This window comes from Staurois parvus, unplaced genomic scaffold (assembly GCF_062004578.1).
Source record: "Staurois parvus isolate SC_StPar_1 unplaced genomic scaffold, SC_StPar_1.0 ptg000858l, whole genome shotgun sequence".
NCBI lineage: Eukaryota > Metazoa > Chordata > Amphibia > Anura > Ranidae > Staurois > Staurois parvus.
In genome coordinates, this window is record NW_028318654.1 from 1,189,092 (window position 1) to 1,310,987 (window position 121,896).

Sequence of the window (121,896 nt, forward strand, 5' to 3'; positions counted from 1 at the left end):
GAATATTGGGGCATCGGGTGTGATTGAGATCAGGAGGAGGAGTGCACCGGGATCGGCAGTAACGCGTGATCTATATTTAAAGTGGTACCTTTTATATTGTAAAGCGCTGAGCAAACTATTGGCGCTATATAAATCCTGTATTATAATAATGTGTATCCTAAAAAATAGGAAGGAATATATTTTGGGTTATTTCCCTGTCTGTTGGTGAATCACTCTGGGTGTATTGACTATTTTCTGGAATAGCATACAGTAGTTGCTTGGGAAGCACATATATTTGTGGACTACATGACACTTGATTTCCTCTATATACAGTGGGTATAGAAAAGAATCACCCCCTTTAACCACTTGCCCTCCAGAGGATTTACCCCCTTCCTGACCAGGCCATTTTTTGTGATACAGCGCTGCATTACTTTAACTGACAATTGCGTGGTCATGCAACGCTGCACCCAAATGAAATTTATGTCCTTATTTTCTCACAAATAGAGCTTTCTTTTGGTGGTATTTGATCACCTGTGCATTATTTTTTTTTTTGCGCTATAAGCAAAAAAAAAACCAGACAATTTTGAAAATAAAACTACTAAATATTTGACTTTTAGTTATAAATATTTACAGTAAACAAAATTGTAAAAATCTAATTTTGTCATAAATTTAGGCCAAAATGTATTCTGCTACGTCTTTCTTAAAAAAAACCCAATACGTGTAAATTATTTGGTTTACGTGAAAGTTATAGCGTCTACAAATGGCGGTATATTTACTAGAAATTTATATATATATGTATATATATATTACTAGTAATGGCGGCGATCAGCGACTTATAGCGGGACAGCGGCGGGCATTCTGACAATGACATCCCCAGTGACACTAATACAGTGGTCAGTGCTAATAAACCACTGACACTGTACAAATGATACAGGGCAGGAAGGGGTTAACATCTGGGGCATTCAAAGGGTTCACTGTGTGCTGGTTTACTATGTGTGCTGTGTGTGTGATTTACTGTGTAAGCACACTGCTTTGTATGGCTCTGCTATGCAGAGCCAAACAAAACAGCATTCTGGAGCTGAGAGGGGAGAGATCTGTATTGTTTACATACAGATCTCTCCCCGTCAGTGTTCTTCAGAGATCGTCGGGTAACAGCAGGGAATCTCTGGCCGGGACCCGGTGATCGACAGCCATATCTGCAAATGGCAGCACGGGTAGGGTGATGCATTCCCCCTACTCGGAGATGCGAATTCACGTATATATACATGATTTTGCGCAGCCCTACTGCCCTGTAGCATCATTTGTGCTATAGGGTGGCGGGTAAGCAGATTGTTTCAGCCTGAAATGAAAACAGACACAGTTTTTGTTTTATCAACTGTATTTGCTCAGTGCAATGTATAACATCCAATTAAAAGATATAGCATCAACATGCCCGAAATGTTTTTTTAAAAAAAAAACTGAATCACCCAGTTGGAAAAAGGATCACCCTCCTCCTAAAAATGATTTTTAAACTCAATCAGGTATAGCTAATTACCTTCTCATTGGCATACAAAGCCAACTGACTTTCAACTGTGATCAGCTGTGGTCATTTTGGTTAGCTCACCATTAAAAGAGCTTTCCTGGAGCATTTCACTCCCTGATAGTGCAAATGAAGCAAACAATCAACTATGGATGGCAAGGCACTGTCAAAATATCTCTGGGATAAAGTTGTGAAACGGCTCAAGTCAGGAGATGGATACAAAAAATTTCAAAGGCTTTATCAATGTCTAGAAGTCTTTAAAGTGGAAGGTATTTGGTACGAAACAGACCCTCCCTGGATCATCATTCCAGACTAGATGAGAGAACCAGCAGGAAACTGGTCAGACAAGCTACCAAGAGGCCTACAGCCGCATGAGTTTATGACAAAGAGTGGTCATCATGTGCATGTGACAACAATATCACATATTCTCCACAAATGTGGCTTGTATTGGAGGGTTACAAGAAAAAAACCGCTCCTGAAGAAAGGCCACATGCTGTCACCATTGAGCTTTGCCAAAACGCACCTTCTGAAGACTCTGACGCCACATGGAAAAAGGTGTTCTGGTCAGATGAGACTAAATTTGAATGAATTGGCCTCAACTCTAAACGATATGTCTGGCAGAAATCCAATACAGCTCACCATCCAAATAACACCATTCCTACAGTAAAGCATGGAGGAGGTAATATCCTGTTATGGGTTTTTTGCAGCATGGACTGGAACACTTGTCAGGTTAGAAGGAAAAATGGATGGGGTGAAATACCGGTAAATTCATGAGGAAAATCTGCACCCTCTGCCAGAAGGTTGTCGATGGGAAGAAGGTTTACCTTCCAACATGACAATGACCCAAAGCATACAGCAAAAATTACCACACAGTGGTTGAAGAAGAAAAGGGGGAATGTCCTTGCATGGCCTAGTCAGAGCCCAGACATAAACCTCATTGAAAATCTGTGGAACGACTTGAAAACTGCAGTGTACAAACGGCCACCATCAAATTTAACTGAACTTGAGCAGTTCTGCAAAGAAGAGTGGGCAAATATTGAAAAGTCTAGATATGCAAAGTTAGCAGAGACATATCCCAACAGACTAAATGCTGGAATTAAAGCAAAAGGTGATTCAACAAAATACTGACACAAGGGGGCGATCCTTTTTCCAACTCAACAATTCTTTTTTTTAATTTGTTTTATTTTTTTCTGACATGTTGGTGTTATATATTTCACTTCGATGTTATAAGTTGAATAAAACAAAAACTGTGTCTGTCTTCATTTCAGGCTGCAAAGCAACAAAATGTGTTTATTTTAAAGGGGGGTGATTCTTTTCTATACCCAATATACACAGTATTGCCTTTACCAACATTTTTGGTGCCATACTCAAGGTAGTCCTAATACATAATAGTGTTAAGGAAATATTCATTGTGCCGCTTGCTCTTTCTCTCCTGGTGTGTCAACAGGGCTGAGGCCTTTGGGAGGTCATGGCGGAGAACAGAGGACACATTTTAAAAAAATGGCTCCTTGGGGGGTAGCACTAAACTTTATGCAAACCCTCACAATGAATATCTCTCTATTTGAGAACTGCAAAAAAAAATATATATATATATATATATATATATATATATATATATATATATACTGCTCAAAAAAATTAAAGGAAAACTTTTTAATCAGAGTATAGCATCAAGTCAATTAAACTCCTGGGATATTGATCTGGTCAGTTAAATAGCAGAGGGGGTTGTTAATCAGTTTCAGCTGCTTTGGTGTTAATGAAATTAACAACAGGTGCACTAGATGGGAAACAATGAGACAACCCCCAAAACAGGAATGGTTTTACAGGTGGAGACCACTGACATTTCTTTTCCCTATTCATCTTTTCTGACAGTTTTTTACTAGTTTTGCATTTGGCTAGGGTCATTGTCACTACTAGTAGCATGAGGCGATACCTGGATCGTACAGAGGTTGCACAGGCAGTCCAACTCTGCCTGGATGGAACATCAATACCTGCCATTGCCAGATCGTTTACTATGTCTTCCAGCACAGTCTCAAGAGCATGGGGGAGATTCTAGGAGACAGGCAGTTACTCTAGGACAGGGCCATAGAAGGTCCTTAACCCATCAGCAGGAGGAACAGGATGAGCACTGCCAGAGCCCTACAAAATTACCTCCAACAGACCACTGGTATGAATGTCTCCGACCAAACAATTAGAAACAGACTTCATGAGGGTTGCCTGAGGGCCTGATGTCCTCTAGTGGGCCCTGTGCTCACTGCCCAGCACCATAGAGCTCAATTGGCATTTGCCATTGAACACTAGAATTGGCAGGTCCGCCACCTGCACCCTGTGCTTTTCACAGATGAGAGCAGGTTCACCGTGAGCACATGTGACAGACGTGAAAGGGTCTGGAGAAGCCGCGGAGAACGTTCTGCTGCCTGTAACATCATTCAGTGTAACCATTTTGGTGGTGAGTCAGTGATGGTCTGGGGAGGAATATCCATAGAGGGATGCTTAGACATCTACAGGTTAGACAATGGCACCCTGACTGCCATTAAGATGCAATTTCAGGATGAAATCCTTGGACCTATTGTCATTGTCAAACCCTACGCTGGTGCAGTGGGTCCTGGGTTCCTCCTGGTGCACGACAATGCCTGGCCTCATGTAGTGAGAGTAGGCAGGCAGTTCCTGGAGGATGAAGGAATTGATATCAGTGAATGGCCCCCATGCTCTCCTGACCTAAATCCAATAGAACACCTCTGGGATATTAGGTTGCAGTCCTTCCGACGCCACCAGGTTGCACCTCAGACTGTCCAGGATCTCAGTGATGCCCTGGTCCAGATATGGGAGGAAATACCCCAGGACACCATCCGTCATCTCATTAGGAGCATGCCCCGATAATGTCAGGTATGCATACAAGCACGTGGGGGCCATACAAACTACTGAGGACCATTTTGGGTTGCTGCAACAAAATTTCAGCAACATGGACCAGCCTGCTGCATCATTTTCTCACTTTGATTTTTGGGATGTCTTTGAACTCAGTCCTCTGTAGGTTGATAATTTTCATTTCCATCAAACGATGGGGCATCCTTACATTCCTAACACATTACCAAGTCCATATCAGTATAGACATCCAGCATGTTAATTTCCCCCATTGAGGGCTGATGTGTTTTCAAAGTGTTCCTTTAATTTTTTTGAGCAGTATATGCAGTATATATATATATATATATATATAATTATTATTATTATACAGGATTTATATAGTGCCAACAGTTTGCTCAGCGTTTTACAATATAACGGGAGACAATATCGTAACAATACAGTTCAATAGAAGAGGGATTTGAGGGCCCTGATCCTTGGAGCTTACAATCTAGGAGGGAGGGGCTAGTGGTACAAAAGGTAGTAACTGTGGGGGATGGACTGGTTGGAAGAGTAGAAGATTTCAGTATTAGCTGAGGGCAGGATAGGCTTCCCTGAAGAGATAGGTTTTCAGAGATCGCCTAAAAGTGAGCAGAGTAGGCGATAGTTTGATAAATTGGGTAGAGAGTTCCAGAGGATGGGGGAAGCTCTGGAGAAGTCCCGGAGATGAGCATGGGAGGAGGAGACAAGGGAGCTAGAGAGTAGGTGGTCTTGCGAGGAGCGGAGAGTACAGTTTGGGTGATATTTAGAGACAAGATCGGTGATGTAATTTGGGGCAGAGTTATAAATGGCTTTATACATTATTGTTAGTGATTTGAATTTTATCCGTTGGGCAATGGGAAGCCAGTGGAGGGATTGGCAGAGAGGGGTGGCAGATACAGAACGGTTAGTAAGGTGGATGAGTCTGGCAGCAGCATTCATGATAGACTGAAGATGGGATAGCCTGCGATGAGGTAGGCCAATGAGGAGGGAGTTACAATAGTCAAGGCGAGATATAACAAGGGAGTGAATAAGTTGCTTAGTGGTTTCCGAGGTTAGGAGATGTTGCGGAGGTGAAGTCTACAAGATTTGGACAGTGATTGGATTTGGGGCTGAAAGGACAGATGGGAGTCTAGGATTACACCTAGTACCCTGGCATGAAGGGAGGGACTGATGATTGTGTTATTGAGCTTGATGGAGAAGTCAGGGGAGGGGGCACGGGCTGGGGGGAATACTAAGAGCTCAGTTTTGGAAAGATTGAGTTTGAGGAAGTGGAGTGACATCCATGCCACTAACCACTTAGTAGGTTAGTAATGCGAGTGGAGACTGAAGGGGTGAGGTGAGGGGTAGAAAGATAGATTTGTGTGTCGTCAGCATAGAGATGGTACTTAAAGCCGTGGGAGTTTATCAAGTGACCAAGGGAGGAGGTGTAGATGGAGAAGAGAAGGGGTCCAAGGACAGAACCTTGAGAGACCCCTACAGAAAGAGGGAGTGAAGAGGAGGAGGCAGCGTTACAGGTAACACTGAAGGAGCACTGCGATAGGTAGGAGGAGAACCAGGAGAGAGTCTCTGAGGCCAAGAGAGTGGAGTTTTTTTGAGGAGGAGGGGATGGTCAACCGTATCAAAAGCTGCGGAGAGGTCAAGTAGTAAGAGTAAGAGCCATCTCCCTGCTGCCATTTACCTCTAAACTCCTAGAATGCTTAGTCTACAATCGTCTGAGCTCCCACCTCACTGACAACAACCTTCTCGACCCTTTACAGTCTGGCTTTCGCCCTCTACACTCCACTGAAACTGCCTTACTAAAACTCTCTAATGACCTACTAACTGCAAAAACCAACGGCCACTATTCAATACTGCTACTACTCGACCTCTCCGCGGCTTTTAAAAAGGTTGACCATCCCCTCCTCCTCAAAAAACTACACTCTCTGGGCCTCAGAGACTCTGCTGTCTCCTGGTTCTCCTCCTATCTATCGCAGTGCTCCTTCAGTGTTACCTGTAACGCTGCCACCTCCTCTTCACTCCCTCACTCTGTAGGGGTCCCTCAAGGTTCTGTCCTTGGACCCCTTCTCTTCTCCATCTACACCTCCTCCTTTGGTCACTTGATAAACTCCCACGGCTTCAAGTACCATCTCTATGCTGATGACGTGCAAATCTATTTGTCTACCCCTCACCTCACCCCTTCAGTCTCCACTCGCATCACTAGCCTACTAAGTGACATATCGGCTTGGATGTCACTCCACTTCCTCAAATTCAGCCTCTCCAAAACTGAGCTCTTAGTATTCCCCCCAGCTCGTGCCACCTCCACTGACCTCACCATAAATATCGGTAACACAATCATCAGTCCATCCCCCCATGCCAGGGTACTAGGTGTACTCCTAGACTTCCATCTGTCATTCCAGCCCCAGATCCAATCACTGACAAAATCATGTAGACTTCACCTCCGCAACATCTCCAAGATACGACCGTTCCTAACCCCGGACACAACTAAGCTACTTATTCACTCCCTTGTCATATCACGCTTTGACTATTGTAACTCCCTCCTCATTGGCCTACCTCATCGCAGGCTATCCCCACACCAGTGTAACATGAATGCTGCCGCCAGGCTCATCCACCTTACTAACCGTTCTGTATCTGCCACCCCTCTCTGCCAATCGCTCCACTGGCTCCCAGTTGCCCAACGGATAAAATTTGAAACACTAACAACAACATATAAAGCCATCCACAACACTGCCCCAATTTACATATCCGATCTTATCTCTAAATATCACCAAAACAGTTCACTCTGCTCCTCGCAAGACCTCTTACTCTCTAGCTCCCTTATCTCTTCCTCCCATGCTCATCTCCCAGACTTCTCCAGGGCGTCACCCATCTTCTGGAACTCCCTACCCCATTCTATCAGACTATCACCTACTCTACTTACCTTTAGGCGATCATTGAAAACCTATCTCTTCAGGAAAGCCTATCCCGCCCTCTGCTAATACTGGTATCCTCTACGCTTCCAACCACTCCATCCCCCACAGTTTTCCCTATTGTACCACTCACCCCTCCCTCCTAGATTGTAATCTCCAAGGAGCAGGGCCCTCAACTCCCGCTTGTATTGAACTGTATTGTTACTGTATTGTCTCCCACTATAATGTAAAGCACTGAGCAAACCGTTGGCGCTATATAAATCCTATATAATAATAATAATACGGAGTAGTGGCCATTGGTTTTAGCAGTTAGTAGATCATTAGTGAGTTTTAGTAGGGCAGTTTCACTGGAGTGTAGAGAGCGAAAGCCAGACTGTAAAGGGTCAAAAGGTTGTTGTCGGTGAGGTGGGAGTTCAGGCGATTGTAGACTAAGCGTTCTAAGAGTTTAGAGGTAAATGGCAGCAGAGAGATGGGTATTAAGTTCATGTTGGTGGGGTCCAGGGAGGGCTGTTTAAGTATGGGAATGATGTGTGCATGCTTTAGAGGGGAGGGGAAGGCACCAGTAGATAGGGAAAGATTGAAGATGTGAGTGAGGGAACATAGGATGGAAGAAGAGGGTGACCATAGTAGTTGTGAGGGGACAGGATCCAGGGGACAGGTAGTGAGACGGGCTCGGAGAAAACCTTGGTGACCTCTTCGGTAGTAGCGAGGTCAAAAGAGGAAAGTGTTAAGGGAGGTTTAGTATAAGGTATGCTAAGTGGGATGGATGTCTGTGCAGTGGCGATGCCCCTACGAATTGCATCAATCTTGTTTTTGAAATGATTTGCAATCTCGTGAGCAGTGAGTGAGGTACTAGGTGGAGGTGGAGAAAGGTAGAGAGTTAAAAGTAGAGAAGAGACGACGAGGACTGGATGAGAAGGTATTAATAAGAGTGACAAAGTAGGCTTGTTTATCAGCATGAAGGGAAGATTTGTATGTTAAGAAAGCAGATTTATATCGGGTGAATGCTTGGTCGGATTTGGTTTTACACCACAATTGCTCCAGCGCACGACTATGTCGTTTAAGATTTCTGGTGCGGTCTGCCAAGGTTGTAACGGTCGTGGCCTGATGCTTCGTGTTGTTAGAGGAACAAGCGAGTCCAATGCGGATGAAAGCAAACTGTTATAGACAGCAGTGGCTAGGACAGGGGAGAGATTCTGTCATAGAGTTGGTCAGTTGCAGAGTGGAAAGGAGCAGGGTTCAAGTTGTGAAGGTTTCTGCAGGTAATTGTTTGCCGCTTTGGTGGGATAGGTGTTTGAAGTCAAGGAGACTGTGAAGGTGATGAGATTGTGATCAGAAAGAGGAAAGGGGGTGTTTGTGAGGTTGTAGGGAGTGCAAAGATGGGAGAAAACAAGGTCTGATGTATTCCCATCAGAGTGAATGGAGGACTGTATACACTGTGCTAGTGCAAAAGATGAAGTTATGTTGAAGAGTTGGGATGTAGCCGGGTTGTTCACATTAATAGGGATGTTAAAATCTCCGAGAATGATAGTGGGTAGTTCAGAGGAGAGAAAGTAGGGTAGCCAGGCGGAGAAATCATCAAGAAAGCGGGACACCGGTCCAGGAGGCCGATAGATCACTGCAATCCTCTGAGAAATGGGAGAAAACAGCCGGATGCAGTCAGTCTCGAAAGAAGAGAATAGAGAGGGAGGGTTAGGGAGGACTTGAAAGGTGCTGAGTGGGGATAGAAGCAAACCAACCCCACCTCCTTTCCGACCACTGGGTCTGGGTGAGTGGGTCCAGATGAGGCCTCCTCAGGAAAGTGCTGCGGGGGAAGCAGAATCTGCTGCTTGGAGCCAGGTTTCTGTAATTGCTAGTTGGTTAAGGGAGCGGGAGACAAAAAGGTCATGGACAGAGGTGAGCTTATTACAGACAGAGCGGGCATGAAAAAGGGAGGGTGGTTTTTGGGAGCATGGGAACCGATATTAAATTGAAGGGATTGCGGCTATTCCCGGAAGAAAGAGGATGCCTGGTGTGGGGGTGAAATAGTGGAGGACCAGGGTTTGGGGAGATATCCCCAGAGGTTAGGAGAAGAAGAAAGGTGAGGAAAGTAACATGGGAGCGGGATGTACACAAGCACACATGCCTTATATATATATACACACACAGTATAAATACTGTACATAAATATAAAACTCTTTATTTTTCCTCTCCCTTCTTTCCTCTATTCCATTAAGCTGTCATTGCTTTTTTTGCTTTTCATGTTCTTTTTAGACTAAATCCATCTGAGTGCACATTAATATATCACATGGATCTACTCCCTTAATGTCTTGTGCAGCACAAACATACACTGGAGTTTTTGCTAACTTTATTTATATTGTACTTAAAGCAAAACTTCACTCTCTTAGCATTGACTAGTTTTAATCCCAATGCTTCTAGCATTAGTAAATTGATAGGAAAGTACCTGTATATCATATTTACTAGTTTTAATCTTTTTCTTTTACATTGCTTCAGTTCCTTCCTGGTTTCCAGGCCTATGCAAATTATGTCATTTATCTCAGGAGTCTTCATAGGAGAGGAGGAGCTCTCTCAACTAAGCACACCCCCTGCCTGCATGCCAGAGATAAGGGCAGATGGATTTCAGAAAGTAAATGCTACATGAGTCATCTGCCCTTACTCAAGATGGCCACTACCAGAAATGCTAGGGGGTGTTTTTCAAAATTATTTCTCAGCAAAATAAAGCATGGAGACATGGATGGATGGGGTAGTTTGCTTTGAATATTAAAAGTAAATTAAATAGAGTTTTTGGTTTGTGGTGCTCAGATACAGTGTAGTTCCACTCTAACTTTGAAACTCTTCACTTTGCAGGTACTACCAACTTTCACAAATTTTTAAAGCACATGACATAGCAGGCATAGAATGTGTGCCTGAGCTCCAGAGGTCTTTCTTGAAACCCAAATGCAGCCCCCATTATAATTCCACCACCTCACCTTTTTTCACTCAACCAGCATGTTGAAAAACACACAAAAAAGAGTTGATTCCCACATCCACACATTTAATTCTCCCTGCTATAATACTGTATTCTTCCGGTGGAGAAACTGATAGTTCAGGGAAAACTCAGATATGTGTCCGCAGCTGGTTTGTATTTAACCAGTTTGTCTGGAGTGTACATGACCTTTTAAATGTTTTGGATTATTTTGCAGGTATTTGAATTTGGGCACATTTGCTGTAATTGTCTTGGAACTGGAGATAATCAAAGCACTATTGTCCTAAGGAGACTTGCTGTGACAAGAAAATAACTGGCATTAGATATGGAAGCGACCCTCATGTCCTGGTCTGTATTGAAGGTGTAATAGATGCTTTATCTTAATTCTATATAGAATTGTCATATATGTAACACCCTGCATTAATACTGGTTGCAGGATGTTAAGTGAACACAAGATGGCAGTGTTCTGCAGTTCAGTTATAAAGGCTCTATTGAAGAAAATTCTTTTGTGTATATATCAGCACATAACTTTGTACTCCAATCCTCCTATCTTCTCAACAAAGTCTCTTTAAGCAGGAATGTGTTGTGTGACAAAAAGTATCCCACTGTTCCTTAACCACTTCAAGTCCGGACACTTTTACCCCCTTCCTGTCCAGGCCAATTTTCAGCTTTCAGCGCTATCACACTTTGAATGACAATTGCACGGTCATGCAACACCGTACCCATATGAATTTTTTAGCATTTTTTTGAGACAGATAAAACTTTATTTTGGTGGTATTTATTCACCACTGGGATTTTTTTTGCTGTATAAATTAAAAAGTCCAAAAATTTTGAAAAAAGTGTTTATCTTATAAAAAAAATCTTGGCCAAAATTTATTCAGTTATCTTTTTAGTAAAAAAAAAATAACCCAAATTAGTTTAACCAAAAATTATAATTTTTCTACATTTTTTTTACATTTTTATTTAATTTTTTTATATTATTATTTATGGATTTTTTTTACATACTGTCACGCTAGGGGGGTGATGAAGAATTTTTTTTTTTTTTTTTTTTTTACACTGATTGCTTTTACACCCATAAAGGTTGTAAAAACAATCATTTCTCCTTCTCTCTGGCTGCATTCTTGCAGCCATTGAGAAATACTGTGTGAGCTTTGATTGGTCACAGATTGTCACTGCACTGCTCCCGTCCGGTCGTTTATATACATGGGCCGGACAGGTAGTGGTTAATCTTCCACTAAAGTGATCCAAATATCAAAAAGAAAATACTAATATAGTGTAGTATTTTTATATCTATCTATCTATCTATCTATCTATCTATCTATCTATCTATCTGTCTGTCTGTCTGTCTGTCTGTCTGTCTGTCTGTCTGTCTGTCTGTCTGTCTGTCTGTCTGTCTGTCTGTCTGTCTATCTGTCTATCTATCTATCTATCTATCTATCTATCTATCTATCTATCTATCTATCTATCTATCTATCTATCTATCTATCTATCTGTGTGTGATGCTTGTGCACCATGCAATGTGAAACATATTGTGTCCACTACTTATCCCCTAAATACTCACCCTCTTAGGATGCAAAATGTGCATTTCACTCTTTAATCCGTGCATAGCAAAGATCCAAAGATTACTCCTGTGACCATACTGCATCCTCCACCTGTGTAACAATCAAATCCACTGTGCTCGGTCCCTTTCCCCTTCATGCATGTATGTATGCACCCTGTATGTCTTGAAAACTGCCTTCCAAAGTGTACAATATATAATCAGTGCTCAATCTTATCTCTGATTCTTAATATATTTTCAGTGTTCACGAAAGATAAAATACACTCCCATAGTGCAGCAATGCTTAAAATTTCACTTTAAAAATAAAAATTGCACTTAAATGATTCTGAAGTATACACAGCCTGATTCTACCAATTTTCAAAATAGCCACCGCGGTGTTTCCAGTTGCATCTGACATCTCATCTGTCTGATGTCACATGCCACTGACGCGTTTCATCATCCAATCAACTTCCTCATAGGCATTAGGCGTCAGACGCCACCAGACTCTATTCATGCAGCATCATGCCCACATCCTGCGACCGTTTATGTTGTAATTTTTGACGCTTATTATAATTGTATTCTATTGAAAAAAGCCTTGTTAAACTCGTATGCTGCCGCAGGACCTCTGCACTGCTCAGACAAGGAGTGAACAGAATATATTTCCCAGAAGAGCTGGCAAAGGGGCGGGAGCATATATATATTGAGAAGCCCGGGAACTTTATAGGAAGGAAGTGGATGGTGAGAGGCAGAGGAAGGGTGTGTGTGTGGAGAAGGGCATGCAGGACTCTGGAGATCTGGGCTAGATCAGGCTCCTGAGTGGAGAAGTAAAGAAGAAAAGAAGAACTGCAGACTGCTGGACAGACAATCCTGCAGACAGGTGGGTCGTGGTGCTGTCATCGGCATCGCTGCTTAACATAGGGACCAAAAGAACATGGGGGCCCCAACTGAGAGACTAACTATTATGCTGCAAAGGCTACAGATGGGGTGAGAGGGTTCCATACACAGATCATCACAGGTTGCACCTTACACCACAGCTTATCACAATGAGGCCTAGACTGTCTAGCACATTCTGTATTACAGCCTACTGTTTTAGTGTCTCATTAACATCCTGACACCGCAGGACTCTGGCTACAGCACATGCACCCTGAAAACAGGATTAAATTAGTATCTCATTTCAAGCCTCTTCCAACTCCAAAGGAACCTACTTCACCAGACTAGTTTACCATCTTTAAGGGGGGTCAACCTCTGGAGAAGTCTGCTATCTCCCCTTTCTACAGTCTTAGCTAATTTTTGCCTCCATCCTTTGTGTAAAAGAGACTGTACTCAAATTCAACATCACTCAAAGGTGGAGTCTGGCTTTGATTATACCATCTTAAGGAACTCTTGCTCTCACCCAAGGAAGGATCTGAACATTTATGTGCACCAACTGGGGCCCCATCAAGCGTGCAGAAGATTTGACACATTTATTTAAACAGAATAAGGGGACAGTACTACCTATAACAAAAGTATTTATCCCCAGACTTAAACCCAGTTACCAGCAACTGAGAACCCAAAAGTGAGTTAGCCTGACAGGTTGACAGTTCACACCAGCTCACTTAGGGAGAAACATATCAGAAGTTGGAATTGATGTTTAAATTCTGATCCTGCAGGACATTTGGGGGTTGTTTAAATTGATACGGGGGTTTATTTACTAAAGCTGGTTCACGCCAAAGCTTGTGAATTTCTGCATAGAAACCAATCAGCTTACAGGTTTTATTACTAAAGCTTAATTGAACTAGCTGAGGTTAGAAGCTCATTGGCTTCCATGCACCCCACTGTGTTTTATTACTTTGTTGAACCTTTTAGAGTGTTTAACTTTTCTTCTATGCACATCTACTGTCGTTCTTGGTGTGTGCACTCTTTATATTCTGACCTCAATATAACCAGAATATCTGTTCACTCTAAACTGTGTTTATTTTATGGTTCAAAGCCAGGGGGTCCTCCTGGCCAAAGGTTTATGGTGCTGTCAGCAGGGGCTGTGCTTTCAAACGGGTAGCGCTACATATACATCGCTTCATTGCCCTTATTTAACAGGCATTTTCTCTAATTTTATAAAGAAAGTCTAGTACTGATAGGCTTCCCACAGATCTTAGATTTCAGTGATCTGATGTCTGCATTTTGTAATTTCTTTGGACAGTAGTACTTTGTTGCATAAAGTTAATAAACTAACGTATACATGTGATATACAGCTGAGAGCTCTTTTCTGCGAGACATGGTTCACATCAGACAGTGCTTCTTGAAACCAGTAAACCCAAAAGAGGTGTGTGTTTTTTAAGGGCAGGACAGCTGTCAGCAACACGTCCAATATCATCACACTGATTGGAGTCAAGGTTGGCTCACTCCTGGCTCCAATTAGCTCTGGGAGAAGTCATTAAGCTAGGGCCTCACATACTTTTTCCTCCCTGCACTGTGAATGTTTACATGTTATGTGCAATTAAACCATGGCAACATCTAATGTTTATGTAGTATTATGTTCAGCAGACTGTGTTCTTCTATTGTTGTGACTTAGATGACGTTCAGAGCACATTTTATGCCCAATTCATGCAAAACTCCACATAATCCCAAGGGGTTCAGATACTTTTTCTTGCAACTGTAGAAGTTACACATGAGGGAGTTGCACAGCACTATTTTGATATGCTTTTAATATTTTTATGTGGGAACACATTTATTGGTGTTTGCAGCAGCTTTTTAATTTTTTTTTAATGTATGTAGTGTACTGAGGCATTATTAAGAACACAGTGGATGTGGCAGGGCATTAGACTTTTTTGTGTCACCCTTTTTAGGGTGATGCGGTGATCTCAGCATCAACTCATAGCTCATATCCTGAATGCTTTGAAATGCCTGATAGCACTGCATTGGAAACAAACTTTGCCATCTCCGCAAAAAGATCTCTACACCCGTATTGGGGAGATCCAACTGAGAGAGCTCTTTTCAGTCAGACTTCATAACACCCTAGACCAGCCTTTCTCAACCATTTCAACACAGAGGAACCCTTGAAATTACTTTTTGGTCTCAGGGAACCCCTGCTAAAAATTACTGTATCTACAGCTCATGATACATTTGTGTGATAGTCAGTGGGAAGAATGTTCCTTACACTTGTGCTCATTGAGAAGAATTACCCCCTTATAGATAGCTAAAAATATCAATGGTGTCAGTGGGAACCTATCTGAGAGGCCGATATTGCTCATTGCTCAAGAAACCCCTAGCAACTTCTGGTGGAACCCTAGTTGAGAAACCCTGCTCTAGACCTTTTTTAAATGCTATATGGCAACCCTGGAATCTCATTAAATCAGACCTAATAGTAATGGCCTGAATAAATTTCCTGGCACTGGGGTGTCTCGCATTTAGACATTACCTCTGCTTTCGATTTCCTTTTTATTTCCCACTGTCCCTCTCTATCTTCTGCCCCTTCTCAAACTTCATTTAAAACTAATCTCTTTGCGATACTAGTTGTACTGTAAATACCCTGAGGAAATTGGACTCTGTTCTTTTACACCGTATGTAATCAGGACAAGAAGCTTTTAAAATAATGTTCTTCTTTGATTGAAACGCTTTTCATAAGGCTGTGTCCAAAACTCTTTTCCTGTAAACTACTGGGAAAATTACCTCAAGCAATTTATAGTAAAAAAAAAAAAATCTCTTCAGATAAAGGCGATCACATTCTGTCTTTAAGAATGCATCCTAAAATTAATTTTGTTTCCTAAATAGACTTGTACAAAATAAAATAATAAATAGGAGCAAAGCAAATGTGAGGATACAGCAATGAAGTCTGGTGGAGTGAGGTCCAACCTTGGGGATCACCACTGTTGTAATGCAGCTCAGAAGTCCTGGGTTCAGGTTCCATTAACCTGTTCTACATAAAGATTGTTTGTTCTCTCTGTGACTATGTAGGCTTCTCTCCAGAGCCCAGAAACAGAATAGCAGGTCATTTGGCTTCCACCCAAAGCTCTTTTGGTGGCTGGTGATACATGAATTAAGGTATTAAATCTGAGCTCCAGGAATTACAAAACACACCCTTGAAGTGAAGTGAATTTACACAGGATTTTTCAGCTCTGAAAAACACGGGGTGGGGAGCTGAAGTTACAGCAGTGAGGAGAGCTGATTGGAGGGAAAAGACACACACCCCTCTTCACAGTACAGAGGAACAGAGCTGAGGCTGTCAATCTGCTGGAGGTCCCCCCCCCGTCACCATTTTTCTCTTGGTGTCAGGAAAACTTGTCTGCAGTGACTCATGCTGATAGCAGAGAAATGAAGCAGCAGACAGAAATGACACGTAGTGCTCTTAATTTAGAAAAGTACACACTATAGAGCAGCGGTTCTCAACCTGTGTGTCGCAACCCCTTTGGGGGTTGAACGACCCTTTAACAGGGGTCGCCTAAGAGCATTGGAAAACACATATTTCCGATGGTCTTAGGAACCGAGACACCGCTCCTCTATCCGTCTCCAGGCGGGTCCGCCCACACGCAGATATGCCCACATTTCCCTTGACCGCGATGTGTGGGCGGGATGACATGCCGCCCCTGTCATCTGGCCACACCCCCGGGATCACTCAACAGCTCCACCTCCTCGCCAATGATTGGCTGCCGGAACTGTAGCTCAGGAGAGGCACACAGGTGGCCAATCACCGGCGAGGTGGAGCTTGGAGAGGAGGAGCCGAGCGGCAGCACGAAGATCAAAGAAGATCAAGTGAGGGAGCTGCCGGAGTGAAGAGGAGATCGGCCGGAGAAGGAAGACAGCTGACCGGTAAGTGGCTGTACCGCGCAGATGGTGCTGCTGCAGCCAGGTATGCTGGCTGTAGATGGGAGAGGGAAGGAGAGAGCCCAGGCTGGATCAGGGGTCAGCAAGGTAAGTATCATTTGTGTCAGTGGGAGGAATAGTGCCCCATCATTGGTGTCACTAATACCAATGATGGGACACTATTCCTCCCACTGACACCAACGATGGGGCACTATTACTCCCACTGATACCAACGATGGGACACTAATCCTCCCACTGACACCAATGATGTGGCACTATTCCTCCCACTGATACCAATGATAAGACACTATTCCTCCCACTGATACCAATGATGGGGCACTATTCCTCCCACTGATACCAACGATGGGACACTAATCCTCCCACTGACACCAATGATGTGGCACTATTCCTCCGACTGATACCAATGATAAGACACTATTCCTCCCACTGATACCAATGATGGGGCACTATTCCTCCCACTGACACCAATGATGGGGCACTATTCCTCCCACTGATACCAATGATGGGGCACTATTCCTCCCACTGATACCAACGATGGGACACTAATCCTCCCACTGACACCAATGATGTGGCACTATTCCTCCCACTGATACCAATGATAAGACACTATTCCTCCCACTGATACCAATGATGGGGCACTATTCCTCCCACTGATACCAACGATGGGACACTAATCCTCCCACTGACACCAATGATGTGGCACTATTCCTCCGACTGATACCAATGATAAGACACTATTCCTCCCACTGATACCAATGATGGGGCACTATTCCTCCCACTGACACCAATGATGGGGCACTATTCCTCCCACTGATACCAATGATGGGGCACTATTCCTCCCACTGATACCAATGATCGGGCACTATTCCTCCCACTGATACCAATGATGGGACACTAATCCTCCCACTGACACCAATGATGTGGCACTATTCCTCCCACTGATACCAATGACGTGGCACTATTCCTCCCACTGCAAAATTACAGTTATGAAGTAGCAATGAAAATAATTTTATGGTTGGGGTCACCACAACATGAGGAACTGTATTAAAGGGTTGCGGCATTAGGAAGGTTGAGAACCACTGCTATAGAGGGATATGCTTTGTATATATTTCATGGCTGATCCAGGGGGGTTGAGGAAAAGGCTGTAATGCTTGCCTTATTCTTTGCTCTGACAGGCTCTGGCACTCTTCAATTATTCTTGACACTGAAGTTTGTGGATGGTCCCTCACAAAAACATATTTCTCCATGATTAATCTGAACCTGGATGCTGGCTTCTTGATCTTTCATTTACACAGCAGCTTCTGCCTAACCATTAAAACATTTTCTCTTATATAGTCTGCTCGGGCATTTTCCAGATGAAATCGTCTGACATTTAGATGGGTCCCCTCCATAGAGCCATGCTCCTGAAAATTCAATTTTCTTCAAGGGGAGGATAACAAAGGTATCATTAGTATGGCAGGATAATAACCAAGCTGAGACACTGCTCTTAGAACACAAAGTTCGCCTGCAGGACTCATGCGGGACAATTCAAAGGGAATGCTGGGTAATTGCACATTAATTAAAGACTGATTTTGGAACATTCTTCTAAATTATTTCTTTAAGCCCTAATTGGTTATGTTTTTAAATCCAAGAATTGGCACATAAAATGTGAATGTAGGTGGAATGCATTGCTCTATTCTTTTATAGTATTTTTGTGTTTTAAAGGAGGTCCTTCTGCTAAAACCGAGTTATGAGTAGACAAAAGTACATTAAATCACTCACTGATTTTTTTTTTTAGTTCCATAAGAGTTTTATTACGTTTTACAAACAATAACAAGATTAAAGCAGCAATACAAAACATGCTCAAGGACTTATGTAACAGTGTAAACACTTTGACCCGTATACAATAATCCAGGCAAAACAAAAAAAACGTGAGGAAAGGGAGGTGAGAGCCATATAAAAAGGGGGGGGGTTCTTTCGACGCCGATGACAGCGTATGTTCCACCCACTCCCGTTACTGTTTGTATTGAGGATAAGATATTTTTTACAGTTGTCCCCTCTCTTATTTTACCCTCCATATTTGCTTCCCTTCCTCCCTCCCCCCCCTCCCCTCCTTCCCCTTTTTTTTTTTTTTTTTTTCTCTCTTTCTTTCTTTCCCTTTTTTCTCGCTTCTCCTTTCTTTTTCTTTTCATTTGCTTACACACGTCTCGGACAATTTTTCCAATAGCACATTGAGTAGGTGGTCAGCATTACCTCTCGCAATTAATCAGCGGTTCCCACGACAATTACTCCTACATTCGCACAATTCCACCATCGTATTCTGTAGTATTGACTTCTACTTAGGTATTGTATTTGCTCGTCTCCCCCCCACAGATTTTTACCGCAAGACAATATGGTAGGAGGCCAAACGTCTCTTTCTTTTTAGCACTTGACAAGCCTACCTAAATATTACAGGCACAACCCTGTCGTGGCCTAGTTCATCCACACTGTTTGGTTTTGCGTTGGACCTCAATTGCCTTTGTATGATACATGCTTTGCGGTATGTCCTATGTACACTTCATCTGTACATTTTCGTGTGATCACTTGTATCTTGTTTCAATAAACTTTGTTTTTTTTTTGGAAAAAAAAAAAAGGGGGGGGGGGCAGGGGCGGACTGACCATTTGGAAACTCGGGCACTGCCCGAGGGCCAAGGGTCAGTAGGGGGCCCCATGAGATGCCCCTGGTACCTTTTTTATAGGCTTTTTTGTTTGGGCAGGGACACACTGGCCCCATGATCCCTTATTGCCCGGGGGCCCCATGAGTTGTCAGTCCGCCCCTGGGGGGGGGGAGGGGGAGGGGAGGAGGGAAGTGAGAAATAAAGGGGGGGAATGGAGAAAAGGAAAAATAAAAAAATAAGCGGGGTAATCCAGTCGCATGGGGTGGGGATTGGAGATCCTGTCAACTCAGAATCGACAGCTCCACTGATTTGTTATTGGGTTTTTAATGTGATTTTTTTTGTTCTTGTTATTGGATTTGTCTTATGGCTAATGCAGAGTCAAGCAAGGAAGTCTTGCTCCTCCTGCTGCATTCTTCTTACATAGCACCCTCCTAGGTAGGTGCTAGGCTGTCAGGTAAATGTTGTTCTTTTTTTAACTCCTCTATAAATCAGTGGAGCAGTGTGTGATTGTTCTGGTCTGCTTTGAGTTTCACTGGCTGTGGGTTTGAATGCTTCTCCCTGCCTTCTGGATAGTTCTGAAAAATAGTGGGCTGATGAAGCAAATCAGCAGCTGAAAATTGTATGTAGTCTCAGCCCATACCTGGTGAAGGGTGCCCAGATGGTGGCTGGGAGGGAGCCTAAATAGTCTGAAGACTGGAGCTGCCCTGTTCTTGTCCTGGAGGAGGAGATCCCAGCCTGAAGGGCTGCTGTGCTTTTCTACTGCTCATTGAGGTCCCAACTGACTAGTTGAAGGGCCTATTCTGAACTCTGCTGAAGCTGACTGAGGGACTTCTTTTGGGGATCTGATCTAAAGTCTTCACAGGAGAGGTGTGTCGAAGATATTGGAAGGAGGCTTTCATTTGTCCAAGGTCTTTAGGCATTACAGAATGGTGTGTGAGATCCCAGTGACTGTGTGCTGCTGCTAATCCTCTTGCATCAAAGTCAGCTTGTACTGGATGGTGGACATTGTTTTGGTGTCCATGTGTAGCTGAGCCATTATTTGCTTCTAAAAGGTCTGTGCTCAGAATCCTTATGGGGAAGATGCACTATATTGCCAAAAGTATTGGGACATCCAAATCATTGGATTCAGGTGTTCCAATCACCTCCATGGCCACAGATGTATAAAATCAAACACCTAGGCATGCAGACTGCTTCTACAAACATTTGTGAAAGAATGGATCATTCTCAGGAACTCAGTGACTTCAAGTGTGGTACTGTGATAGGTTACCACCTGTGCAATAAGTCCATCCATTAAATTTCCTTGTTACTAAATATTCCACCGGAACTGTTAGTGGTATTATAACAAAGTGGAAGCAACTGGGAACAACAGTAACTCAGCTACAAAGTGGTAGGCCATGTAAAATGACAGAGCGGGGTCAGCGCATGCTGAAGTGCACAGTGCGCAGAAGTTGCCAACTGTCTGCAGATCAATAGCTAAAGACCTCCGAACTTCATGTGGCCTTCAGATTAGTACAACAACAGTGTGTAGAGAGCTTCATAGAATGAGTTTCGATAGTGAAGCAGCTGCAAGCCTTACATCACCAAGTGCAATGCAAAGGTCCTGATGCAGTGGTGTAAAGCATGCTGCCACTGGACTCTAGAGCAGTGAAAATGTGTTCTCTGGAGTGAGGAATCACTAGAAAATTGTCTACCAGATTGGGAGAACACATTAGAAATATAAAAAAGAGGTTCAAACATCACAGTTTATCCAATCATTTTAGGAAATTCCACAATAAGGATCTGTCTGTCTTGAGATTTTGCGGGATTGATAGGGTGGAACCCCACTGGCGTGGGGGTAATTTGACCAGATCAATCTCAAAAATGAAACAAAATGGATTCTGTCATTAAAAACATTGACCCCCTAAAGGGCTCAATGTTGAAATTGATTTAAATTGTTTTTGATCTGATTGGTAGTATTTTATTGTCCCCCATTCATATGGATGGATGGATCCATTATCCTTTTAGGGGAATAAATAACACTGTGGGGTATATTTAATTTTGTTTATTGAGTTGTTTTATATTTAAATGTAATATGTTTTTATTTTTACACCTATAGTGTTTTTGTATTAGTAAGTGTTGTGTTTTTATACTGATAAATATTATTATTGAATTTTTATTAATTATCTCATCATCTCTTGTAGCACTCATGGTGTGTGAACAATATGTTTGCATAAGTTCTATGTCATAGAGATTTCTGTTGGTTTTATTTTGTTTATTACACATTGTTGATTTTGATTTAATTGTATTGTTTATTATGAAAGGGGACACAATAGGTAAACATACTGGCAGCTTATTAATGACTATTTGGCATTGTGGGAAGGTTGGATATCTCCCTATTTATCCCCGATTTACCATAAGTAATCCTGATTGGTTAATTCTTAGGTGGGAGGCATGCCAGTGTAGCATATATGTGATGAGGAACCGGAGGTCTAGATCTTTGATAACGCTCTGGAGGAAGGGCCAAACACGTCAGCGTACTTCCGGTTTCCTATGTTGAGTGTGTGATGTCATATCCGGGTGAGTGGAGCGCAAGCCGGTCGGTGCGTTCCAGGGTCATCCTGTACATGTTTAGAGCTGATCTCTTACTTAGCGCTGCTTGTTTGATTTACTTTCTGGAATCCGTTTTACACTAGGAAGTCTGTTTTGGAGGATTTTGTCAATTGGCGACTTATTTTAAGCTATAATGTGAGTAGATTGAGCACTATTTTATTCAATTAAAAGTCTTTGCAATATTGCACTATTGGTTCTCCTTTCCTTTCCTATATCACACATCTTTATGAGGGGGAATCCCTTTTGAAGTTGGATGTAAGGAAGCTCTTGTATATGGAGGAGGCTATGGAGAGGAAATTTTCCCTGGGAATTGGAGGATAATATTGTATCCATAAAGTGCAATTTATTCTTATCTCTGGTGAGTGAAGAATACATTAGTATTCACAGGAAGGTGTGGATCCGTGGAGTCTTTTCTCTGTATTACACTTATGCTTTGCTGCTTCAGGCACTGGATGTCTTGACCGCGTGCATGGCACTATGAAATCTGAAGACCACCAAAGAATTCTAGGGTGCAATATAGGGCCCGATGTCAGAAAGTTGGATCTCCGTCAAAGGTCATTGGCCTTACAGCAGGATAAGGACCCAAAGCACACGTCAAAAAGCACCCAGAAATGGTTTCAGACAACGCATTGGAGAGTACTGAACTGGTCAGCAATGAGTCCAGATCTCAATCACATAGAGCACCTGTGGAGATATTTCAAAAGTCCAAATTCAAGCAGAGAGGTATATTGTTATTCGTTGATGGTTACAGGAAGCAATTGATTTCAGTTATTTTTTCCAAGGGGTGTGCTACAAATTATAAATTGAGGGTTTTGTCCAGTTCATTTTTTTACATGGAATGTGTCAGATTTTGCTTCTCCACTTTTTTGTGTCATACCAATACAAAGAAAAGAAATAAACATGAGAATGCCTAAACATTTGTAATTGCAACAATTTTCTGGGCGAAGTGGTGCATTATCTGACAGAAATACAGGGGTACCAATATTTTTGGCCATGGCTATATACAGTCAGGTCCATAAATATTGGAACATCGACACAATTCTAACATTTTTGGCTCTATACACCACCACAATAGATTTGAAATGAAATGAACAAGATGTGCTTTAACTGCAGACTGTCAGCTTAATTTGAGGGTATTTACATCCAAATCAGGTGAACGGTGTAGGAATTACAACAGTTTGCATATGTGCCTCCCACTTGTTAAGGGACCAAAAGTAATGGGACAATTGGCTTCTCAGTTGTTCCATGGCCAGGTGTGTGTTATTCCCTCATTATCCCAATTACAATGAGCAGATAAAAGGTCCAGAGTTCATTTCAAGTGTGCTATTTGCATTTGGAATCTGTTGCTGTCAACTCTCAAGATGAGATCCAAAGAGCTGTCACTATCAGTGAAGCAAGCCATCATTAGGCTGAAAAAACAAAACAAACCCATCAGAGAGATAGCAAAAACATTAGGCGTGGCCAAAACAACTGTTTGGAACATTCTTAAAAAGAAGGAATGCACCGGTGAGCTCAGCAACACCAAAAGACCCGGAAGACCACGGAAAACAACTGTGGTGGATGACCGAAGAATTCTTTCCCTGGTGAAGAAAACACCCTTCGCAACAGTTGGTCAGATCAAGAACACTCTCCAGGAGGTAGGTGTATGTGTGTCAAAGTCAACAATCAAGAGAAGACTTCACCAGAGTGAATACAGAGGGTTCACCACAAGATGGAAACCATTGGTGAGCCTCAAAAACAGGAAGGCCAGATTAGAGTTTGCCAAACAACATCTAAAAAAGCCTTCACAGTTCTGAAACAACATCCTATGGACAGATGAGACCAAGATCAACTTGAGTGATGGGAAGAGAAGAGTATGGAGAAGGAAAGGAACTGCTCATGATCCTAAGCATACCACCTCATTAGTGAAGCATGGTGGTGATAGTGTCATGGCGTGGGCATGTATGGCTGCCAATGGAACTGGGTCTCTTGTATTTATTGATGATGTGACTGCTGACAAAAGCAGCAGGATGAATTCTGAAGTGTTTCGGGCAATATTATCTGCTCATATTCAGCCAAATGCTTCAGAACTCATTGGACACCGCTTCACAGATGGACAATGACCCAAAGCATACTGCAAAAGCAACCAAAGAGTTTTTTAAGGGAAAGAAGTGGAATGTTCTGCAATGGCCAAGTCAATCACCTGACCTGAATCCGATTGAGCATGCATTTCACTTGCTGAAGACAAAACTGAAGGGAAAATGCCCCAAGAACAAGCAGGAACTGAAGACAGTTGCAGTAGAGGCCTGGCAGGCCATCACCAGGGATGAAACCCAGCGTCTGGTGATGTCTATGCATTCCAGACTTCAGGCTGTAATTGACTGCAAAGGATTTGCAACCAAGAATTAAAAAGTGAAAGTTTGATTACTTTTCCCATTACTTTTGGTCCCTTAACAAGTGGGAGGCACATATGCAAACTGTTGTAATTCCTACATCGTTCACCTGATTTGGATGTAAATACCCTCAAATTAAAGCTGACAGTCTGCAGTTAAAGCACATCTTGTTTGTTTCATTTAAAATCCATTGTGGTGGTGTATAGAGCCAGAAATGTTGGAATTGTGTCGATGTCCCAATATTTATGGACCTGACTGTACAGTGCTCAGCATAAATGAGTACACCCCAACAGATTTGTCAGAAAACCATTACTTTCCTTTCAGAATCAACATTTTCTATGGAACACTATACTATAAAATACTCCCATAAACGCATACCATGATTACAAACAAGATTTGCACACACAAAAAAGTATTTTTCATAACAACATTATTCAAAACCATGTTGCAAAAATGAATACACCCCAATTAAAGTCTTAGGAGCAAAGCTAAATTTTAGACAACAAAATCCTAAATAACAAGAATACAACTACAGGCGAGTCTAATAATTAATTAAACAGGTGTCCAGTAGACAGTTAATTATACAAGGGTGTTACTTAACAAAGAAAACCCCTTCCCATTTCATACTGTCAGCATGGCACCACATCTTAACAAAGAAAACCCCTTCCCATTCCATACTGTCAGCAATGGCACCTTAGAAAGAAAATCATTTCTTTACACAAGAAAGGTGAAGGCTACAAGAAGATCAACAAAGCTTTACTTTTCAACCAGAATACTGTAGCAAAAGTGATACAAATATTTAGCAAAGATGGAACTGCAACCATCTCACAGAGACATCCAGGCCATCCATGGAAGTTAACACCCACGTGAGGACTGTCTTCTCATGAGAAAGGTTGAAGAAAATCGCCATGCAAGTTCACTGCAGTTAGCTAAAGAAGTAGAAAGCCAAACTAGGGCGATTGTTTACCAGGACACATTACGGCATACACTGCAGAGGAATGGCATGCATGGGTGTCGTCCACAAAGGAGCCTCTCCTAAAACTCATGCACAAAAAAGCCTGCCTAGAATTTGCTAGGGCCCATGCTGAAAAAGGGGAGGACTACTGGGACTCTGTACTCTGGAATGGTGAGACCAAGATAAATGTTTTTTGGAACTGATGGCTTCAAAACTGTATTGCGTCTCAAAGGTGAGAAGTTCAAAGAAAAATGCATGGTGCCTACAGAGAAACATAGTGGTAACAGTGTCCTTCTGTGGGGCTGCATGAGTGCTGCTGGTGTCGGGGAGCTGCATTTCACTGATGGTATCATGAATTTACAGATGTACTGCTCTTAATTGAAAAAGAAGATGCTACCATAACTCCGTGTCCTTGGTCGTTGTGCACTTTTCCAACATGACAATGATCCAAAACACAGATCTAAGGCAACTGTTGCATTTCTGAAGAAAAACAGGGTGAAAGTGATTCAGTGGCCAAATACAGTTGCAAGAAAAAGTATGTGAACCCCTTGGGATTACGTGGAGTTTTGCATGAATTGGGCATAAAATGTGCTCTGAATGTCATCTAAGTCACAACAATAGAAGAACACAGTCTGCTGAACATAATACTACACAAACATTAGATGTTGCCATGGTTTAATTGCACATAACATGTAAACATTCACAGTGCAGGGAGGAAAAAGTATGTGAGGCCCTAGCTTAATGACTTCTCCCAGAGCTAATTGTAGCCAGGAGTGAGCCAACCTTGACTCCAATCAGTGTGAAGATATTGGATGTGTTGCTGACAGCTGTCCTGCCCTTAAAAAACACACACCTGTTTTGGGTTTACTGGATTCAAGAAGCACTGTCTGATGTGAACCATGCCTCGCAGAAAAGAGCTCTCAGAAGACCTACGATCAAGAATTGTTGACTTTCATGAAGCTGGAAAGGGTTACAAAAGTATCTCCAAAAGCCTTGATGTTCATGTGTCCACGGTAAGACAGACTGTCTACAAATGGAGAAAGTTTAGCCCTGTTGCTACTCTCCCTAGGCGCGGTCGTCCTGTAAAAATGACTGAAAGAGCACAGCGCAGAATGCTGCATGAGGTAAAGAAGAATCCCAGAGTGTCAGCTAAAGACCTACAGAAATCTCTGGCACATGCTAACATTTTTGTTGACACATCTACAATAAGGAAAACATTAAACAAGAATGGAGTACATGGGAGGACACCACGGAGGAAGCCATTGCTGTCCAAAAAGAATATTGCAGCATGTTTGAAGTTTGCAAAAGAGCACCTGGATGTTCCACAGCACTACTGGCAAAATATACTGTGGACAGATGAAACCAAGATTGAGTTGTTTGGGAAGAACACACAACACTATGTGTGGAGAAAAAAAGGCACAGCACACCAACATCAAAACCTCATCCCCACTGTAAAGCATGGCGGAGGGAGCATCATGGTTTGGGGCTGCTTTGCTGCCTCAGGGCCTGGACGCATTGTTGTCATTGATGGGAAAATGAATTCCAGGGTTTATTAAGACATTTTGCAGGAAAACGTACGACCATCTGTCCGCCAACTGAAGCTCCGCAGAGGATGGGTGATGCAACAGGACAATGACCCAAAGCATACAAGTAACTCAACAAAACAATGGCTGCAACAGCACAGAATACGCCTTCTGGAGTGGCCCAGTCAGAGTCCTGACCTCAACCCGATTGAAATGCTGTGGCATGACCTTAAGAGAGCGATTCACACCAGACATCCCAAGAATATTGCTACACTGAAACAGTTTTGTGAAGAGGAGTGGTCCAAAATGACTCCAGATCGTTGTGCAGGTCTGATCTGCAACTACAGGAAACGTTTGGTTGAGGTTATTGCTGCCAAAGGAGGGTCAACCAGTTATTAAGTCCAAAGGTTCACATACTTTTTCCTTCCTGCGCTGTGAATGTTTACATGTTATGTGCAATTAAACCATGGCAACATCTAATGTTTGTGTAGTATTATGTTCAGCAGACTGTGTTCTTCTATTGTTGTGACTTAGATGACGTTCAGAGCACATTTTATGCCCAATTCATGCAAAACTCCACGTACTCCCAAGGGGTTCACATACTTTTTCTTGCAACTGTATGTCTCCTGATCTGAACCCAATTGAACACCTTTGGGGAATTCTGAAGAGACAAGTTGAGCATCACTTTCCATCCAGTATCCAGGCTCTAAAAGAGGTCATACTTGAAGAATGGAAAAAGATAGATTTTGTAATTTGTCTCCAACTTGTTCATTCCATGCCTAGAATTAGTGCTGTTCTTACAAATCATGGAGGTCATACAAAATACTAAATGTAATAGTATTTGTTGTGGGTTGTAGTAATTTTTTTGCATCAAGCAATTTGAGTAAAACTGAAGATTTTGTAATCGAAGTTATATTAATAACCTTACTTTCATGTAATGAGCTAAATAAATGTTCTATAAAACTCAGTTTTGTCACAATTTTTGAAATTGTTCTTGTGTTCATTCAAATATTGATTAAAATCTTACTCTTGAAAAGGGGTGTACTCATTTAAGCTGAGCACTGTACAATGAGCTAATCTGCTTAGCCAATTAGCTAATGAAAGTCCTTGACTGTACACGGCTGATATGTACCACATGCATGCTGGTCAGGATATCATAACTGCTCGCTTATGTGAATTTAGAAAATTCTCATAACTTAAAGTGGAAGCCCAGCGTGTGGCCTGTTAATCCAGCCATTTACATACTTATCACTGTGCAGCAGGAGAGAATACCCAACCAAGAGTGTCTTCACAAATTACCCACCAATCTATTATATGATATAACTCCCTGTGAGCCTAAACAATGGGTAACTATTACATGGATTTAAGACACTGCAGAGCAGAGATAATGGGAAAAACAATTACTGCCAGACTGCCAGTTATGCAGTAGATACCGACCAAAAAAAAAATCTGCTCAAAAACAGTAAAACTACAACACAGAGTACTTAACCCTTCCATTGCAAGATAACTGATGCATAGATGCCTAGACCAATTTTAGCAGCCTCAGTATGTGTTAGTAAATGTGACAATAATTCTTGCTTATTTTGCCATCTGTGTTGTTTTTTTAAATGAAACCAACACAGGTATGGTGCATTACTGCATGTTACAGTTTTCACATATGATACCCCAGCACATACACTATATTGCCAAAAGTATTGGGACACCCCTCCAAATGATTGGATTCAGGTGTTTCAATCACCTCCATGGCTACAGGTGTATAAAATCAAGCACCTAGGCATGCTTACTGCTCCTACAAACATTTGTGAAAGAATGGGTCACTCTCAGGAGCTCAGTGAATTCAAGCATGGTACCGTGTTAGGTTGCCACCCGTGCAATAAGTGTTGGATGCAGTGGTGTAAAGCACGCTGCCACTGGACTCTAAAGCAGTGGAGACGTGTTCTCTGGGATGAATGGTCAAACATTCCCATAGACACACTCCTAAACCTTGTGGACAGCCTACCCAGAAGAGTTGAAGCTGTTATAGCTGCAAAGGGCAGACCAACTCAATATTGAACCGTATGGACTAAGACTGGGATGCCATTAAATTTCATGTACATGTAAAGGCAGGCGACCCAATCTAGTGTATGTGCGAACAGGCTCTTAAAATATAATCTAATCCGGTTTCATTTACCTAAAGGGTTACCACCCAGTCTCTGATTTGGGCTGTGCAAACCTGCCTACCATGCAGTTGTGTCAACTTTCTAGATATAGGGGACCTTGAGTGCGACCTATGACTTCATTAAAGGTCCTCACATAATATTCAGTGCATGTAATAGACACACCGGAAATTTTCATTTAATTTCGGATGTGTTATGGTGAACTGATTCATTTTCGTAATTTGTTTTCTTTCTTCATTGGACTGGGTAGTTTTTAAAAAATTTTGCAGTTTTTTCAGAAGATTGCAATATATTCGTTTTCAGTTTCAATATTTCAGGTGGATTCATTATTATTATTATTATTATTATACAGTATTTATAAAGCGCCAATAGTTCGCTCAGCGCTGTACATTATAAAGGGGGACAGAACATGTGACAGAACAATACCAATACAATGCAAAACATGAGGGGATCGAGGGCCCTGCTCTTTCAAGCTTACAATCTAGGATTATTCATATATTAAAACTATTCCATATTTTCGAATGCAACGGAATAAATAGAATTCAAAATTCGGCGGCAGAGAATTCTTCAAACCTAAGAATTGCATTAGACTGTGGAACTGAACTGTCTGACTGACAATTACAAATTCTATTTAAATCACAAATTTACTAGAATACAAATTATCGAACAAATTCGAAAATGTAATCTATTTGGGCCTGAATTACTATCACATTATGTGACATCATCTGAATGAAATGAATGCATTCATTAATTTTGGTATACTTTTTTTTTGGATTCGTCAACATTGAATACTATGTCCATTCAGTGAATATTATACATCCAAATCTCCGAAAATCAAACTTTTGCCCAAAAAATTGATCCGCAATGAAACGCATATGTCTAGTATGTAATGCTATAGAAAGCTGTCTGAGACTGCAAACATGTAACAAAACATGATCAGAGACTGTGACCATGCTATAGGAGATGTTGGGGATAGACTCCAGAAGGCAGTGATAGATTGGAGACATATTACATGAGACTGCTAGAGATTGCTGGTATTACTGACCCCTTTATAAATCAGAGCTTTCATTATTATACTTCCGTGAAAGAATTTTTAAACTCTGTATATACATGTATTTAATTTTGTATGCTTTGTCTAGTGCAGCCAATGTCCATGGCATCATACTAACTATAAGAAACTATCTTGTCTATGTACTGCTTACAATTGTAACATTAATGTGATCCCTATGTAAGCATGGTAATAAGAAAACCTCAAATGCACCAAAGAAAATGAACAGTTGTTCGGAAAAATGATGGGTGTATCTTTGCATCTGTTCCCTTCTGCAGTCACTAATATTAATTTATAACCACTGATCAATATTAGGATAAGAGTTGCCGATCTATAAAATTTCCAAGACAGTTCTTACAGACCCTTTAAAAATGACTTGTGCTATAGTTGATTGTTTCTCTCACTAAGATCAAATATAAAATATCAGAAGAAAAAATACATAAAACAGGAAAGGGATGGACAATGCAGAAAAAAGGAAGATTTAGAAAAAAATAAGTTACTGTAACTATTAGAATCCAGTCTAATATTTTTTCTTCACTGGCTTGAAAAGTAAGGAAAACACATAGTACTGTCTGAGGGGGCCCCAAGGACCACATAGTAGGTGTCAAAGGGCCACAGATTGGGCCCTGGGGCTTTAAAGTAATTAAAAAAAAGTTGGTTTATTATATTTGATATTCAAAAGCTTGAACAAAGAATATTACAAAACATAAATACAAGCAAAACAGCCCTTTTAAGTATTTCTTTTGCTCCAAGGACTGGAAGAAAGATATCCCAACAAGCAATTTGACCCCAAGCATATAAACAAAAAATTTGAGATGTTAAATATAGTGTCTACATTCAAAATAGAGTTACCAGCCTCCCAGCTTTTGCATACAGTATAGACACGAGGAGCCAGTGATTACAGGCAGGTTTAAACTTGGCAAAAGCTTTAGACCCCCACAAATGTACAGGGTTATGAGCTACAAAAGATGCACTCCATCAACGGGCAAGTGGAATGTGCTCCACTTATGTCATGAGTAACATCATGTGGGCTGAGCTGAGAAGAAAGTTTTACTACCTGCATACAGCAAAGGGCACTGAAACTATTCTGTACAGGACCCTGTGATTTTCCATAAGGTAGTACAGGATCAGTAACTATCAAAAGTGCCAACTTTACTAAACTGCATTCCATACTGCATGATAACTAATGGGATCAAAGTCTAGAAACAAAGAACACTGAGGAAACATGGGAGTGCTTTAACCCCTTCCCACCACCAACTCCCAGCCCTTAAAGACATTCTTGATGTCGGGAGGCAGAGGCGGGCTTTCTAATCATGTGACCGCCATGATTAGCTGTCACAGTGGTCACATGATCAGAAAGCTCCTGATGACAAGTAGACATCAGGAGCTGTTACCTGCCGGTAGCTGTGCTAGGAGCGCGCAGGGTACATGCTCTCAGCACAGCATTGTTTGTGTTTGGGATGCATATTTGCAGGCTTTCGGCATTAAAGCCCACCCACCAAGAGGCCGTATATAAAGGTACAGTCAGCGGGAAGAGGTTAAGAGCATATTAAATAGTGGCATTAGCCAGTGTATTCCAAAGGGCAACAAATATAAAAGAACTAAAGCTAAACCTCGGTGGCTAAATTCTAGCCGAAAAATGACATGTAAAGTGGTTCTAAAGGCACAAGGTTTGGGTTTTTTTTGTAACCTTAATGCATTCTATGCATTAAGGTAAAAAAAAACCTTCCAGTATCAGCTGCCCCCAGCCCCCCGCCCTAAAATACTTACCTGGCTCCTCTTTTGATCCACCACTGTGCCCGAGAGCTGCATCGCTGTTCTCTCTCATTACCCTCACAGGTACAAGGGAGAGAGGGGCAGGGGTGAGCCGCAGTGCGTGTCTATGGGCACACCCAGCCTGGCTTGAGAGGGATCCCATACTCCTGCCCCCATAGCTTGTTCTTGCTATGGAGGTGGACACAGAAGAGGAAGAGAAAAGAGAGTGGGGGACTCCAGAAGAAAAGCTTCATGACCACTCTGGGTAAAAATATTGCAAAGAGCAGGTTGTTAAGTTAAAAAAGCTGAGCCTTTACAAGCACTTTAGTGAGAAAAAAAACTCCTTTAAAAAATATAAGGCCAAGGGGTCACCGTCGGCATCCTAACACTACAAAGAAAGCAATAAGAAATGTAAGACCGTGATCAAAGCAACTAAAATAGACCACGTGAGACATGTGGTGGAGAAGAGGTAAAGAAAAAAAATCCCCCCCAAATCTTTAAATATATTAATAGTAACCATGGGAGGTTGGAGCTTATTGGCCTCATAAAGGATATTCAAGGGAGGTTGGGTAAGTGACAAGGAGAAAGCAACAGTTTTAAATACATTTTCATTTCACAAAGAAGGAGGAGGGGTATAAAACAAGATGGTGTTGATAATAACACAAAATGGAATATACCCTTGTGGCTAACAGAAGCCAGTGTTCACAAAAGACTTGAAAAACTTTGTGTTAATAAATCACCAGGATCAGATGGATTGCACTCGAGAGTCCTCTAAGAACGTAGCCATGTTATAGCAAGGCCGCTATTCCTAATCTCTAAAGGACAGTTTACTGACTGGAATGGTATCAGCTGATTGGCAAAAAGCTAACATGGTACCAATATTCAAAAAAATGCAGGGATACATACCTGGAAACTACAGACAAGTCAGCCCAACATCAATAGTATGTAAACTATCGGAGAGGATGGCAAGGGGCCATTTTCAAGAATTTGCTGCTAAAAATAGTATGTTTAGTAGTAACCAGAATGGATTTATGAAAGCTTGTCCTTTCCAGGCCAACCTTTTAACATTCTATGAGGAAGTAAGCTGTAATCTGGCTATAGGAATGCCTGTGGACGTGGAGTATTTGGATTTTGGCAAAGCATACTTTGATACTTTTCCCCATAAAAGCTTAATTTGCAAATTGAGGTCTGTTGGCATGGCAATAGTGTTATGTACCTGGATAGGAAACTGTTTATGGGAGTGTGTCCAAAGGGTGGTGATAAATAGTGTATCTTCTGAATTGTCTGGAGGTGTAAGTGGGGTACCCCAAGCCATCGTTCTGGGACCATTACCATTTAATTTGTTCATAAATAATATAGAGGTTGGTATAACTAGTTCAATCTCAGCGTTTGCTGATGGTACAAAGCTAAGCAAGGGAATAACTTCACAACAGGATGTAGCAACTTTACAAGAGACCTTGATAAAATAAAGAGGTGGGTAACCATATGGAAATAAGGTTTTACATTGAAAAATGTAAAGTAATGCATTTGGGGGCTAAAAAAGAATATAAGCTACTTGCTAGGAGGAGAACCTCTGGGGGAAATCGAAGATGTGAAAGGATCTGGGGGTCCTAGTAGATGACAGGCTTAGCAATTGCATGCAATTTCAAGCTGCAGAAAGCAAGACTAGCAGACTGCCATTATACAGTAAAAATGGTACTTACTCAAGAGATAAAACTATAAGTCTATCATTTCACAAAACGGCAGGTTAACCTCATCCTGAGTATCCTGTCCAGTTTTGGTCTCCAATCCTCAGGAGGGAGGTGTTGGAACTGCAGAGTCCAGAACAAGGTTGCAAAGCTAATAAGGGGGCTGGAGGACCTTATTTCTGAGGAATGACTACAAACATTAAACTCCTTCTCCCTGAAGAAGAAGCCAATTCTGATGCTTTTCAAATACATGTAAAAATTTTTAGTAAATAATTACTTAGAACCCCCAAACATTGCATATTTTATGAAAGCAAAGGCTCTGGAGAAAAACAATGGTAGTTGTAATTTTTTATGACATATGATATTTGCGCAGTGGTTTTTCAAGCATAAATGTTTTGGAAAAAATACACTTTCATGAATTTTAGTGCACACAAACACAACATAATACCTAATTATTTAGTTACACAGAGTAAACAGATACCTAACATGTCATGCTCTAAAATTGTGCATGCCCCTGGATCCACAACAAACTACAGTACCTAAAAATCTCCATAGATGATACTTTAAAAACATCTACAGGTTACCAGTTTATAGGTAAACAGGAGGTCTGGTGCTAGAAATATTGCTCTTGCTCTGACACTTACAGTACCTCACATGTGTAGTGTGATCACCGTTTACATATGTGCGTATGCATTTATTAGCATTTGTGCTTGAGCATGGGGGCACTTTATATTTTTTAAATGTTTTATTATTTATTTTAGTTAAAAAAAAGTTTGGACAATTTTCTTTAAAATTCATCATCAACTATACTGCTATCACAAGGGATAAACAACATCCCTTGAGATAGCAAGGGCAGCGACAGGCACGCTTTACTGAGAGATCTGGGGTCTGTTAGACCACCTCCCACCACCTGTAAAAGTGATCCAGCAGCTGTATAGTATACATTAAAGAGCAAAATCAGGAAGCTATGGAGAATCCTACCTTTACAACATATATCTAATGTTTGCATACGTACAGTAAGGTCCATATATATTGGGACACAGGCACAATTTTCATACTTTTGGCTCTGTATGCCACCAGAATAAATTAAAACGAAACAATCAAAATGAATATGAAGTGCAGACTTTCAGCTTTAATTCAAGGGGCTGAACATAAATATCAAGTACACATTTTTTATACACAGTCCCTCCATTTGCAGGGGCTCAAATGTAATTGGACAAATGAATATAATCATAAATAAAATGTTCATTTTTTATATTTTGTTGAGAATCCTTGACTAGCAATGATTGCCTGAAGTCTGGAACCCATGGACGTTACCAAAGACTGAGTTTCTTCCTTTCTGACGTGGTGTATTTGGATCCACAGCTGTCTTCAGTTGTTCTTTGTGGGTCTTTCTGCCTTTAGTTTTGCCTTCAGCAAATTAAATGCATGCTCAATTGGGTTGAGATCAGGTGATTGACTCGACCATTGCAGAATATTCCACTTCTTTTCCTTCAAAAGCTCCTGGGTTGCTTTTTCAGTGTGTTTTGGATCATTGTCCATCTGTACTGTGAAGCGCCGTCCAATCAACTTTACTGCAATTGGATGAATCTGGGCTGACAGTAAATCTCTAAACACTGCAGAATTTATCCGGCTGCTTCTGTCTTCTATCACATCATCAATAAACACCAATGACCCAGTGCCACTGGAAGCCATGCATGCCCATGCCATCCCACTGCCTCCACCATGTTTTACAGATGACGTTGTGTGCTTTGGATCATGACCTGTTCCAAGCCTTCTCCACAATTTTTTCTTCCCTTCATTCTGGTACAGATTAATCTTAGTTTCAAAGAATGCTTTTCCTGAACTGGTCTGGCTTTATAGGTGTTTTTTGGCAAAATCTAATCTGGCTTTTCTATTCTTCAGGCTTGTGAATGGTTTTGTTTCATTTTTGAAGCCTTACACTGGGCTGTTTTACTTCCATGGACAGCTCCTTTGAACGCATGATGTAGGTTCACAGCAATAGATTCCAAATGCAAATTCCACACCTAAAATCAACTCCAGACCTTTTACCTGCTTAATTGATGAAGGAATAACAAAGGAGTAGCCCACACCTGGCCATGAAACAGCTGTCAGGGATCCCGGCTCCGTCTGCCGCAATCGCGGCTCTGTCCCCCGCGCATGCGCATTGGCGGCAGATCACGCCGGGACACAGGAACTAGGTCCCGGCGAGCCGCGGCTGACAGGACGCCGCGCATGCGCAGTAGAAACCGCGGGCGCGCCTCAGGCGTCCAATGACAGCCGGGGGCGCGTCCTAGCCAGCCAATGACAGTGCAGGGCGCACTATTTAAAGATGCCCTGCACTGTCACAAATTGCCGCAAGGTCTATGTGTGATCCTGAATACCTGCTCCTGCTGTGACCCTGTTTTTGACCCTGACTACGCTGCCTGCCCCTGAGATTGACCCGGCTTTGTTCTGACTATTCTACCCGCTCCTGTGATTGACCCGGCTTTGTTCTGACTATTCTGCCTGCTCCTGCGTTTTGACTCGGCTTATCCCGACTGTTCCTACGGATTGATTTACCCGGCTGACCCTGCGTGTGACCCGACTACTCCTAGCCCGCCGATTCGGTACCCCGCTTACCCCACGGGGCCACTATCCGTACCACCCTGCTGGGGCCGCCATCCTCTTCACAGCTGGCTCTCCTGGTACCTACATACATCCCCGGAGGCCTCCTCGGCCGCTGGTGGCCCGCTCAGAGGTCGTGACCTGGCCCGGGACTGTTTCAAGTCCATCCCCACCATCAGGGGCCCTGGTGAAAGCACAGCCCGGGCTTAGACCCCACGCTCTGGGTAGGTCTACCAGCTGGCAGACGGAGGGCTCCGCCTGGCGGATCCTAACAGTACCTTGCGGCCATGACAGAGCCAGGAAGTGGACCGGCATCCCTAGAGGATATTTGCCAGCACCTGGCAACTTTGACCCAGGCTTTCCAGAACTTCCACAGTCGCTGCGCCCGACTGGAAGACCGCATGGAGACATTAGCCCCCCAGACTCCCCCTGCTCAGAGTTCCCCGTCTGTGGAACCTCCCGCTACCCCGGTATCCGGAGCGGTTGCCACACCCTTAGCTCCTGAACCCCGCGTTCCCCTGCCGGAGCGGTTCCGTGGGGACCGGAGCCGTTTCCGAGCCTTTCGGAACGCTTGCACACTATATTTTAACTTGCAGCCTCGCACATTCTCCTCCGAGACCGTCAGGGTGGGGTTTATAGTCTCTCTCCTTCAGGATGAGCCCCAGGATTGGGCCCACCGTCTGATGGAGAGGCGCGACCCCCATCTTGACTCCGTGACCGAGTTCTTTCAGGCCATGGCCGTTTTGTATGACGACCCTCAGCGGGCTGCTTCCGCAGAGGCTACCCTATACTCTCTGCGACAGGGCCGCCGGGCAGCGGAAGAATACGCGTCCGATTTTAGGCGTAGCATGGGAGACACCAGATGGAACGATGCGGCTTTATGTCACCAGTTCCGCATTGGACTGTCTGAGCCTCTCAAGGACGAACTCGCACGAGTAGGCCTACCTGACTCCCTGGAAAGATTGATTGAATTGGCCATTCAAATTGACCGTAGACTAAGGGAACGTCGACAGGAAAGGAGCGGCCAGGGTCAAAGGGTGGCATGGATTCCATCAAGAGATACAACTCCAGCCCCAGGGAACCATCCGCGAAACACGGAGATGGGAGACAACTCGGAACCCATGCAACTGGGACTGGCCCGTTCCCACTTATCGGTCGAGGAACGCCAGAGGAGGCGCTCACTGAACCTGTGTCTGTACTGCGGGGAAGCTGGTCACCAGGTGCGCTCCTGTCCTGCAAAAACGAGTAAGTCCACGCCCGTTTCTTGTTCCTTACCTGCAGGCAGGGATGATCAGTCTAGTTACCTGGCCATTCCTGTGTCTTTACAGCTCCCCGGAGGAATATTGTCGGTGACCGCGATCGTTGACTCAGGAGCCTGTAGCTGTTTTATTGATCTGACTTTTGCCCACCAGCAAAAAATCCCTCTCCAGACCAAAGAAAGGGGGTTCAACATTTTCTTGGCAGATGGGTCCAGTATAAAATCTGGGGTGGTGGACCAGGAGACGCCACCCATTTTCACCACTATGGCAGACCATCACCAGGAGTTCCTCCGTTTGGACGCCATCGCCTCCCCCCTTTTTCCAGTCATTCTGGGGCTCCCTTGGCTGAGGGCCCATAACCCCCAGATTGACTGGGAAAAGGGAACGATTCATTTTCGGTCACCCTATTGTTTGAGTCACTGCCACGTCACAGGACCCATGGTTCCCCGGTTCCTCCTGTGCTTGGACGGAGACACCAATCTATCCCAGGTGATTCCTCCGGCCTATCATGACTTCTTGGACGTCTTTAGTAAGCGGGGAGCTGACGTTCTACCTCCACACCGTCCCTACGACTGCCCCATTGACCTCCTACCCGGGTCGGAAATCTCTTTCGGCCGTATCTTCCCCTTGTCCGAAATGGAATCGGGGGTGCTGAGGGAATATATCGACGAAAACCTTCGGAAGGGCTTTATTCGTCCTTCCACATCCCCAGCCGGGGCCGGGTTGTTCTTTGTAGAGAAGAAGGACAAATCGTTACGGCCTTGCATAGACTATCGTGACCTAAATAAAATTACGGTAAAGAATCGTTATCCCTTACCCCTAGTCCCCGAGCTCCTCCAGAGACTGAGATCAGCAACGATTTTCACTAAATTAGACCTGCGGGGGGCCTATAACCTTGTTCGTATCAGGGAGGGGGATGAGTGGAAAACGGCGTTCCGTACAAGATTCGGTCACTACGAATATTTGGTGATGCCGTTCGGGCTCTGTAATGCCCCGGCGACTTTTCAGCATTTTATCAATGATGTTTTTCGCGATTTTCTTGATATTTTCGTGGTAGTTTACTTGGATGACATCCTAATTTTTTCCCCCTCACTGGAGGTTCATCGGGGTCACGTGTCACGGGTCTTAGAACGGTTGCGCCAACACGGGCTATACGCTAAGGCTGAAAAGTGCTGTTTTGAACAGCACAAAATCACATTCTTGGGACTGGTTCTCTCTTCCGCGGGGGTCGCGATGGATCCCCAGAAGGTCACAGCGATCTTAGATTGGCCAATACCCGCCGACAAAAAGGGGGTACAGCGCTTCATCGGCTTTGCTAACTTTTACAGAAAATTCGTTAGGAACTTCTCCGGTCTGGTCTCCCCGATCACGCAACTGACGAAACAAGGGGTCCGCTTTAAGTGGACCTCCGAAGCTCAGTCGGCCTTCGATAAGCTCAAGAGACTGTTCACCTCTGCTCCCATTCTCTGCCATCCGGATTCTTCGCTCCCATATGTGTTGGAAGTTGACGCCTCCGAAAACGCGGTAGGAGCGGTTCTGTCCCAAAGGAATGGTACCAAGGAACTACTGCACCCTGTGGCGTTCTTCTCCAGGAAGCTGACACCAGCGGAGCGCAACTATGACATTGGAGATCGGGAGCTCCTGGCCATTAAAACCGCTCTGGAAGAATGGAGGTATTTACTGGAAGGGGCCACTCACCCCATCCTAATATTTACAGATCACAAAAACCTAGAATATTTAAGGACGGCAAAACGACTGAGACCACGCCAAGCGAGATGGGCTCTTTTCTTTTCTCGATTCTCATTCCATATAACGTACCGACCCGGTACTAAGAATACCAAACCAGACGCCCTGTCCCGCATGTTTGAGGACCCCGACGACGCTGCGGTACCAGACACCATCCTGCCTTCTGGAAGCTTCCTCGCGCTACAAACGGAACTGCGCTCCCGGCTTCTTGATGCTTCGGTAAGGCTACCCGTTCCGTCTGGTTCACCCCTCCAGAGCCACGGTGGCCTGTTTTGGAAGGAAGACCGAATCATGGTCCCAGAAGAGGTGCGAACCTTGGTCCTAGGGCATTGCCACGACCATCCAATGGCAGGTCACTTCGGGGTGACGAAGACTCTAGAACTGCTACGGCGCTCGTTCTGGTGGCCGGATATGATCAAGGATTGTGAGCGTTACGTCCGGACGTGTCCCACCTGTCAAAGGAACAAACCCTCCAGGAGTAGGGCATGGGGATTGTTACGTCCATTACCTATACCCAAGCGGGCCTGGCAAATGATAGCCATGGATTTTGTGGTCGAACTCCCACCATCCCAAGGCCACACGGCGATAATGGTGATCGTCGACCGCTTCTCGAAGATGGCGCATTTCGTGCCCCTGGAGAAGACCCCATCGGCACCGGAAACGGCACGGATCTTCATTCGGGAAGTGGTAAGGCTTCATGGAGTCCCCGAAGACATTGTGTCGGATCGGGGGGTGCAATTCACCTCCAGGTTCTGGAACGCCCTATGTAAAGCGCTGGGAATCAAGCTGTCGCTCTCATCCGCCTACCACCCGCAGACCAACGGTCAAACCAAGAGGACCAACCAAACGCTGGAACAGTATTTACGATGCTACACCTCCTATCTCCAGGATGACTGGCTGACGTTGTTGCCTTCTGCGGAGTTCTCATACAACAACTCAAGTCACTCAGCTACGGGTCAATCGCCATTCTTTTCTAATTATGGGTATCACCCCACATTCCTCCCTGATCTAATGCCTGAAAATCTGGTACCGGCGTCGCAGGACATCTTGAACTTCTTTTCCGTCAACAACAAGACTATTCAGGAAGCCATCGCTAAGGCCCAGGAGGACAGTAAGAAGGCTTTCGACAGAAAGAGAAGAGGAGATTTACTGCTTCAACCAGGAGATCTGGTTTGGCTGGCAACAGCCAACTTGAAGATGCTGTGCCCCTCAAAGAAGCTGGGACCCAAGTACATTGGCCCATTTCCTGTTAAACGAATGGTCAACAAGGTGGCCTACGAACTCGAGCTTCCGCAGACTTTCAAAATACATCCTGTGTTTCATGTATCTCTCCTGAAGCCGTCCAGACCGGATCCCTTCCCAGACCGAGAATCCAGACCTCCCGAGGCAATCGCCATAGGTGACCAGGAGGAATTTGAGGTGGAAGCTATCCTCAGTTGCCGAAGGAGGGGGGGCCAGACTCAGTTCCTGATAAAATGGAAGGGTTATGGTCCTGAGGAGAACTCCTGGGAACCCGCCCAGGACGTTCACGCGCCTAGGCTCATCCGGGAGTTTTTTCGTGCTCACCCGCGGTGGAGAGATCAGTGGGGCTCCCGGAGGGTGCCCGTTGGGGGGGGGCAATGTCAGGGATCCCGGCTCCGTCTGCCGCAATCGCGGCTCTGTCCCCCGCGCATGCGCATTGGCGGCAGATCACGCCGGGACACAGGAACTAGGTCCCGGCGAGCCGCGGCTGACAGGACGCCGCGCATGCGCAGTAGAAACCGCGGGCGCGCCTCAGGCGTCCAATGACAGCCGGGGGCGCGTCCTAGCCAGCCAATGACAGTGCAGGGTGCACTATTTAAAGATGCCCTGCACTGTCACAAATTGCCGCAATGTCTATGTGTGATCCTGAATACCTGCTCCTGCTGTGACCCTGTTTTTGACCCTGACTACGCTGCCTGCCCCTGAGATTGACCCGGCTTTGTTCTGACTATTCTACCCGCTCCTGTGATTGACCCGGCTTTGTTCTGACTATTCTGCCTGCTCCTGCGTTTTGACTCGGCTTATCCCGACTGTTCCTACGGATTGATTTACCCGGCTGACCCTGCGTGTGACCCGACTACTCCTAGCCCGCCGATTCGGTACCCCGCTTACCCCACGGGGCCACTATCCGTACCACCCTGCTGGGGCCGCCATCCTCTTCACAGCTGGCTCTCCTGGTACCTACATACATCCCCGGAGGCCTCCTCGGCCGCTGGTGGCCCGCTCAGAGGTCGTGACCTGGCCCGGGACTGTTTCAAGTCCATCCCCACCATCAGGGGCCCTGGTGAAAGCACAGCCCGGGCTTAGACCCCACGCTCTGGGTAGGTCTACCAGCTGGCAGACGGAGGGCTCCGCCTGGCGGATCCTAACAACAGCTTTTGATTCAATTGTCCAATTGCTGTTGGTCCCTTGAAAAAGGGGGATGGCTACTCTTAAAGAGTTGTAATTCCTAAACCCTTCCTCCAATTTGGATGTACATACCCTCAAATAAACCTGAGAGTGTTCACTCTCAGCCCATATCCGTTATATAACTATAGCTTGAGTATGTTTTGATAAATACCTGAAAAAAATCTAAAATTGTGCCTGTGTCCAAATATATATGGACCTACATTAGGTTGTGTGCTTTACCAATCCAGTAGATGGTATTATATGTGTTTTTAAAGCATTTAGGCCTCATTCACACCATCCATGCAGAAAAAATGACACACAGATTTCACTTGCATAGACATCAGTTTTCATTTGCACTTCAATGAGTTTATATATGTTTCAGATTCCTGCACAGAAAAAATCTGCACGTGATACTAGTGTTGTGGTGTGAACAGGGTACATAGAGTGCCTTGAAAAAGCATTCATAACCCCTTACAACCAAAAATATAAATTTATTTTATTTGGACTTTATGTGATAGACCAACACAAAGTGGCACGTAATTGTGAAGTGGAAAGAAAATGATAAATGCTTTTCAAAATTTTTTACAAATAAATATGTGAAAACTGTGGTGTGCATTTGTATTCATCTCCTCTCAGTCAATACTTTGTAGAACCACCTTTCACTGCAATTACAGCTGCAAGTTTTTTGAGGGTTGTCTGTACCAGCTTTGAACATCTAGAGAGGGACATTTTTAAAATTGCTAAAGCTCTATCAGATTGGATGGAGAGCGTCTGGGAACAGCAATTTTCAGGTTTTACCACAAATTCTCAATTGGATTTAGGTCTGGACTTTGCCTGGGCCATTCGAACACATGAATATGCTTTGATCTAAACCATTTTATTGTAGCTCTGGCTGGATGTTTCGAGTCATTGTCCTGCTGGAAGGTGAACCTCCATCTATATTTGGCTCTATCCATCTTCGCATCAACTCTGACCAGCTTCCCTGTCCCTGTTGAAGAAAAGCATCCCCACAACATGATGCTGCCATCACCAAGTTACACGGTGGGGATGGTGTGTTCAGGGTGATGTGCAGTGTTAGTTTTCCACCACACATAGCATGTTGCTTTTAGGCCAAAAAGTTCAATTTTGGTCTCATCTGTCCAGAGCACCTTCTTCCACGTGTTTGCTGTGTCCCCTGCATGGCTTCTCTCAAACTGTAAATGGGACTTCTTAATGGCTTTCTTTTAAAAATGGCTTTCTTCTTGCCACTTTTCCATAAAGGCCAGATTTGTGGAGTGCATGACTAATAGTTGTCCTGTGGACAGATTTTCCCACCTGAGCTGTGGTTCTCTGAAGCTCCTCCAGAATTACCATGGGCCTCTTGGCTGCTTCACCAATGAATGCTCTCCTTGCCCAGACTGTCAGGTTAGGTGGACAGTCATGTCTTGGTAGGTTTGCAGTTGTGTCATACTCTTTTCGGAGGATGTTTTGAACAGTGCTCAGTAAGATGTTCGAAGTTTGGGATTTTGTTTTCATAATCTAACCCCACTTTAAACTTCTCCACAACTTTATACCTGACCTGTCTGGTGTGTTCCTTGGCCTTCATGATGCTTTTTTTGTTCACAAATGTTCTCTAACACACCTCTGAGGGCTTCACAGAACAGCTGTATTTATATTGAGATTAAATACACACAAGTGGACTCCATTTACTAATTTGATGACTTCTGAAGGCAATTTGTTCCACTAGATTTTAGTTAGGGTTATCAGAGTAAAGGGGGCTGAATACAAAGGCATGCCACACTTTTCAAATATTTGTAAAAAAATTTGAAAACCATTTATCATTTTCCTTCCACTTCACAATTATGTGCGACTTTGTGTTAGTCTATAACATAAAATACCAATAAAATACTTTTACGTTTCTGGTTCTAACATGACAAAATGTGGAAAATTTCAAGGAGTATGAATACCTTTTCAAGGCACTGTAGAGAACAATTGATTTTGTTGTGCCATTGGGGAACCTGACATTTCTGCACCATGGTGGGAAGAAGCCCTGAAGGTTTAGATCCATGGATACCTGTTTTATCAATATGTGTTGTTTATATTTTAACAATTGATTTTTAATTGTTGTCTTCTGGTGTACCAATAAAGTCCGTTCATACTTTGGAGACTGGCAGGGAATGTATAATCTTCCTTTCCTGGTTCCATTCTTTTCTCTGACATTTCGGGATGTCACACTAAGTCTTCATTACTTTATTGCATAACCACCACTAGACAAATGTCCCAATATTTGCTGTGGCCTGGTGCAGATGCACTGTAGGCTGTTGCGATTGTGAAGGTAATAGAAATTTCATAGCGTGCTTCTGCCTGGCCTAGACCTCTTGAATGCTGTAACTCTTAGTCACCCTAAAAGGGTGGGGGAGGGGGTTGTCTGCAGGAAATGAAGAGGGCACTAGAGCAGCTCTTCAGTGAGTAGAATAAGACTCTAACATGGAGAATAAACACAGAAAGAAGGCACTTCTAAATTCAGTAGTGTTTGCGATTTATTTGGACACAAGATTAAAAGGTACAGGTTCATCAAAACAGTCAAGCTCCTGTCAGATGTCAAACAGGAACCACACAGCTGGCCAGCGACTGCGGGAACCGTAGGTACCAAGATGGTTGCTGCACTTCCCGGAGCGGACTGGAGGCTGTGATGTCAAAATTGGGGCAGTAACGCATTTGGAGCATGCTCAGAAGGTCCTTCCTCAGCCTTAGGAGCATGCTCCGAAATGCGTTACTGCCCCAATTTTGACTTCACATCCAGCTTGTGTGCTCCACGATGTTCCCGGGAAGTACGATGGACATCTTGGTTCCTGCGTTTCTGCGTTTCACAGCTCCCACAAACGCTGACCAGCCAGGTGGTTCCCGATTTACATATGACAGGAGCTTGACTGTTGTACCTTACTATTATCATGTGCTTTTAATGTGTCCAAATAAATCGCCAAAGTTACTGCACTTAGAAGTGCCTTCTTTCTGTGTTCAGCTGATTGGGCAGGCTGTGCTTGAGTGTATCTGGACCGCTGGAGTTGTATTTGTGTTGTAGTTGGCAGGTGACTTTGTTCACTTTACTGCACAGAGGTATTTGCACCAGTCCGTGCCTTTTGAACACCAGTACTGCAGTATATTGCACCGTATGAAGAAATCAGCCTGTACTGCCCTAGATGCTCAGGGAACACAGAGACACATAGTCCATCATAAAGGCACTCAGCAGTCCTTGCTGCATGGGCAGAAGGCCCTTTCTTCATCCCTCATGGCAGGTTTACCCCATCTGGGCCTTCAGGTACTCAACTTACCCCAAAAGGATCACTGCCCTGGACCTATAAAGCCCCCATACAGCAAGGTTAATGGATACATAGTACCCTGGAGATCGCTGCTTGCAGAATCCTTCACAGGCTGGCAACATTACAAGCCATTCCTGCACTTGCATGCAGGGTCCGAATACAGTTCTTCTTGGTCTTCTGGCTGTAGGTAACTGATCTGGAAGAAGTCTCTCCCTACCCCAATAGGGGTATTTACAACAAGCCATAAAAAAGGAACTATAACCCACAAAAAGAAGTCCTTTTCCAGTATCCATTCACATGAAGTTGGCAGCATAACCCAAGTAGTCGAGCATATGAAGACACCCTTGGGTTGATTTACTAAAACAGGAGAGTGGAAAATCTGGTGCAGCTGTGCCTGGTAGCCAATCAGCTTCTAACTTCAGCTTGCTCAATTAAGCATTGGAGAAAAAAAAAAAAACCTGGAAGCTGACTGGTTTCTATGCAGAGCTGCACCAGATTTTGCACTCTCCAGTTTTAGTAAGTCAACCCCCGTGTCCTTTGTTATACAATTAAGAAATGCATTCAAGCAGGCTCCAAGTTATAAACATCCGACTTGCATATGACTCAAACTTAAGAACAAAGACGGTATGACGTCACGCTGGACCTGGAAGCCACCGCACGGCCATCTTGCTGCTCATCACATGCTGCCACTTACTGTTAACAATCCCACATCACTGCATGGCCAGTTAACCTTTTCTTATGCTATCCAAAACTTAAAAATTATTTTTTGGCGAGGCCTCATATCATATCTGTACTCCCTTTTCACAACCTCGACCACTACTCCACTACCCTCATACATACGCAAATGGGAAACGGACCTAGGCCGGCAATTCGACCCTTCTGATTGGGACCACATCTGGTCCAATACCAAAGTTCTCGCAAAATATCGTGGCCTTAGAAACCAACTACAAAGTCCTGACTCACTGGTACCTAGTCCCAGCAAGAATAGCAAAGTACAACCCTAATTACCCCTCAACTTGCTTCAGAGGCTGTGTAGACCTGGGTACACATTTCCATATATGGTGGGACTGCCCAACCGCCCAAGTCTTCTGGGCAGAAGTCTTTAGAATGCTTTCTACACTAAGCGCACAAATCCTCCAACCGAACCCATCAACTGCGCTGCTCAACCTACGACCCCTGAACGTCACAAATTCACAATTCAAACTTATCCTGCAAGTTACTACAGCAGCCAAGCAGGTCATAGCCAAATCTTGGAAATCTCCCTCGCTATGCATCGCAGTAGTTAAAAATAAAGTTACCCAGGCTATGATTCATGCAAAAGTAGAAGCCACAATTTTAGATACCATCCCTAAATTCAAGAAGGTATGGAACCCCTGGGTAGAACATTTCTTTCTGCCTAACTTTGATGACTCACTTCTCAACCCGTAACAAATACTTCAAGCTACATTGGTACCACCACCCACCAATCTCACGTTCTTCTTTTGCTTTTAACCGTGGAGTCACCTACCTCTCTTTATCCCTCCCCTCCTTCTCTTCCCTTTCCTATAAGGTCTCATTTGTTACTGATACCTAATTTTGTACCTATGCAATTTTTTGTATGAGAATTGTATAACTCCATTGTCCCGTTTATGCTTTCTTGTTAAAATCAATAAAATCTTTGAACAAGAAAAATTTTTTGGCTGGAGTTGCATTTAAAAAATGTACCTGTTCCAACTTACATTCAAATTGAACTTAAGGACAAAAATACTATCTTGTTCATAAACCGGGGAATGCCTGTAAAGGGGCGGGCGGGGGAGAATGTCACTGGAAAATACATTCCCTTTCAATCAGCTATACTAGTAACATCAGAAAAAGCTTTAGGTACAGATTACTATTGCCTGCTTAGTTCCTGAGATTTGACAGCCCTGAATGTACTTGCTATATAATAGCCCTTATGAAGAATGAACAGACTACAAGCACTCGGAAAAATCACTAACTGGCTCAGCAGATGGTGACTGGTAAAATAAAGTACGTGATTAATTCTCACCAGGTCTGGTCAATAAATAAGAAGCTTACACATTACTGCCTTTCATTTCAACAGCATAGCAGGGATCCGATTTATGGAACAGCTTCTGATACTTAACTAGAAAATGAAGCAATCCTGCTCAAGGCTGAATTTACAGAACGGAACATTGCTAAAAAAGATTTGCCTGCAGTACTTCACATAAATAGATGTATTTTTCCCTTTGGCATTGCTCAGTGATGTTAGAATTGAACCTCTTGAAAATATTTAAACATAATAATTAAAAAAAAAACAAAAAACATTTAATATAGTTATGCGATTCTTAAAAAAAAAACTTTAAAAAAATGCACCTTTAGTCTGGGTTCACACCTATGCAGGTTGCATTTGAGCCATTTCTGCATTGTGTTTTTGCCACGTTTTTTCATTTTTGTTTAATTTTTCTTCTGGCTAGGCAGCTTTAAAAACACAATACATGCTTTTCTGCAGCATTTACATTGAAGTCTATAGAAAATGCAACTTTTTGCATTCATAAAAGTCCCTGACCCTTTCCAAAAATCGCACCGGGTAAAAACGTGGAGATGTGAACCTGTCCCATAGGAAATCATGTTAAATGGACTGTACTGTGTTTCTGTTTAACACTTCAGAAAATGCTTTGGTGTGAACCTAGGGTTACATATAGTTCTCCGCTGGAGAGCAACACTCAGACTGGAAGAGGGAGGGACAGCTGTAGGGGTTAATCAGGCTCTGCAAGTGAAAAGTGGGCAGATCTGATGACTTAGTCTGTTGCTGCGAGCAGGCTAAAGCCTTGTACACATGAGAAGTACATTGCGTGAATGATCATCCGTTTTGTTTTTTGTATGTTAGTCTCATATGGAAAATTAAGAGGTTACTAAAGTTACAAAAATTCTCGTACAACAAAATACATTGGAGTGGCTATTGTCTGTAGTGCTATACTCATTGTCTGTTTTGTTTCACCTACCAAAAAAAAAAGTGAGGATTGGATGACAGAACAATGCACCAGATTCTTCAGGGTGATTTTCTTGAAGGCCAGAACGCTACACTTCAAATGAAGCCAATAAAAGGAGTCTCACTTCAGCATGTAGTAATAAGAGCGAAACTCCTGCAAATTAGTTCCTAACAGACATAAAAATACTGGCAGGTAATTCCAATCTATCTGTTTTGGGTGGACTTTGAAAGAATGCATGTCTGATTATGTACATACAGGCTGTAAAAAATATTTGTCCCCTTCCTGATTTTTTTTTTTTTTTTGCATATTTGTCACACTTAAATGATTCAGATCATCAAATTTAAATATAACTCTAAGATAACCCAAGCAAATACCTTTGTGTTCTTTTTAGTCATCAGTGGCTTTTGCCTTGGAACTCTCCCATGGATGCCATTTTTGTCCAGTCTCTTTCTTATTGTTGAATCATGAACACTGACATTAAACTGAGGCCTGCAGCTCTTCAGATGTTGTTCTGGGTTCTTTTCTGACCTCCTGGATGAGTTGTCGTTGTGCTTTTGGAAGCAATTTTGGTAGGCTGGCCACTCCTGGGAAGGATCACCACTGTTCCACGTTTTCTCCATTTCTGGATAATGGCTCTCACCGTGGTTTGCTGGAGTCCCAAAGCCTTAGAAATGGCTTTGGAACACTTTTCAGACTGATAAATGCCAATTACTATGTTTATCATCTGTTCTTGAATTTCTTTAGATCACTGCATGATGTGTTGCTTTTTGAGATCTTTTAGCATACCTCACTTTGTCATACAGCTTCTGTTTACGTGATTTCTTGATTCAACAGGTCTGGAAGTACTCAGGCCTGGGTGTGGGAAGGAAAATTTAATGTAGCTTTGCAAAAAAAAAAAAAAAATGTTGCTAATCACAGTTCATTTGTGATTTCACAAAAGGGGGGCGAGCAAATACTTTTTCAAATAGGGCCAGGCAGGTTTAAACAGCTTTTTTCCCTTAATAAATAAAATCATTTACAAACTGCATTTTGTATTTACTTGGGCTATCTTTGTATAATATTAAAATTTGTTTGATGATCTCAACCATTTAAATATGCAAAAAAAAAAAAATCAGAAAGGGAGTAAATACATTTTCACAGCACTGTACATACACACACTGTATATAGTGTTGAGGTGCGCATAATCATCTTTCCTTCACTCACCTGTCACTCCCTCTGTACAGTTGCTGGTAGAAAAAGCAAAGAAAATACTTGGTGCTACTGGGTTTGGGTATGGAGAGGTCTCCTTCTAGATAGAAATGCTGGGCCAATCACCAGTGCTGTCCAACAGGGAAAGTTCATAGCCTATTGTAAGCTATAACGTACAAAAAGTGACGTCTCTTGCTCACAACTGCCAGAAGGAATGGAGAATGGTCAGGAAGCCAAAACAATAGCAAAGCACTAGTTCGCTTTAAATCTTTCATATGTGAAATTGAAGTATGTAAAAAGCAGTTTTAAGAGTCAAGTTGTGTTGACAGTAATGACAAGGAAATTTTAACCTCTGGTTTTTCTTTTACTTTTTTTTTTCCTACTACACGTTCTTTCTGTTAGCTAAGAATTGACATTTCCTTGTAATACAATAGAGGAAAAACTGCAGAAACAACTAACAATCTAATACAGTAGAAGGTGCAGCACAGCATTACAAGTACATATTGCTTGTCTATACAATGGTAATTACAAAGACAAAGAAAAAACACAAAAAAATATGTATGTAGTAAAAGACATTATTTCAGGCTAGATCATCTTCCATGTGGAGCAGAATTTGTCTTTCCTCTGTTGCAAAGGAAGCCTCGGTTTCCTGCATAGGATTCTTCTATATCCAGAGAACAGCCAGGACATCAGAGAAAATGTCAGCATATGATAAAGGAGCATGGAAGACGAGGACAGGAGGAGGATACAAAGAGAAGGTGACATTCTGCAGTAACAGTTTAAGTCAAGGAAGTCTGTAATCCTCATGGAAAACCCCTTAATGAGGTTCTCAAGTTGAGATAAAAATAATAAACAGACAAGGGAAGCCGTCACATAGCAACACCCTCCAGGGTGGACAGGCCAAAGCAATGGCAATAGTTATTTCCAAAGTCCAGACCGATATGACCAGCCGACTGGATGATGTAGAGGCATCTCAGCCTAATGGAGGATTTGATTTGTTGAGTTTGTCCATTGGAAGCTTTCAAATTGGAGGGAATCGCCTTCATTCTGCAACAGGCTTATGAGCACTTTGCCTGAGCTTAGATGTTTGCAAAGTCATCAAAGGGACCCCACTATGGAAAGGACCATCAATAGTCGCCTCTGAGCGAGGGTTAAGGCTGAGTGATGGCGTCCATTTACATATTGAATTCTCTTAGCCATTTACAAAATTATTACAGATGAACGCCAAGCAGAAATTTAAAAAAAAAAAAAGCACCATAAAACCAGTTATGTGTCCATTAAAAAAAAAGACTAAACATATTTTTAACATTCAATTAGTACATGTACCTGAATGTGTCTTGATATTAGCTTTACAAAAATTTCCTGTACAGCAGCACTCAGACCTTGGGGGAGGAGCCAACCAGGGCCTCCACTTTGCACTGAAGGAAGAACCTCATCAGTGTGCTGGCAGCAACTTAAAGCAGTAGTGAAGTCAAAGAAATAAAAAAAGAGAAAAAAAATTACCATCCCCCTCACAAGTTAATGGCATAATGTCCTAGTATTCACTGTATGCTGGACTGAAGGCAAATTCAGAGTGCCCTCAATCCAGAGTGCAGTGGACGTCACCAAATGCAGAACTGAATCTTTCCTTAACTTGGCACATTTCACAGATATTCATTGTACCTACAGGTATGCTATACTATAAGCTTACCTGTAGGTACAAGTGACCAAGCGGAGTTTACTACGGCTTTAAAGCCAAAAAAAAAACATACCCCATGCAGTGAAACTCCCACTCCCATGCAAGGTTTAATTGCTTGTTAATTCAAGGGGATGGGGAATAAGATTAATATTTACCTTGACCACCTGCACTTTTACCCCTTCCTGCCCAGGCTCATTTTCTCCTTTCAGCGCTGTTGCAATATAACTGACAATTGTGCGATCATGCAACACTGTACCCATATGAAATTGTTATGATTACTTTGACACAAATAGAGATTTCTTTTGGTGGTATTAAATCACTACAGTTTTTTAAATTTTTTGTGCTACAAACAAAAAAAATTTTGAAAAAAAATTTGTTTCTCTTCGTTTGTTATAACATTTTGCAAAAAAATAATTTTTCTACACAAATTTAGGCCAAAATGTATTCTGCTACATGTCTTTAATGAAAATAACCCAAATCAGTGTTTATTATTTAGTTGGTAGGAAAGTCCACAAACTATGGTACAGTGAAGGAAATAAGTATTTGATCCCCTTCTGATTTTGAATGTTTGCCCACTCACAAAGACATGATCGGTCTAAAAATCGAATGGTAGGTGTATTGTAACATTGAGAGACAGAATAACAACAAAACATTTAAAAGAAATGCATGTCTAACAAATGATGCACTGATTTGCATGTTCATGAGGGAAATAAGTATTTGATCCCCTTCACAAAACATGACTTAGTACTTGGTGGCAAATCCCTTTTTGGCAATCACAGAGGTCAGATGTTTCCTGTAGTTGGCCACCAGATTTGCACACATCTCAGAAGGGATTTTGGCCCACTCCTCTTGGCAGATCCTCTCCAAGTCAATAAGGTTTGGTGGCTGACATTTGGCAACTCAAACTTTCAGCTCCCTCCACAGATTTTCAATCAGATTAAGGTCTGGAGACTGGCTAAGGCCACTCCAGGACCTTAATGTGCTTCTTCTTGAGCCACTCCTTTGTTGCCTTGGCTGTGTGTTTTGGGTCATTGTGACCCTCACCTAACGGCCATTCTCTCTCATTCCTCCCACCACTTCATTCCCCTCAGCCACTTCCTACTGTGCCACCACCCCCTCCCTCCTAGATTGTAAGCTCGAAAAAGTAGGGCCCTCTTACCCCTCGTACGTTGTACTGTGCCATGTATTGTCCCCCCTATATTGTACAGCGCTGAGCAAACCCTTTGGCGCTATATAAACTCGATGTAATAATAATAATAATAATTGTCATGCTGGAACACCCATCCACGACCCATTTTCAATGCCCTGGCTGAGGGAAGAAGGTTCTCACCCAAGATTTGACAGTATATTGCCCCATCCATCGTCCCTTTGATGCAGTGCAGTTGTCCTGTCCCCTTAACAGAAAAACACCTCCAAAGCAGAATGTTTCCACCACCATGTTTCACAGTTGGGATGGTGTTCTTGGGGTCATAGGCAGCATTCCTCCTCCTCCAAACACGGCGAGTTGAGTTGATGCTAAAGAGCTTTATTTTGGTCTCATCAACAACACTTTCAACCAGTTCTCCTCTGCATCATTCAGATGTTCAGTGACAAACTTCAGACGGGCCTGGACATGTGCTTTCTTGAGCAGAGGGACCTTGCAGGCACTGCAGGATTTCAATCCTTGTCGGCGTAGTGTGTTGCCAATTGTTTTCTTGGTGACTGTGGTCCCAGTTGCTTGGAGATCATTGACAAGATCCTCACGTGTAGTTCTGGGATGATTCCTCACTGTTCTCATTATCATTGACACTCACGAGGTGAGATCTTGCATGGTGCACCAGACCTAGGGAGACTGACAGTTGTTTTGTGTTTCTTCTATTTGCGAATGATTCACAATTTTCCTTTTATTTATATATATATATACACACACACACATATATACATATATATACATACACACATATACATACGTACACACACTATCTCCAATGCCATTGGTATAAGTAAGCATATTTACTGAATGAAACTGATTTATTCAGTAGTTTTTGTTGTGATCAGCCATAGCTGATCACATGCTACAGATGGGCTGTGATTGACCCAGTCTGTACATGTGATCACTGTGACCAATCACAGCTCACAGCACAGTTGTAAGCAATGAATGGCATGAAAGGAAGCCATTCATTGTTAACAACTGTCACGTGTTCTGCTGTGATTAGTCACAGCGATCACTACACTGGCAGCGGGCTGGTGTAGTGATGTGTCATCGGCCGTGTCCCGTGGACATCGTGACAGATCGTGCTCGAGCGCGGCCTGTAGGACACGCACAAGGCGTGATCCTGGGAGGATGTCATATGATGTCCTGCCAGGATAATGGGGTCCCCACTCAGCCATCATGTTGCAATAGGCCGGGCAGGAGGAAGTTAGCAAACGCTTAACAACAGCCCTGACATTGGAATCAATTGTCACGTGACTGTGACCTGGTGTGCTTCAGGGTACTGGTCGCATGTGGAAGGAGCCTGCCAGAGCAAGAAGTAAGGCAAGTATTATACCTAGTTCCTCTACCCCTAGAGCGAACAATCAGTTAATCCTTGTAGTGTGGGATGGCCCCAATGTAAGAGTAACATTATCATAATTCCCAAGTTGGCCTTCAGCTATGCAATCACTGGCTGGGCTGAACCTGGACCAGGCTGCATTGCTTAATAAAAGTGTAGTGAGCCCAGGACATGGCTGTGCTGTTGAAGTGCAAGGGTCCTTATATCACAGGACTGGCTGAATCGAATTAAACTCCTTCAGCCCCTAAACCAGTTCATATATACATATCTTAGCTATGTTTCTAAAATGTGTTCACTAGCCCAGTTCATCCTTTTAAATAAATAGCAAGTATTCTTATAATCAATATATGAAACAAGAGGCAGCCAAAGTGCTGAGCATAATAATAAAAAAAAAAAAAAAAGAGTGCAATCCAGTTCCTTTAAAAGACAACGCTATAATACAAGTGTACCAGGTCTGCTGAGACTTTGCTCTTCTATAGTAAAGTACAGAAGATAACCCATTGTCTTTTGTATCCAATGGTCTGAATGGAAACACCGGAGTCTACATCTCAGCCACGTGAACCTGAAAACATGATTACTAGTTCCAGTTCAGAATAAGACTTCCACCCACTTTAGGGACTAAAGAGCTACAAGTGAATCCCTGAGTGAGTTGCCTGTCACTCTGCAATGAGTCTTTTCCAGTGTCCGTCTAATCCAATGAATACTTCCAGTGGTTTTTATCACAAGGATGGTTGTAAACATTTCTACACTGTAGGGGAGAGCTCTTAGCAAGACGAATCGAGAAGCCTTTGCCGGACTTTACCATCTTCTGTAGAGGTCTTCACCCCATCGGACGTGGCCAGATCTGGAAAGAAGAGACAGACAATTCATCATTCTGGATGTCCCATATGCATGATATTATTTAGACCGACCAAAGATGGGAGCTCAGCAGTATGTGAGAAATCTCTCTGCATATAGATGCACAAAGACCACACACACTAGAAGATGTACAATATTGTGTAATGATGCAGGGACAGTGATAATAAAAAAACATTAAAAAAAAAAAGTAAAATTGTGTTCAATGTTAAGCCTCTCTTAAATCAAAGTCCATATACAGGGGTTGGACAAAAAATATGGAAACACTACATGATTTGCAGGTTGGAAAGTGGCAACATGTTTTGCGTTGAAAGCAGAAGTGACGTAACAATTTTTTTGCTTACGCTGTGTGATGAGACACCTAACTGACATGGGAAGCCTGACTTTCGTCATTCACTGCTTGCGCTGCTAGTAATACGGAGTCATGTCAGAGCTTACTGAGCTTCAAAGAGGGAAAACTGTTGGTGCCGCTTAGCTGGTGCCTCTGTGACTGAAGTTGCCAATTTATTTGCTGTGTTGCATGGTACAGTATCAAAGGTTGTGATGGCATATACAGTTTCTGGGAAAACGTCATCTGATAAGCATAAGTGCAGTCAACCGCTTTCCGAAAAGAGACATTGTGCAGGATTGTGACCCGGGATAAGAAAACATCTGCTGCAAAAGTGACTGCAGAGCTCAATCTCAGTCCCATGAAGACTGAGATTGTGTGCAATGCTCTGCAGGCTCCTAGGAAAAAAAATTGTAAATGCACATTTTGTTTACCTGCAAAAAATGTGCATTTATTATTTAAATTTTTTTTAAGGTGCACTTATCCTTTAAAAGAACACAACTAAAGCAGCATTTTTCATTCCATTGGTCAGAGTATGAACTTAATCTGGGAACTGAAATGAATGCTCACACACCAAATATGTTTAGACTCATTTTCTGCTCCAACACGCCTGTCCCAAACATGAAAGCCTCTAAATGTTCCTCTTCTAATACACCTGTAAATGTCTATATGTACATGGTCACACAGGCTAACATAGAGGTGCGTTTAGAAAAAATGTGTGGCCTCCCGGCGTCTAGGCCTTGACGATGAGCGGCCGCACATTTGTGTGCAATTAAGAAAAACATGTGCTGAGAGCGCACACCCTGCACGCTCCCAGCACACGTCCGGTACTCACGGAAAGGTCCCGATCTCCTCTTTCGATCGTGACCTTTCCTGATCATGTGACCGCCGTGACAGCGAATCACGGCGGTCACATGACCCTAAAACCCCGCCCCCCGGCTTCTGAAACCCTTAAAGGGCCGGGAGGCGCTGGTGCCAAGGGGTTAAGAAGCACAGGAGAGCGTAGGAATGTATCAGCTCACAAGATTTCTGGCAGTACCAACAGATATTTATTGCACTTGTTGAGCAGATACAACAAAACTCTTCCAATTGTATATTCAGCCCTGGTTCACACTGTGCGACCCGCTGTCCGACTTGGGAGAAAGTCGCCTGACAAGTCAAGACACATTTATTTCACTTGCAGCCATTCCAATCAATGTGACTCAAGTCGCAGTGACAAAAGGGCTTCTGGCACTTCTTTGATGCGACACCCATGCATTCTAATGTGTCACTGGAAATGGCATGACAATGGGGTCGCAGCAGCGTGAACCGAGCTTCAAAAAAGACCAAAAGGGAGCAAATAACAGAAGTTCAGTGTTAGATTTTGCATATTCTTTAAGCTCTTCACGCCGGCGCCTCCCAGCTCTTTAAGAGTTTCAGAATCCGGGAGGCAGGGCGGGGTTATAGGGTCAGGTGACCGCCGTCATTCACCGTCACATGATCGGAAAAGGTCCCGATCAAAAGGGGAGATCAGGACCTTTCCATGAGTTGCGGACATATGTGCTGGCGCTCTCAGCACATATGTATTTTCTAATTGCACGCAAATATATGGCCACTCGGCATCAAGGCCCAGATGCCGAGAGGCCACATATTTGCGTGCGAATGGCGTCAAGGAGTTAAAATAACTTTTTACTGTGCCAAGCCAAGCCATTTTTAACCACTTCAAGTCTGGACACTTTCACCCTCTTCCTGTCCAGGTCAATTTTCAGCTTTCAGCGCTATCACACTTTGAATGACAATTGCACGGTCATGCAACACTGTACCCATATGAATTTTTTAGTATTTTTTTGAGACAGATAAAGATTTATTTTGGTGGTATTTATTCACCTCTGGGATTTTTATTTGTTTTTTTGCTATGTAAATGAAAAAGGTCCAAAAATTTTGAAAAAAAGTGTTTTTCTTATAAAATTTTGCAAATAAATAATATTTCATCTTAAATCTTGGCCAACATGTATTCAGCTATCTTTTTAGTAAAAAACAAAATAACTCAAATTAGTTTATAACCAAAAATTATAATTTTTAACTTTTTTTTTCATTTTTTCATTTTTCATTTTAATATTATTTATTTATTTTTTTACATACTGTCACCCTAGCAGTAAAGGCTGTAAAAGCAATCATTTCTCCTTCTCTCTGGCTGCATTCTTGCAGCCATTGAGAACTACTGTGTGAGCTGTGATTGGTCACAGCTTGTCACATGGTACAAGGCTGTTGTGACTAGCCTTGTACCACGTGAACTCTGCGATCATTCACAGATTTCACATGTAATAAGCAATGATGTCAGAAGTGACATGTTGCTTACTACTCTCCATGTGATCACTGATTGGGCAATCAGTGATCACATGATCGGGAATTCACACAGAGGTACCGTACGACCATCGGTGCTCCACTGTGTCCGGAGGACACAGCGGGCACCGGATCGCGGTGCTGCGCGCTCCCGGGGAGCGCGCACAAGCAGGGGGCAGGGAGGCCGTTTATAAATGGCCACCCGACCCTGCACTGCCACCGTCCGGCCGTTTATATACAATGGCTGTACGGGAGGTGGTTAATAAGCCAAGCACAGGTACACTCTAGTTGGTACTACCAGTAAATTGATGTTCCTAAAAAACAAATACTCTATATATTACCTTTAAGCTCCGTAGAGTTCTTTCCTTCAGGAGGTAATGCTCCAGTTTTTCCGGCTATTTTGCCATCTACTGTGTCTGTTTTCACGGTTCCTAGCGATGTCAGGAGCTGCATGGTATCAAAGTCTTCTCCAGTCCCCTTCAGATTTTCCAGCACCTTGAGATACTTGTAGGACTTCAGCTCACTGACATTCTCCTCCAAGAACAGAAGGAACAGGCTGAGGTCATCGTAGTTTTTGGAAGGGCATTGGTAGACACTGAACGTAGGGAGCAACTCGTAAACTGCGAGAACGTTGGACCTTTTCCTAAATGGCACCAGCATGGTGTACACCACAACGGGCATCATTAGAGAATACACAATCAGATTGATGTAACTGAGCAGCCGGAAGACCCCCACAGCAATCAACTTGCACTGTACTAAGGAGGGCAGCGAAGTGTCATTTTTTAATATCCCAGTTCGGATGTTGCAGCTGAATTCATCTGTCAAAGAAAATAGGCTGATGTAATAGCCAAGGTAGATACAGGCCAGCAGGATAATCGTCAATGTCAGAGAGCGACAAATGAGGTACTTGATTATTAGATGATAAGAGCTCCTTTTGGTCTTGAGATACTGCTCGACAAACGGGTATTTGAAGTGGCTTTCTGAAATCTCCCACGCGCTGCAAAAAAGAGAATCACAAAAAAGTACAAAACTGTGTGAAACTATTGTGATTGAAGCAGCAATAACCAGCTTATAAAATCAGCAATTAGATGTTCCGGTGACTATAAAAGTTTACCGTGAAAAGTTTCTGGAACCTGTAAACTCTGCGGTACACTCCAAGAAAATCTGAGAAGTCATAAAAGGTATAACAAAGGAAACAACTGACTGCCCAGGGATTACTCTTCATCCATAAGTAATGTGGAAATGAGGTGGTGCAGGATCTGAAAGTGGAACATTAGTCAGAAAATTATGTCCTGCTGGCTGGTCTCTTATGTAGTTATAGCTACGTAAAACATTAAAAACAAGTGTATATACTGTTTAAAATCCAGTAATACACTGTCTCACCCTGCTCTGCACATGCTCTGCAGCTCTCTGTTTTTACACACTGTGCCGAAAACGTAGAGGCCGATCTGCTGACAGCCTAAAGATTTACTGCTGCTCAGGGACTCCAGCAAAATGGCAGCCTCCAGCAAGAAGAAAAAGGAACAATATTGGAGGCAATTTACAGCACACACTCATTTTAGTAGCATATTTAATAATGTGGAATGTATGTTCCTTGCTAAAGAACAATATGTTTTATCACGTTATGAGTAAAGTTCTACTTTAAAGCAGGACTAAAGAGTAAATATATTGTGAGCAGGTAGGCTCTTCATTGCAGAAAAGACATGCTACGTCTCTTCTGAAATAAAACACGCTTGCCAGTCTGTTGGCAATCTTTTATAAAATAATAAGGTAAAATAAAAAAGTGAGCGCTCTCAAGAAAAGCAGCTAGAGCACCAAAGGCAACCAATATCATAACAAGAAAATCATAACAAGTAAATCGGTGCAGCGCTAAAAAACATTAATAATGTCCGTAAACAAATTAAATTAAAAGACAACAAAGTGACAGTCTGTGTGAATAAGCAGTAGAATCCAGTGATGGTGCTCCAAATAGTGTGGTAAAAGTACGCACTCACCAGATGCGTAATGTATACAGTATACGCATTCAATAACTCTGTAGAGGTCCCCTTTAGGAGTTGGGTAAAATCCTAATCCAGGATAATCCTCCCTCTAGGTAAGGTGGTGCTGTCAGGAGCTCGTGGATAGGTACAGGATCCAGCTGGCCAGAGATCCCTTTAAGGGATGGGCGGGTGTAGGTGCCTGCTTTAAGGATGGCTGGATTGGGTGGGCTCTTCTCGGTGTCCCCGGGAGGCCCCTGTGTCCGGTGTATGGCGGAGTGTCGGAGGATGTTCCTATTTACTTGTTATAATCTTTTATAAAATGCATGCACAACTTAGGGTACGGTCTTAACCCATTTCAGTGCCAAGATGACTGATTTCCTATTCACATGCATGCGAGCAACATCATCCTGCACCAGCCAATTAAAAGAGTCACGGACCACACACGTGGAAGGTGATGTTGGCACGGGCGAGGAAGCTTGTGGACACCACATCACTGGAGTTGAGGATAGTCTTTGTAAACTGAACCCTGAAAGCTGTTCCAATCAAAAGCTGAGCAGAGGCTAAGTGCCGGTTCACATACATGTGAATTGGATGCGCATCTAATTCGCATGACATGTGCAATAACATTGGCTTCTATTGTGCCCGTTCACATATGAAGTGCGGATTCAGTGCGAATTGAAAAAGAGTACTGTTAGATTTTTGAGCAGTGTGTTCCAGCTCAAGTATGATTTCAGGCTCGTTGACTTCCATAAGATCGCTTCTGAATCACACGTGTCATCAGTTGTGAACAGGATAAAATCCTGACCTGATCCTGATCTAAACCGCTGAACTACTTCTTCAACTCACACCGCACAAGTGTGAATCCAAACTAAAGGAGGAGTCACCAGTATGGGCTGTGGTCTCCCTGCAGCTGATTTTGCCCCATCGGTGACTTGCCATGCCTTCCTCTGTAGAGTGTGTGTAGGGCAATGCCGTTCATTGTCATCTGCACAATGCATGTCTACAGTGTGCTGCGATAACCCTGCAACACAACACAGCACACAGATGCAATTACTTTTCTTGCACAGGACTTTTTTTTGTGTACAGAGATTAGTTGACAGCATATTAAAAAATTAAATAATTTTGGGGAAAAAAAAAAAACATGCATTGCAAAGCCCTACTTTGTGTTAAGATTGAATACCCCCTCTTCATGCTCCTTCTCCAACCCTCTGCTCATAGGGAAAATAAAGGCATTCAAAGCAGAACTCCAGAAACAGCGCCTACATTACTTTTAACAGTTGCGTTTATTGAAATCGCACAAAGGTAAGCGCCTACATTTTACCTCTCTCCTTTATAATATCCCACTTCAATAGACACATTCTCTGCCTAAAAACCCAAAATGTCTTTGAGGGGCTGCACAGCTCCAACAGTCACTGAAATGCAGAAAAGTAATTAAAGAAAAGACAATGTATCTGTTTGGCACTCCTCTATGCAGGTTACATCTGACATCACTAGATGCCACGCAAATGGGAATTCTCTCCCTTGCCATTGGACTGTGATCTGCACATAGAGGTGTACGATCTGCAGGATTAAAGGATAAGTTCACCTTCAGCAGCTGTTATAAGTTGCACCCATATTTAGGATGTAACATGCTCCTATGTTCCAGCCTACCACCGCCAGCGCACCCCACTCTGACAGTGGGCAGGGATCTATTTCAGCACACCCACTGTCACTTTTTGAAAACAGCACAGCTGAGCAGAACTCCACCCACACAGCCGTGTCATTCCTGTGAGTGAAAATAACTACAAGTACCATCTGCCTCTGTGGAAGTTGTACTTGTAGTTTGAATGGGCTGCAAGCACGCTCGTAGTTCGTTCATTCTTTCTTTAGCTTTGTAACTGAAAGCCCGTAAGGGGATGCAGACACAAAGCTAGAGGAAGACTGTGCAGGAGCCTGACATTGCACCCATGATCTGCTGATTGCAAGTGCAATGCTCTGCAGGCTCCAGTAAAATAAAAAATTATATAATAAATGCACATTTTGTTACATGCATGCAAAAATAAAACATGAATTTAGGTGAACGTATCCTTTTAAGCACTTTAAGTCCGCCCTACAGCAGACTTACTGCTACAGGGTAGACATTCAGTGCAAAATCACACATATAAATGTGATTTTGCAATCCCGCTGTAGGGGGCGTGTGCATGCCGCCAGTGCGCCGCTTCTGCTGTGATTGGACACAGCAGAAGCTAATCAACAGGTGCCAGCCAACGGATGAGCACCAGCACACATTGAACGCTGAGGAGACTGACAGAACGCAGCTCTACCCATGTACACAAGGCAACGCTGTGTTCTGTCAGCGACAATCTACTAGAGTTTCTTTCCCTACAAAGCAGGGAATAAAATTTAGCAGATTGCATAGTAAAAACAGCATACACAGTAGATTGCCTAGTAAAAACACTGCTTAGGCACACAGTTAATCCTTTGATCACCTTTCCCAGCCATTATCATTAATACAGTGACAGTGTATATTTTTAGCACTGATTGCCGCCATTACTAGTATAAAAAAAAATATATACACTGCAGTTTGCAGACACTAACTTTTGTGCAAACCAAGCAATATTTTTTTTTACCAAAAATGTGTAGCAGAATAAAATTTTGGCTTGAATTTATGAAGAAATTTGATTTTAAAAAAAATGTTATTGGATATGTTTTATACCAGAAATTTAAAAAAATGGTTTAGTTTTTTTTTTTTTTTTAATTTTGGCCTTTTTTTGTTTAGAGCACAAAAAATTAAAAACCCAGGGGTGATTAAATACCACCAAAAAAAATGACAAATTTCACTTATGTACAGCGTTGCATGAGCGTTGTTAAAGTTACGCAGTGCTGAATAGCAAAAAATGGCCTGATTATGAAGGAGGTAAATCTTCCGGAGCTGAAGTGGTTAAATAGGGAAAAAAGTAAGGGAAAGTATCAAAGATGATCCAGGAAATATCAGCTTGGCTATGTTCAGCACTGTGATTATTACTATTATTATTATTTTCTTTCACAGGATTTATAGAGCAACAACAGTTTACGAGTTGCTTTACAATATAAAGGGGGACAGTACAATTACAGAATATATTTCAACAACGTTTTTGTGCGGAGTTCAGCTTTTTTCATGTTTTTCCCAACTCAGATAAGAGAACCCAATAGGCAGACCAGTGCATTTACCTCTGAGCCATGCCGTCATTTATCGCTGGGGAGCTGCCCCCTTCCTTCTTGCTGGTTATGCTGTTGGCAGCTTTGATGGCCCTGTTGTAAGACTTGTCCAATTCCTCCATGATGAACTTCAGATCAGAGCACACATGAGGAGCCGCTGTGAACCTCCAGAATAAGGTCGGCAGGTACATTAGTATTGCCACAAGCAGCAGGATATATGGGAAAAACTGCAGAGAGAGGAAAAGAAAGTCCATCATATACCAGCCGTATGTCATGAGTGAGGAGAGAATCAAATATTCATGGGAAGGCAGCCCTGTGCAAAAATGGCAATACATTGTTTGTAATGTATACATTGTTAAGGTGTTTTCTGCATTGAAAGCTGAACTTCAAGCAAAGGGCTAACTACACCACACTATACTACTACACCACACTACACTACTACACCACACTACACCACACTACACTACTACACCACACTACACTACTACACCACACTACACTACACCACACTACACTACTACACCACACTACACTACTACACCACACTACACTACTACACCACACTACACTACACCACACTACACTACTACACCACACTACTACACCACACTACACTACACTACTACACCACACTACTACACCACACTACTACACCACACTACTACACCACACTACACTACTACACTACACTACACCACACTACACTACACTACTACACCACACTACTACACCACACTACACTACTACACCACACTACACTACACTACTACACCACACTACACCACACTACACTACACTACTACACCACACTACTACACTACACTACACTACTACACCACACTACACTACACTACTACACCACACTACACTACTACACCACACTACACTACTACACCACACTACACTACTACACCACACTACACTACTACACCACACTACACTATACTACACCACACTATACTACTACACCACACTATACTACACCACACTACACTGCCACGCCACGCCACGCCACGCCACGCCACGCCACGCCACGCCACACCACACCACACCACACCACACCACACCACACCACACCACACTACACTACACTACACTACACTACACTACACTACACTACACTACACTACACTACACCACACCACACCACACCACACCACACCACACCACACTACACCACACCACACTACACCACACTACACCACACTACTACGCTACACTACTACGCTACACTACACTACACTACACTACACTACTACACCACACTACACCACACTACACTACTACACCACACTACACTACTACACCACACTACACTACTACACCACACTACACTACTACACCACACTACACTACACTACTACACCACACTACACTACACTACACTACACTACTACACCACACTACTACACTACACTACACTACTACACCACACTACACTACTACACCACACTACACTACTACACCACACTACACTACACTACTACACCACACTACACTACACTACTACACCACACTACACTACACTACTACACCACACTACACTACTACACCACACTACACTACACTACTACACCACACTACACTACTACACCACACTACACTACACTACTACACCACACTACACTACACCACAACACTACACTACACTACTACACTACACTACTACACCACACTATACTACTACACTACACTACACTACTACACCACACTACACTACTACACCACACTACACCACACTACACCACACTACACCACTACACTACACTACACTACTACACCACACTACACTACACTACTACACCACACTACACTACTACACCACACTACACTACTACACCACACTACACTACTACACCACACTACACCACACTACACTACTACACCACACTACACTACTACACCACACTACTACACCACACTACTACACCACACTACTACACCACACTACTACACCACACTACTACACCACACTACTACACCACACTACACTACACCACACTACACTACTACACCACACCACACCACACTACTACACCACACCACACCACACTACACTACACCACACTACACTACTACACCACACTACACTACACTACTACACTACACTACTACACTACTACACCACACCACACTACACTACTCTACTACACCACACTACACTACTACACCACACTACACCACACTACACTACTACACCACACTACACTACTACACCACACTACACTACTACACCACACCACACTACTACACCACACTACACTACTACACCACACTACACTACCACACTACACTACACTACTACACCACACTACACTACACTACTACACCACACTACACTACTACACCACACTACTACACTACACTACTACACCACACTACACCACACTACACTACTACACCACACTACACTACTACACTACACTACTACTACACCACACTACACTACACTACACTACACTACACTACTACACCACACTACACTACACTACACTACACCACACCACACTACACTACTACACCACACTACACTACACTACACTACTACACCACACTACACTACACTACTACACCACACTACACTACTACACCACACTACACTACTACACCACACTACACTACTACACCACACTACACTACTACACCACACTACACTACACTACTACACCACACTACACTACACTACACTACACTACTACACCACACTACTACACTACACTACACTACTACACCACACTACACTACTACACCACACTACACTACTACACCACACTACACTACACTACTACACCACACTACACTACACTACTACACCACACTACACTACACTACACTACTACACCACACTACACTACTACACCACACTACACTACACTACTACACCACACTACACTACTACACCACACTACACTACACTACTACACCACACTACACTACACCACAACACTACACTACACTACTACACTACACTACTACACCACACTATACTACTACACTACACTACTACACCACACTACACTACTACACCACACTACACTACACCACACTACACCACTACACTACACTACACTACTACACCACACTACACTACTACACCACACTACACTACACTACTACACCACACTACTACACCACACTACACTACTACACCACACTACACTACTACACCACACTACACCACACTACACTACTACACCACACTACACTACACTACTACACCACACTACACTACTACACCACACTACTACACCACACTACTACACCACACTACTACACCACACTACACTACACCACACTACACTACTACACCACACCACACCACACTACTACACCACACCACACCACACTACACTACACCACACTACACTACTACACCACACTACACTACACTACTACACCACACTACACTACACTACTACACCACACTACACTACTACACCACACTACACCACACTACACTACTACACCACACTACACCACACTACTACACCACACCACACTACTACACCACACCACACTACTACACCACACTACTACACCACACTACACTACTACACCACACTACACTACCACACTACACTACACTACTACACCAAACTACACTACACCACACTACACTACTACACCACACTACACTACTACACCACACTACTACACTACACTACACCACACTACACTACTACACCACACTACACTACTACACTACACTACACTACTACACTACACCACACTACACTACACTACACTACTACACCACACTACACCACACTACACTACTACACCACACTACTACACCACACTACTACACTACACCACACTACTACACCACACTACTACACTACACTACACTACACTACACCACACCACACTACACTACACCACACTACACTACTACACCACACTACTACACCACACTACACTACACCACACTACACTACTACACCACACTACACTACTACACCACACTACTACACTACACTACTACACCACACTACACCACACTACTACACCACACTACACTACTACACTACACTACACTACTACACCACACTACACTACACTACTACACCACACTACACTACACTACTACACCACACTACACTACTACACCACACTACACTACTACACCACACTACACCACACTACTACACCACACTACACTACACTACTACACCACACTACACTACACCCCACTACACTACACTACTACACCACACTACACTACACCCCACTACACTACAACACCACACTACACTACACCCCACTACACTACACTACTACACCACACTACACTACACTACCACACCACACTACACTACTACACTACTACACCACACTACACTACTACACCACACTACTACATCACTACACCACACTACACTACTACACCACTACACTACTACACCACACTACACTACACTACTACACCCCACTACACTACTACACCACACTACACTACTACACCACACCACACTACACTACTACACTACTACACCACACTACACTACTACACTACTACACCACACTACACTACTACACCACACCACACTACACTACTAAACCACACCACACTACTACACCCCACTACACTACTACACCCCACTACACTACTACACCCCACTACACTACCACACTACTACACCACACTACACTACTACACCACACTACACTATACTACTACACCACACTACACTACTACACCACACTACACTACACTACACTACTACACCACACTACTACACCACACTACACTACACTACTACACCACACTACACTACTACACCACACTACACTACACTACTACACCACACTACACTACTACACTACTACACCACACTACACTACACTACTACACCACACTACACTACTACACCACACTACTACACCACACTACACTACTACACCACACTACACTACTACACCACACTACACTACTACACCACACTACACTACTACACTCCACTCCACTACACTACACTGCTACACTACTACACTACACTGCTACACTACACTACTACACCACACTACACTACTACACTACACTGCTACACTACACTACTACACCACACTACACTACTACACCACACTACTACACCACACTACACTACCACACTACACTGCTACACTACACTACTACACCACACTACACCACACTACACTACTACACCACACTACCACACTACACTGCACCACACTACACTACTACACCACACTACACTGCTACACTACACTACACCACACTACACTGCTACACCACACTACACTACTACACCACACTACTACACTACACTACTACACCACACTACTACACTACACTACTACACCACACTACACTACACTGCTACACTACACCACACTACACTGCTACACTACAACACCACACTACTACACCCCACTACACTACACTACTACACCACACTACACTACTACACCACACTACAGTACTACACTACACCACACTACACTACTACACCACACTACAGTACTACACTACACCACACTACACTACTACACCCCACTACACTACTACACCACACTACACTACTACACCACACTACACCACACTACACTACTACACCCCACTACATACCACTACATACACAACTCTGCCACACAGTACTTTCCAGCAGAGAACAGTTTGCTTTTTTTTTTGCAGCAGCAGCAGCAGCAGTTCAGTAACACTTAGGGCTCATGTACACGGGGCGTTTGGAAAACTCTTCTGAATGATGGAAAACATAGGGTAAAAAACGTCAGTTTAGCCACGTTTGCATACGTGTTTATCTGTGTTTGCCTTTAGAAGCGTTTTTAAAAGATAACCTCAGGAGACCTTCCAAAACACCCAGAATGCACTAAAAAATAGTAAAAAATTAACTATTTCAGACATTTTGAGAGGAATAGAGAGAGCAGAAGCAGAGAAAGCAGTATGTGTTGAGATGACCTGTCTTTTCTGGTTGTATTCACTATGGATCCCATCATGAGCATAATGCGGCACGTTCTACCATTTTTTGCTTCACGTGAAACCTGGAACTGACTGCGCTGGTGTACCAGGTCCATTTGAATACATGGAAAATGCTTTGCATGCATTTCTGATGATGAAAAAAGGCTCTGGAGAGCATCTGGATATGGAACAGTTAAAAAAATGCTTCTAAACGCAAACGCTTATAAATGCGGTTAGCTGCGTTTACAAGCGTTTGGAGTTTGAAATGCCAGTAAAATCTACTCCTGAACGCAAGTTTGGTGCGTTCAAAAAAACAACTGTAAACTCAACTGCCTGTAAATGACGATGTGTACATGGACACATAGGAAAACATTAGGGAGAGTTCAGGGGCTGCTGAAAAAAAATGTTGAACAGCTCCTAAACGTCAGTTTAGGAGCTGCAGTGTACATGAGCCCTTAGGCCCCCTTCACACAGACAACCTGTTCAGGTCCACCTGTCAGTTTTTCAAGTGGACCTGATAATGGCAATAACCGCATGGAAAAAATCTGACATGTGGGTTGATTGATGGATTGACTTGGGTACAATCAGCCTGCCCATACATGGATCCAATCTCAGCTGGTCTCTGCTGAAATTCGAACTGTCTATGGCCGACTCTACTCTTCTCATGTGATAATGCTGGTAATCGGCTACTCAGGTACTAAGCACTGTCACATGTGCGCTCAGCTCTGTGTAAGCTTCAAGTCACAAGGATTTACAGGGCTTTTTCTTCTTCACTCCCATCTGCCAAACAAAACTGCAGAGGAACAAAAGAAAAATTATTATGTGCAGCTGTGAAGGGCAACAGCTAAGTGAACCCCTATTAGATTGCAAGCTCTTGTGACAAGAGCTCTCTTAACCCTCTTGTTTGTAACTTTGCGGTCATCCTTTATAAGTTAAAGTGCTGCACAAGCAGGCACTATATAAATCATATATGTATAAAAATAAATCCTTGCTTTTCCCTGTAACAGACTGCAATTTGTCGCTTATCAATAAGGAACAATGCAATAGTTAGGCTCCATGTACACGGGACGATTGGAAAACTCTTCTGAACGATGGAAACTGACTGCTGAAAAACGTAGGTTAAAAAAAAGTCTGTTTAGCTGCGTTTGCATACCGCGTTTATGCACGTTTGCGTTTAGAAGCGTTTTTTAAAGATAACATCAGGAGACCTTCCAAAATGCCCAAAATGCACTGAAAAACAGTAAAAAATGAACTATTTCAGACATTTTGAGAGAAATAGAGAGAGCAGAAGCAGAGAGAGCAGTATGTGTGGAGATGACCTGTCTTTTCTGGTTGTATTCACTATGGATCCCATCATGAGCATAATGCGGCACGTTCTACCATTTATTCCTTCACGCAAAATCTGGAACTGACTGCGCTGGTGTACCGCGTCCATTTGAATACATGGAAAACGCTTTGCATGCATTTCTGATGATGAAAAAAGCTCTGGACAGCATCTGGATATGGAACAGTTAAAAAACGCTTCTAAACGCAAACGCTTATAAACGAGGTTAGCCGCGTTTACAAGCATTTGAAATGCTGATAAAATCTACTCCTGAATGCAAGTTTGGTGCATTTAAAAAAACGACTGTAAACTCAACTGCCTGTAAACGACGATGTGTACATGGACACATAGGAAAACATTAGGGAGAGTTCAGGGGCTGCTGAAAAAAATGCAGAAAAGCTCCTAAACGTCAGTTTATCAGCTGCATTGTACATGAACCATTATAGTTATATGCTGCCACAGCAGTTTGCTTTATCCTTTGGCACCAAATGGAAGGGGAAACTGAGGACAGTTGTTAGTGCATTCCCTTTTCTAGGCAATCCGTGTCTCTCACCCCAACGTTCATTTAGTTTCACTTTCCTAGTAGAGACAGGGCTTAAGAAAGTCATCAGCTTCTTTCACTTCAAAAGACTGGTAAAACATCGTTTTTACTGCACTTTATATGAAGAAAACTATGTTGTATTCAATATCCGCGTTGTACTGAAGAGTTAAGCTGCCTGTGGATTGTGCCAAATCAGCAAGTTACCATAACTGTCCACACAGACTGCATCTAAGGAGGAATGTCATTGCACAGATCGGCATTTGCTAGTAATATTGACTAGGTAATACTTTTCATAACAGGTGTTTACTGACATCTTACATAAAAGACTCTCAGAATTATGAAACCTAATTAGCACATCTTCTCTATGTATGGGTCTCCTCAGAGACCTCAGGGCCTTCCATCTAGCCTGTAATAGCAAAGCATTGAGGAATCTTACCTTGTGAAGCCACAGAGGGATGTTCCCCGAGTCACTGTGTGACAAGTGTTTCTGCTGCACGGCCGCCCAACAGAAGGAGTCCACATAGGCAGCCTGTCTCCAGGAGAAGGAGCTGGGGGCAAAGCAGCTGATCTGAGCACCTGTCACCCAACAAACACAGAATATCAGTCAGTATTAAAGTGGCCCTGTCATTATACTTCACATCAATAGGGTACTTGTCAGAAATGGCATCAAATCACATTGTTATACTGCACCCTTGGGTGACCTAATGCCAAGGCGGTCTGAATCACATGATCTCTAGATCAGGGGTGGGCAACCTGCGGCTCTCTAGCTGTTGTGGAACTACATTTCCCATGAGGCATTGCAACATTACAAAACTGACAGTTACAGCTATGACTTGCAGAGGCTTGATGGAACTTGTAGTCCTGCAACAGCTGGAGAGCCACAGGTTGCCTACCCCTGGCCTAGATGAAAGCATTGTGGATGATTCCTGTCATTAGAGAACGCAGACAGTCTATTGCTTCTCAAAAGATCTGAAATAAGAGGATCAGCAAGTCTGACATCATGAGAGGAAATAAACAGCACACAGAAACAAGATGCTTAATAAGTCAACATGCATTCAAAAGATCATTTACATTTTTTTTTTGGATTTGGGTGTCATGGTCAGATCCATGTTTTGTTTTTTTTTATTGCTGTCTGTGTCCCCATAGAGGATTCACCCTCTGTAACTGTACTAATCACAAATGTCACCAATGACATGAACTGGAACTAGAGGGGAGTTCTTCCGATGGGGATTCCTGTTTAAGTGACAACACTGGAAAGACATCCTCTTCCTTCCTGTAGCGTGTCCACATCAGGACGTGAAAGGAAGTCATAGATCTGGGGAAAATGACAGAGGCTATAACCCTCCCTTACTCTGTTCAACAAGGTGTTGGCTTTAGATATACCTTAGAAGATACACAGCTACACTTTTTAAATATAGAAATCATTTAGGATGACTACAGTTTCTCTTTAATTTTAAAGAAAGCAGAGTTATTAAAACACAGAAAGCTTCTGTAAAAAAAAAAAAAAAATATATATATATATATATATATATACACACACATACACACATACACACACATATTCACATACATACACATATATATATATATACATACATACACACACACACATACTATATTACTATAAAAGTACTGGAACGTCTGTCTTTACACGCTCATGAACTTTAATGGCCCCCCAGTCTTAGTCCGTAGGGTTCAATATTGAGTTGGCCCCGCCCTTTGCAGCAATAACAGCTTCAACTCTTCTGGGAAGGCTGTCCACAAGGTTTAGGAGGGTGTCTATGGGAATGTTTGACCAATTCTTCCAGAAGCGCATTTGTGAGGTCAGGCACTGATGTCGGATGAGAAGGCCTGGCTCGCAGTCTCTGCTCTAATTCATCCCAAATGTGTTTTATCAGGTTGAGGTCGGGACTCTGTACAGGCCAGTCAAGTTCCTCCACCCCAAACTCACTCATCCTTGTCTTTATGGACCTTGCTTTGTGCACTGGTGTGCAGTCATGTTGGATCAGGAAGGGGCCATCCCCAAACTGTTCCCACAAAGTTGGGAGCATGAAATTGTCCAAAATGTCTTGGTATGCTGACGCCTTAGGAGTTCCCTTCACTGGAATTAAGGGGCCAACCCAACCCCTGAAAAACAACCCCACACCATAATCCCCCTCCACCAAACTTTACACTTGGCACAATGCAGTCAGGTAAGTACCGTTCTCCTGGCAACCGCCAAACCCAAACACGTCCATCGGATTGCCAGACAGAGAAGCGTGATTGGTCACTCCAGAGAACACATCTCCACTGTTCTAGAGTCCAGTGGTGGCGTGCTTTACAAGACTACATCCGACACTTATTGCACAGGTGACAACCTATCACAGTACCACGCTTGAACTCACTGAGCTCCTGAGAGCGACCCATTCTTTCACAAATGTTTGTAGAAGCAGTCTGCATGCCTAGGAGCTTGATTTTATACACCTGTGACCATGGAGGTGATTGCAACACCTGAATCCAATGATTTGGAGGGCTGGCCCAATACTTTTGGCAATATAGTGTGTGTGTATATATACACACATACACGGAAAGTAAACTAAGTATTGAACACATCACCATTTTTCTCGGTAATAATTTTTCTATAGTTGCTATTGACATGAAATTGTCACCACATGTTGGTAACAATCCATACATACAAAGACACCAAACCAAATATGTTAAGAAATGAAGTTATGTGTAATAAAAATGGAATGACACAGGGAAAAAGTATTGAACACGCTAACTGAAACCTAAAGAACTAAATATCAGAGTTCATAGAAGAGGCCCACAGAACCTTCTAGATTTGAAAACTGTTTATGTGGAAGAATGGGCCAAAATCACACCTGAGCAATGCATGTGACTAGTTTCTCCATACTGGAGGCATCTTGAAGATGTCATTACCAACAAAGGATTTTGTACGAAGTATTAAATAAATTTCAGTTAGCGTGTTCAATACATTTATTGTGCCATTTCATTTTATTACACACAACTTCATTTCTGAACCTATTTGTTTTGGTGTCTTTGGAAGTATGGATTGTTACCGACACGTGGTGAAAATTTAATGTCAACAGCACCTTTAGAAATATATTTATTGAGAAAAATGGTGACGCGTTCAATACTTATTTTACCGTGTGTGTGGTTTGTTTTTTTTTTTACATTTATTCATTTTTTTTTTTTCACTTAGCGGTTTGCCAGGCTTTCCATTTCAAAGGCAAAAACAATCAAGTAGTCAGAACCCCCTTTCAGGTATTATTAGAAAGTCTACATAAATGCCAAAATTTGCTGTGTCTAATATTCACAGAACAGTGAAACTCTCTGTAAATGGATGGACGTGGCTGTACAGGCAGGCGCGCCAAATTCAAACGAAACCATGGGTGTAAGATGGTCTAAAGCCTTTAGTACAGAGTTTTTTTTTCTGCATCCAGTTCGCTCTGACATTATTCTATACAACACTGCCCCCCAATGGTCACAATCTCAAGTTCTGAATTCCGATGCGATTCTTACATACAAAACTGTCATTACATTTCTGATTTTTCTCTCGAGTTCACATATGCCTAGCACGTCCCTCATTTACTGCGGTCCTTGAAGCATAAAGGCTAGGATTTAAGGGTGGACGCTTTCTTGATGGACCAAAGCTTTCTTCATTCGTTACCAGGCCGTTAATTATGGAAATCCTAACCCAATGAGAATTATGTTCCATAAATTGTGCAGCTTTGACATAGGAAGCCATGTAGAACGAATGACACACAATAACATAAAATGGCAAATAGATTTAAGAAAGAGAAAGAAAGAGAAAAAATAGAGAAAGAGAGAAAGAGAAAAGAGAGAAAGAGAAAAGAGAGAAATAGAAAAGAAGAGAGAAGAGAGAGAGAAGAGAGAGAGAAAGAGGGGGAGAGAGAGAGAGAGAGAGAGAGAGAGAGAGAGAAAGAAAGGAGAAAGAACAACGAAAGAGAAAAAGAGAAAGAACGACAAAAGAGAAAGAAAGAGAAAGAAAGACAAAAGAGAAAGAAAGACGAAAGAGAAAGGAGAAGAGAGAAAAGAAAGAGAGAAGAGCAGACTCTGCACATTACTTCAATATGTAGAAAGCTCCAGGCCTGCAGCACCATCTTGTGGTTGTTCATAGACTGTACATGCACACTTGTCATTCTATTATAAGAATTCTGTACACAAAGTTTGTTTATTTTTTTCTTGAAAGCAGAACTTAACACAAAAGGGGAATTTCTGCTTTATGCTCCCCCCCCCCCACCTTCTATTTTTGGCACTAGAAGGGGGGCTATTTGGTTTTACCAGGTATCCATTCCCACTTGGCAGGGTGGATACACTGTCAGTTCTCCTCCACCCCACCCACAACCAGGTCCCATGAGGCTGCAGGATCATTCACAAAGGGCAGCCTGGCTCAGTTATGCACAGTGCAGGCCGGTGGTGAAGGAATTCCAGCTGGCTGCCCACAGTAAACATACCAGTTTCAGGGACCCAAAGATAGTGAAGAACCAGTCCGGGTGAGTACGGCGCTGGACCTCGGACAGGTAAGTGTCCTTTTAGTAACAGACAGCAGATCCAGTATTTGTAGCTGCTGACCATTGTTTTTCTCATACAGGGCACAGAATCACTATAACCAAATGAATAGCGTTTTTTAGAGCAGTCAGTGTAATGCTGAACTCCAAGAACATAGAAAATATCGCACATTCTGGCTATTGTGTCATCTTTAAAAAAAAAAAAATGTGACTAGTTTAAAGCTGGACTCCGGCAATCCGCTAAATACACAGATGATATAAGTGTAAAAGAGCTGTTTTACCTGCCAATGGATCTGTACTTTGGATCATTCAGTTCTGAGATTTACAGTTCATGGCTCTACTACACATCACAGGCCTGTCTGACATCCCGAGTCTTTCTGCTACACTTCGTTAACAGCCTGTGAATGGACAGTGAATGGAGAATCCGCACACTCTGCTCTCCCCTCCTATCAGCAAGCATAATTCACTACAGCACAATCGCTTTGATAGTACAACAGGATTAAAGGGTAAGCTCACCTTTTGGAACATATTGAAGGTTCCACCCGTTTTTAATATGGAACATCCCAGTGCTGTAGCTATTGCCCCTTCCCTGTGACAGCAGTACAGGGAGAAGCTCCCCATACTAGCTGTCAGTTTTTTAAATCAACACAGCCATGTGAGGCTCTGCACACACGGCCGCGCCACTCATTCACAGAGTTCTGTGAATGAATGAACTACAAGTCCTGACAGCCTTTGCAGCTGTCAGCTTGTCGTTCTCAATTAATGACCACAGTGCTGTGGAGCGCCATGGTAATTCATTGATTCTGCCTGTCAATATATCTGCTTGTTCATACATCCCATAGAGGCAAGCGGATATACGGACAGATCTGCTGATCGCTGGTGCAATGGTTTACAGGCTCCTGCAACAAAAAATCATAAGTGCACTTTTTTTTACCTTCACAAAATATGCATTTATTATTTTTTGTCAAAGGGTGAACTTATCCTTTACGGTCGAGAGAGGAGGCCAGAACCAGGATCCAATCAGGATTTACTGCTGCAAATGTGCCAACAGGGGAGGAAAGGCCTCAGGCACACTGGATGTTTCTAACGCTGCTCCTAGCTTTTCTTTTTTTGCCTTTAACCACTTCCTGTCCGGCCCATGTATATAAACAGCAAGACGGGAGCAATGCAGGAGTGGGTGTCCGTTTATAAACGTCCTCCCGCTTCCCTGCCTGTGCGTGCTCCCTGGGAGTGCGCAGCACCGTGATCCAATCACTGTAAGGGACCTCTGTGTGAGGTCCTGATCATGTGATCACTGATTGGCCAATCAGTGACCACATGAACAGTAGTAAACAAGATGTCACTTCTGACATCATTGCTTACTACATGTGAAATCTGTGAATGATCACAGAGGTCACATGGTACAAGGCTATTCACAACAGTACCATGTGACAAGCTGTGACCAATCACTGCGCTCACAGTATTTCTCAATGGCTGCAAGAATGCAGCCAGAGAGAAGGAGAAATGATTGGTTTACAGCCTTTATGGGTGTAAATGCAAAAAAAAAATCTTCCTCACCCCCCACACGTAGTACAGTGTCACTATGGTGACGCTGTAGTGCTAGGGTGACAGCATGTTAAATAAAATTAAAAATAAAATAATATAATAAAAATAAATGAAAATGTAAAATAATTTGGGTTATTTTTTTTTTTACTAAAAAGATAACTGAATACATTTTGGCCAAGATTTATGAAGAAAGATTATTTACAAAATTTTATTTTTCAAAATCTTTTTCATTTATATAGCAAAAAAAAAAAAATACAACCAAAAAAAAAGTTTTATCTGTCTCAAAAAAGTGCTAAAAAATTAATATGGGTACAATGTTGCATGACCGTGCAATTGCCATTCAAAGTGTGATAGCGCTGAAAGCTAGCCTGGACAGGAAGGGGGTGAAAGTGTCCGGACTGGAAGTGGTTAAACACCCCTGCATTTCTCTCTCTCTCTCTCTCTCAAAGGGCATTTAGAAACAGAAAACTCACTGTCAGCGTGTCCAGGAGAAGCAGCGTTTTGGCAGAAAAAAAACACTTAACGCATCTAAACGCATGTCAACACTAGACCCATCAATCGTTTCTGCATTCATTCATTTCAATGACCAGAACAACGTATTATACTAAAAAGTTATTTTTAATTACTTGTGAGCCACTAGAAGGTGCTCACATGTGTTTCTATATGTAATAGATTAGATCGCTGGCTTCCTTGCCCATCCTCACTTGGTGTGCATCAATAGATAGATAGTAGAAGGAGGGGGAGGGGCAGTGACGTCACCACGCATCCGCACAGAGAAACGGCGAGTATTGACAGTGTGCACAGGCACACCTACAAGGCTGATCTGACCGCTGTCTACAGCGTATTGTACATACAAAAGCGCACCTTTATCTTTTTTTATGTGAGTGTAATACCAGCGCACATTAAAGCCCTGTACCCCAGATAAGACACTATGCATCTCTTCTTTTTTACATGTCCCATTCTAGGAGGATAAGATCAAGCAGCTTGCTGAGTAGGATAAGATCAAGCAGCTTGCTGAGGAAGGAAAGGAATCCGTTTATCATATTGACCCATGGTGCAGTCTATATTGCACACTTTTATTCAATTTGCCACAGAGGAGAGCACATTGCAATCTATTTTATATTACATTTATTGGGAGACTGGTACTACATTGTAGAAAAGTTTTTTCTTATACAGTCTAAGATCACCACTGGGATATCAACGTATTATACTAGCCAATGAAATGAATGACGTCCAAGCGCTTAATGCGCCTAAACACACCTAAACGGGTCTAGACATGTTTACAATGTTTTTGCTGCCAAAACGCTGCCGTCAGGAGCAAAGGCCTCTAGCAGAGATGGCCAAACACCCTGTGTGCTCCAAGTTCTGGGACCAAACCCCGGATTTCATTTCCAATATCATGGGACAACGGGTGCCTAACGACCGTCTTGTGTTGCCATTCAGAAGCTCCACAGTGGGATGACAACAAAACGGTCTTTTGGCGGCCCGCAGTCCCATTGTAAAAGTATGGACCATCTCTTCACCACCAACCATCACCACAGTTAAAGTGACCTCACAAAGCTCCTCTATAGAGGAAAACTCGATGTGAAAATGCAAAATGGTACCCCCACTAAATGCTTCTTTACCAGATGGAGATCATTTATTGAATTTACCTTTTTGTCATCCGAATTAGCTTCACTAATGGCTTCCTTTCAATATTCCAAGTGGTATTCTAAGGCCCCATGTACACGGGACACTTCTGAACGATGGAAACTGACTGCTGGAAAACGTAGCTTACAAAACGTCTGTTTAGCCGCGTTTGCATACTGCGTTTTTTCGCATTTATTAGCGTTTGCGTTTAGAAGTATCTTTTAAAGATAAGTTCAGGAGACCTTCCAAAATGCCCAGAATGCACTGAAAAACAGCACAAAATTAACTATTTCAGACATTTTGAGATCAGTAGATCAACTTCTGTTCAATCACAGTACGCATACATGGATCAAAATATGTCCGGTCCCTGCTGAACCCCCTGAATTTTGATCCACGTAGGGCCAGCTTTAGTTTCACTTAGCCTAAATAATGTCTCATTGTTTCAGAATTTGGAGAACAGTTATTTTCACAGGCTACCTTTTCAGAAGCATTTTCAAACATTGCATGAAACTTTCTGATTGGACGAGGTAAAAAATGTGAGGTCACTGCAGGGGCGGACTGACAATTCATTGGGCCCCCGGGCAATAGGGGATCATGGGGCCCCTGTGTCCTGGCCCACACCCAAAAAGCCTATGAAAAAGCCAATGAAAGGTACCAGGGGCATCTCATGGGGCACCCTACTGACCCCGGGCCCTCGGGCATTGCCCGAGTGCTCGAATGGTCAGTCCACCCTGGTCTAGGGTACAATGTCAGGGGTACTCCAGGGCTGGGAGAATACAGAGCACATAGAAGAGTCTATGTGGGTCACTGCCTCCTCATCGTCCAATCTGAACACCTTTTATTTATTGGAAAAAGTAGGCTTTTTTATAATTGGCAGAGGTGCCAAGTGAGTAAATAACAAAATAAAATAAATTTGGGAACTCGGGCACTGCCGAGGGCCCTGGGTCAGTAGGGGGCCCCATGAGATGCCCCTGGTACTTTTCTCATAGGCTTTTTTGGGTGTGGGTGAGGAAACAGGGGCCCCATGATCCTCTATTGCCTGGGAGCCCCAGAGTTGTCAGTCCACCCCTGCACCCCCCTATCGTCAGTGTGCACAGGGGAAGCCATTTTTCTGCCCAAAAGCTCCTCTCTTGAGCATGCTGGCATTTGTATTTCACTATGTGAATGCTCCGTGTGTGAAAGGACCCATAGGCTAACAGAGGTGCTTTTACAGGCAGGAAAAAAAGTCAAACACTTGTAAAACCAGCATTTTTTTAATCAGTATTAATCACAGTACCCATACATGGATCAAAATATGTCTGGTCCTTGCTGAACCCCCTGAATTTTGATCCATGTAGGGCCAGCATTAGCTTCACTTAAAGAAGAACTAAAGGAATTTTCTTTTTTTTTCATTTTGCATAGCATAACGGAGAGTTATAACCCCTGTCAGATTTTGTGGGGGAATCCCTGCAATTTAAAGCAGAGCTCCACCCAAAAGGGGAAGTTCCGCTTTAAGGACTGCTCCCCCGCTCCCCATTAAGGATTGGCACCTTTGGGGGGTGGGGGGGGATTTGACAGGTACCCGCTCCCACTTCCGGTCCGATCGCCTAGGCGACTGGAAGCGAAAGGTGTCCCCTCTCCCTGTAGTCTTTTGGAACACGTGACAAGTCCCAGAAGACTACAGGACCATTCATGAAGTGCAGCGCTACTCGCACATGTGCAGTGGGTACCTTGGTCAGATGGTCTCTGGCAACACCCCTTTGATATGACAGTTAGTTAAGTTCTACGTTTAGGACCTTGGCAGATCTCAGATGAAAAAAGGATTACAATATCTTTGTATATATTTACAGCATGGTCTTGGTCTGGAATTCTTCTTCATTTCCCTTTACTTAAAGTGGAGCTCCACCCAAAAGGGGAAGTTCCACTTTAAGGAATGCTCCCCATTAAGGATTGGTACCTTTGGGGGGCGGGGGAGAGCAGGTACCTGAATTTGACAGGTACCTGCTCCCACTTCCGGTCTGATCACCTAGGCGATTGGAAATGGAAGTTGTCCTCCCTCCCTCCCTGTAGTCTTTTGGGACACATGACAGGTCACAGAAGACTACAGGACCATTCATGAAGAGCAGCGCTACTCGTGCATGCGCAGTGGGCACCCGGCTGTGAAGCCGCAAGCTATCACAGCCGGGTGCCCACACTGAAGATGCCAGCGCCTGGAATACAGGACAACCGGTGAAACGGGCTGTGGGGGACACACCACGGGACCGAGGGACAGGTAAGTGGCTGTTTTTGTAGCTGCTGACTTTTGTTTTTTGACAGGGTGAGTGTAACTCCGCTTTAAGGGAATCCCTCGGGGACCCCAGGTCCCCAGAGCTAGTGCCCCACTGGAAAATTCCCCCTCTATTACTTTTCTGGGGACAACCCAACATTTGGGATTTTCTTTTACTTTCACTTACAATGATAATGGTAAACAGGACAAATAGAGAGGGTCAATCTCCCTAATGGGGGCAAAGACAGCAATAAAACCTGATAGGTGTGCGATTCCATTTCCACTTTATCCAAAAATAAAATTTTTGCCTTTAGTTATACTCTACGTACTTCACAAAGATCCAAACCTATAATCTGCTCCAGTCCATAAAGGTACCAGAGCTGAAGCAGTTAAGTACGGCTCCAATGATGTCAAAATCTGATGGTTAATTGGTTAATGTATCAATTATAAAGCTCAGCATACAAACAAATCGTATAAAGTGAGCGTTCTGTTACGGAATGATACTGGATAATAGAGGGGACGATTGTGATGGTCTTATGACTAGAGACAAAAGCAGCTTTCAGCACACTAATGGGCTAACATATATAATACAGAGTGCGCCGTGCAAGTACGAGATTAGTTTTGCCTGGCCTTCCAGTAAACACGAGAAGGAAAACAACAGCCGACGTAGCACCAAGTAAAGGGTAAATCTAAGGTCTACAGGGGCTTGTGACCTTAGACACTCATATGCAAAGATTGTGAAAAGTTTGGTGAACAAAATCCAACAACAGTTTCATCAGGGGTCCCTGAGGCCCTCTAAAAGTCCACTATCTAAGATCACGGCCATATATTTTCAATCAACTGGTAAAAGCGATGATAAAAACATACATGAGTTTTCCAGGCTCTTGAATAAGGCTCCATTATTCTTTATTATTATAATACAGGATTTATATAGCGCAACAGTTTGCTCAGCGCTTTACAATATAAAGGGAGACAATACAGCAACAGTACAGTTCAATACAAGAGGGTTAGGATGGCCTGATCCTGGGAGCTTACAATCTAAGAATCCATGCACACTAGCATTTTTTAGCTCAAAAAACATTGGGAAAAAAGCTGGATAAAAATGCTGGTAATTCTGTTTTTCAGTAGTGTATTAGTTGTATTTAAAAGTGTTTTTTATTTGCGATTTACAGTACATGGAGAAAAAAAAGCTAAAAAAAAAAAAAAAAAACTCTTATGAGCGTTTAGAATTTTTTTCTAACATGCAGATTTTAACATGTGTGCAAAAAAATTAAAAAACTGCCCCGTAGACAAGTGGTTAAGGTACAACTAAGGTCTCCTGCCTTTACACTAAACCAGGGGTCTCCAAAATTCCCAAAGTTTACTGGCTTTCAGACTTTGGCCATTGGGAGTAGAAATTGTCCTGCGTCATTTGGAGTGAACAATGCATCTTCGGCATTAGGGGAGGAATAGCACCCTATTCTTGGTGTAAGTTGGAGAAATAGTGCCCCATAGTTGGTGTCAGTGGGAAGACTAGTGCCCCGTTGCTGGGTGTCAGTGGGAGGAATAGTGTCCCATGGTTTGCTTCAGTGGGAGGAATAGTGTCCCATGGTTTGCTTCAGTGAGAGGAATAGTGCCCAATTGTTAGTGTGAATGGGAGGAATAGTGCCCCATCGCTGGTGTCAATGGGAGGAATAGTGCCCCATCGCTGGTGTCAATGGGAGGAATAGTGACTATTGTTGATGTCAGTAGCAGGAATTATGCCCCCTTGTTGGTGTCAGTGGGAGGAATAATGTCTTGTATCAGTGGGAGAAAAAGTGCCCCAAGGGCCAGATAAGGGCAAGCAAAGGGCCGCATCCGGACCCCGGGCCATAGCTTTGAGACCACTGGTCTAAACCCATCCCAAATGTAGTTACTCTGATGTACAAGCCTGAGAAAAAAACAAAAAAAAAATTCCTTTACCTTCCCTAATGAAAAAATGCTAAAAAACTCACGTTTTGTAACATGACTTTACACAACTAACGTTACCAGCGTTATCAAAACGTCCCGTGTGCATGAGGACTAAAGCTTGCCGGACAGCTCAGAAAATGGGGGTGGAGAGCTGAAGTTGCACTCTGCAGAGCTCAGTGAGAAAAGCTCTGAGAGCTGATTGGAGGGAAGGGACACACCCCCTTCACACAGCACACAGGAACAAAGCTGTCAATCACAGGCTGTGTGCTGGGGGTCCCTCCCTTGTCACCTTTTTTTCTTGGTGTCAGGAAAACCTGTCAGAAGCGATTCATGCAGATAACAGAGGAACAAGACAGCAGAGGGAAATGACACTTAGTTCTCTGGACTGAGACAAGTACACACTATAGAGGGATATGCGTTGTTCAAATTTCATGTCTGAGGTTTACAACCACTTTAAAGGAGAAGTACAGTCAAAGTTCTTCTGGCTGTACTTCTGTGGATCGCAGGAGTGCAGTCCGTTCTGCACTCCTGTGACCCATTTTCAGCTGACAGTCGGCTGAAGAGGGGCAGAGCAGACAGTGGTGATTGACAGTCACTGCTTTCTACTCAGAGCGGCTTTGAGAACTCAGCAATCAGCGGGTATGTGATCGCTGAGTTCTTACACTTAGAGCTGGTAGGGGACCAATGCTGCATCTATCTAGGTAACTATAACTGGGCAAAAGACAACAACAATAAAAAAACAAAAACAAACCCTACTTCTCTTTTAAGGTACCCAACTCCTTCTCAGCATTATGCTTAGAAACAGTCCACACAGTAAAAGTAGCAGTCCACCTAAAAATCTATATTTCAGTTACTGATGAAAGATGGTGGCATGAATCATTCTATTATATCTTGGGGTCTCCAGTAGTTATGATAGTCCCAGCCCTGGAATTCTCAACTCTGCCCTATGCTAATAGAGAGTCCATCATCTCCTTCTTCCTTTATAATCCTTGAATATCAAAAGAAATAAAAATCAGATACCCCCTCAGATACCTCTATGTACATTTCAGCATTGTCTTGAGCACCTAGGTATCTAAAAGAGTCACCTAACCCCTCCCAAACCCCAATACTGGTCACTGAAGTTGACCATCACGTCTAAAGCCGGCCATTAATAGATGGATCTTGGCCAGTTCAGCAGAGACCAGCCAAGATTCTATCCATCTATGGGCAGGCTAGTTGTACTGAAGTTGGTCCATTGATCGACTTCAGTAGAACCAGCCTGTCTGGACTTTTTTTTCATGTGGTCACTGCTGGTGGCTATATCCACCATCAGTGATCGTTTTGTTCTGCCAGCAAGAAATGTTTCCTGCTGGTAGAACACAATAGTGCTGCGGGAGGGATTTCCCCATCAACACTGACTGTGTTGATGGGGGAACGGAGCCATTTTCCACCACCTGTAGTGGAAGGAAAGACAATTGCATATTGTATGAGCTGCCAAAAGGAATAACGGTGGCAACTGTTGACTTCCCTTCCTCAAGTTGACACATGCGTGCCAGGATTCAAGGCACTTCAGAAATTCTGTAGGAACATAAGTGTACCGGTCTCATTTCTGCTGCCACCTGTTTAATAAAAGGAAAAATACTAAACGTAACGACATTGCAAAATGACTGAATTAACAAAAAAGAGTTGAAGAAGCTGCAGGTAAACCGTTAATAGAGGTCCATAAATAATAAATAGCTGTCATCCAGATGGCCATGTTTGAGAGACAGCACTTGAGGTTTGAGTTCCACAATGAGGTTTTTATTTCTAAAAAAGAAAACGAACGTTCTGGTCGTTGCCGTTTAGTAAGTGAATTTTCGTCAGCAATCACAAGATGAAAATTAGTTAGGGAGCTTAATATGGAATAATTCAATGTTCTGGCAGACAGAACAGGCGGCCTCTGATAGACCTGTCAATCTGTATCCTGTACAATGCAGAAGTCTGTCTCTGAATGGAGGTAATTAGGCATATGTTATATGGAAATTGTTCTGACAAAGGCATCAAGAGTAAGAAAAAGTCTGCGATGCTTCATTGTTCTGTACAGAAATGATCAGCTGATGAACAATGCTTGAGAAGAATGCAGATTTGCTAAATAACATCTCAATTAAAATTTAAGTAAGAAGTTTGCTGTGGACAATTTATTGTCACAAGTCCACAACAAGACAGGATTGATGTCATAGCCTTGTGTTGGAGTATTCTGGGAAGTCCAATGATTTCATAAGAAATATAATAAACCACTAGAAACCAACTGACTGCAGCCCATGTATAGTTCCTCAACTCCCACAGATTCCATGAAATCATCAGGACATCATTGACCACCCCTTTCATTATTTCGAAGATGGCAAGTAGAAACAGCATCAGAGCAGATACATTTTATTTCCAGGGAATGTATCGAAAGAACTGTGTAAATGTAAGTGTAAGGGCTCATTCACATGGCCGATTACCTCTGTGTGCCGTGCAGGAGCATGCTCTGCAAACACAGGAATACACAGATGTTCCATGCACGCCCACACCTGCAGACCTAAACAGGCCTATTGTGACACACAGCTGCATGGACATCTGCACAGGTGAGTGTCCCTGAACTCACCCTGTGTTTTGCGTGTCCCAATAGATATCTATGGTTCTGTCAGCATAGGTAGGCAGAACACGCTCCTGCATGGCACGCAGAGGTAAATCGGCCTAATATGTATTAACCACTTTCAATCCTAGCCAATTCTGACATTCGTCTCCTACACGTAAAAACATCTTTTTTTTTTTCTACTTAGAAACCGCAATAATTTCTTTTAAGCAGAGGCCTAAAGAATAAAATGGTGGGCTTTGCAATTTTTTACATCATACAGTATTTGAGCAGAGTTTTTTTAAAAAAAAACAAAAACAACTGAATGAATTTTAATGGATAAAAACAATATATCATTCCGGGGATCATTCCCCCTGATTAAGCCACATGACCGGTGGCGTAACGCGTAGGGGAGGGGCTTTGATGTCAGGACACTCAATGGTTCCATACTGACACCAGCTGGTGCACATAGGATTTTCACCACTGCTAAAACTCAGGAGGATATATTTTGGCACAAAGCAATTTCTATACAGATATCATGTGAGTGTATTACCTTTCATTAATAAAATGTTATCTAAGGATAAAACACTATGATCTGATTATTTTTTAATATACACCACCGTGGGAGGAAAGCCAATTAATGAAGTGAAGGAGATCCCATTCAGCAGCACACCATCCTATCCACATTTGGCCCAATTAAAGGGACACAAACGTTATATGACCTAACTTAACGGTTTGGTCATATATATGAGGTGAGAGCACAATCGGTGGGGGTGCACGTATTTTAAAGTCATCTCACACAAGAGATGAAACCGGAAGCACTGAATTTTTATATTTCAAGTAAACACGAATTTTTGAAGAAGCATGTATGGACATTTTTGTTTGCGATGTATATGGACACTGTTTTTTGTAGTGGATGTTTATGGTGGATTTATTTATTTTATTACACAAATTATAAATAGGAGCACGTGTATAATATGATTTTTTAATATCGCAAACAATGGAGCGCAGCACATTTTGGCATTTATAATATAATACCCAATTTTTGGTAAAATATAAAAGATAATGTTATAGTGAGAAAATAGATACCAAACATGTCACGCTTCAAAATTGCACACGCTGGTGGTACGGCGACAAACTATGGTACGTACAAATCCCCACAGGCGATGCTTTAAAAGCCTTTACAGGTTGCCAGTTTAGAGTTACACAGAAGTCTGGTACTAGAAATACTGCTCTCACTCTGACATTTGTGGCGATACCGCATATGTGTGATGCACTGATGCATGCACACGCCATTGTACACAAGCACAATGGGATGGGGGCACTTTAAAAAATAAAAACAAATAATTTTATTATTTAGTTGCTGTTTTTTTTTTTACATCACACTTTTAAATTAAATTCATTTTCCTACCACATTTATTAATATCACATGTAAAAATCCCTTGTGATAACAAGCAGTTACAGGCCCTCTTTACAGAGACATCTGGGGTCTGTTAGACCCCAGATATCTCCTCTGTCCTAAAAGCATTGAATCAAAATCAGATCAGCTCGAACTCGGCTCGGCTTGACTTTGACAAACTAAAACTAACTTGTAAACAAATACTTGAAACCAGAAGTGTCGCAATCCTCGTCACTTCCAGTTTATGAAGGCACACAGTGGGAGGAAGGACATCCATTGCTCACACTGTGTGCCCAGAATCGGATGCTGGTGGTCACATCCTTACTAGGGTCTCTGTTCACACAGGAGCAGTAAAGGCGGTGGGAGGAGGACCCCGTTCCAACACCTGTAAAAGTAATCCAGCTTTTTTTTTTTTAATTTGAAATCGTGGGCTATAAAGAATGATATCTCAATCACCGCTGCAGCGATGACTAAGATATCACCCTTCCCATCCAAGCACGTTGGGATACCCCTGACCATACCTTTTTCTGCTTTTCTCTCTCTAAAGATGGAGACCTCGTTGATCAGACAACATCTAGGGTCATCATCTACTTCCTGGACTAATCTATTGGCTCAGAAAAAACTCAATCATGTAAATCCTGGTACTTGTGCAGTTCTTGGTCAGTAACAGGAAAAAGAGCAAAGGAATACTTGCCTACACCAGATGAAGTTTCTTTTAAAAACTACACTTCCAGGACTGCCTTTCACCTGGATCCACCACAGTGGTTTCTCCTGCAGACCTCCACATCACTGTTGTATCCTATGAGGGAAGGTCATCAGAAGAAACCACAAGACACACAGAAGATCAACACTTCCGAAAAGAAGCTTCAGTCTATAATTAAAGTGGGAATTTACTTTCTCAGTCATTGACTATTCTTAATCCTTATGCTGCTAGCATTAGTAAATAGATAGGAAAGTATATCATATTTACTTGTTTTAAACTTTTTTTTTTTTTTTTTTTTACACATTTCTTCAGTTACCTCCTGGTTTCCATGCCTAGACAAATGAGGTCATCCATGCCAGGAGTCTTCAGCAGCGGAGGAGGGGCTTTCTCAGATAAGCACACCCTCCTGCCTGCATGCCTGAGCTTAGGGCACATGGATTCCAGGAAGTAAATGCTACATGAATCAGCTGCCCTTACTCAAGATGGCCACAGCCAGAAATGCTAGCGGGTGATTTCTTAGCTAAATAAAACATGGAGACATGGATGGAAGGGCGAGTTGGCTTTGAATATTAAAAATTAATAAACAGCGGTTTCTGGTTTGTGGTGCTCAGATGCAGTGAAGTTTCACTTTAAACAGCGAGCGTCGGAGTACTGTTCAGTGGCACTGGCAGGTACAAGTACAGAGAAATAAAGATGGAAAACACAGGCAACCAGTAAAATACAGTGATTGTGACTTGTACAATCAAATTTATTCTATATAGGACACATTCAGAAACCCAACTATTATCCAAGGTCAATGCACAAGTGTACTCAATAACCTGAGCTCCTGAACAATGGCAAAAACAATGTGGGACTTCCTCTTGAATAAAAGTGCAGGAATTCTGAAAGGTTAAATATGATGGATAACAGAATTACAACTCCAATAACTATTTAACTTAAATGAGATAAGGGATCAATAGAGGTATGGGTGGTCATGTCAATGGAATTAGTAGACCCCATAATGAGGCCGTTTTACACAAATAGGTGCAGAGATAAAAACATCTTCATGCACGCTAGAAAATAAATTCAGGAATGCTTTCACAGAACCTTTCATGGTCTTCCCAATAAGCAGATGTTTGAACTTCATAAGAGTCATCCTTGAACCTTTAGGGCTCATGTACACTGCAGCTGATAAAATCATGTTCAGGAGCGGTTCAGCGTTTTTTTCAGCAGCCCCTGAACTCACCCTAATGTTTTCCTATGTGTCCATGTACACATCTTCATTTACAGTCATTTACAGGCATTTGAGTTTACAGTCATTGATTTTAACACAGAAAACTTGCGTTCAGCAGCCGATTTTATCAGCATTTCAAACGCAAAACGCTTGTAAACGTGGCTAAACACAGCAAATTGCGGTTATAAGCGTTTGCGTTTGAAATTTTTTTTTTTTAACTCTTCCAGTTCCTGATGCTGTCCAGATCCTTTTTTCATCATGAAAAATGCATGCAAAGTGTTTTCAAGGTACTCAGATGGACAAAACACTGAACACAGGATGTTCCTACCAAGCTTGTCACACATTGTAATGACCAATTCACACCTCAGACCTCTCCTACCCTTGGAAACAAAAGATATGTTAATGCCCATTTACATCTCAAATTCCTCATGAAGACCCCCTGTCAGGTGACCTTAATGACTCTCCACCAGACACCTTCCCACCCTTGGAATTAAAAGAAATGTTAATGAGCAACTCACAGGTAAGCTAATTTCAGTGCATTCTGGGCATTTGGAAGGTTCTCTTGTGCTTATCTTTAAAAAACGCACATAAACACATTATGCAAACGTGGCTAATCAGACGTTTTTTAACCTACATTTTCCAGCAGTCAGTTTCCATCGTTCAGTAGTGTCCCGTGTACATGGGGCCTTAAGGGATGTTCTGAGTGCAGTATTTTAAAGCTCAGAAAACGAAAGACATTGTGTCATTGCAATGCATTTAGGACCCTCTATTCACAGTGTTAGGATGCAGAGATTGGCGTTGACATCACAACAGTGCCACTTTCTGCATTATCAAGGACTGCTCACCACTGGAAGACATTTGAAGAGGACCATGCATGACACGTGACTGGTAAAAAAAAAAAGGGGGGGTAAATGCACAAAAATTGGCATTCAAGTAGTTTTTTCAGCCATAGTCCTCTGGCTGCTCAAAAGGCAAAGGCTGGTCTTACAATTTTTTTTAGATGGTCTAGTAGGGTTACATCATGGGATATCTAGTGAACAAAAATCAAACTGGACTTTTTTTTGTTTATTCTCAAAAATGTTTCACCTATCACCCAAAAAACTTCTACAATCCATTGGATGGCAGGGTACTCACTGGCATGTGAACACTTATAGGTAGTTGAATCACTATAATCAAATTGTCATAATCATAAATCACGTGACTCCTGTTACTTTGGAGAAAAAAAACTTAGAGGATCTTCAGTCATTTTTGAAAAACTAAATGTCAGCAGCTACAAATACTGTAGTTGCTGACTTTTAATAAAGAGACACTCTCCTGTCTGGGATCCAGTGCTGTCCTCACCAGCGCCGATTTGCCGGTCTTTGGGTCCCACCAGTCTTTGCGGCTTTACAGGTGGCTCATGCACAAGATATGTTTGAAGAGGTTACAGGTGGGGGAGGGGGTACTCTTACTGGGATCGCCTAGCCGATTCTAGCAGAAGTGGGAGCAAATATCTGACATAACTAGGCACCCGCTCCCCAAAAGAAAAAAGTTCCAAAAATGGAAGGTGAAGAGAAATAACCAATCAACAAACGCAAAAGAGTGCTAATGCTTCAAGACCCAACAGAGTCTACGTACACGTTAAAAACAAGTGAATCTCTGTATGAGGTCAGTAAAGTACACAATTTGGGCCTGCTATGAAGAGATGGTTTAAAGGATAAGTTCAACTTTTTGGAAAAAAATAATAAATGTGCATCTTTTTGCAGGTAAAAAAAATTTAAAATGTACCATTTTTTTGGATCCTGGAAAGCAATGCACCAGCGATCAGCAGATTGCTGGTGCCATGTAGGACTCCTGCAGACCTGTCTGTACATCTGTCTGCTCATATCTCCTATGGGCAGGCATATACACACTGACAGAAGTGACAATGAACTACAAGAGCACTCAAAAGCGCCGTGGTAGTTCATTGAGAACTACAAAATAACAGCTGCAAAGGCTATCGATAGTTTTAGTTTCCCATTCACAGAATACTGGGAATGAATGACAGGGCCAGACGGGCTGAGCTACAGTAACATGTTATGAAAGGTGAGCTTATCCTTTAAAGAGCTGCAACAAATCCATCTAGTACACGTGTCAAACACAAGGCCTGCGTGCAGTTGCAGCAACCCCCCGTATCAGCAGTCTTTCTTTGGGCAGCCACAAAGAGGCTCGTCTCTGCCCTCCTCCCCATCTCAGCAGTCAGTAGCAGAGAGGAGGACAGAACTCCTACAGATCCTGTGCCTCTCTGTGCAGTCACAGTACCCCCTCGTCTCTGCCTCCCCTGGCCTCAGCATGCAGCAAACTCTGGCAGCTGACTCCAGCCTTCATCTGGTCCTCCTCCAGACTCTGCACTTTCTGCTTCCCAACTCTGCCCCCAGGTTCTTCCAGGTAGCAGCACAGTGTAAGCGGAGTGCCCTGTAAGGGAGGATGGGGGACTCTTTACTTCTGATGGTGGGATGGCTTTTGACATCTGATGTAAGGAAGGTGGCGTGGTCTGGACACCTAGTCTTACAGATACAAATGGCCCTTTGAGGGCAATCATAATGCTGATGTGGCCCGCAATAAAATTGAATTTGACACCCCGGTCTACTGAAATTAACCACTTGCCCTCCTGAGGATTTACCACCCTTAATGACCAGGATTCTTTTTGCTACTCGGCACTGCACTAATTCAACTGATAATTGCGCGGTCATGCAATGCTGCTTCCAAACGAAATTTACATATTTTTTTTCACACAAATAGAGCTTTCTTTCGGTGGTATTTGATCACCTGTGCGCCTTTTATTTTTCACGCTATAAACAAGAAAAGACCAAAAATTTTGAAGAAAAATGATATTTTTTAATTTCAGCTATAAAAAATATATAGTAAACTCAAAGTTAGTTATAAATTTAGGCCAAATGTATTCTGCTACATGTTTTTGGTAAAAAAATCCCAATAAGTGTATATTGATTGCTTTGTGTGAAAGTTATAGCGTCTACAAACTATGGTATAGATACTGCAATTTACGCCATTTTTTTGCTATACAGCGCTGCGCTAGTTTAACGGACAATTGCGCGATCATGCAATACGGTACATAAATGAAATTTACATCCTTTTTTTTCCCACAAATTGAGCTTTCTTTCGGTGGTATTTGATCGCCTGTTTTTTATTTTTTGCGCTGTAAAAAAAAAAGGCTGCCAATTTTGAGGAAAAAAAACAATATTTTGGACTTTTTGCTATAAAACATGTCCAGTAAAAAAAAATTTAAAAATCAAATTTAGTCATAAATTTCTGCCAAAATGCATTCTGCAACATGTCTTTGCTACAAAAAACCCAATACGTGTAAATTAATTGGTTTACGTGAAAGTTATAGCGTTTACAAATGGCGGGAAAGATACTGGGATTTTTAATTTTTTTTATACTAATAATGGCGGCGATCAGCGACTTATGGCGGGACTGCGGCGGACATTCTGACACTGGGGGTAACTGACTTGGGGTCACTGACATCCCCAGTGACACCAATACAGTGATCAGTGCAAAAAAACCAAAACACTGACACTGTACTAATGGAACTGGGGAGGAAGGGGTTAAGTTTATTATTCAGGGAAAGGGTTAACTGTGTGAGGGGAGTGTTTTACTAGGGGGTTGGGGGGTGTACTGCAGGGAACAACGCTTATAGGGACAGATAAACTCTTCTGTCCCGATCAGCGTGGCAGGAGTTGTCAGGGAACTGACAGAAAGCACAGCTACTGCAGCTGTGCTCTCTGTCAGTGATTGCCGCTAATCGCCGGGACATAGCTGGTAACGACCGGCTGTGACCCGGCGACTGACATCCACAGCCGTGATCGGCAGGACAGGTAGGGCGGCGGCACGCCTCGTGCGCGCCCCCTACCTGTTTTAAAATGTGGTTTTGCCCAGCCCTGCCTCCGTATTTCTACAGTGGCTGGGCGGCATGTGGTTAAACCTCCCCAAAGCTAAGGTGAGGGACTGCAAAACCATGTAGAGCTTACAACGCCATTGCTAAATTAATTACTCTGGTAGCAGGGATGTTCAATTCAGATCGCCCGACGCACGGGACATGTAGTTCCGGGAGCCGGACACGTAGTTTTTTTTTTCTTTTCACCTTTAAGAACTCCCTATCAATAAATAATCACATTACAGCTTACTCAGCCTCAACTTTTCCCAGAATCTAAATATCTTACTGCCAGCAGTTCCCGCTTTAATTTCCTATGTGATCTTCACTAGAAATATTACTGCAGCACAAGCTGAGAGATATAAAGGGTAGAGCACAAAAGGTGTGGGTGAAACAAATGTAATATATGTTTGAAATAACACTATCAAATATATAAAATAGTACGCTGCTCAAAAACATTACAGGAACACTTTGAGAGCCCATCAGATCTCAATGGGGAAAAATCTCCTGCTGGATATCTATACTGATATGGACGGGGTAATGTGTTAGGAATGTAAGGATGCCCCATCATTTGATGGAAAGGAAAATTATCAACCTACAGAGGACTGAATTCAAAGACACCCCGAAAATCGAAGAGAAAAAATGATGCAGCAGGCTAGTCCATTTTGCTGAAATTTCATTGCAGCAACTCAAAATGGTCCTCAGTAGTTTGTATGGCCCCCACGTTCTTGTATGCATGCCTGACAACATTGGGGCATGCCCCTAATGAGACGACGGATGGTGTCCTGGGGTATTTCCTCCCAGATCTGGACCAGGGCATCACTGAGCTCCTGGACAGTCTGAGGTGCAACCTGGCAGCGTCGGATGGAACGAAATATGATATCCCAGAGGTGTTCTATTGGATTTAGGTCAGGTGAGCATGGGGGCCATTCAATGGTATCAATTCCTTCATCCTCCAGGTAATGCCTGCATACTCTCGTCACATGAGGCCAGGCATTACCATGCACCAGGAGAAATCCAGGACCCACTGCACCAGCGTAGGGTCTGACAATGGGTCCAAGGAATTCATCCAGATACCTAATGGCAGTCACGATGCCACTGCCTAGTCTGTAGAGGTATGTGCGTCCCTCCATGGAGATGCCTCCCCAGACCATTACTGACCCACCACCAAAACGGCCATGCTGAACGATGTTACAGGCAGCATAACGTTCTCCACGGCTTCTCCAGACCCTTTCACGTCTGTCACATGTGCTCAGGGTGAACCTGCTCTCATCTGTGAAAAGCACAGGGTGCCAGTGGTGGACCTGCCAATTCTGGTGTTCAATGGCAAATGCCAATGGAGCTCTGTGGTGCTGGGCAGTGAGCACAGGGCCCACTAGAGGACATCGGGCCCTCAAGGCCACCCTCATGAAGTCTGTTTCTGATTATTTGGTCACAGACATTCACACCAGTGGCCTGCTGGAGCTCATTTTGTAGGGCTCTGGCAGTGCTCATCCTGTTCCTCCTTGTTCAAAGGAGCAGATACCGGTCCTGCTGATGGGTTAAGGACCTTCTACGGCCCCGTCCAGCTTTCCTAGAGTAACTGCCTGTCTCCTGGAATCTCCTCCATGCTCTTGAGACTATGATGGGAGACACAGCACAGTTTCTTGCCTTCCTCTGGATCAACTGTGGGTATAGCATTATAACTTTTTTTTTTTTTATGGTTGAACTGGATGGACTTTTGTCTTTTTTCAGCCAGGCTAACTATGTAACAGCAAACCTTCTGGCAATGGCACGTATTGATGTGTCATCCTGGTGGACTTGGGACTGCCTATGCAACCTCTGTAGGGTCCAGGTATCGCCTCATGCTACCAGTAGTGACACTGACCCTAGCCAAATGCAAAACCAGTGAAAAATAGTCAGAAAAGATGAGTAGGGAAAAAAAATTTCAATAACTTCCACCTGTAAAACCATTCCTGTTTTGGGGGTCGTCTCATTGTTGCCCACCTAGTGCACCTGTTGTTAATTTCATTAACACCAAAGCAGCTGAAACTGAACAACCCCCTCTGCTACTTAACTGACCAGACCAATATCCCAGGAGTTTAATTGACTTGATGCTAGACTCTGATTAAAAAGTGTTCCTTTAATTTTTTTGAACAGTGTATATAGTTCTTGAACTTCCCTGAAGTCTAATTTTGGAAATGGGAGTGAACCGTACCAGGGATTCCACCTGCCTAAGCTGCATATATAAACGGCAATTAGAAGATTCAATGCAAAAATATTTCTGCAATGTCCGATTACATAAGAATAAGATGGAACAGCTGAGTATTTGTAGTATGCTAAACAACAAACTAAAGTAACTTCAGACACAAAGCTGAAAAGGCATCTAAAACACAAGTGCAAACACTTAATCTGTCAAGCAGTTTATAAAGTAATGCACTTGCCGTCCACCAATACTTACCTTGTCCACGCTCCAAAATTATTCACTTGGAATATCAGTGTCCTGCTGTTTCTCCTTCCCTAGCTCTCCAAGCCCCTTATGCAGCTCAGGACAGTAAGTATATGATCTTATAAAAAAGGAGAAAAGACGCATATATAATGTTTTTTATATCTATACACAAATGTTTTGCCTTTTCATATCTATTTTTAACTGAATGGGTTGTTTTACAAGGTGAGGATTTACATACACTTTAAAAATTATCCCTTGCAGTCAGGGGCAGACTGACCATTTGAAAACTCGGGCACTGCCCGAGGGCCCGGGGTCAGTAGGGGGCCACATGAGATGCCCCTGGTACCTTTTTCATAGGCTTTTTTGAGTTTGGGCAAGGACACGGGTCCCATGATCCCCTATTGCCCGGGGGCCCCATAAGTTGTCAGTCCGCCCCTGCTTGCAGTGGGACCTGCACTGCAAGGGTTAACTGCTCATTTAGTCTAACGGAGAATTTTAGCACTTTAACTTGATCCTCGCCTCCCCTGGCAGATGACACTCCCCCTTGCTCCAACAGAGGACTGCCCCATGGTGTCATCAGGTCCAATGCAGGGTCAGACCACTGGAATGTGGGAGAGGAGACGTTGTAGGGCCCAGTCTAGCAATCCAGAGGAGAGGGTAAGTAGATCATCTTTTCCATCCCCCCAAAACTAAATGAGCATTTAACCTTTGCAGTGCAGGAGTAGCCACACTGCAAGGCATAATTTTTAGGTTTCAGCTCAGTGTCAAGAGCTCAGTTATAGACCTTCTCCCCTTCCCACATGACACTTTTCGGTAATGACAACAGGTGGCTCAAACATGAGGCAAAGATGATAAAGTCTCTGCCAGCAGCCTCCTGGGATACAAGTCATACTTCCCAGTACACTACAGGACCAGTCTCCCTACAGTCCTCGATCTGGTGCATGTAGAGTAAGTGGCCTGCTATGATCTGAAAGTTGGATTCTGAATCAAAGATGGCGGCATGGGGATGAAGACTTTGGGTTCCAGAGCCATTCCTTCAGAGCGGTGTACCTTAAAAAGTGACTCCTGTACGCATGCATGGGAGTGATGTCATCACGGCCCGGTCATTTAAGCCACCGGAGCCTGCGAACGCAGAAGAAGGACCAAGAGAAGATGGAAGCCCTGTAAGCGGAGAGAGTATCGCTGGGTTTTATTTTAACCACTTCCCGTCCGGCCCATGTACATAAACGGCCAGACGGGAGCAGTGCAGCAGCGAGTTGTCATTTATAAACATCCTCCCGCTTCCCTGCCTGTGCGTGCTCCCTGGCAGCGCACAGCACCGCGATCCTGTGCCTGCTGTGTCCAGAGAACACAGCGGAACCCCGAACACTGTACGAGACCTCTGTGTGAGGTCCCAATCATGCAATCACTGATTGGCCAATCAGTTATCACATGAATAGTAGATAGCAAGATATCACTTCTGACATCATTGCTTACTACTAGTGAAATCTGTGAATGATCACAGAGGTCACATGGTACAAAGCTATTCACAACAGCCTTGTACCATGTGACAAGCTGTGACCAATCACAGCTCACACAGTATTTCTCAATGGCTGCAAGAATGCAGCCAAAGAGAAGGAGAAATGATTACTTTTGCAGCCTTTATGGGTGTAAAAGCAATCAGTGCAAAAAAAAAAAAAAAAACTCACAAGGGGTACAGTGTCACTATGGTGGCAATATGTTAAAAATAAATAAATACAAAAAATGTAAAAAACAATTTTGAAAAATTATAATTTTTGGTTATTTTTTTTTTTTACTAAAAAGATAGCTTATGACCCCCTCCCTATGTGGTGTATTTAGAGGTCAGTGGTCACCAACACAGGACAATGTTGAATTTGCAATGAACTAAGCAAGCGATGATCTCAAACAAATATACAGTAATACCTCGGTTTAAAAACGCCTCGGTTAACTAGTAGCCGACCGCAGATAGCCGAATGACGGCTGCACTGCGGCCGGCCAGTTCTGGGTGGACGTCATATGACGTCCTCCCAGAACGCGCTCTCCTGCGTGCCCCAGGGGGCGCGCACCCGGCGATCTGGGAGGACGATCTGATGTGGTAAAAGGCCAATCACAGCGGCCTTTTACCACGTGATCAGCGGTGTCCAATGACACGCTGATCAGAGGGAAATGCAAGTGCCGGTTCTCGGCTGCACTTTCCTCACGCTGTCAGATCGTGAGGAAAGTACTGCCGAGAACCGGCAGTTGTCAGAGCGGGGATCGGCACCGATCATCAGGGCACTGATGATCAGTGCCCTGATGATCGGTGCCCAGCAGTGCCACCCGCAAGTTCCGCCCACCTGTGCCCAGCAGTGCGCCCACTAGCTCCGCCCACCCGTGCCCAGCAGTGCACCCACCCGTGCCCAGCAGTGCACCCACCCGTGCCCTGCAGTGCCACCTACCTGTGCCCAGAAGTGCCACCTACCTGTGCCCACCAGTGCCACCCACCTGTGCCCACCAGTGCCACCCACCTGTGCCCACCAGTGCCACCCACCTGTGCCCACCCACCAGTGCCGCCCACCAGTGCCGCCCAGCAGTGCTGCCAGTCAGTGCCGCCCAGCAGTGCTGCCAGTCAGTGCCACCAGTCAGTGCCCAGGGGTTGTGCCAGTCAGTGCCGCCAGTCAGTGCCCATCAGTGATGCCAGTCAGTGCCGTCTATCAGTACCCATAATCAGTGTCACCTATCAGTGCCGCCTATCAGTGCTGCGTATTAGTGCCGCCTATCCGTGCCACCTCATTAGTGCTGCCTATCAGTGCCCTTTAGTGCTGCCTATCAGTGCCCATCAGTGCCGCCTATCAGTGCCCATCAGTGCTGCCTCATCAACGCACATCAGTGAAGGAGAAAAAATACCTGTTTGAAAAATTTTATAAAAGAAACTTTTTTTTTTTTTTCAAATTTTTTGCATTTTTTTATTTATAGCGCAAAAAGTAAAGCGCCCAGTGGCGATTAAATACCACCAAAAGAAAGCTCTATTTGTGAGAAAAAAATGATCAAAATTTCAATGTTGCATGACCGCGCAATTGTCAAAGTGCGGCAGCGCTGAAAGCTGAAAATTGGCCTGGTAAATAAGGGGGTATAAGTGCCTGGTAGGCAAGTGGTTAAAGTAATTTTCAGTTTTCTAATGAAAATCCATTGAAAATAATGCCTCAGTTTACGAATTTTTTAAGAATTTTTTTCGCAATACGAAGTGTATGTTGGTGCTGATTTTTAAATGCAATTGCCGGCTTTATTTTTCTTCCCTATAGCTCACAGAATTAGCTGTCACTTTCCCTGGAGCTAAAGGATACTTTGTTTCTTTTATCTCCTGAAACACACTAAAAGGAAACATTGTTTCTTTTAACTGGGGAAATAAACTAAAAGGAAACTTTCTTTTAGCTGGGGGAAAGTGACAGCTGATTCTCCAAGCGATAGTGAAGAAAAGAAAAAAACGTCGGTAATCACATTTAAAAACCGGCACTGACCTATAGTGACAGCGACTTTTTTTTAAACTTTTTTCTGATCTCCGGAACGGATGAATTGGTTTTCAATGCATTCCTATGGGAAACCGCATTTTGGTTTATGAATTTTTCGCAATACGAAACGTCCTGGAGAACGCATTACATTCGTAAACCGATGCCTATAAAGAAACCTTGCGCTAGTTAAATTACTAAACGACTGCTGCACTTGAAAAACCCTGAATATCAGACTTAATAAAAAGTGCACTGTGTCCCTTTAAATCTTAAATATTATATATCCATAAATCCTTATGCAATAAAGTGAACAATCAATAAGTGTTAACAATAAATGAATAATAATAACAGTGTCATAGAAAGTCTTTAAAAGTTCATAGGACATGTGAAAGTCCAAATCCACTTATGGTCATCTGGGTGGAGCTGGCTCTGTGACGTCATCATGCACGGGCACACTGGCGGGTCCTGGGTCCGTGCAGTTTGGATTACTATACCGTATGCCTTCTTTCTTTGATGAGTAAGTACAGTAGCTACTTCTTTAAAAGGTTTTTATAATTACTACACTATGAGGCATCTCTTTTTTGCTTTTAACCACTTCTGTCCGCCGCACATTCATAAACATCCTCGGATGAGAAGGGTGATATCTCAGTCATCGCTGCAGCTATGATTGAGGTATCATTTTTCAGCCCCAGCGATTCTGCACCAAATAAAATGAATGCAAGCGTCTAATCCAAGTCCCACACCCCTCCCTTTACCAGCTCTCCCATGCAATCAGAGAGCCCAGCAAGGATGTGACCGGCGGCATCCAGCTCAAGGCGCACAGTGAGAGGCACAGATATTGTTCCACCCACTGTGTGACGTCAGAAACAGGAAGCGAGGAGGATTTCGTCAGTTCCTGTTGCGGTACTTTGTTTACCTGGCTGTTATCTGTGTCTGATTGGCTGCAATGGAGGCCAGAGGAGAGATCTGGGGTCAAATAGACCCTAGATCTCTCCATAAAGAGTACCTGTTGCGACTCATGCTATTGCAAGGAATGTTGTTCATTCCTTGTGCTAGCAATAAAGGTGATCCAATAAAAAAAAGTTAGTTTTTAAAAAATTTAAATAACACAATAAAAACCAAAAAAAATTTAAAGCGTCCCCATTCCCCTGTGCTCATGCACATGTAGGTCTCACCCGCATATGTAAACAGCAATTGCACCACACATGTGAGCAATAATTTTAGCACCAGACCTCCTGTGTAATTCTAAACTGGTAACTTATAAAGGCTTTTAAAGCGTTGCCTATAGAGATTTTTAGGTACTGTAATTTGGTGCCATTCCATAGGTGGACACAATTTTAAAGCATGACATGTTTGGTGTCTATTTACTCTGCGTAAAATCCATTAAAGCATAATTTTTTTTTTAATTGTGTTTGAAAAAGCGCTGCACAAATATTGTATGACATAAAAATATGCAATGCCCACCATTTTATTCTCTAGGGCTGCTGCAAAAAAAAAATAAAATTATATTCTAATATACACACACACACTATTTTGCCAAAAGTATTGGGATGCCTGCCTTTACAAGCACATGAACTTTATTGGCATCCCAAACCACAAGGTTTGACCATTCTTCCAGAAGCGCATTTGTGAGGTCAGGCTCTGATGTCAGACAAGAAGACCTGGCTCGCATTCTCTGCCCTAATTCATCCCAAAGGTGTTCTATCGGGTTGAGGTCAGGACTCTGTGCAGGCCAGTCACGTTCCTCCTACCCAAACTCGCTCATCCATGCCTTTATGGACCTTGCTTTGTGCACTGGTGCGCAGTCATGTTGAAACAGGAAGGGGCCATCCCCAAACTGTTCCCACAAAGTTGGGAGCATGAAATTGTCCAAAATGTCTTGGTATGCTGGCGCCTTAAGAGTTCCCTTCACTAAGGGGCCAAGCCCAACCGCTGAAAAAAAAAAAAAACCCACACCATAATTCCCCTCCACCAAACTTTACACTTGGCACAATGCAGTCAGGCAAGTACCATTCCCCTGGCAACTGCCAAACCCAGACTCATCCATCAGATTTCCAGACAGAGAAGCATTCCACTGCTCCAGTGGTGGCGTGCTTTACACCACTGCATCCGACGCTTTGCACTTGATGATGTAAGGCTTGGATGCAGCTTCTCAGCCATGGAAACCCATTCCATGAAGCTCTCTATGCACTGTTGTGCTAATCTGAAGGCCACATGAAGTTTGGAGGTCTTTAGCTATTAACTCTGCCGACAGATAGCGACTGCTGCGCTTCAGCATGCACTGACCCCGCTCTGTATTTTACATGGCCTACCACTTCATGGCTGAGTTTCTGTTGTTCCCAGTTGCTTCCCCTTTGTTACACCAATAACAGTTGACCGTGGAATATTTAGTAGCAAAGAAATGTCACGGGTGGACTTATTGCACAGATGGCAACCTATCACGGTACCATGCTTGAATTCACTGAGCTCCTGAGAGTGACCCATTCTTTCACAAATGTTTGTAGAAGCAGTCTGCATGCCTAGGTGCTTGATTTTATACACCTGTGGCCATGGAGGTGATTCCTGACACCTGAATCCAATGATTTGTAGGGCTGGACAAATACTTTGGGCAATATAATGTATATAGCATTTGGGGGTTCCAAGTAATTTTCTAGCATAAAAATTGTGTTTTTCACATGTACGAGAGAAATGCCAGAATTGGCCCAGGATGGAAGTAATTAACTGATGCCTTTGTTGGAGTGAGTTTGGTGGCTAGAGAGTTACCTACATATTTCTGTGGGGACATCAATGCTGCATCTTGCTGGTGGAGTCACAAACATATCTGATGGTGGGAGCATCGGTTCTCCTTTTGGAAAAATCTCTTGCAATCTCTTTCATTTGAGATTGTTCCTGTCCGGAAAGAGACTTAACCTTCAGAATCAGCACTGTGAACACCAGAGCACGTGTCTGTTTACATTTGAGCACTTTCATGGCACTTGGATGGCAGTTTATGGATTTGGATTTTCACGTCTTATGAGCTTTTAGAGATGCTTTATGACACTTATTATCATTCATTAATTGTTAAAAAGTATTGATTGTTCACTTTATTGCATAAGGATTTGTGGATATATAATATTTAAGATTTAAAGGAACATTGCAATTTTTTTTCTTTATAATGATCTCAAACAAACGAGTACAGCACTCCAGACCTCGACAACCACAAGCAGCAGAGATGTTCTGTCTGAAGTCCTCCCATCCAGTCACCTTGACCACCAACTGTTTTGTATCAGAAGATGAAATGGTGTCTGCGTTCTGGGAGGAAACAAAAGCAATGGAGTTATTCTGGAGGTACAATGATTTCCTATTTACTTTACTATGGTGTTATACGCATGGTGATGTTTGCATATCTTTACAAAAACCAAACTCGGATTCCCGAATTCCATTTTAGCACCCAAATTAAACAAAGTAGAAGAGGACCTGAAACTTCTCCAAAGGTTGCACAATTCACCACTGAAAGTTGTGTCTTCCCCTTTAGTGAGATGTCTGTATATTTTCTGTGGAAATATGTTACTACGGTAAGACGTTTAAATACAGCAAAATTTCCCAGTTAGATATTGCCCGCAGAAGAGGGCAGTGTGCCTCTAAAGCAGCTTGCACGACAATATATTTAAAGTATGAATTATAGGCAAAAATTGTTTTAGCACAGAGCTGCCCCATTCCTGTTCTTCTTGGGTCCCCCGCCGGCACTCCTTGCTCCTCTTCCCCATCAAGTACCCCCATAGCAATCCGCTTGTTGTGGGCATACCCGTGCATGCTCGCTGGACCTGTGTGTTTAAAAGACACAGAGCAGGGCCTGGCCCCATCCCTGTTCTCTCCTCATTGGCTGTGATTGACAGCAGCAGGAGCCAATGAGTAGTGAGAGAGAGGAGAGAGCTCTTGCTCTCGTGCACATCGTTGGATCAAGATCAGGCTCAGGTAAGAATAAGGAGGGCGGCGGAAGAAATTGCATGCAGAAAGTATTTTATCTTAATGCAGTAAATGAATGAGGGAAAAAAACCTTCTGCCTTTACAACCACTTGACTCAACCACTTTACAAATCACGTAAACGTTGCATTGGAGAAAAATAACAGGAAAAAAAAATGTGAAAAAAATGAATTTTCCTAACTATTCCTAATAACAACCAAGGAATATAAAAATATGTATCCATATTTTCTACCAAAGCCCAGTCTGTCCCCAAAACTGATGTATCATATGTTAGTTAAGACTACCAAACATAAAAGATATATGTGTGAACCGTACTTTTACTTCGGAACAACAGAACAATATTATCCAGTTTGCCCTAAAATCCTCAATCTGTACGAGAGTCAAGGAAATCAACTTTAAAATTCTGACACATTGGTATCATGCACACACATTCTTTTCATATACTGCCGATCATTGCTGATAATGCCAGGAGGAATGGGGACACTGTTGCAAATCTTTTGGTCCTGTCCTAAACTTGACCATTACTGGAAAGAGGATGTCCAAAATTTCACAGACCACATGGTCCCGGAAAATCCAGCCTTTTTTCTCCTTCATGTCTTAAAGAACCCAGTTAAAATTTATAGGAGATCTATAATCCGCCATCTTCTCAACGCTGCCAGATCATGCATTGCCCTTACTTGGAAATACCTGCAGCCACCGACCATAGGCCTCTGGGTCCAAAGGGTAGAAGAGCCAAAACAAAGAGTGCTTAGTGCTTACCGAGCAGCATAAACATGAGAGGTATTTTAAAACCTGGAAGTTGTGGAACAAAATTTGCCTACTCTGAAGAGGGAAAAGCCTTCTTTGATCTACAGTCTACTGATTGAGAACACTTATTATTATTTCCCCCCTTTCTCCATTCTCTCCCCTTTGCTTTCTATGTCTTCTCTTCTCCCCCCTCTCACCTCTTCCTCTTCCTCTAGCTTATATAAAATCTGGGCAATTTTTTTTCCTTCCGTGACTCAATCTACACATTCCTTGGTCTACTGAAAGGCAGTCATTGCTAACTCTCCACTGGTTGCCACTTCATAGAAAGATTGCTAGGTCCACATGGATTACGACTCTGTTATTTCCTTTTTGTATCACAATTTCACTCATTTGCATAATGGTGTATTAATTGCCACGTATTGTTGTCATTCGTCATGGAAACTGCCTTTTTGTTAAATAAAGTAATAAATAAAAGATATACATGTGGAACAGAGAACAGAAAGCTTTGGGGCCCAGTTACTAGAAGTGGTTAATAAGAAAGCCTATGAACACCATATACAGACCTAAAATCACACCTGGCTATTTCCATATACAACGTGATGCAAATTGTTGTGAGAGTCACAGCCCAGGGCAATCAGATCATATTTAGTGAATAAAGGGACTGTCTGGTAGATGGAATGCTTTAACCACAGAAGAGAAGCTGAAATTTACCACACAGGTGTTACCGTATATTACTGATTATTGTAGTTTTTGTTGACATCAAATTCACAAAAAGGGTTGCATGGGATGTTAAAAAGACCCCATTCTGTATAGACATGGAAAGCACAGCACCTTGTAAGGGCTCATGTACACCGTAGCTGATAAACTGACATTCAGGAGCTGTTCAGCGTTTTTTCAGCAGCCCCTGAACTCTCCTTTATGTTTTCCTATGTGTCCATGTACACATGGTACAGATTCAGGGATGCTCTGTGCAAAACCATTGCACAGAGCACATAAGTATGACGTGTTTGTAATTTTAATTTTAAAAAATTGACTTTAACAACACTTTAGACATCATGCACTTCTTTGGAAAACGCAGCCCGCACAGGAACCTCAGTTTCCAGTACGGTTGCGTTTCCCAGTGCGGGCGGCCTGCCATTAGAAATAATGGCACCCGCCCGCAGGTCCGCAATTCTCTGTGCGGCTGCACAGATTTTCGTGCGGATCCGCAGCAGCACCACCCGCACAGATGTAAACCTAGGGTAATAGGTACTTTTGGGTCGATGATAGACAGCAGCAAAAAGGAATGAAAAAGAAGAAAAATAAGAAGAAAAAAAAAAAGCAGTATTGCACTTACAACAGCAATACATAACGCTAAAATTATAATCACTCTTAAGAAAGGAATTTATGACTTTCGCAACTCATCTAGGGCCTGGGGGAAAAGCTGTTTCTTAACCTGTTGGTCCGTGCGTGAATAATTCTAAGCCTACCTGAGGGGAGGGTAGTAGTAAACAGAAGTATGGAGAGCTATCTGCCTTTACCAGAATTAATCCAAGAATGATTTTAGAAAGAACGCTCAAAATACAAGATCTTTCTTACATAAACGATCATAAAAATATCTGTAGCCCTGAACTTTTTTTCCTATTTTGTGTGAAATGACCTATTTACATGACTGTTTCTCCATCAAAAAGCCACTGTTACTGGGTTCAAAAACAAAAACAAAAAAAAAAAAACACATGCTGTGGTTCCTTACCCTGGCTCCAACATCCCTACAGTTGCAAGGTGAGTTGGGGTGCGATTCAGAATTGATGGCATTTATCACGTTGCCGTGAGCTGCGATAACGTGCACATTACCACAACACAGCATGAACTGGCCCTAAGGGTGGTGCATTAATGCACATTATGGTGCACTGCATTAAGATAGACCATTGAAAATAATAGGCCAACAAGGCACCAGAATAAAATCACAAAAATTAGGTGTGTCACAAAATCTGTAACACAGCACAAGTGCATTTGGGTGAGTATTACATTGAGTGGTAACGCAATACATGTTAATATAAATTGCTGCATATTACACAAATCAAGGCTGTAAATGGGCAAATGGGTTCCTCCTTAATGACGATACCTGGCGAGCAGACCTAAGAACCCAGCTACAGACATCCCACCACCAGGGTCCTAGTAAGATACACAATACTCATAGGTGGTGCACTTCACACCATCTACCAAAAAACTAAATGAAAAAGGTATCTGGATGAGTAGCGACATGTCTTCAACATTACAGAATTGTAACTGTAGAATTCAACTAGATATACTGCTTTAAAACAAGCAAGATGTCTACAGGTGGGAGGATGGTTGCTTACCTCCCAGTGGGAACAAAACCTCAAGCTAAATGTAATCTTAGGAGAAACATAAGGTGCTCCTTGTTGACCCTGTCCTGATCTGCCTAGCCTCCGATGAGGCAGCCAGGCAGGAAGGCCCCTGCAAGAAGCATAGTGTCCTGGTATCAAAACAACAAGCACATGCAGATCCTGTTGGTCCGGAGGAAACACAAGAACTGAGGCATGAAGGTATGTTTCAACTTTTTATAATGGTGGACAAGACATTGTGTTTTCTGTTTTAGGTGGGAGGAGCCGTATCTCTCAAATGTAAATGCAAAACATGGCAACATACCAACAAAAGTTCCAAAGAGAGGTACATGAGGGTAAATGTCTCCAACTTAATTCTGACACCAAACTAGTCCAACATTAGCCAGAAAGACCATACCATTCAATGAAGTAGCCAAAATCATCACACAATGTATGGACTTAAGCCTATACAAATAAGAATCCCTAATCATATGATGCAAGGACTCAACCCCATCCAATGAAGACCTATTACATGATGCAAGGATTCACACTCATCCAGTAAAGAAGCCCTAATCATTACTTGAAGCAAAGACTCAGTACCATGCAATGAAGAATCCCTAATTGTTACATGATGCAAGGACTTGTTCTCATCCAATAAAGAAGCCCTAATCATAACAAGGTGCAGATACTCAACTCCATCCAATAAAGTATCCCATACCTTTTACATGATACAAGGTCTCAATACCATTTAATGAAGGAACCACAAATCATTACATAATGCAAGGACTAAACCCCATCCAATGAAGGAGCTCTAATCATTACATCAGCGGTGGATTAATTGGCCGTTTTTATTCGAAAAGTCCCCTGCTGGTTTAAAGGAGTGGTCCACATTTTGTTAAAATGTAATGAATGCACCCACATTAATAAAATAAAAAATGTGCATTTATTCGATGTTTGCATTCAGACCTGCAGACCAATGAACCTCGTTTAGTGTGTTGCAGGTGCAATGCACAGGCGCCTGCATTGTTTACCCCAAGCTCAGGTCTGTACAGAAGTATGGACCTTCAGTTATGGGGCTGGAGGAAGTAAACAATGGACTTTAAGTGCTGTGACATCACCACCCTGCAGCCAATGTGATCTGCAAGTCCCTCAGTCTCGGTGGCTGATGGGACTTGTAGTCTTCCCATTCACAGATCTCTGTTAATGGATGACATAGGTCTGCGGGTTGAACCACATTTAAAGGAAAACACAATGATGCATGGAGAATTTGTTGCAGCGGTGTCATTCACTGTGAGCGGCAGCCCAACCCATCGATGCAGCACACTACCGTACATTGTGGTAGTCTATGATACAAACATTTCAGCAAGTCCATTGGTTTTGGTCCATTCTAGTGTCTGCCTTAAATATATGCTTGCATTAAACACACCACAAGGGACTACCTTGGTGTGAATGGGCCCCTAAGAAAACACTGTACTACACAAAGGCTTCCATTGCAAATGTCCTTTTAAAAAAAGTGATAACATTTACCAAGCTTACCAGGGGTCTCCAAACTATTTAACTAGTTTACAGTCCTAGAGGCTTTGGGGAGTGGTGGCACTTTGGCCAGTGGGAGTAGAAAATGCCCAAGCGTGGGTGGGAGTAACCAAGGCCTCAGGCTTAGCGGTCAGTGTGAGTAAAAAAATTACATCACCTGTGATCAGGAAGAGGAGGGATGGTGCCCCACTTATGGTATCAGTGGGAGGAATAGTGCTCCACTGTTGGCATCAGTGGGAGAAATAGTGCTCCACTGTTGGCATCAGTGGGAGGAATGGTGGCCCACTGTTGGCATCAGTGGGAGGAATGGTGGCCCACTGTTGGCATCAGTGGGAGGAATGGTGGCCCACTGTTGGCATCAGTGGGAGGAATGGTGGCCCACTGTTGGCATCAGTGGGAGGAATGGTGGCCCACTGTTGGCATCAGTGGGAGGAATGGTGGCCCACTGTTGGCATCAGTGGGAGGAATGGTGGCCCACTGTTGGCATCAGTGGGAGGAATGGTGGCCCACTGTTGGCATCAGTGGGAGGAATGGTGGCCCACTGTTGGCATCAGTGGGAGGAATGGTGGCCCACTGTTGGCATCAGTGGGAGGAATGGTGGCCCACTGTTGGCATCAGTGGGAGGAATGGTGGCCCACTGTTGGCATCAGTGGGAGGAATGGTGGCCCACTGTTGGCATCAGTGGGAGGAATGGTGGCCCACTGTTGGCATCAGTGGGAGGAATGGTGGCCCACTGTTGGCATCAGTGGGAGGAATGGTGGCCCACTGTTGGCATCAGTGGGAGGAATGGTGGCCCACTGTTGGCATCAGTGGGAGGAATGGTGGCCCACTGTTGGCATCAGTGGGAGGAATGGTGGCCCACTGTTGGCATCAGTGGGAGGAATGGTGGCCCACTGTTGGCATCAGTGGGAGGAATGGTGGCCCACTGTTGGCATCAGTGGGAGGAATGGTGGCCCACTGTTGGCATCAGTGGGAGGAATGGTGGCCCACTTTGGGTATCACTAGGAGGAATGGTGCCCCATTGTTGGTATCAGTGGAAGGAATAGTGTTCCATTGTTGGCATCATTGGGAGGAATGGTGCCCAATCACTGGTGCCACATCTGACCTGCAGGCCGCTTTTTGGAGATCACTGCACTAGTGAAATATTAGTTTTAAAAAAAAAAAAACACACTTTTCGCTTCAGAAAAGTTCTTCCAATTTTCTAAACTTTGGTGGGGTCGTCAATTTTGGCCATAGTGACGAGAAAATTCAAAAGAGCAGGATGGAAAGCTTCTCTGAAATGAATTTCTAACAGTGTAAGTGGTTTTTGTTCAGAAAATTACATTCATTCCAAAATTAATTGTTAAAAGCCAACAAATTTTTGAAGTAGTTTTCAACGACACTCGCCAAGTCTCTAGTGCACTGATGAGAATTTTCATATGGACGTTTTTACCAGGAGGAGTGATAGTATTGCACCCTGACCAATCTACTAGCATATAGCCAGCTTTACTATTAAGAGAACCAAAAGCACAACTATTTTAGCATCACCATGGGCCCTTTGGAGTCTCGGGCCCCAGGCAGTCCCCTATTATAATCCACAACTGAATCTACCACTACACAGTGATACTAAATCATGTCCTCCAATTTCTGCAATGTCAAGAGCTATTCTTGGAAAAGGTCCACGGTGATTGATTTACAGAGTACAGCAGAGCATGAGAAGATGATCAGATGCTGTAAAATTCTAACGCTAACCACAGATAATATGCGGTGTTCAAATGTAGTCATGGCCAAAAATATTGGCACCCCTGCATTTCTGTCATATAATGCACCACTGTGCCCGGAACATTGTTGCAATTACAAATGTTTAGGCATTCTTATGTTTATTTTGTTTGTATTGGTATGACACAAAAAAGTGGAGAAACAAAAAGCCAAATCTGACACATTCCACACAAAACTCCAAAAATGGACTGAACACAATTATTAACACCCTCTGTTGGCGTCAATGGGAGGAATAGTGCCCCACTGTTGGCATCAGTGGGAGGAATATTTTCCCATTGTTGGCATCAGTGGGAGGAATGGTGGCCCACTGTGGGTATTACTGGGAGGAATGGTGCCCTATTGTTGGTATCAGTGGAAGGAATAGTGCTCCATTATGGGTATCATTAGGAGGAATGGTGCCCCATCACTGGTGCCAATGGGAAAAATAGTGCACAAAGACCAAAACTAAAGGCAAGCAAAGTGCCACAATTGCCCTCCAGCCGCTGTTTGGAGATCACTGCACTAGTGGAATATTAGTTTAAAAAAAAAAAAAAACCACACACACCTTTCACTTCAGAAATGTTCTTCCAATTTTCTAAACTTTAGTGCGGTCGTCAATTTTGGCCATAGTGACAAGAAAATTCAAAATAGTAAAATGGAAAACTTATTTGAAATGAATTTCTAATAGAGTATGTGGTTTTTGTTCAGAAAATTACATTCATTCCAAAATGGATTATTAAAAGCCAACAACATTTTGAAGTAGTTTTCAGCGACACACGTCAAGTCATCTAGTGCACTGATGAGAATATTCATATGGACATTTTTACCAGGAAGAGTGATAGTACTTCACCTTGACCAATATACTAGTGTATAGCCAGCTTTACTATTAAGAGAACCACGTGAACAACTATTTTAGCATCGCCATGGGCCCTCTGGAGTCTCGGGCCCCAGGCAGTCCCCTATTATAATCCACAACTGAATCCAACACTACACAGTGATACTAAATCATGTCCTCCAATGTCTGCAATGTCAAGAGCTATTCCTGGAAAAGGTCCATGATGACTGATTTACAGAGTACAGCAGAGCATGAGAAGATGATCAGATGCTGTAAAATTCTAACGCTAAACGCAGACACTATGCGGTGTTCAGATGTACAGTCGTGGCCAAAAATATTGGCACCCCTGCGTTTATGTCAGATAATGCACCACTGTGCCCAAAAAATTGTTGCAATTACAAATGTTTAGGAATTATCATGTTTATTTCCTTTGTTTGTATTGGTATGACAAAAAAGTGGAGAAACAAAAAGCCAAATCTGACAAATTCCACGCAAGACTCAAAAAATGGACAGGACACAGTTATTGGCACCCTCAATTTAATATTTGGTAGCACGCTCCTTAGAAAAGATAACTGGAATCAATCACTTCCGGTAACCATCAATGAGTTTCTTACATCTCTCTACTGGAATTTTGGACCACTCTTCTTTTGCCAAGTGCTCCAGGTCTCTCAGATTGGAAGGGTTCCTTTTCCCAACTGCTGTTTTGAGATCTCTCTACAGGTTCTCTATGGGACTGAGATCTGGATTAATTGCTGGCCAGTTCAATACTCTCCAGCGCTTAGTCTGAAATCGTTTCTAGGTGCTTTTTGACGTGTGCTTTGGGTCATTGTCCTGCTGTAAGACCCATGACCTCTGACAGAGACCCAACTTCCTGACACTGGGCCCTACATTCCACCCCAGAATTCTCTTGTAGAGTTCAGATTTCATAATGTCATGCACACAGTCAAGACATCCAGTGCCTGAAGCAGCAAAGCAACCCCAAAACATCAGTGAGACTCCACCATGTTTGATTGTAGGGACTGTATTCTTTTCTTTAAAGACCATTTATTTTTCTGAAGACAGTAGAATGATGGGCTCTACCAAAAAGCTGGGGGGTTTTTTCGTCTGTCCACAGCACATTCTCCCAAAAGGATTTTGGTTTCCTCAGTTAAGTTTTGGCAAACTCCAATATGGCTTTTGTTTCTGTGTCAGCAGTGTGGTATTCCTGGGTCTTATACCATAGTGTCCCTTTTCATTCAGATGGCGATGTATAGTGTGAGCTGACACAGTTGCATCTTCTGGCTGAATGTCAGCTTGAATTTGTCTGGAAGTTGATTGAGGTTCTTAATCCATCATTTTTACAATCCTTCACTGCAATCTTTGATCAAGTTTTCTCTCTTGTCCACGTTCCAGGGAAATTAGCTACAGTGCCATGGACTGTAAACTTCTTGCCAATGTTGCATACAGTGGACCCAGAAACATTAAGATCTCTGGAGATGGACTTGTGATCTTGAGATTGTCCGTGCTTTTCCACAACTTTTGTTCTCAAATCCTCTGACAATTCTTTGCTGCTCTTCCTCTTCTCCATGCGCCATGTGGCACACAGAGACACACAACAGAAACGTTGAGTCAATTTTTCACCATTTTAACTAGTTGCAGGTGTGATTTCTATATTATCAGCAACTATCAACTGATACAGATGGGTTTCATTATAAATTACAGGAGCATCACAAACTTGGAATGCAATTGTTTCTTACAACTTAGAGGAGGTGCCAATAGTTTTGTCCAGTCCATTATTGGGGTTTTGCATGGAATGTGTCAGAAAGAAACTACCAAATCAACATGTAGAAGCATGATTTACTTCTTTACAACGCACTCTGAAGAGAAAACCTGAGATGAAAAAGCACTGTTGACTTTATGCAGAAGGTATTGGTGAGAGATCATCGTAAGCCTGCGCCACTTCTCAAGGAAGGGGAAAGAAGACATTCAGCAAATGTTCCACCGTTTCATCATTCAAGAGGATAAAAGAAACTGTCTCACGTTCCGATGGTATTGCAACAACGATGTCAATGATGAGGTCAAAGAATACCAACTGAAAGTACATGTTTTCAGTAACAGCCCTTCTCCTGCTATAGCAATTTATGGGCAGAGAAGAACAACTTAAGCAGGTGAAAAAGAATTCGGATCTGATGCACGTGAATTTCTGGAAAGGAATCCCTGTGTATCATGTGTGCATTGTAACACAACATAACACTCACATAACTGCATGTAAATGCACATCAATACAATGCAAGTCTTATTGGGGGAAAAAGAAAGCTTTTTATTATTTCATCCCTTACAAGGGCCCACACGATAGCCATCTTGGAGGAGAGGTAGAGCGTATACAATGGAAAGATGGTTAGTGAGGTGTCTGATTGGCAGGGTTTATAGAAATAAATGAGTGACTTTGTAAATCCTGGTATAAAGTTTAAACCGTTCTTTACTTTCATGCTGTGTGAGCAATGGATGCATTCAATAGCACCATTTGGCTTGCCCCAATCTCCTCATCCACCTCTTCCTCCTCAATGTAGATAACAGAATCACAATGATTAGGACTGTTACACTAGACATACTGCTTGCAATGCCTCTCCAAAACAAAAATGTGTTTGCCTGTGCCTCTTCTATTTTTCCCTCATCCTTTCTCTCAACCCACAAACATGAAAATGATGTGATGTCAGAGGAAATAACCTGCAAAATGCATTTTGATTTAATGTACATAAAAATGCACATCAATGGAAGGCAATGCACATCTAATTTTCAAGAATTTTTATGTATTTTTTACCCACGTCCCATCTGGCCACTGCATTAAAACATCCAGACGGGGCAGCATTGTTGTGAGAGGGAGTGTATATATGCCTCCCACATCAGTCACTCATGGGGGCTCTCCTAGAACATGCAGTGGCGTGCTTTGTGATCACTGTGTCCTTTGGTTAAATTAAAATTTAAAGTGGCCCTGTACCATGTAATTGCTGTAATTGAAGTTGCATTCCGGCAGCCTTTGAGCAATTAACTTTCACATAAATCAGCTGTGATTCACTTGAATGGGCCACGATTGGCAGGTGCTATGCCTGCCAGAAGCAACAGGGGTAGAATTCTTGCCATGGGTGCAAAGCTAAGCATCTCAGCCAGGGCATGTGCACACCCCTGGCCGCTACCTCTGCAGCCAAAGGGTAGGTAGGGTAAATCCTTGTGGTTAAGCCATGGTTTTACCACCCTCTAAACTCACTGCAGCCAGTCACATTGTCCATAAATATGATAGGTAGCCAAGAAATTAGATGCACAATTTATGGCCCCAGATCGTCTGAAAAGGTGCTCCCTGGATTTTGGGACCCTTTGTGTGGCTAGGCTGTAAAACATGTGCTCACACCCCTTGAGCACCTGATGGGTTATATATTTGTAGAAGATATTGGGACTGCAACACAGGTATATCTTATTTTTATTGCAGTGCAGGTCAGGGACCAGATATGAACCTGTAGCTCTCTTAAAACGCATGCCTATTTGCCCCATATTGGTACTATATCCACTGGAGCATTTTACAGAGCAGAGTAGGGACTGGCCAGAGAGAGATTATTTGGTGCAGTTGGCCAGCTTAAAAATGTATTGCAATGCATGTGAACTAAAAATCCCTGTTTTTGAGCAACCTAATGGGTCATATATTTCTATAACATATTGATATTTGAGCACAGATATATCTTTTTTATATTGCATAGCAGGTCATTGACCTGGATCTGAAACCTGTAACTTTACTACAACTTGTGCCTATTAGCCCCATATTGGCACAATAGCCACTGGAGCATCTGCATTTTGCAGAGTAGAGTAGGGACTGGCCAGAAAAGGATTACTTTGACACAGTTGGCCAGCTTAAACACGTATTTTAATTTATGTGAACAAACACAATAATTTTTTTGTGCAATGTTTTCTAGAAAAGGTGTACAAGCAGTGTGCACAGGGTCCATTCAGAAATTTTAGCTTCAATGAACTCAGAGAATAAGATTTTACGGTATGTACAAAAATCTAGCTCTTTTGTTCTTTGAAAGACACACCCAGATCAGGGACCTCCCAAAGCAGTGGCAGGGGATAAGGGTGTGTCAGAACAAGTAACCAAGGAGCAGGAACCATACCCAACACCTCCTTGTCATCTCATGTGTTGTATATATGAAGCCGTCTAGGACCTGAACACCCATATCTCCATTTCCACTGCATGGTGCTGGCTGGTATCTGAAAACATGGCAGGGATGCCTGAATTTATATATTATTGGCCATAAACGTATTCCTACTGAGGTCCTGAGAGTTTAGGTACTTTACATTTAGGCACTACTTTATTAGGCATAGAAAAAAATATGTTTAGATTTTATATGTGTTTGTCTTTGCTTATTGGAGATGAATAATTAAGAATAGAGGCACAGCTTGTGATTAAGCAACATAAAGTAAATCTGTTCCCAGATCATGCACACTAAAGTATATGTATTTATAAGGGCACAACACAGTTTTTACAATTGGATGTGTATGCCAAGCCAAAAACTTGCATTGGACAGAGTACAAAAGAGTTACAACTGCTGTTCGGAGTGAGGGAAAATCTGCAACAGGGACACAGACAGAATGAGAAAGATGACAGGAGCTCTAGCCTTCCTTTACTTTACTGCATTAATCCTCTCGCTGTCAGAACCATTTTTGCATTTTTGTGCACATGCTTAAAAAATAATTTTAGGCCTGAAGATTACACAAAACCCACAAATATGATATATTTTCTGTAAGCAGACACCCTAGAGAATAAAATAGTGTTTTCTATGTTACCCAATATTACTGCAAAGGTCTAGGAAATGCAAGATTTCAGTAAAAAGCACACTAGTGAATAAAATGGAGCAAAAAATGGAGTAAATTACCAAAATTTCTGGTAAAAGATAAAAGACGAGGATGCGCCGTGTAAATACTCAACATGCCAAATCTTAAATTTGTGTGCGCCTATGAAATGGCAGCAAACTTTAGTATAGGGCTGCAACGAACGACTATTTTCAAAATCAATTAGTTGGACGATTATTGTTTCGATTAATCGGATAAAAACATCAAAAAAGGTTTGGTGCATAATTTAGTTAATATATAAAGATTAAAACAAAGACAATATATTCTTGAATAACTATATTGATGAAATTTGTAGGGGCATCTCCACTGCACAGACATCTATCCCGCTAAGCATACCTTATACTAAACCTCCCTCAACACTTTCCTCTTTTGACCTTGCTACTACTGAAGAGATCACTAAAGTTTTCTCAGAAGCCCGTCTCGCCACCTATTTTGCATTTTTTTTTGTCCTACCTAAAATACACTGACACCGATACCAATTTAAGGAAAAAAAAAAATCTTAACCTTTGACCCTGAGTCAAAACACTAACCGTGGCACTGAACTAGATCAAACTTTGATCTAGGTATTTTTATTTTATTTACACACATCGTTTTTTTTTTCTTTCTGCAAAGAGAGAGAGAGAGAGAGAGAGAGAGAGATAATGCATTTCTCCTCCATTCAGAGAGGAAAAAAAAAACAAGGGACAGGCTTCACAGTGACTGATCACCGTGATAGCCAATTAGAGGCTATCATAGAGATCATGCGACCCGGAATCAAGCGTTCTGGGTCCCAATTGTTAGAACAGGATTTTGGGCTCTCAGTGACACCCGATCACGCATGCGGCGTGCTCCCAGAACAAAAACAGGTACACAAATATGCGCACCACGGAAAAAAGCGCAGTTCTGTGAGACCGCATATTTGTGTGATGGCACCAAGGGTTTAATGAACAAAAGATCTAATCCACGCTGAGAATAACAGAAGAGATGTAATATTTAATACTAAAGGCTGAATCTGGTACTTCTCATCAGACTCAGAGATCAACATTTTTATTCAAAGAAAAAAGAATCTAATATTATATAATAAAATATTATGAATGGCAGACTCCCTTGCCATAGGCAGCTTGATACAAACTGCCTGCTATTACTTATGCTGGTACACAAACAACTTAATAATGTTTGTTTGTTTTCTAATAATTAGTGGGGTCAAACCAATATTTGTTTTCAAACCATAGTGATATGAAATTTCGAAGGAGCAGAATAGAAAACTTTTATTGAATTAATTTTCAGACAGTATATGTGGGTTTTCATTCAGAAATTACATTCATTTTAAAATAAAATGTTAAAAGCAAGTGAAATTTTTTAATTTGTCCATTCATCAAATGTACAAAGAATTATTGTACAAATATTTGAACATATATTCTCATCCAGGTATATGGCCAGCATAAGACATTTAGTAGAAGCAGCATTCTTTTTTGTTTTTATTTTTTTTTCCACCTGTCATGATGGTGCAAAAAAAAATAAAATATCCCTTTATAGTACAAAACAGCAGATAATAACTACTATCAGGGGTTAATTTATACTGTGAAACAATGAAACATATATATATATATAATTTTTTTTTTTACTGGGAGTCAGACATGAAGCTATACGAAGGGTGTGGTTTGAAATAAATATTTTTTTTTTTCATTAAAGTAGCACTGAAGGTTGAGATGTTTCCTTTAAATGGAATTGTAATGCCTTGGCTGCCGATTCTTGCTTCCACACGACTCCTGATGAAGTCACATGTCGCGACGTAACACGTAGGGTACGCCGATGGTATCAAGCTGTAAACCGAAAGTGTACATACTGCCATTTTTAATAAGGGATCCATGTAATTTCATTGAAGAAAAACACTGTATAGAGAGTCCTTAATCCTGTAGTGTCCCAGGTGGGCACTTACAAATGTGAGTGCATTTTAACAATATTCACGTGTATGTGTGCTGCACTGTATTTTCTGATATGTGAACAAATAATGCATTCTGTATTCAGACCAACTAATCGATTATGAAAAGAGTTGCCAACTATCTTCATAATCAATGATGTCGATTAGTGGTTTCAGCCCAAGCAGCCTCAATGGCGGACAGCAGTTGTAGTTCTCCCATTCACAGCACTCTGTGAATAAATGATGCAGCCAGGTGGGTGGAGCCCCTCATAGGCACAGTTTTTTTTTTCTTTTTTCATTGTGGCAGCGGGTGCAGGGAGAAGAACCCCAGCCCACTGTCACAATGGGGACTTATGGGGGTGTGGGGGGCTGCTGCATCAGGAACATGTTAGGAAAGGTGAACTTATCCTTCAATACCGCTTTAATCCATCTTTTAGATTTGCCTAGAGATTAGACGTAATACTACAGGGCAGCTAATGACAAGCCCCAGACACATGGAAGAGAAGGGGCCCCGTAGGGTTTAACCCCCAATTACCAATCAATACACCAGACAGAATTGAGGAAAGCCCATATTCCCTGTATTAATAATGCTGACACCCTCCCTGGTCAGTACTTCTAGGATGACAGGTACAGACAGACCAGACCCCACTCCCACCCCGCCAATGTATGCTGACATTTTTCCATCTACTGAAAATCCGATCTATCAGTTATATATGGAAATGATCTGATTATAATGGTCACTCCACAGACACACAGATATCTGATCAGTTCTCCACAGACACACAGATATCTGATGAATACATCAGACAGGATCAACTAGATACCACCATAGCCAACCATCTTGGCAGATTCGCAATGGATTGGGAGCTGAAATGAAAAGATGGAAGTGGGGAGAACACTGGTTGGTGACTTGTACTGAAAGACTGATTGTATGATTACATGGATACATGTGTGGCCCCCTGAACAGGGTGATGTCTGGGAGTCCCAGCACAGAATACAATAATTACAGCACGCCCACAAGTAGTACACCCATCACTGGATGCAGCGGACACACACACCTGTACACTCCCAGCCCCCAAGTACCCACTACTGTCCTAAACACACAGGATAGAGCCGGGATCCCTCTCTGTACCTGGCACAGGACACTCCCAGCCCGAGTACCCGTCACTGTCCTAGGCACACAGGACAGAGCCAGGATCCCTCTCTGTACCTGGCGTAGGACACTCCGAGCCCCCGAGTACCCGTCACTGTCCTAGGCAAACAGGATAGAGCCGGGGTCCCTTTCTGTAGCTGACATGGGACACTCCCAGCCCGAGTACCCATCACTGTCCTAGGCACAAAGAATAGAGCTGGGCACCTCTCTGTAACTGGCACAGGACACTCCCAGCCCCCAAGTACCCCTGTTATTGTACCATGGTCAGAGAGGACAGGTGTGCCCAGACATGGAGGGGATCAGAGCACTCTTTGATACTGGCACTGTACAATCAAAACTCTCTACCTGTCACTAAACCATGGATGAAGATGACACACCAGGACATTCCAAGACCACCTCTATATGCCAGACACAGTTTCCCCCCCCCCCCCCCAGCCCCAGAGTACCCACATCACAACACTGGGGGGAGAGATGACAGATGAGCACACTGAAAGAAAATCAGTCTCCTTCTTGTGTGTGGTTAGACCACTCCTAGCCCTGGAGTACCCCTGTTATTGTACCCTTGATAGAGATGAAATGTGGGCACACAGGAGCCGGCACAGAGTACCCCTGTCACTGTAGAGATGACAGGTGGGAACACAGGAGCCGGCACAGAGTACCCCGGTCACTGTAGAGATGACAGGTAGGCACACAGGAGGCGGCACAGAGTACCCCGGTCACTGTAGAGATGACAGGTGGGCACACAGGAGGCGGCACAGAGTACCCCTGTCACTGTAGAGATGACAGGTGGGCACACAGGAGGCGGCACAGAGTACCCCTGTCGCTGTAGAGATGACAGGTGGGCACACAGGAGCCGGCACAGAGTACCCCTGTCACTGTAGAGATGACAGGTGGGCACACAGGAGGCGGCACAGAGTACCCCTGTCACTGTAGAGATGACAGGTGGGCACACAGGAGGCGGCACAGAGTACCCCGGTCACTGTAGAGATGACAGGTAGGCACACAGGAGCCGGCACAGAGTACCCCTGTCAATGTAGAGATGACAGGTGGGCACACAGGAGCCGGCACAGAGTACCCCGGTCACTGTAGAGATGACAGGTGGGCACACAGGAGGCGGCGCAGAGTACCCCGGTCACTGTAGAGATGACAGGTGGGCACACAGGAGCCGGCACAGAGTACCCCGGTCACTGTAGAGATGAAAGGTGGGCACACAGGAGCCGGCACAGAGTACCCCTGTCACTGTAGAGATGACAGGTGGGCACACAGGAGGCGGCACAGAGTACCCCTGTCACTGTAGAGATGACAGGTGGGCACACAGGAGCCGGCACAGAGTACCCCTGTCACTGTAGAGATGAAAGGTGGGCACACAGGAGCCGGCACAGAGTACCCCCGTCACTGTAGAGATTATGATTATATTATACAGTATTTATATAGCGCCAACACTTCGCTCAGCGCTGTAATGAGATGGGAACACAGGATGGATCCAGTACAATACACTCCCAGCTCCATAGTACCCGTTCCATTGTACCATAACAGGACATAAAGGGGACTGGACACCTGTTTTGTACTGGCGCTGTATAATCACAACACTACGCCTGTCACCATACCACGGATGAAGAAGGCACACTGGGAGATGTCCGCACCCCTCTGTGTGTCTGGCTCTGTAGACTCCCAGCTCTGGAGTACCTCTGTTAGTGTGCCCAGGATAGAGATGACAGGTGTGCGCAGACCCCTCCTTGTGTCTGGCAAGGTTCTCTCCCTGGCTGGGAACTGCAGACAATCCAAGCAAAGAAAATGTCACCAGCACACCAATGATCCCTCAAATTGGGTCCCAAGTTTTATTCCGTGGTCACATGGTAAACACAAAGGCAACGTGTTGAAGCCATGCAGGGCCCCTCCTTCACTTGCCTGACAAAGGGGTCCTGCATGACTCCGAAACATTGCATTTGTGTTTACCATGTGACAACGGAATAAAACTTGGTACCCAATTTGAGGGATCCTTGGTGTGCTGGTGACATTTCTTTGCTTCCATCATTGTACCAGGGACAGAGATGACAGACATGAGAGATCTAGGAGCCGGTTTGTGTGTGGTACAGCACACTCCCAGCCCTGGAGCACCCCTGATATTGTACCCTAGACAGAGATGACAGTCAGGTTGGTGTCAGGACTCTTCTATGTGCTCTGTATTCTCCCAGCGCTGGAGTACCCCTGACATTGTACGCTAGACCAGGGGCGGACTGACCATTTGGAAACTCAGGCACTGCCCGAGGGCCCGGGGCCAGTAGGGGGCCCCATGAGATGCCCCTGGTACCTTTTTCAGAGGCTTTTTTGAGTTTGGGAAAGGACACAGGGGCCCCATGATCCCCTATTGCCCGGGGGCCCCATAAATTGTCAGTCCGCCCCTGCCCTAGACAGAGATGTCAGGTAGGTGTTAGGACTATTCTATGTGCTCTGTATTCTCCCATCTGTATACCCAGGATAGAGATGACAGGTGGGCACACAGGGAGGACCTCTCTATCTCTGGAACAGTTCACTCCCAGCCCCAGAGTACCCATATCCTTACACTGGGGACAGAGATGACAGGTGGGAACACAAAGGAGATCCAGCATAGCACATTCCCAACATTGGAGCACCCCCATCATTGTACAAGGGATAGATATGACAGACAAGAAAGATCTATGCGTTCTCTCTGTGTGCAGCTCTGTACACTACCAGCTGAGTACCCCCATCTGTGTACTCAGGATGGAAATGACAGGGGTGCCCAGACAGGGAGGAGTCCTTGTGTCACTCCCAGCCCCAGAGTACCCCCATCACTACTCCAGGAACAGAGATGACATGGGGAACACATAGGGGATCCATCACAGGACACTCAGAACTCTGGAGTACACCCAGCAATGCACCAGGGGTGACAGATGAGGAGGAGTCAGGACCCTACTATGGGGGAGAGTTACTACAACTGGAGCACTCAGAATCTGGTGCAGCTCTGCATAGTAACCAATCAGCTTCATGATTATATTGTCAAAGCTTAATTGAACAAACTGAGGTTAGAAGCTGATTGGCCACCATGCACAGCTGACCCAGATTCAGTTCTAGTAACACTCCACCATTGTGTCTGGATATGTAAACTCCCAATCCCAGAGTACAAACATCACTGCACCCAGATGACAGGTGAGGACACAGTGTGCAGGGATAAAGATGACAGGTGAAGACAGTATACAGGGATAGAGATGACAGGTGAAGACAGTATACAGGGATAAAGATGACAGGTGAGGACACAGTGTACAGGGATAGAGATGACAGGTGAGGACATAGTGTACAGGGACAGAGTATAGAGGGATGACAAGCGAGGACACAGCATAGAGGAATGACACCTATCATTCTCACATCATTCCTCTGTACCGCGTCCTCGCCTGTCATCCCTCTGCACCGCGTCCTCGCCTGTCATCCCTCTGCACCGCGTCCTCGCCTGTCATCCCTCTGCACCGCGTCCTCGCCTGTCATCCCTCTGTACCGCGTCCTCGCCTGTCATCCCTCTGTACCGCGTCCTCGCCTGTCATCCCTCTGTACCGCGTCCTCGCCTGTCATCCATCCCTCTATATCGTGTCCTCTCCTGTCATCCATCCCTCTACACCGCGTCCTCGCCTGTCATCCCTCTGTACCGCGTCCTCGCCTGTCATCCCTCTATACCGCATCCTCGCCTGTCATCCATCCATCTGTACCGTGTCCTCTCCTGTCATCCATCCCTCTGTAACGCATCCTCGCCTGTCATCCCTCTACACCGCGTCCTCGCCTGTCATCCCTCTGTACCGCGTCCTCGCCTGTCATCCCTCTGTACCGCGTCCTCGCCTGTCATCCCTCTGTACCGCGTCCTCGCCTGTCATCCCTCTGTACCGCGTCCTCGCCTGTCATCCCTCTGTACCACGTCCTCGCCTGTCATCCATCCCTCTATATCGTGTCCTCTCCTGTCATCCATCCCTCTACACCGCGTCCTCGCCTGTCATCCCTCTGTACCGCGTCCTCGCCTGTCATCCCTCTATACCGTGTCCTCGCCTGTCATCCATCCATCTGTACCGTGTCCTCTCCTGTCATCCATCCCTCTGTACCGCGTCCTCGCCTGTCATCCCTCTGTACCGCGTCCTCGCCTGTCATCCCTCTGTACCGCGTCCTCGCCTGTCATCCCTCTGTACCGCGTCCTCGCCTGTCATCCCTCTGTACCGCGTCCTCGCCTGTCATCCCTCTGTACCGCGTCCTCGCCTGTCATCCATCCCTCTATACCGTGTCCTCGCCTGTCATCCATCCCTCTATACCGTGTCCTCGCCTGTCATCCCTCTATACCGTGTCCTCACCTGTCATCCCTCCCTCTATACCGTGTCCTCGCCTGTCATCCATCCCTCTATACCGTGTCCTCGCCTGTCATCCATCCCTCTATACCGTGTCCTCGCCTGTCATCCATCCCTCTATACCGTGTCCTCGCCTGTCATCCCTCTATACCGTGTCCTCGCCTGTCATCCCTCTATACCGTGTCCTCGCCTGTCATCCCTCCATACCGTGTCCTCGCCTGTCATCCCTCCATACCGTGTCCTCGCCTGTCATCCCTCCATACCGTGTCCTCGCCTGTCATCCCTCTATACTGTGTCCTCGCCTTTCATCCCTCTATACCGTGTCCTCGCCTGTCATCCCTCTATACTGTGTCCTCACCTGTCATCCCTCCATACTGTGTCCTCGCCTGTCATCCATCCCTCCATACTGTGTCCTCACCTGTCATCCCTCTATACTGTGTCCTCAGAGATGACAGACATGGAGGGAGGGTGTCTTTGTGTCTGGCTTTTCCCCCATCATTGCCCCCAGGACAGGGATGACAGGTGAGGACGGAGAGGCCCCCCGATCCCCGGTCACACTCACCCATGGTGATCTCCTGGGCGAAGGCGAGCGATATGAGGAGCAGGGGGAGCCCCACTGCTATACACGAGACGATCTTGTCCCCGGCCAGCTCCAGCCGCAGCCCCTTGTACTTGGACTCGGGCGGCTCCTTCAGCAGGAAGTCGGAGAAGACGTACTCGGTGGCGATGTGGGCGATGGCCATGTTTGTGTTCGGGTGACAACAAAGACCCCGGTCTCACCCCCTCATACCGACCATGCGTGTGACTGCACAGCACAGCTTGGAGCGCGTTCCCGGGGATGGGAGGCGGGGCGACGTGCGCGGGCGTAAGGAGGGGCGGGGTAGCGACCTGCCTACCACTGTAGAGGTGTGCGAGGAGGGGCGGGGCAGGGAGTGAAGAGTGGGGCGGGGCTCCTCCTCCCCTGGACTGTCATGGTCAGGTTGCCTGAGTGTACAGCCAGGGATTTCCCTCTGTTATGTCTGGGCGCAGATCTGCTGAAACAGCCGCAGTCCGTACCTAGGGAGAATACATCACCTACTGCCATACCCATCCCCCTACAGGGGAGCTGCGCCAGGGGGAGCACATCACCTACTGCCATACCCATCCCCCTACAGGGGAGCTGCGCCAGGTGGAGCACATCACCTACTGCCATACCCATCCCCCTACAGGGGAGCTGCGCCAGGGGGAGCACATCACCTACTGCCATACCCATCCCCCTACAGGGGAGCTGCGCCAGGTGGAGCACATCACCTACTGCCATACCCATCCCCCTACTGGGGAGCTGCGCCAGGGGGAGCACATCACCTACTGCCATGCAAGTCCCCCCACAGGGGAGCTGCGCCAGGGGGAGCACATCACCTACTGCCATACCCATCCCCCTACAGAGGAGCTGCGCCAG

The 121,896-nt window shown here is 43.5% G+C and overlaps 1 protein-coding gene across 1 annotated transcript; it reads right to left on the minus strand.

Moving 5' to 3' along the window:
• Positions 1-49,125: 49,125 nt before the first annotated feature.
• On the minus strand, positions 49,126-121,300 carry PANX1 (pannexin 1). The gene is made up of 5 exons (XM_089655632.1): positions 121,021-121,300; positions 69,892-70,031; positions 61,665-61,879; positions 56,838-57,493; positions 49,126-53,835 (listed from the first exon to the last, which is right to left on the minus strand). Exons 1-5 carry the CDS (start codon positions 121,199-121,201, stop codon positions 53,756-53,758), a joined length of 1,272 nt encoding a protein of 423 aa, XP_089511758.1. The 5' UTR covers positions 121,202-121,300; the 3' UTR covers positions 49,126-53,755.
• Positions 121,301-121,896: the final 596 nt, after the last annotated feature.

Bases quoted from the DNA above. Each gene is read 5' to 3' on its own strand.
- PANX1 (XM_089655632.1), bottom strand. From the start codon at position 121,201: ATGGCCATCGCCCACATCGCCACCGAGTACGTCTTCTCCGACTTCCTG. The intron at 61,880-69,891 runs GTAAGATTCCTC...CTCTCTCTGCAG, and splicing joins TCCCTCTGTGGCTTCACAAG to TTTTTCCCATATATCCTGCT. The intron at 57,494-61,664 runs GTAAATGCACTG...TCTTTTTTGCAG, and splicing joins AATGACGGCATGGCTCAGAG to CGCGTGGGAGATTTCAGAAA.